Source organism: Theropithecus gelada, chromosome 20 (assembly GCF_003255815.1).
Source record: "Theropithecus gelada isolate Dixy chromosome 20, Tgel_1.0, whole genome shotgun sequence".
NCBI lineage: Eukaryota > Metazoa > Chordata > Mammalia > Primates > Cercopithecidae > Theropithecus > Theropithecus gelada.
Genome location: NC_037688.1, coordinates 9,292,647 through 9,436,825, shown reverse-complemented (window position 1 = coordinate 9,436,825; position 144,179 = coordinate 9,292,647).

Below are 144,179 nucleotides of genomic sequence, written 5' to 3'. Positions count from 1 at the left end.
ATAGTCTACAGACACATGCATTAAATAGCTCCACGTTGAGTGTGTGTGTGTGTGTGAGAGAGAGAGAGAGAGAGAGAAAGAGAGGAAGAGAGAGAGATTGCCTTTCTGATGCCAGCAGTTACATATACCATGGAATGTATCACCATGAAAAAATTAAAATATACATAAATATGTACTTACAGAAATACACACATATGTGTATATACATCGTATAATGTATAGTATCACACTATACACAGCCTAATGACTCAAAAACTGTTATAGCTTAAACCTGATTGAAAATTTGATTTATTGATTATTCACAAGTCCATGTTGTGTTTTTATAGGTTTATATTATGTGCATATGACTGTATAGGACATATGCAAATTGCATACACATATTGAGAAGTTTCACTATCATACTTTTTCATATGTATTTATGCAAGACTCGAAGCCTGTCATTAGTACTGCTGCTCTCCACAGTTTCCATCCTTCCCAAGTAAACAAACAAAAAAGCCTACCTGTGTGGTTAAAATCACTAACATTTAAGAGATATTCATAAAAAGAGGAAGAAACAATACAGTGTCTGCCTCCTGATTTAGAGGGTTCCAATTATCGATGGATACTGTAACAAAAACAGAAAACTGTATTTGGAGAGGTGAATCTATTAACACAGCTTTGTCCAACAAATATTAAAATTGCGAAGTAATTTGCCCATTTGACAACGGCTAATGAACTTAAGTATGCAGAATGAACTTTAATAATTAAGGAAATTGTGCAATTAAACTGAAAGCAGCTGAAAATTACAAATAAAATTAACTCTGTAGCTTGGCAAGAATATTACTGCTTCCAATATCCAACCAGGTTGAATGTCTGGAAAGTTTCAAGTGACTGTCCATTTTATTGTGATGACTTACCATAAAGATATTGACCTCATTTTTCTTTTTAACAGAAAAGACCACTAATAATGCTTTCCATGATATGTTTCGGAATTACCATGTGGTTGGCATGATATGAAAAGTCTCATTGGCAGGGTGCATTTTAATTTTGATTTGAGGTTTATGATCCTATCTGTGTCTATTTTAAATTTAAGTGGATTACATTCAACAAAGATCCTTTTACTACCCTGGCTTGGCTGTCTCATACTATTAGGCTCTATATGTTCAGCTTCTACAAATCTGTTAATACATAAAACCATAAGAAGCCTCTTATGTTCAAACCAGGTTAGACCGAAGACATCAGATTAATATTTGTTAATGTAGAAGGGCTCTTAATCAGATTTGCTTATTTCGTGACAGAATGTTTCTGCAATTATCATAATTGTTGTGCTAAATATGTTTGTCTTTGTATCTGGCTTTGGGCATAATCTTCTCTCTTGAAAGCCACTCAACGTGGGACTTGAGATTCCTGTACAAAACCCAATTAATATTAAGATGACAAGCCCCGATGAGCTCCCAAAGAGGCAACAGCTGAACAGACTCTAACATTCTTAAGTACAGATACTTGAGTGATCAAGTACATCTGAGGGAGACACACAATTCAATAATCCCTTTCTCAAGAAAGTCAAGAGCCCTGTGAGATGCGCGGGAAATCAAAGGAACACATCAGAAAGAAAATGACGGGTCTGGTCCTGTAGCGTCTCTATTAAAATGCAAAAGTTATGGATTTTTTTCGGGGTGATGGGAACCTTTTCTGTTTTCATTGATTTCTTTTTATAGCTTGATGATTTCTCTAAGATTATCTTAAAAGCTTAAAGAAAAAAGGGGCCTCATCAAAAGGTATCTTACATGACAGGAGCACAGATAGTTTTGGTTAACATGATGTGGCCAAGGCGCGGCGTAGTCCGGGGAGAAAGAGATCCCACTCAGGCCTCAGCCTGGGGAAAGTCTTCTGCCTCTACAGCAAAATGAAATTTTGCAGCCACATTGGAGACACTTGGAACACCCATCCTGCTGGGCCCTGGGCCTGTTAGGAGGGACTGAGCGGCAGGCTGGAGCTACCTGGGCCTTCCCCAGAGACGGCGTTCTAAAGAGCTGTATTCACAAATGTATTTCCATTTTCATTGTATAAAGCAATTGCCTTTCTGTGTTGACCCCCAATTTCCTAGGCTCGTGAGTGACTCCTTGGATTTACAGCTAAATTCACTGTCCAGAGGTGACATCCTAACCCATTGATTTGTAATCAGAAATTAGTTTCCTGTCACTTTAAAAGTGAGGCACTAAGGGGCAGTAAAAACAAGGCTGCCGAAGCTACATGGAGCTAGAGTCCAGGCTCCGGGCCATGATACACTATCTTTCGAATATATTTATTACATTAAAAAACCTCAGTAGTGCACTTTAAATGGCTGGTGACACCCTCTTAGGTGACTTATTGCTCTGTGAAATCAGTTTTGCAGAAATTCTTTCACATATGCCAAAAATAAAAACCACACACACACACACACAAATACACACAAAACAGCAGGCCTGTGTGTGTGCATTACAATGTACCAGTACCAGTCCATGGAGTTTCTGCTCACTTCTGTGCCCAGCATATCAGCAGCAGGAAGGCCCACACTGGGCACAGAACCTCCCCAGAGCTGATGTGACTCAAAGTGAAACCAACCAGCGTGGCCCTTGCTAGTGGCCTGATAAATCTGGAGGAAGCCTCACGGCCACCTGCCCAATTTTGGGGTCTGTCCTTGGTGAGGAAGGACTAGTATATGTGATCACGTGTCCCCCATAGGCACATACACATCCACACACCTCCCACGTGTACCACCTGGACAGGTCTTTTTAGATTTCCCCTTTGTAACAAACAACAGAGAATGGGGATAATGATCATCGAAACTACCTAAAATGGGGTAGATTTAGATTTCCCCAACCTAGCCTGACACTTTCTAAGATGTACGTGCTAGAGAATTACTGAGAAGCTGTTTTTATAGATTCCTCTTGGAAACAAGAAACGCATCCTATACAAATCCAGCTCCTGACCAGCCTGAGAGTCCCCATTTCTTTACCCTGCTTGTCACAACAAGGCAGGACTCCACCCTCGCCCTGGGAGTGATCTAGGAGCAGTGAACCGTTGCATCAAAATAGACTCTGCCACATAGGCCTGGACGATCCCACTCACAGAGTGAATTGCCCCAAATTGTGAGACATATGAAACAAAATGTGTCCCTGTTGCCTTCTGGGGTTCCTGCTAATTAGTATTGAAAAGACTCAAAGAGGAAAAATGGATACCTAAATCATACATATGTATATGCCTTTTAAGCTTTATTATAAAGGCAAAATAACCCCTTACTTGGTTAAAATCCAACTTGAGTCAACATACAAAGGTGACTGCACTGTAATCCTAGACATATCTGCATTATGTAGGCATGTTACTGCGCCACCAGAATCTCTCAATAGTAATTATTATGCCAAGCACCCTGTTGGCACAATTACACTAAAGCTCTAATTAGTAGCGGTAAGATTAGAACCCCTACATGTTAAATCTGTAGAAGCAACGCTGAGTGAAGGATTTAAAACAGTTTCAAAACATTGTATTGTCTTTATTACAGTCTTTATACTTCAGTAAAGAAGGGTTTTCTATAAAATGCACTTAAAATAATCTGGTCCTGTCACTAAAAATAGGAAAGATAAGGTAATTGCAGTCAAACCTAGTGAGTCGGCTTGCTACCTAGGTGCATTAAACCGAAAATGACAAATCCAGTGAACTCCAGTGGGAGATACATACTTCCTCCCTGCCGGACGCAGTGGTATTTTTCCTACCATCAGCCCGAGGAATGTGCAAGGACCATGCTTGTCACCAGTCTGCCTTCCCGGCTTGGCTTTTTCATTACCTTGGAGAAAGAAGCCGGGAGGCAGGCCAGTTGCCTCAGGAGCAGATCTTCCTCACCAATCTGATTTCAGCACTGGGAGATTTACCTGTCTCCTTAGTGACTGCGACACCCACATCGAACACAACACAGAACACTTCCCTCCTGAGACTCTAGGCGCAGTGGGCAGCCTAGCTACCTGCTGGGTATGAAGCTGAAAGTCTGGATCCTGGAGCCGAGGCCCCCAGGAGAAGGGGACCCCTGGGACTGAGGAGCTCACCTCTCAATGCAGAGGTCTCAGACAAGCTAAGAGTAGCCTGAGGGAGCGGGGCTGCAGCATCCACCTGAGCATTTGGGAAAAGCAAAACAGCCATGGGGAGTTACGGTCACGCTCAAGGAGAGGAGAAAAGCAGACGTGGCTCGCCAAATGCCAGGTGTATGTGTTTGGATTGGGGAATCTTTTGATTGGATTTTTCCCTTGAAACTGAGTAGTAACAACTTCGTAAAATGTTTTAAGGGAGAAAGCCTAGAAGCTCAAGGGGGGAGAAAGAAACAAAGTCACTCATCTGCCTGATAGTTTCCCACTGCCCCCTTCTAATCCTCCAGCACCTTCCAGAAACAAATGTGTCTTGATCCTCAGCAAAGACTGGCAGTTAAGGAGTTCCAGACCAGGGCAGGAAGCGTCTTCTCTGTGTCCTGTTTCCTGTCCACTGGTTCGTGTGCCCACCCTACCCCAGTTACCTACAAAATACCTGCTCCGGTCAACTCATCACGTTTCTAAGTGGAAAAAACAGAAAATCCTGGGCACTTGAAAGTATCATGATGGCTATCAGAATCTGGTGGCAAATGAGGTCTGCGTTGAAATGTACACTTCAGCTACCCTGTGGGCAGAACTTGGCCTTCCTAGTTTGAGTATTGCTAGTTTGAGTATGTGACATTAAAAACTCTGGAGTAATATGTCCATAGACATCTAGAGAATAGATAAATGTTTGGAAAATTTGCCTGGGTTTTTTTCCATTGAAGCAAATGCACTATTTATTTTGCTTCTGAAATGCTAAAGCAAACAGCTTTGGCTATCTTTAAGATGAAAATAGGAGACAAAACTCCCAAAATGTTAACTGTAGTTCTATATTAGCATCACTAAACAGCATTTCTTCCCCATCCACCAGCAAATTTCCCATAATTACAGTGATACTCGGTGAGGGTATATTTGTATACCATACATATATAGACTTTAGAAATGGGTAGCCTAAAAGCTATAAAACTGTCTCCAAGAATGTACAGTGATAAGAGGGCAGAGGTCACAGGACAGACTCTGAATCTTAATAATTGTGTGTATTCAGCCATTTATTATATCTAGAGCGCTATTTACTGTAAAAATGAAGAACGGGAGAGTATGATACTTTCTGGCTTCTATATTTTATGTTGGCTTCTCTTTCGTAGCCCCAGACTGGAGGAAGGAAATGAAAACATCCCTCTGCCTCATAGGTTATCTAATTGCTGTCATAATTCCTTTATTTATACGCATGTATGTTTTATCTACAAAAGATATCCACATGAGAGCTGATCTTTCTGCAACTGTTACAGAACTATTAAATGTATATTAGTATGGTCATTTTTATTTAATGGAAACAAATAACAGTTAATCTTATTGGAAGGGTTAAGTGGGTTTACTTGGTAAAGGGCAAATCCCTTTGGATGCTTTCTTTTTTAAAGAATGGCTGCAGTTGCTGACAGATGGTCTTTGTCTGAATGTAGCTGAGGACAGATACAGTTTCTTTTTACACATTTATGAAAGTTGTAGATATAGATGCTTGATAATATGCTGTGGCCTAGGACAAAGAGCAAAGCTTGGTGGACAGAGAGGATTAGATTTCAGATCAGTGACAGATGGCTGGCTTAGCAGAGTCAGATAAAATTAAAAGAGGGGGGTGGTGGGTGAAAAGAAACCACTTTCCATGTAAAAGTTGCATCTTTTAAGACAATGGCAGCATGCAACATCTAGGTTTCTTCCCAACCTGGTACTCAGTTCCTGGATTTAAATTTCTCCTTCAATGACGCATTTTATTTTTGCCTTTGCAGAAGAAATGGATTCTTTGTTGATCGAGCTTATCTAAGAGAAACTAAGAAACAACACAATTAACAATTTGTTTTTCAACTTGGCCAGCAAAGAATACTTCCATTTGCAAAACTACACAGGTTAGTTGCATGTGGGTCCTTACCTGCACCACTTCTCCCCAGCTTGAGCAGATTTTTATAAGCCCAATGGTAAAATCTACATTTTTGCTTGTTCCATATGCACCATTTAAACTTATCACATCACTATAACCTTCGTCAAATAACCATACAACATATTTAGTGTTAATTTGTCACACTGAAATTATTCATAGGTGCCTTGAGTAAGTCCAATAATATTTATGGGTTATGCCATTCCATGTTTTCTGGCAATGCAGTTTGCTAGATTTCATAGATTTACTGTGTCTGCTTTTTTATGACTGACATAGCAATAACCAGATTGCAAAGATATTTATGTTGTTTGTGGCTTAGCAAGATAATTAAAGGATATAAATTAATCAAGTGCAATTAATTAGAAACTTTATGTTCGCAGCAGTCCTTCTTTGCATGTATAATTTATATTTATTGATTTCCTGGCTTTCATTAGCCTATGAGATAACAGCAAAAAATGCATTAGAGAAGAAAATGTACAATTAGCGTGAGAGTGAACCTTGGCATAATGGATAGATCAGCACATGTTTGGGGCAAATATAAAGCTTTGTTAACTGTCATAAGCAGTTACAATTGATGACTGGTATTTCACTACATATCTTTCATCTGATTAACGGCGTTTTTAAAGAGTCCCCTTAATGGGAAGCTGATAGGTTGGCTAAATTTACATTTTAATCAGAGTATTTATGATGGAGGCAGCCCTAGAAATTCATTGGCAGAGGGCAGGAGATACTCCCTGAGGGACTGGGGTAGGGAGGAGGCTGTGGAGGGTGTCCACTCACCTATTCCTTCTCTCATTATTTGTCCAAAAGTGTCTGGGGTGAGGCGGGGCAAGAACCCTAATGGCCTCCTCATAACTGGCCCCATTGTGATTAATCTTCAGCAGAAAGGTCCAGATGTGTGAGATGCCAGAAGAAGGGAGCCCTGATCGCACTCCGTGTGCAGCGGATCCCAAGCATTTCCACCAAGGACTCCACCTCGGAGAGAGAGATATCTTGTATTGAGGAAGGACAATGCCCTGTGTGAATCGGCTTCTCCTATTTCCTAACTGGATTGGGAGCCAAACCAACAAGCTCCAAAAAGATAACACAAGAGGCCACAGTGCCACGGTCAGAGGGCCACCTATTCATGCCAATGGCTCCAGAGCTGCCATTTTAAGCCTAGAGGCAGGGCCCCCTCCTGAATTGTAAGCCATTAAAAGTCAGGTTCATTCAAACAAGAACAGAAGTTAGGTTGTGTAACAGAGAAAACTTCAAAAGAAGTGAAAAGTAGATCCTCATGTAATCATCCCTTCTTTCTTCAAACTAGGCTAAGGCAGTTCTCTGGAATTCCCAGAGAAAACTGAAATGGAATCTTCTGTTACCCGTCTGAGCAATTACATGTCCAGGAGTCTTTGAGAAGGAACACAAGCTATCTCCTAAATGTATATCTGTTTCTATATATGGGGCCTGCTGGGGCAGACTGGGTGTCTTTGTTGGTTAAAAGAGACTACCTAAGATGTTATCATGGCAGCACATAACAAAAACACTTCAAGTTTGTACAGTTAGTGAGGCCGCAGAGTGGGAATCACGTCTGGCTGGTGAAGTGGCCCTTACTGGGCATCTCTGTAGGAGAGGACCTATTTCTTGTTGTCCTCACATGGAGATGAGACAATAGGTCTGGGCAGCCATGTTCTATGCTTAATGACAATTCTCAACATAGTCCTTATACTAAAGAATGCCAAGAGGCCCTCTTTCTGGAAAGAAAAACGTAAGAAGGTGCTCATTCCTGATTCAGAGACAAACCAGGGAGAACTTCAGTTAGTTCGGAAAATGCCTTGAACAAAGTGAGACTGGGGGCCTGGCCTTTTCTCCAGCGAGGACAAAAACCATTGTCTTCAGTCTTACCAAAACCCTTTCCCTCTCCCTTTCATTTTGGTTCCCATGTAGTCTGAGCATTCAAAACCCCCTCTCCCATTTCCTGGTGGAATCCCATAAGTGTGGATTGAATATTGACAGAATCTTCCATGTTTCCTCTTGCCCTGGGGCAATTAGAGTTGAATTATGTACACCAAAGTCAGACCACAAATAAGAAACTATTTTTCATGTATCTCAATGAGAAGAAATACTTACTAGACCCTAAACAGAAGAAATGAGCAAATATGAGATTAATATAAGTGAAGGAGGATACAGTGTCTGCTTCATGTGGTGATAAGCCCTTTTTCTGCTTTTCGTACTAATTATTATTATCATTATTAGTATTATTTTACCCCTCAATTGCCTTAGGATGTTATCCAAGAGGAAGAGCTTTATCGGCTGGTGAAAGCTCCACAGTATTATTTATTTCATATAATAAAATGTATGTAATGATCATGATTAATGTTTGTTTGTTATTGTATCATTGTGACTCCCTTCCAGTCTCAGTGTGATACTGGTTTAATTAAACTTGGGAGAGGGTGGGTGTGGGGTTGGGTGACGAGCTTTAGAACTTTATACAACAATGGAGTGTGCATTTTGTTGCATTCACATGTTGACTGAGATGAAGATGTCCCCATAAATGACTGATTCTGTTTGTTCTTTTAAAGGAAAGTCCATTCCCCATCCTTTATTGTGTAATTTACAGATAAATTTGTTGTGCTTCAGACCAAATGCTTTTATGTACAGAAATTGCAATGACAGTAGAAATTATGGTAATTGAAGAGTGCTCTATTTTAGGTTTATCTCTGATCACATGAAGTGATCATCAGCGTCGTCCGTGGCCATAATCGTGCCCCAGATTCCAAATTATTTTTTATTAGTTTGTTATTCAGATTAAGAATTTGTTCAGGGGAGGGAAGGACTGAGAGAGAAAAGCAAAATGTTGTCTTTGCTGATTGATCCTCTCCCCTGAGGAAAAATTAGATAGGTCTAGTTGGAGCTATTTTTTTGCATTTCAATGCACCTAAAATCAGTTTGCAAAGGCTCCTATTACATAATTTCTTCATCTTCTTGGGAAAATCAAATACAGATCCTAAATGAAAGCCATAGACCTTTTAAATAAATGTATTTTTAAAGTTTTAAAAATGTAGTTTAGATGTGTCTTATCTTAATAACACTTATAGCACTTCACAGTTTACAAAGCACATAACTACCTACTATCTCATTTTAACATTACAATCTTTAAAGGGGCCAGGTCATGACAATTTTTTACATAGCATATATATCATACCATGATATACATTTGATGCTATGTCTATTTTTCTGCAACTTGCTTTTTTCCCTTCAATAACATGTCGTGGATATCCTTTGTGTCAGTATGTGAAAATTCGGTCTAACTAGAGACATTTAGGGTACCTTCAGATTTTTCTTCTTATAATAATACTGAATTAGTATTCTTGTGAATGTATGTGTATACATGCTTACATTTATACATACATATACACAGATACATAACATATGTGTGCATATGCATACGTGTGCGTGGGTGGGAAAGAGTCAGTGTTAGAGAGAGAGAAAGAGAAAGTTTATGCATTTAGGCAAGGTAGAGTGTTTTGGATCATAATATACATAATTCAAGTTTTTGACAGAGTCTTCTAAATCCTACAAGGAGATTGTACCAATTTACAACCTGCAACAATATATACAGGGCTCATTTTCCCATTCTTCTAGCTCTGGATAATATCGATCTTTAATTTTTGCCAACTTTAAGGAAAAAATGGTATTATTTCATTTGTGTTTTTTCAATTAGTAATGAATAATAGATCACTTTTTTGTAAGTTTATTAGTCACTCATATTTCTCTTTCATAGCATTTCCTGTTCATATTATTTGCAAATGTCAACTTTCAAATCATTTCTCATTTTATTTTTAATTTGTAGAACTTTCATTAATACTAACTCCTTAGTGATTAAATACATTACATCTTGGTCTTTCATTTGAGTTTTAATTTTGTTTACAAGGTCGTACACAAGTTTTGTGTTTTTTTTTATCTTTTAAGTTTTAATGTTGTCAAATCAGAATACGGATTTTATGATGAAGAAAGGAAATTCAGAAGGAAAAGTACTTGCCCAAATTTATTCTGCCTTTAATTGGGAAAACCAAGATTTAAACCGAGATGTGTTTTTTTAACCCTATACCGTTTCTCTTTGGATGTTATCATGGCCTTAGTTATACATATGCACCTGAAAAGTGAGTGTGGTTACGGATTTCCATTTTAATTACTGGGCCTTTTGGCCTCCCTTCAGTTATCTCCAGCTCCTCTTCCCACTCCCCTTAAAGGAAGTTTTCTGCCCATCCTTCAAAACTTAGCTCCTGTCACACATGTATAAAGCTCTCCCAGATACTCTCAAGTCAGCCTTTTCCTGTTCCACTATTATATGGTGGTGGTATGAGCCTTCGGGCAGCATGAAAGCACAAAAGAGATCAAAGTCTCTTTTGTGAGGCGGGTTTTTACGTCATGGCTCCCTTCTGCCCTAGAGAGTGAACTTGCATGAGTTAAGAGCCCGTGGTAGATTAATTGCAGTCATCAGCGGAACTCTTCCTGTAACCATGTCCTGGTAATGTATTCTTCACATCAAGAAGTGGATACTGTTTCTCCAGCCCTTGAATCTGGAATGGCTTTCTCACTTGCTTTGGCAGAAGAAAGGACCTTGCCTTCACATTCCGCTCTTGGTATTCTCTTGGTCCCTACCATGGACACTGTGGAAGAAGCCCATATTTGCCTGTTGAAGAATGAGAGACCATGTGGAGGAGAAATGTCCCAAGGGAGGCCATCCTAGACAAGCCAATTCCCAACTGATCTATCAAGTAACAAAAGACACATGAGCAATGGCAGCTAAAATCTGCTGAGCCTATCCCAGACCGAAGAAACTCTCAACCAATGCATGCATTTATGAGCTAAGTAAATGTTTATCGTTTCAGCCACAGTTGGGTGCTTTGTTATGCAGCAATACATGACTGGTAATAAGCCTTTCTGCAGCAAATTAAGCATGGTCTCATTGAGCACAAGTAAGAACTATTTCCAATGTCTTATTCATTTTTCAATCCTTGAAACATAGCCTAGCACATTACATTGGACACAGTAGCTGTACATAAATGTCAAATTTAGTCTCTTCCTTTAACTGCAATGGATAATCTGCATACTTGCAGGGATGCTTTTGGTAGGAACATCCTATTTCTCAAAGTCAGTCAAACTCTGGCCACATTCATAGTGTAAGGAAATTTGGAATAAGCAAAAAACATTACTGAGTGTCTCCAATAGAAAATTATTCGCTGTTTAGAAGACACCTCTCTGGGTAATCTGATCCTGGCCTTGCATTGACTTTGAGCTGTGTTACAGCTCCGTAAGTTGTGGAGAACTGATGGCAATGCAATTGATTTTTGTCTACGAGCATGCAAATGAATTCTAGTCAATGGAGAAGCAACATTCCTTCACCTACACTCCCCACCCACCATCACACTAGCATCATCACTACCATGGAAAAGCCAGTTTTGCATCTGTTTGCAAATTCATTTCAATATTCCTGATCCATAAATGTGACTGTTTGAATTCTCCTTTGACTCTGTTACAACATCTACCTGGTTCCTTCATCTAATAAAATGTTATATAAAATCGTTGACACATGTTCTTTTTGTATGTGTATGAGTGTTGTAATTATACCTTTGTTTGAAAATTATATTTTGACAGTTTGCAAGATACTTCCAGATGTCCAGTGGATTCACCTGTCAGAGCTGATTAGCGTTCATTGTCAAAGGGTGAACTTCACAGGCAGCTTAAGCCCACACATGTCATTGCTTAGCTCTCAGTCCGAATCAGGTGAATCTGAATTGGCACTAATACTTTGCTGATTCTCTGCTTTTCTGATTTTAATTTTCTTCTTTGCTTTATTCTTTGTTTTTGCTTTTAGTGTGTCTATAGCCAATACATTATTTCCCATGGGTGGCAATAATGACTTGGGAATTTAGTTTTGTGGTCAGAGCATTTGGTGATCTCTGGATGTGGATTAATGGTTGATTGAGATCTAGTCTCCATTAGGTGAGAGGTGACAGAATCTGGCTTGCTAGTCATTATCGTTTGTCTGTTTGTTTATTTTGAGTTCAAATCAAATAAGACTTTTTTGCCTACCAGGAAAGGGAACAGCTCCTCAATAGTCAGACTGGTGAGCTTTTGTGTTCTGGATTTTCTCTTGATCTTTGGCTGAAATTATAGAATAGAAGCTTCAAGCTTTCTACGTGTCTCCCTGTCTACATGTCATGTCTGCAATTCAGACAAGACTTTAAGTGCATATGTAATGTTTCCATATTTCCTAAGAATATTAATAAATTGTATTGTAAGGTGTCTTAAATAAAAGGAATTCTGTTCTAATTGGTTTATAAAGCTAAATATGCATATTACAGATTAAATATTCCTGAAATTCCCAAATATAAGAAAATTAAATTTCTAATACCTTAAATTTCTGATACTATTGTATACTTACAAGAAAAATATTCTTGCAGAAATAACTCAGAAATACTTTAGTAACTGAATTTTATATAATTAAGGCAAATCTTTGGCAGATAAGACTAGCTTAATAACTTTCGTTTATTAAAAACCACTGTGTCTTTTATTCCATGTCAATTATACTACAAGCAAACATTTTTATTATGCTTGGGTATATTTTTCTAAAGTTATACATTCTATTATGTTTAAATTATGAAAAATGTAAATATGTTTAACTAAATTGAATCATTTTATTCTCACAAACTACTTATTTCAACAGTAATTATATTCAGTAGTGTGTCAGCTTGAAGATAAATTTCCACCTCTTTAGGTAACTAAAAATCTGAGAATGATGTTAAATGGAGTTAATTAATGGATAATCATTCCATAGTAGGTTATTTCTAACTAAGGTACACTACACTAAAAAGCATTGACTACTAAACATATTTTCAAGGTTGTCTGTTTTTGCTTTCCTTTTTGTTTTGATACGTTACAGAGATGCTATATATTTGGACCAGGTTAATGAAGAAGTTTATATTTGCCACTTAGAGAAGCTGTATAAAGAATATGAGTGGCTGTTGAATGTCATTGTGTGACAGACATTTTTCAATTATTCATTCTTCAGTTTTCTTTCTGAAATGGAAGTTAGTTACCTTGATTACAGTATTAATTAGTATATATATTTGAGACTATATTAAGAGAAATAGTAAAAGAGAAATATAACTGTACATGCTTCTGCTTTTCAAGAATTTTCAAAGATTTTGTTTTGTCCTAATATTGTGAATCTCCATTCTGTTTATTTCCATTTCTAGATTATTTCACTCTCTTAAAATTTATTTAGGCCTCAAAGAACTTTGATTTTTATAGATTATAACTACTGATACTTACTATATTAGAAATTAAAAGTGATAACGTTTTAAAATTTTACTGATATGAAAACATCAATGATTTTATTTCATGTTAATAATATCTTTAAAAAATTGTTTGCAGGTACATAGTTTGTGTATATATTTATGGATTATGTGAGATAGTTTGGTACAGGCAAGGTATGTAATGCATAATAATGACAACAGAGTAAATAGAGTATCCATCACCTCAAGCATTTATCTTTTGTATTTCAAACAATACAATTATACTGTTTTAGTTATTTTAAAATGCAATTTTCTTTTACTATAGTCGCCCTGTTGCACCAGCAAATACTAGGACTTCCTCATTCTTTCTATGTTTTTGTACCTACTAACCATGCGTTCTACACCCCACTGCCTTGACTACCCTTCCCAACCTCTGGTAACCATCCTTCTACCCTCTATCTCCATGAGTTCAATTGTTTAATTTTTAGCTCCCACAGATAAGCGAGTATATATGATATTTGTCTTTTTGTGCCTGACTTATTTCACTTAACATGATGACCTCAAGTTCCATCTATATTGTTGCAAATGAGAGGGTCTCATTCCTTTTTTCTGGCTGAATAGTACTCCACTGTGTCTATGTATCACATTTCCTTTATTCATTTGTCTGTTGATGGACACTTAGGTTGCTTCTAAGTTGGCTGTTGTGAATAGTGCTGCAATAAATATGGGAGTTAAGATATCTCTTCAATATACTGATGTCCTTGCTTTTGAGGATATACCTAGGAGTGGGATTACTGGATAGTATGGTAGCTTTATTTTTAGCTTTTTGAAAAACCTCCAACTGTTCTCCATAGTGGTTGTACTAATTTACATTCCCACCAACAGTGTATGAGGGTTCTCTTTTTTCCACATTCTCACTAGCCTTTGTTATTGCCTGTCTTTTGAATGAAAGCCATCTTAACTGGGTGACATGATATCACATTGTAGTTTCGATTTGCATTTCTCTGATAATCAGTGATATTGAGCACATTTTCATGTATCTGCCATTTGTATGTCTTCTTTCGAGAAACATTCATTCAGAATCTTTTGTCTACTTTTAATTGAATTGTTATATTTTTCTATAGAGATTTTTGAGCTCCTTATATTTTCTGGTTATTAATCCCTTGTTAGATGGGTAGTTTGAAAATATTTTCCCTCGTTCTGTGGGTGTCACTTCACTTTGTTGATTGCTTTGTTTGCTATATGGAAGCTTTTTAACTTGACGTGATCTAATTTTTCCATTTTTGGTTGCCTGTGCCTGTGGGGTATTGCTCAAGAATTCTTTGCCCACTCCAATGTCCTAGAGAGTTACTCCAATGTTTTATTTTAGTAGTTTCATAGTTCGAGGTCTCAGATTTAAGTATTTAACCCATTTTATTTGATTTTTGTGTATGGTGAGAGAGAGGGGCCTAGTTTTATTCTTCTGCATTTGAATATCCAGTTTTCCCAGCACCATTCATTAAAGGGACTGTCCTTTTCCTAATGTACGTTCTTAGACTCTTTGTCAAAAATCAGTTCACCATAGATCTATGTATTTATTTCTGGGTTCTCTATTTTGTTCTATTGTTCCATGTGTCCGTTTTTATGCCAGTACTATGTCATTTTGGTTACTATCGCTCTGTACTATAATTTGAAGTCAGGCATTGTGATTCCTTAGTTTTGTTCTTTTTGCTTAGATAGCTTTGGCTATTCTGGGTCCTTTGTGGTTCCATATAAATATTTTTTTTTCTATTTCTGTAAAGAATGTCATTGGTATTTTTATAAGAATTGTATTAAATCTGTAGATTGCATTGGGTAGTATGGACATTTTAACAATATTGATTCTTCCAATCCATGAACATGGAATATCTTTCCATTTTTTTGTGTCTTCTTCAATTTCATGCATTTAATGTGTTATAGTTTTTTTTTTTTTGTTTGTTTGTTTTTTGAGACGGAGTCTCGTTCTGTGTCACCCAGGCTGGAGTGCAGTGGCACAATCTCGGCTCACTGCAAGCTCCGCCTCCCAGGTTCACGCCATTCTCCTGCCTCAGCCTCCGAGTAGCTGGGACTACAGGCGCCCGCCACCACGCCCGGCTAGTTTTTTGTATTTTTAGTAGAGACAGGGTTTCACCATGTTAGCCAGGATGGTCTCGATCTCCTGACCTCGTGATCCACCCGCCTCGGCCTCCCAAAGTGCTGGGATTACAGGCTTGAGCCACCGCGCCCGGCCGTGTTATAGTTTTTATTACGGAGATCTTTTACCTCTTTGGTTAATTCATAGATCTTTAATTTCATTTGTAGCTATTATAAATGGGATTACTTTATTGGTTTCTTTTTCAAATCGTTCTCTGTTGACATATAAAAAAACTACTGATTTTTGTGTGTTGATTTTGTATCCTGCAATTTTACTGAATTTGTTTATCAATTATAATAGTGTTTTTGTGGAGTTCTTAGGTTTTTCCAAACATAAGATCATATCTGGAAACAAGGATAATCTGACTTCTTTCTTTCCAATTTGAGTGCCCTTTATTTCTTTCTCTTGTATGATTCCTCTGCTAGGACTTCCACTTCTATGTTGAATAACAGTTGTGACAATGGGCATCCTTGTCATCTTCCAGGTCTTAGAGGAAAGGCTTTCAGTTTTTCTCCATTCAATATGATACTAGCAGTGGGTCTTTCATATATGGCTTTAATTATGTTGAGGTATGTTCCTGCTATCCCCAGTTTTTTGAGGGTTTTCGTGATGAAGGTATTTTCAATTTTATTAAATGCTGTTTCAGCATCAATTGAAATGATCATATGGTTTTTATCTTTCATTTTGTTGATATGATGTATCACATTGATTGACATGCATATGTTGAACCATCCTTGCACCCCTGGAATAAATCTCACGTGATCATGATGAATGATCTTTTTAATGTGTTGTTGATTTCAGTTTGCTAGTATTTTTCTGAGGATTTTTGCATCAATTTATTCAGTGACACTGACCTGTAGTTTTCTTTTTTTTTAATGTGTCTTTGCTTTTGTTATCAGGGTAACACTGGCCTTATAGAGTAAGTTTGGAAGTATTTCACCCCGCTCTGTTTTTTAAATAGCTTGAATAGGATTGGTATTAGTTCTTTAAATGTTTGGTGAAATTCATCAGTGAAACCATTGGGTCCCAGACTTTTCTTTGCTGGAAGCTTTTTTATTATGGCTTCTATCTCATTGCTTGTTATTGGTCTGTTCGAATTTTGAATTTCTTAATAGTTCAACCTTGGTAAATTGTATGTGTCTAGGAATTTGTCAATTTCTTCTAGGTTTTCCAATGTATTGGCATATAGTTGCTCATAGTAGCCACTAATGATCCTCTGAATTTCTGAAGTATCAGTTGCAATATCTTTTTCTTCATATCTGATTTTATTTGTTTGGGTCTTCTCTAATTTTTTTCCTAGTAGGTCTGGCTAACAGTTTGTCAATTTTGTTTAACTTTTCAAAAAACAACCTTTTGTTTCATTTATCTTTTGTATTGTTTTCTTTGTTTCAATTTCATTTATTTCTGCTCTGGTCTTTATTATTTGTTTTCGTCTACTAATTTTGGATTTGATTTGCTGTTGCTTTTCTAGTTCTTTAAGATGTGTCATTCGGTTGTTTATTTGAAGTTTTTTTGTTTGTTTTCTTTTTCGATGTAGGCACTTATAGCTGTAAACTTCCTATTAGTACTGGTTTTGTTCTCTCCTTCCCCTATGTTTTGGATGCTGTGTTTTCTTTATCATTTGTTTCAAGACATTTTTCATTTTTTTTCTTAATTTCTTCATTGATCCACTGGTCATTCAAGAACATATTGTTTAATTTCTATATATTTGTTAGAAATATACATATGTATTTGTATAGAAATTGGTTGCAGACAGCAACCAATCAGATGCTGTAGTAAAGTTACAACGTTACACTCCTATGCAAAGGTCTGATTGGTTGCAAAAAGTAACCAATCAGAGGTACTTTCAATTTCCCATCTGCCACACAAAAAACGTGGGGATTCGCAAAGGGAGTGGCTTCTGGTCCTTTTGTTACTTAGGTGTGGAAAGTTAGAATTTTCCTTTCAATTTAGTTGTAGGAAGTCAGGGTGGGGCCTTAGGTTCTCTGCCTCCAAAACCTATTCTCCTGCCTCAAATGAGTACTCTTGTTCCACATATGTAAATAATCAGGCCAGTGCTAATGAAATCAACCTTATTTGGTAATCAGAATAATCTCTCTGGAGGAAAAGTATAAAGAAATTTGAAATAAACAAAAAAGATCACTGGGTATCTCTCGTGGAAAATTTTGTACTTTTTCAGCACACTCCTCCAGGTTTTCTGGTTCTAGCCCTTCTTGTCCGTGAATTGTAAAGACTAGAGAACTCATGGCAATGCAAAGGTTCTTTCTGCAGACATGCAACTACGTTCTGTCTTGTGGAGGAACAGCCCTCCCTCACTGTGGAAAGACTGTTTTGCATTCATTTGGAAGTTCATTTCAATATTCCCAAGCTAATACCATGGATGTTCCTCAGATTCTCCTTTGAACTACTTGTGACATCTGCATTGTTTCCTCATTTTGTTTAATGACTTAAATACAAGTTTTGACATGTGTTCCTTGTATATCTGTATGAGAGTCATGAGTTCGCCATTTTTTGGAAAACTATTTAAACAATAGATAGTAAGCTATAATCATATTGTTTGATGTCTACACCTGGGCAAACATTGCTGCCATGAAGGTTATTCAGGAACAAATTTATTTTCTCATTGTCTTGTCTGCCCAAGGTCCATTTTTCGTCTTCTGATAAAAACAAAGCTACTTCTTCCCAACTTTTAGTTCCTGTGTTTCCAGTGGGTTTCAGTCACAGTAAAAGCTCATACTTCTAGGGGTGTGCATGATACTAAGACCTGGCTAATCGGAGTGTTACATTCAACTTGTCCACTGCATTGTGTAATGGTTGATCTGTTGACCACAGTCTAGCCAGAGTCAGTGAGACTCAATGCTGGATTTGGGGTGGAGAAAGAAATTTCTTTCTGCTGGATTTAATGAAAGAATAAGCTATAAGCCTATAATACTGGTGACCCTCTAGCCACAGCATGGGAAAACCCAGCCTGAAGTGAGGCCACACAGAGGAAAATGGATCAAAAAAATGAGACAAGCAACCAAGTCGTGACAATTGTGTGTGAGCCAATGAACTGGTTTCTGTCATTTGCAAGAGTCCTGATTAATCCATTTCCATAAAGTTAATCCATAGGATCAAAAGTATGCCAACTTAGAGCCAAAGGGGCTCTCATTTTAAATTGATATTGTAGCAAGAAAGCTATTGTTATTATTACTCTTTCAGTAAGGAGAGGAGAAAGATAATTTTTCCTTCAAACCAAAATTCCAGAACTCAATCTTCCTGGCTCTGACTTGCCTGGCTTGCAACAACTGGCTACTATTTGTAGCTGCAGTGGAGTGCTGAGTAGGGCATACCTATAGTAGGGTGCTTTTGAAACTTACTCAGAAGTGTTTTCTGGGCCAGCCCACTCTCACATTCTACCTTACTTACTCTATCAAAGTCCCAGCCATGGAAGGCTCTGGTGTCAAATCATAAGATCCTACTACTATCATTTTTGCTGCAGGCATGCAGGAGGAACACAGACTTGGTGTATTGTCAGCTCCTAGGAGGATGGATGAAGCCCCTGTAGAACTGATTAACAGAAGCAGTTTGGCCCTGGGTTTTACTCCAAAGCTAAATTCTAAATCAGAATCACAGAGGTATAAATATTTGATGTTAATGCAGGCCTTCCTTAATTGCACTGTAAACTTGTTTGGAAATTGTAAACAGACGGGGAACAAGGGGAACACAAAGTGGAAGGTGGACTTGGAGATCTGGATTGCCCGTTAATACATTATGACCGATAAACAGGACTGTGGAGTGTAGAAAGGCACTTCGCATTTAGATGCTTTTGCTGAAAGATGAGAGATAGGAAAATATCTCTATCTTGACAATGGCCCCCGTAATTTTGCATGGATGGCTTATGTAAGACATGGTAATTTGGACGCAAATATTTTGTAATGCTGATATATTAAAGAATTACTGTTCAGCTTAGGTTTAACTGTATTCATTGACTTGTTTAACAAACAAGTTTTGAGCATCTTTGCTTAGAAACAAAGTAATCCTCTGTGTGTGTGTGTGTGTGTGTGTGTGTGTGTGTGTTGTGGGAGAGAATATTTTCAAAGTTCTATTGTCAGTTTATTATATTGAAATTTTACTTACAAGTAGTTATGTTTCAAGCAGCCCAATTTAACTTGTGGTATTGAGAAATCCAAGTAATAATGAATTCAGTAAAAAAAATTTATTGCCCTTAAGAATTATATCCAGAAAAGTATAATTTATAAATTATAAAAATTATAATTTTCTGGATATAATTCTGGATTAAAAGGAGGAGATATAAAGTCCATTTTACATATATGCATGTTTTCCAAACTTGTCAGAGTCAAAATAATCTCCTAGGGTACTTGATAAAACATGATGCACTTGGGGATATTTTTTAACAAGTTCTTACAATCAGAAAATTTTTGGAAACATTGCAAATGTGCCCACCTATACAATATTACATATGTAAATATATGTGTTGATATTCATATATGCACATATGTGGGTGCATTCTTGCCTTTCTTTGTGTAACAATAATGCTCCCCTGTAGGACAGGATAACTGTCTGAGATCTGTTACCTTCCTTGACCAACTTTTTGAAGACCACATAACATAATGCAAGAATGATTAAGGACCCCTTTCTTTCTGCACATATTTCTAACTGTAAATATATATTGATGACTCATATGTCCATCTTCCCTATACGATTATGAAATCTCTGATGATGGAAGCTCGTCTTATCCATCTGTATAACTCTAGGGCTTAATAAAGAGCTGACACAAAGTCTAAACACAAATATTCATTGATTATAATTATATTAAAATGTTAAATAGGAATGTGCAGAGAGAAGTGGAAAGTCATGTTACAGAGTTGGGTAAGAGTTCGAAGTCAGAGAAGGCTGGGTTGGAATCCCCACTACCATCTAGTATTTGGTGACATGTGCAAGTTACCTAACCTCTGGAGCTCCAGTCTCCTTACCTGTTTGATGTGGGGGATCACAGTACCCACCTCATGAGTTTGCTGTGAAGATTAAATGTGTAAATCTACATAGCACCACATTATTCTTAGCAATTATTGGCTTTCTTTACCACCGTCATCAACTTTATTAGCTATTTTCATTCACTTTCTTTTTAAAAACAGAACTTCACAGTTATTCATATGTTGACTCATTGCCTTGAATTCCAAGTCAACAAATATGTCAAACATTTTTGTTGGAAGCAAGGAACTGAACACCACCTCATAAAGGCTTCAGCAAAATTTAAGATGTAGTCCCTCCCTCAGGGGGCTTCCAGAGGGAGCTCTTGGTTGAGTGGACTCAGTATGGTACATCTAGGGAGGAGGATCATCTTAAAGAACAGAGGACTGAATGGGGGTGCGAATGATTGAGAGACCCCAATCTACACGGCTGGGGTGGGGGCTGGGGACTACCCAGGTCTCAGAAAACAATTTGTCATTTATGAGGGCATTCTTAATGCCAAACAACTGAGTAGAAGACTGGGATGTTTACATCATTTCTTCTTCACTTGCATCTTTGGTGTCATATAGGCTCAACTCAGCTGGGGCCAGCAGCAGATAAGGACTGAACCCTGTCTACTCTGAGGCTCTCTGTCCATGGGCACTGCCAACACCAGCCTCCAGTGTGCCTCCCTTTTGTGAAGCCTCTGGACCACTCACTGGGTCATAGAACCAGAGAGCATCAGTTGGCAAGATCCTCAGTGGACAGGGAGAGAAATTGAGGCCTAGAGGGGGAAAGGAACTTTCACATCAATATTCAGATAGAATCACAGCCCCGGATTCCTTTACAGTAAAGGGATAACTGAAATCTCAATTTTTTTTTTTTTTTTTTTTTTACCAAAAATGGCACCAAGTAACATTTGCTAATAATAGTACCTGGAATGCCATGAGTTTGGAGTCCTCAATCTTGAATGCACATTAGAATCATATAAAAAGATATGGTCCTATTCCAGAACAAGTAAATGTGAATGTTAAGGGGCTAGAGGGTGTCTGGCTATTTCCAGATGTTCCCCTAGGCGATTCTTGTTCACAGTGAGGGTTGAGACCCAAGACTTTTAAGACATAGCTGTCATAGAATCCATGACATGTTATTTAATACCAGAAGTCATACGTACTTTTAGAACACACGTGCTTTAAAGGTACATAAAAAACAATGGGAAATGTGTGAATATGCACGCTTCCTCATTGTCTGAGGTCAAGCCTCTTGCTTTGAGGCCAAGCAGGATCTCTCCTTTGATAGAATTGAAACGTCATCAAAATTTTATTATTTCTCCAGAGAACTCATCCCAAATTAGGTTCTCATTTTCCAGCTCAGTGGTTCCCAAACCTTAGCCCATGTCAGAATCTATTGGCAAGCTTGTTAGAATGCAGATTGCTGGGCCCTAACCTCAGAGTTTCTGATTCAGTGGGTACCCAAAGGAAGCTGATGCTGCTAGGTTCCAGGGGCCATACTTTGAGAACCACTAGTCTAGCTCATGCTCACTGCTAATAGCAATAAACGGAGGCCAGGCATGGTGGCCCACACCTGTGATCCCAGCACTTTGGGATGAAAAGGTGGGAGGAGTTCAAGACTAGCCTGGTCAACATGGAGAGATCCAGTCTCTACTATATATCTATATCTATATATCTGTATATCTATATCTATCTATCTGTCTATCTATCTATCTATCTGGGTGTGGAGGCACATGCCTGTAGTCCCAACTACTCTGGAGGCTGAGGCAAGAGGATTGCTTGAGCCTGGGACGTTGAGGCTGTGGTGAGAGGAAGGAAGGAAGGAAGGAAGGAAGGAAGGAAGGAAGGAAGGAAGTTAAATTATTTCAAAATAAAAGAAGTCAGAAAAAAACACTGAAAGGTTTCAGTTGGTCTTGAAGACAAATGTTTGATACCTTAAGTAATCAGCAGTGACACTGTAAAAACTCCTTCTTTGAAGATTTTGAAAATGGGACCACTTGCAAGAGATGACTCCAGTCTTTCCCAGTAGTAATCATGTCATCATCCAGCCACCAGCATCTGCCCTGCTTGGGTCTCCTTGAAAATATCCATGAAGTTCTGTCTGCTACTGGCTCCCACTTCTTGTCTGCCATCGGGAGAGATGCTGTGCTTTTGGCCAAATTTATAGAGAGAATAATGAATATAATGCAAAAAGATTGTATGATTTTCTATAGTTGGTTTCTCCCGCCCACTTCCAAGTGAACTAGGTTCATATGTAAAATTGTCAGTAGGTATCTGACTTCAAAGAAAAAATAATTAAATCTGTCTACAGATGTAAGCATGATCATAGACGGGGTCTGTAGGGTTTCTGTCTACAGGACTGTTTTAAAACACAGTGAAATAAAATATTGCTGTTTGTCTAACTTATGGACAAAAATATTTTAAATAAATAAATATTTCCTTGAGTCTCAGCTTACAACACAAGTGCATTTGATGTTGGGGCTGCTGCGTGCTGAGGCTCATTGAATGCATAATGCTGGACTCTTGTTTGATATGATATTGTGGGAAAATTTAAAATCTCCCTTTCAGAATAAAAAAGTTAGTGTTTTGGAAGAGACAGGGGGATTCTGTGCCAAAGTATGTAACCATCTCCTGTGGAAGTATTTTAGGGACCGGATAGTTTTTCAACTAGATATGTATCAGTTTTAATTATAATGTTAAGTAGTTCGCCTATTTTGACTAGACATGCTTATTATAAATAAGCCTGATTCATCTTATGAAATCTCACTCTGAACGGCATTTCATAATCCAAGATAAGGATTGTAATTTGGTTTGAATTATCATACTGTGCTGGTCATCCTAAACGTTTCCCAGGCAGACTCCTTTCTAAGCGTGCCATATGGACATTATTGCATGGTGATTTGCCCCTGTGACCCAGGAAGATGTTCTTGAAAAGTTGAAGGGCTAAGCCAGTCAAGATTGCAGACAGTCTGCTGTTTTGGGGGTCCAATATGTCTGGTGTGAATGTGACTCCCATTGGCCAAACAATCTTGGGCAAGTCGTTTTGCCTCTGTTGGCCACATTCCCTCATTTGTTCACTGGGGATAATAACACCCCCCTAATATGTGCTTCAGGTAGGCTTTGTGGGCATGTGGACCTATGCAACCATGGTTTAGTGCTCTGCTAGCACCATCTTAAAATTCTTATTTTTTTTTGCATTGAGTCCCACAAATTATGTAGCTGGTCTTGATGTGGTATTGACGGTGTCAAATATGGTGTCGAATATAAGATTCACGGCACACCATAAATAATACTGACTCACTCCTCAGGCTGTGGAATGACCTCATAAGTTGCCCCATCGTGTATCATCAGCAATCTGAATGCCCTGGCATGGATTTTGCATCTAGCCCCACGCTCTCAGCCTGGATTTCAAGAAACAGGTGCTTGTTCTTGGGATGTAAGACAGTGCCTGGAGGGTATGCATGGGAAGTCACCTACTTTTAACTGCATACTATTCTGTTCTGTCTGTGTTTTGTTCTATGCAAATGGTTACTTCTTTTAAAATGTTATAAACAAAAATGAAAAGATAACAGGGATATGAATTCAAATCAGAATGTTCAGATAGATAAACAATTATTTTGTAGAATATTGATTTCCCAGTGCTGAAAAAGACCTTCAGTTTTCTCAAAGTGTTGCTGCATTTTTAAGTTAATTTTAGCCCCTCTTGCCTTCAGTTTACACTACTGATTATATTTTTAAAAATACAGTGACAGCAGTAATTTCTAGGTTGGAGAATGTGTCTTTCCCTTTCTTCTCCTACTTCTTTAACCATATCTTTCACACAGAGTAGGTAACTCCTTCTCCTCATCCCAAATGAGCAGAATGCCAAAAGAAATCAGAAGGAGTAATCAAAGCTGAGTGCAGTCATTTTACAGAGCTATTTTACTGGATTAACTTCTCATGCTCATGAAGGATGACATTTTCATCGAAACAGAGGTTCTGGTCAAGATCCTGTATGTGGTGAGGGGTAAGGGAGTTGGATCATTTGCCCCAGAAGTCTACTCAAAGGTCATGGAAATTCAGGCAGAGCAAAAGGCACGATTTTAACCTGCTTTATCTGCCAGAGCTTCAATGCATAGCCTACTCATATTGAACCCAACCATTTGCAAATGAGTAAAACTGCATCCTCCACTTTCTGCATCTTTCATGACTCTGAGAACCTGCAAAAGCCGAAGAGTGTGCTACAGCCGGCGTTGTTCTTCCATGGTTATTAACTGTGTCATTTGTACTTTTCACTTGCAAATTCATTTGCCATCATGCTCTTAGATTTTTCAGTGTTTAAATAGATCTTAGAATCTGCAGGGTATCCAGGGATCAAATGAAACCCCACATTTAGATCCAATTCTCTTGTTTCCTATATCTCTTTCCTAATTTGAAGAGAGGGCTTAATAGTTGCTGTTTAAATCAAGTCACGCAGAGATTTTCCATCCATGGCCATAGATGTCTGAGGCTGCACCTGCTGAGGAGCCATTATCTAATCTTTCTGGGAAGTTTACACTCTCTCTAGTAAACCACTTCATGTTTACCCAGAACAGTGTTTTATGGTGTAAGAGATACTTTGCCTCTGAGTGTTAAAGCCACTTTGCACCTGGCATAAAGAAGAGAGTTTTGGAAGAGCCTTATGAGTTCGCTGAATGCTTTTCATGTGAAATTTCCTACGATTAAACATCAGATTTCTCCCACTCCCACTAAGCTTGAACAATCATTTCTTAAAACATCACATAGTTCGGGTTCTGAACTTGAAGCCTCTTCGGCCCTGATTTAATTGCAGGCTGACAAAGATGGAGACTACTTACAAAGGTGCCGCCAGACACCACAGAACCCAGGCACCGAACCGCAGCAGGAGAGGAATCTTATGTTGGTGCCAAATCCCATCAAAATATTTGAGGAGTCCGGTTTTGATACAGACTTCAGGGAATCATAGAAGAGCACACATTTTGTTAAAAGAGCTGATTTGGTTCTACGGACACAGTTGCAATTTGCATCTCGGCATGGACTCTACTTTCATAAATAACCCTATGGGCAGCTTTTCCAGCCTGGGGGCAGGAGGGTGAGGAAAGAGGAGGTCCTTTGATGGCTATTAAAATTCCCAGTCTCAGAAGTTTGCAGAAGAAATGTGCATAGAAGTTTTCCCATATTTGGAGCAACATTAATTCTGTCAATGGAGCAGGAAAGAAATCTGCAATCAAAAAAAGATAAAGACTCTAAGGCAGTATTTCTTGAATTTGGTTGCAGTGTAGAATCTACCAGGGAACTTTAAAAAATCCTGACGCTTACAAATACCAGATGATCTCAAAGTCTCTGGAAGTGAGGACTGGACAATGGTATTTTTTAGAAGTCTCCAAATAAGTCTAGCAGGCCGCCATGACTGAGAACCAATGATCAGTGGGTTTTTGATGGGAGCTTCCCCAACTTACTGCCCTATGTGTGCCCAGGTATGATGTACAGCCCTGATAAAAGCTGGCTTCCCTCAAATTGGCCCAACATAGAGGTAACAATCTCAGTGGTTTATGGTGACAGTTAGTGCTCTGTGACCTGGTGACCACAGAAACTGTGACTCAAGTAGAAGAATGTGAAGAAAGTATGAGGTCTCAGGGGAGAGGAATCATGGGGGAATATCTACAAAATTAAGACTTATAAATCACTAGGATTTAGACGGAGAAGATAAGTAATTTAGATGTCATAAAGCATCTATTGTAAAATGTTTGCCCCTCCCCAAAATGAAAAAACAAAAAACATCGGAGAATAAAAGTAAAAGTACCTGCAGTGGTGTTTTTTGTTTTGTTTTGTTTTGTTTTGTTTTAGATAGAGTCTCGCTCTGTCACCAGGCTGGAGAGCAATGGCACGATCTCTGCTCACTGCAACCACCACCTCCTAGTTTCAAGCAATTCTCCTGCCTCAGCCTCCCGAGTAGCTGGGACTACAGGCACACACTGCCACGCCTGGCTAATTTTTCTGTTGTTGTTGTTTTGTTTTGTTTTGTATTTTACTAGAGATGGAGTTTCATCACGTTGCCCAACTCCTCAGCTCAGGCAATCCGCCTGCCTCAGCCTCCCAAAGTGCTAGGATTACAGGCGTGAGCCACCACGCCCAGCCTGTAATGGTATTTATTAATATCTCTTTGTCACTCTGCTGTGTGCCTAAAATGTTACAGGGATTCACTTTCTGCCTAGAACTCTACATTTATTAAAAAGAAAGGGGAAGGTGGGAGAAAAAAATTTTTCTGTACTGTCCACACCCTATTTGTTGAGTGCTTCAATGAGGGACCAAATCAAAGTAAATTTAAGAAAAAAGTTATTTAATGAGTAAATAAATTCTTCTCAAAATAATGGATCTTCTTTCTTTTGCTGAGCCATAATAATAAGGAAAGACAGGTGTTTACTTTTAAACACAGCTGTTGTTATAAAATTAGCAGAAAGGGTGACTTGGTCCTATTTAATTTCTAACTACAATTTGGAAAATCATTTGGGATTTTCATTTCACCTCAAGACTCTCCAAGCTACAGAGATAAGAGTGAGCTCTCTAAATGGTGGAAGTTGAAAAACAATTTAGGGATGGGATTGGAATTGCTCATCCTTTCCTGCCCCAAAATAATGGCCACTTCCATCATGTAATTGGAATCGTGTGTCTTTCTCCTTATCTTCTTTTAAATCTCCAATCCTTTTGCCTTCCTTCTAGAATATCTTCAACTCTCTGTTCTCCTCTGTGCAAAACACAAAGGGAAAATGTGATCCTGAAATTGGCATTTGGTTCAAGATCCTACGAACAAAATGAATACCTAAAAGAAAATTAAAGGCTTGAGAAGCAATGTGTTTTCATTTTCTACTCACTCCTGTGCCGCCAGTTGGACCTGGAATTTCTAAAGTACTCCATAGTGCTTGGTTTTTCAAGAGTCCTAGCATCTCTAGGGATGATGCTGCATATCTCTTTAGGCAAAGACTGTTGAATTCTGAATGACCTAGGAGGCCACAGGGATCAGCGTCTCACACTTAATGATCTGAAGGATCCTTGCCCTGGAAAATCCCATTCCCTGTTCACTCCAGAAATTCAACTAGAGATTCATTTCTATAATATGGCATTGCATTGTCTTTTGGACACATACTCTGAGGAAAATTCCTTTTGCCTCTCCTTAATTCAGAAAGAAGGGAAAAAAATTAAAATCCACAGTATCTTTTAACATTAAGTAATCTTAAAATCTTTTTTTTTTTTTTAAATTTAAAAGGTGGTAATAAATCTGCATCCCCAAACTGAATTATTTGCACAAGCCCTGGAATTCTAAACCTCTGTGGGCCTGGAATCTGGGGCAATTACACCTAAGGGCCAGACCTGCAGTAATGCCCCAAATTACTTTCTGGAGGGGGTGGCCAGGGAGTTCCCATTATTTTAAAGTTAAGACTTCAAACCAAATGTTTCTCTCTTTATTGATCTTCTTTCATCTCCCTTCATTGCATTTCCTGTTTGGCTTTTACCTCTTCTTCTCTTTTTTTCCACCCTGGTGGTGAACACCCTCAAATTGGTGATTGAAGACCTTGAAGGTGCTGTTTACAAAGGCTGTTAATGCCCCCGTCCTCATTTCCTGTGTTCCTGCCAACAAGCCTGACACAAAGCCTTCCTCAGTAGACACACTAAAATATCGGAGAGGCCCCACTGAGTTTCTCAGTATGCAGATAGCTTACGGTTGAGGACCAAAGGCGCCTGTTCTTTCCTCTGGCATGGAAGGCTCCCTTTTGTAGTTATTGGAAGAGATATTTTAGAATCGCTGAATTATTAAGCTGGAAGGGATTTCACAGATCTGCGGGATCCAGAAGAATCCACTCTTCCTGGTAAGACTTGAAGATGGAGCTCAAGGGACTAGAGAAACCCTGGCATCATGTGCAAATTATGCATGGATGTGTACACATGCACTTCCTTCCAGAGAGAGATATTGTGGCCTGAACAGCTTAAGAATCAGTGATAGTCCCATGCCCTCTTCTTCAACAGATAAACCATTAGGAATCAGCTGAAATGCTTTCTCCCAGTTTCATATAATGTCTTTTTTCTGCCATGCTTCTCATGAATTGCCTTTTTTGGGGTCTTAAATTGACCTATGTTGCAAAATTACCCCCATTTTCGGGGTTTTAGTGCCTTCATCTCTAACATAATGATGTTTTGTTTGAATGGAGCTTTTCAACTCCTGAGAAACGAAGAATAGGATGAGGGCCAGACAAATGGGCTCTAGAACCAGCCAGATCAGAGTTCAAACCTAACTCAGTCACTCGTGAGCAAAGAAAACTTTGGTAGATTTCTTAACATTTTAAGGCCTACATTTCTTCACCAATATAAAAAAGAGAATAATAGTACCTGAGAAAAGAATTTTTATCTAAGGAATGTGAGTCCTTTTAAATAATCAGGCCCAGAGAGACATTAAAATGAGACAGCAGTCACGTCCTGTTTCCCCCTTGAGCCATGTATTCATCTCTTGAAACTGCACAGGAAGCTATAAATTAACCTAATAATGCTGTACTGGATGCTGTACCCACGCCCTATAGCCTCACAGTGTATAGCCAATCAACAATCAACGTTATTTCTGTAAACCAATGAGAATTCCTGACAAAGTTTTGTATAAACCCACTCACAGTCCCCCTTTTTTGCCTTTAAAAATCCACTTATAACTGCTCTTAATATAATCAGAGTGTATATTCAGGGCAACTTGAATCTAAGCTCCCAGGTTGCAGTCCTCAAGCTTAACCCAAATCAAATTTCTACTTACATTGATTTTGTTTAAACTTCTTCCTTTTAGGTCGACATACCTATCTCATTAGGCTATCATAAAAATTAAATGAGATCACGTGTTTCACTGCCTAACATGATATTCAATAAATGTTAATCCCTTTCTAAATGACCACTGTTATGTCAAGGTGAAAAAAATCGATAATATATACTCACACAACGCATTTTCATGGATGTACTCGGAATCTGAAAGAATTCCAAAAAAAATAATTTTAGGGAAACACATCTAATTATGCATCTAAGCACCCCAGTTGTTCAAGTTTTACCAGTCATAGTAGGTCATTCCAAGGGAGGCATAGCAAAATTGGCCCTGGGTTAGGCATGATTCCTGCTGTGGCTGTCTTCACGCCCTGTTCAAAGCAGATGATAAAGCCAGTCTGTGAACATGATGTTACAATAGAAAGAACTTTGATTCTGCTCTAATTGATAATTTTTAAAGGTAAACCATTCGTCAACTTTGGCATATTATTACTAGAAATAAACTTCTTAGTAGCATGTCATAGAGAAAGCCACTATTATTGTCATCATCGTCATCATTTTAACTGACTGTTAATGCACCGTTTGAGAATCACAGAAGATTATCTTTGACATCCTTTTTTCTTTCAGTTTTTGTCTTTCTAAAAGCACTTAGGTTTGTATTAAATAATTCAAAATAGTTATATTGAATTTTAAGAATAAGGAAAATAATAAAGTATGTATTTGTATATTCATCAACCTATTAAGAAATAGATTAGCAATGTGTTTGGTACTCCCATATTCTAAATGGTGTGTGATCATTCTCTTGTCCCTTGTATCTCTAATCTGTTCAGTCTTGTATGTTTTTGAGCAAAAGTATTTTTATATTAGGCAATCAGCTGTGACTTTTTTCCCGCAGCATTATATCTTGAACTTCATCAATGTTAATGTGTAGCTATTCACAAAAAATGATTAAAGCCATAAAAATATAATTTGTCTCCAGAGTTTCCTATAGATTGGTTGTAGTTTCACTCAAAATTCCAATGGAAGTTGAAAGTCAACTTACTTTCCAAATATATATGGAAAAGTAAAAGGCCTAGATTTAATCCTATATATTTTATTTTAAATTGCTGTTGCAAATAATATTTTTGTTGCATTTTCTAACTGTTGATGGTGTTTATAAAAGCTACTGACCTCTCTATATTGGCTATTTTGAAACTTTCTACCTTGCTAAACTCTTTAACTTTCATAATTTTTGGTAGATAATTTCAGTTTTCCTATATAGACAAACTACATCATCTACATAGCATGGCATTTTTATTTGCTTAATAATCCTTCCATATATGCTTTTCCTGCCTTACTTCGCTTTCTAGACTCGCCAGTGGAATGCTGGCTAGAAATTATACTAGGAGCTGGCCTTATCTTCTTTGTGATCTTAAATAGAAGTCATTTGTCACTTCAGTGTTCAGTAAAATGCTTGTCTTAATGTTTTTTTTTTAAATACATCGTTTGTCATATTAAGAAGTTCCTCTTTTTTCCTAAGCACTTTTTAACTGAATGGACAGTAACACATATTGAACACTTATTTTCTGCGTCTAATAAGATGATCGTGTAGTTCTTCTCCTTTAATTTATTAACATGGTGAATAATTCCTTGATTTCTAGATGGTAATTCAAGCTTGAATTCCAGGGATAAATCTGACTCGTCATGATGAATTCTCTGTTTTATGCATAACTAGATTCTATTTGCTAATATTTTGTTTAGGATATATGTTTTTCGTTAGTGAGATTGGCCTGTGTTTTTCTTTATCATATTTTCTTTGACTGGTTTTGGAATCACCACTTACTAGTCTCATAAAATATGCTGGAGAGGGATTTTTTCTTTTATTCTTCTCTGGAAATTTTTGTGTTTGTTTGGAATTGTTCTTTAAAAGTGAGTAGAACTCACCAGAAACCTGTCCAGAACTGGAGTCTTTTTAAGGAAAAATGTCTGACTATGGATTCAATTTATTTAGTGATTATGACTGTTCTAATTTTTTATTTCTAGGATTGGAAGTAATAGGTCTCATAGGAACAACATGTTTAGCCATTTGAAATTGTTTCTTCCCACTTTTCCTCATTCTTATTAACACTTATTATTAACTTTCTTTTGATTATGGTTGTGACATAGTATCTCAGTGTAACTTTGATTTGTATTTCCCTGATGGCTAGACATGTTAAGAATATTTCCATGTGCTTACCAGCGATTAGTATAACTTTTGGAAAAATGTCTATTCATATGTTTTGTCCACTTATCAATTGGGTTATTTGTCTTTTATTATTGAGTTGCAAGCTTTATTTATAGTCTAGATACATGTTCCTTTTAAGATATATGATTTGCAAAGGATATATTCCATTCTGTGGGTTGTCTTTTCACTTCCTTTTTAAATTGTGTATATTTATGAAGTACAATTAAGTGTTAATGCATGTTAACTATTTTTGTTGATCAGTTGTTGATTATGTGATTCACATGACGGTATGATGTAAGCTTTTAAAAGTTGTTAGTAGTGGTCGGGTGCGGTGGCTCACGCCTGTAATCCCAGCACTTTGGGAGGCTGAGGCGGGCTGATCACAAGGTCAGGAGATCGAGACCATCCTGGCTAACACGGTGAAACCCCGTCTCTACTAAAACTACAAAAAAAAAAAAAAATAGCCGGGCGCGGTGGCGGGCGCCTGTGGTCCCAGCTACTCAGGAGGCTGAGGCAGGAGAATGGCGTGAACCTGGGAGGCAGAGCTTGCAGTGAGCCGAGATCCCGCCATTGCACTCCAGCCAGGGGGACAGAGCGAGACTCCGTCTCAAAAAAAAAAAAAAAAAAAAAAAAAAAGTTGTTAGTACTAGCAGAAAGAAAAAGAGTGCATGGCCAGTTTTGAAAAATTTTTAGTGTCATTTAGTGTACTGTTTTAAATTTGAGGATTCATTCATCTATTTAGGTCCCTTAGATCAAGTTTATTGAATATGCTGTGCAAATATTCTACAGTTAAAAAAACATTTTGGCTAATTCATTTATCAGTTATTAAGAGGATGTTAAAATTCTTCACAATGATGCTGGATTTTGTTAATTTCTCCTGAGAGTCTAGCTTTTTTATTTATGTATTTTGAAGCTATGTAATAAGCACTTATAATTTTAGAAATTTTGTGTAAGATTTTTACTAATTTGACTGTATTATTCATATTACAGTTATTATCTTTGGTAATTTTTTTGCCTTAAATTCTAATTTGTCTGAAAGAAAGCCTCACAACTTTCTTTTTGACTTGCTTTTGTTGGGAATATCTTTTTTTATCTTTTCACTTTCAAACCTGCTTTGTTCTTATATTATAGATATGTCTCATAAAAACAGCATACATCTGCATTTTGCTTATGTTGTTTTAATTTGGTTTGTCAAACTTTTAAAGTAAGGAATAAATTTAGTACATTTACATTTATTGTGATTACCGATATACTTGTATTTATTTTTACCATTTTGTACATGCTTTTTATTTGTTCCATTTTTTCCTGTTTTCTCCTCTATGTCTTCCATATTTTTGTTTCCCCCATTAATTCCATTATTTCATTCATTGCTTTATAAATTATGCATGCTTCCTCTTTTTTAAAATTGTAGTGGCAACTCTAAGGTGTTTGCATGCATACTTACAAAACCTAGAGTTAACTAATATCTTTTTTTCTCCTAAAATTTTAGAATGCTACAAATCCAGTCAACACCTTCCAACTGTAATTTTTCTAGTATTTTGTATCTATAGATTTTAATTTCTCAAAATAGCATTATCATTTTTAATATGGCTAATGCTTACCTAAATTTAAATTTAAATACAAATTCCTTTTGCTTCGTAGCAAAAGATATTTTTTCTTAATTGATAATCTTTTAGTGTTAAACTCAATTTCTGTTTAACTGAGTATGTCTTTGTTTTGCCTTCATTCTAGATAGCTGCATGTTGCATGCAATTTTAAATTGATGATTTTTTTTTTCTTATTGAAAATTTTATCTCACTGTCTTCTGTGTCACTCTTGAGAAGTCAGTTGTCAGTTCAATTGTTTTTCCTTATAGGTAATTTTTTCTCTGCTTGAATTTAAGATCATTTATAATTTTAATTTTTGTTATAAGGTGACCGCATATAGTTTGGGGTGGATCCTTGTGTTTTTAAAAACTGAAGTCCTGTGTCTTTCATAAATTTTGGAAAAGTCTCAGTCTTTAAATATTGCCTCTCCCTCAGTTTCTCATCTTGTTTTTTGCAGGAACTTGGGTAATCATATGTTAGACGTTTTCTTTCTTTCCTTGTAACTTCTTCTCGTATTTCCTATTTCCTTGTCACCCTGTACTGCATTCTGCATAATTCCCTCTGATTGAGAATCCAGTTCACAGTATCTTTGGCTATTTAGAATTTACAGTTAAAAACATCCATTAAGTTTTTAACTTCAAGTATTATATTTACTTTTTCAGTCTTAGAAGTTCTATTTGGTACTTTTTCAAATCTGCTCTATCATTTGTATCACCTCTTACGTCTAATTCATATTTTAATCTCCTCTTATATTTTCTAATTATAATAAACATATTTTGTTTACATTTTGCATTTTGTTATTTCATTACCAAAGGCTTTAGTGTTGTGATTATGGCTTTTATTTCTGTAAGATCACATTCCATTTGTTGCTTGTGTTTTTTAGCTGTGAGCATATACTTGGAATTCTGTTTCTGCAGAGAATATTTGATTTTCATCTGCTGGTTGTCTGGGAGTTCCATAAACCTGCCACCACTTTAAAATAATTTCTCAGCTTGAGGAATTTTCAGACAACAATGAGAACAGTTTCATGATTAAAAATTATTTCTATCCAGTTTCAAGGTAAAGACAGTGGAGTCCAGTTTCCATGATGCTTCCTGGTGTGACATGTTTGTATGTGGAGTGCTTCTTTCTTACCCTTACAGTAAGGATGAGGTGCATTGGTGTCTGTTTGTCTTCCATGTCTTGTGCCCTCTGTAGCCATTTAGAAATCAAAAGCCAATTTGAGTACTACCTTCCTTCTCTAGATTTGTCTTTTCCTTTTATTTTCTTCTCCCTGGGGATTCTTTACTTAAACAAAAATGCAGAGCTCAGTAATGCATTAAAAAATACAACAAGTTTTTTCCCATTTTTTAGCAGTCTTTTTTTAATTGTGTGAACATCTGTGTGGCATGTGTGTATGTGTGTGTGTGTGTGTGTGTGTGCAGTGGGTAATCTACTCCGTCATATTTATAGAACCAGAAAGCCAGAAAGACTATTGTTCTCTATATTCCTTTATGTTTTTTGAAAGTATGCCTTCCACTACAGTGTTTGACATTATTTTCTTATACCTCATAGAAACATGCTTATGTATTCTCATTAGTCCAGTGAGTTAGGAGAAAAATTAAAGTCTCATGCATTCTTAACACTATTCATTTTTTAAACAATTTTAATTTATGAGGCTGTTTTTGCATTCTAAGTCCATGAGAAGACCAAAAGAAAGTACTGATTAGAAACAAAACTGAAATGCCCTATTATGGCATCAAAGAAACAAAAGAGGAGATGATACAGGGTAATATAAACTGCATACCAATATCTTGAGCCCTCACACCAGGTTTCTGTTTAGGATGGATAATTTGCTTCACTGAAACAAGTTAATGGAGAATTATAAACAATAGCTTTACAATGAACTTTTAGCCATTAGTAATTTAGAGTTTGGGACAATATTTATGTGCCCTTCTTGGAGACATTATACAATACTGGCCCAGATCATGGACTCTGGAATCAGATGGGCCTGGGTGTGAATCCTTTATTCTGTGATTTGACCTCTGTAAGCCTCAGTTTCCCATTCTGAAAAAGGCAGAGATTAGCACCTACTTCATAGGGCTATTCTGACAATAGGCAAACCGCATTTGGCAATAACTGACAAGTACTTAACACAGTTTATGACACATTGTGAAAACTAAAAAAAAAAAAAAAAAAAAAAAATTCGTGAGTTTTATCATTCTTGTGATTCAGTACTTTTGTCCAGGATGAAGCGATACAGCCAGTCAGCACCTTCTAATATGAGCCAGCCATTCAGAAGGCGGGATCAACTCTCCTAAACCCACACAAGTGGATAAAGGTGCCCCAAAGGATGCTGGGAAATCCCCCAAACACTCCTGGAATAAAAATGTTTTCAATTCATAATACCAAACAGCCATATTATGAAACATTGTGCTTGGAAGGAAGAAAAGAATTGAAGGGAATTTCGAAAACAAACATCTAGATCACAACCCATTTCCAAATATTTGGAACCACTCCTACACAGACAGGATCAAGTTGATGTCCCAGTATTTAAGGGGGTCTATGTTGAGCAAAGAAAAGGGGCAGATTTCTACTGTTTAATGACAAGGCTAGTTTGAAGAGCATAGCAAAATGTATGTTAAGAAATAGAGAGGCCTAAAGTGTGTTTAATTGTTGAAATGCTAAAAGCATGGCAATATATGTGTGCCAATAGTGCAACTTGATCCAAACAACATTTGGACTGAGTCTGTAATAAATTGTCAGAGCTGGCCTTTGCATTCACTTAAGCTAATACTGAGTGTCTCATTTCTACAAAGTAAATCACAGTGGCTTTGTTACTTTATTTTCCATCTTGTGTATAAGTAAACTGCAGGATCAATTGGGAGGTAGAATCAATCTGCTATTTATTACCTTGAAATGTGACACCCTATTTTAAGTGCCCTATTCCCTTATGGCTTCACTTGAGAACAGTATTATGTCCAAACAATATAGAAACCAGCTTTACAGCTCCTGGGTTTTTTTACTTCAGCCCCGATGGATTTACATTACATACAACTTTCAGAACCTAAATAACTTACTTAGTGGATTTTGAAACAAGCATGTAAGGGAGGAAGAGTCCTTTGCTTTTTTTTTTTTTTTTTTTTTAACTTTTTTGTCTTAAATCTTAGCAGAATGCATTCATGACCAGAGCATTTTTTTTAACTTGTTTTTTTTTTTTAAAGCAGTACGCCCATTGACCCACTGCTCGTAGCTTAACGTTCCAAAGAAAATAAATAAAAATCTCATGTCTAGGGAAAAGAGTTAGGCTTCATGGGGATTCTGTCATCTTGTCATTATACTTTGCAAAGAAACCTTGGTCTCTAATTTATGGGTTTCAGAAAGAATGCCTCCTCACACTGCTGGAAGGTTGAAAGGGCAAGAGATCTGATGTATATCAGGGAGGTTAAACCTAATCTCTGTGACCTGCCACCCGCCTTTCCTGATTAAAACATGAGGGACTGGGACCCAGCAAAGACCCCCTTCTCTAAAGCACTATCCATATCTTAGTCCCTGATCTGAGTCCTCAGTCTTGGCTTATTTCAAAACACTCATTATTTGGCTTGCTGGTGACTACACCAAACGTCTCTACTAAGTGTGATAAAACATTTTTAAATGCCCCAAACTGAGTTAGATGAAATTGAAGGGAAACTGGCAGTAATGAAAGGCTGGTGACAAGCTTGATCCCCATAAATTTGGATTTTATTAGGGCTTAAACTTAAGGTTAACCAGGAAGCAAAGGAAATAAAGAGCCTACAACTTTAAAGGTGGTCTGAGAAAGATCGTGGCAGCATCTCATTATCTCCCTAGATAAGATGACAGCGGAAAGGTCTTCTTTTCTTTCTTTCCTTCTTTCTTTTCTTTCTCTCTCTCTCTCTTTCTCTTTCTTTCTTTCCTTCCTTCTTTTTTTTTCTTTCTTTCTTTTCTTTCCTTCAGATCCTTCCTTCTGTTTTCTTTCTCTTTCTTTTCTTTCTTTTTTCGTTCTTTCCCTTCTTTCTTTCTTTTCTTTCTTTCTTCTTTCTTTCCTTCTTTTCTTTTCTTTCTTTCTTCCTTCCTCCCTCCCTCCTTTCTTTCTTTCTTTCTTTTTCTTTCTTCTTTCTTTCTTTTCTTTCTTTTTTTCCTCTTTGTCTTTCTTCTTTCCTTCCTTTCTTTCTTCTTTCCTTATCTCCTTTTCTTTCTCTTTATAAATGTATACACTTCATATGTGTCCTTTCTTAAATCTTTCAAGCTCAGCAGTGTCTGATATGGTATCCACCCAGGGCTTCTTAGAAAATAAACTTAAAAAAAAAAGATGATTTCTTCCTTTATAAAAGTAAATTAGTTAATATTAATTACACTGATAGTTCAGGATACAACTAATCTCAACTTCCCTTTATCCCTCATTAAGCCTGGACTGTATATTCTAAGCTTTTGGCATCATCTCCAGTGAATCGAAGCCGGTAGGACAAAGCAGAAATAAAAATATCATTAATATATGTGCTGTGATGAAAATTTAAGCTTGAGCACAATTGTGTGTGGGTATGAAAAAGTTCCTCCTCTCTTCTTCATTCCTTCAGGCCCTCAAAAACTTGTCTACAACAGTTAATATGTTCTGGGATTTATAGGAAAATTTATTATCTTAAAGATAAAATAAAATTTTACATTGTATACAGCCTAGGACAGACTTTGAGAATAAATGTAATTCTCTTAAATTATAAGGAACCATAACTTCTGGGTAGGTTCTTGTATCATCGCCATGTAACCTTCAGTCAACCTGAAAATCACAAGGGACTTTTGATTCTAAACAATAAAGTTAGAGAGAGAATTATATCCAGAGGGACTAAATTCATAGGTTTACTTAAAGACAAATGGAGAGTGGGGGGTTGGGAGATGGACAGAAAAATAGACAGGAAAACTATTCAATTCTTATCACAGTCAGCCAGTGTTAATTAAAACATCATTGCAAATGTATATCAGCAAGGAAATTTCTGCTAGCTCAGGAGGCAAGTGCCTATATAATCATAAAGATATCTTGGTTATTTATCTGCTGTTTGGATCTTATCCTTTGCCTCAATAAGCAAGTCCTATTTCACCCCCCTTCCCTGCCCTCATTTTATTACAGACCCTCTGTATATTCTACCATCAGGAGGAGGGAAACATATGGGCTGTTGTTTGAACTTCTGTAATGAATCCTTCCAATATACTATTTCCTTCAAAAGTTATTTTTAATTTTATTGCAGTCTGTTTGTGTATTCCCCCCCAACAGTCACTCGGACAGTATTCGTATTGGGAAAATGGCTTTGGAGAGCTCTTGCCTTTGCAAATACTTCTGATTTATATGGCATGCCTAGGGTGAAGGGTGCTGTTGTGCGGCTGGGTCTCCCTGCCATGCTGGCGGCTTCCTTCAACAGAAGAGAGTCGGGTGGCTTCCTTCCCAGAGCCGTGGACTCCTCCCTGTTGTTGTTTTGATTTGTTTTCTTCTCAAAAAAAATTTACCACTAATGATTCTCACTCTCTATCTGCCCAAATCCCCTTAACTCTTGTCCAATAAACATACCAGAGGTCTCAAGCTGATGGCCCATATGCCAGGTTTGGCCCACAGTTGGGTTTTGGTGGACATGCACAGTTGGAAAACATTCTCTAAAGAATCGGTTAATGTTTAAAAATTGGAAATTTTCATATACAAATCTAGGTTTATAGAATAGTTGATGGATTTTTCCCTGAACATGGAAACCGCTGTGTGAAGATATTTTTCTTGGAAGCTTAGGAGAACTGGCAATCTGTGTCCACCTTCCCATACGGCAGCCAAGTCCATTCTCCCCATAGGAAGGGATTCTAATGCAGGTCAGTTGTTCAGGCTGGTTGATTGCCATCACTGAGGCACCTGCCTGGCCCCCTCCTAGTTTCTGAATTTGGCACCCTGAAATAACCAGTTTTACAGACATGTTATCAGAAAGCTTGTTTTTGAATTGGCAGGAGGTTGAGTAATGGGTGTCTGAGTTTCAGTTTGTTTCATGCTTCCCTAGAAGGCACTGAAGACTTCTGACTCTTCTAGAAAAATGTTTAAGATCATGATAATTAGTAATAACTTACTCATCTTTGCCCTCCCCAACCCCAGCTACGGTGTCTAGTTTTATACTTTGCATCTATTTTATGATATGTTGAATGGATGAATGAGTGAATTAAACTCTTGTCCGAGGCTGACAAAGTTTACCCCTCATGGGTGCATGGAAATATATTACTTGAGGCTCCATTTTAGAATTGCATTCCACATCTTGGTCTAACGATGGCCATCAGAACTCCTTTCCATCTAGGACTCACTTCCTTGAACCCCAGTGACAACCATAGAGATGGACCATAGGAGGCATGCCATTCATATTTGTTAAATAGATGCATTAATACATGTAATTTCAAGAATAGTAGCTTTTACGCTTGAACTCTTATGCACCGAGCACTGACCTAAGTACTTTATATAAATTAACTCAAAACTTTATTCACATTTTACAGGTGAGAAAACCAAGACTACTATTGCAGGTAGTAAAATTTGGAGCTGCCGTATGAACCCAGGAAATCTGACTAAATAGTTCACAATATTTTTTTGCTTTGTTTTGTGTTTGATTTTTAATTGAAGTATCCTTTTATTGGACTCAATAGTATACTGGCTACTCATGTTCCTAGGAGAGGCTATGCTTCCGAAAGCTTGATTTCACTTTCTGAAGCCAATTTAATCTTATGAGTAGAAAATCTATATCTACATAATGTGCTTCAAGTTTTAATTTCAAGTGGATTTTTGAGAGTTAGTGGACAGTAAGGGTGGGGATCACAGGATCTCAGAGCATCTGGCCCTTACAGGGTTGCTGTCTTTTAATATAAGTGAGCTTGACTTGGTAACAAATAGACCCAGTCATAAGAAATGGCTGAAATTTAATTGAAGTGTATTTTTTTCTCAAATAGAGTTATGCGAGAACTCCTGGTGGAGGCAAGCAGCTCTCTTCCATGCAGATATTCAAGGATTCAGGCAGATGGAATCTCCTTCATCTTCAACATGTTGCCTGCAAGGATCTTATGGTTTCTCCATCTCATCCAGTCAGAAGCAAATAAAAGCATAGGCAAGCCCACAGAGGAGGATTTTATGGGCCAAACCTGGGAGTGACTCATCACATCCCTCCCCATAATCCATTGACTAGAATGTAATTATTTGGCCATACCTAACTTCAAGAGCATCTGGGAAATATGAGTTTGCTGGGTGCCCAGGAAGAATAAGGAAGAAGGACGTTGGTGGGCAACTATCAGTTTCTCACTTCTCTTGGCGCTAAAGAGCTTTGTACTAGGAAGATTTGCCCAGACTATCTGTTGCACAGTCAATCCTCAGAGCATCTTGAAGCATGTAGAAAAGGTCTGAGGATTGGAAATTGAGTTAAAAGGTATTATTGGAAGACATTTTTATTATCAGCAGCATCTGCTGGAAAGTTTATACTCTGAACTCTAGAGAATAGTTTAGAGGATATTAGCAAATTTTTAAAGATAAGATGTAAACAAAGCTGAGAATAATATTTTCAAACTCTTTCCTTATATCCCAAGTTAACAGACAGCACTAGGGTCAATGCTAACATGATCAAGGGGTTAGTTTCTGTTTCCTTTTTAGGAGGTGGAGATTGCAGAATAAAATTTAACAAATTTGGCTTTTGAAATTAATAGTGCTTTCTTTGAGAAATTTTAAATTTTTGTTTATTTGCTTTATTTTCTTTTTTCATGGAGGCCTTAATGATGAAGCAAGGAATGAAAGAGGACAAATCGTAGCAACTTGGTGAACTTGAAAATATATGTAGGTGGCACCCCTTCTTTGCTGGAAGCAGAAGCTAAACCCAAATGGAAAATATTTTGACTGAGCTGCAGCTTGGCATTTTTATGCCACTATTTAACTCCAGCAGAAGCATGGAAGACATCTCTAGCTTTTACAGTACACATTCTAAATACCATTTTCCACTGGAGAAATGGCTGATTCTGGGTGAGGAGAAAATTTACAAGGCAAATGAGAATATCTTGTCATTCCAGATAACAAAGAAGATATAAAAGACTGCAATGCCAAAAGGACTCAAGAGCCAAAAGAACTCAGAAGATGCCCATGGGTCAAAAATGGAACAACTGCAGCATTAAATTGAAAACAAGTACAGCAGATTAAAATACATCACATGTTCAAATCTTTGAGTTCAGAATGATACAAAAGCAACATATAAACAAACATATAAACAGCAGTAACAACAACAACAGTCTCAATGTTCATCTTTGGACATTGATAGAAAGCAAATTATTTTGGAAAATAGTAAAAAAAAAAATTAAATGATCTGTCCTGTATTTCATCTGTAAACTATTCATTGAGGTAACCAAATAGTTAATAGTAAAGGAAAATTTGTCTTCATGGAAGTATTTCAATTTCTAGAACAAATGAAAAAGGAATGATAAAATTAGAACATTACCATTTAGTGGCCCCTAATGAGACAGTGGGTCTAGGTAAAAAATCTTCAATGGCTGTTGAGATCACAAAAAGAAAGACCCCAGATTTTAAGTGCCTGCTGTTGGAAAAATATGATTTTTCCTGAGAAGTAAGTTTGACAAAAAAATAATATTTATATTGAATCCAAATCAAGCCTCTAGAAATAACAACCAATCTACTGGAAATATAGAGAGAGCAGAGAAACGTTCAAAGACACCATGGGCACACAAACTACAAAATCCAAATTGTAGAAAACATCATAGGACAGACAATATGGTTTCTTCCACAAATACATTGCATGATAAAAAAGAGGAGTTTTAAGAGACTTAAAGAGCAATCAAATGCAATATTTGAATGTTTCATGGATCCTCATTTGAACAAATGGTTATTTATTTTTATGCTGCGTTTATGAGATAATTGGGGAAATGTGACCACTGACTGGATATTGGATGATATTAAAAATTATTGTTAACTTTAAATGCAATAATGGGATGTATGTGTGTGTTTAATGAGTCCTTATATTTTACAGATACATGCTGAATTATTTATGGATGGAATTATATGTGCTTGGGATTTGCTTCAAAATAACTGGGGAATAGAAAAGAGTAAGAGTACCATATAGATAAAAGATTGGGCATGAATTTAAAATGAAAGAAAAATAAGAGAAAGGAAAAGAAATAACAGAGAGGTTAAGAGGGTAGACTCAGAGTCAAACCGCCTGGGATCAGATCTTCTTTCTATCATGACGAGCTGTGTGATCCCAGAACAAGGAGTTCAGAAAATTATCTAAGCTTGTGGTGACTTGGCTTCCTGTTCTGTAAAATGGGCTCAATAGAGCAACCGCCTCATTAGGTTGTGCACATGAAGTGAGCTAATAGATGGAAAGTGATGGGTATATTTCTGACATAGAACAGTTAGCTCTCAATAAGCACTTGCTATTATTGTAATTTTTATTCAATGGGCCTTTTAATTGCCCTGAAACTGATCGTGCCACTGGGTGCGTATCTGTGGTATCAGTGCAGGCATCCGTGATCTGACTTGGATGGAGACCCCCTTGGGCCAACTATGTACCAAAATCTCCTTCCTAGCCCAAGATGGCACACAAAGTCTAGGCCTTATTTCCAAGATAGTCTGCCATCTGGCTTCACAATGTTCCAGCTTGTCAATGCAATCTACTTCCAGAAAAACATCTTTTTCTTACCCATTTCTGTCTTCGTGGCTTTGCTTTGATTAACATCTTTGGCCTAAAAGCTCCTTTCTTCCTTCTCTCCAAATCTTGTTCTTCCTGGATGCCTGCTCACATTCTTCCTGTTCAAGAAGTCCTTCCCTGAATTAAGATAGGATACTCTGCCCTCCTTCCCCTCTGAATGACAAGACATAACTGCACATACCACACACGCTAGATTTTCAGTATATTCAGTGGTCTGCTGTGGCTCCAGCACTGGCTCTTTCATATTGGTCAGCAAGGGTCTGTCTATTGTGCAATCTCTTTCCAGCTACCAAGTTCACTGATGCTACTTTGGTAGCTTGAAATTGGCCACGTTGGGAGTATTTACACCACAGCAAATATAACAAAACAGGGATTTCTTTTTCCCCTGAGAGCCCATTGTTAAAAGTTTACCAGCACACCACGAATTTTATCTACCCATAGCTACGAATCCATCTACCCATTTCTACATCTCTACTGTGCCTAGCATTGAGTATGACACATAGTAGGTCTTCAACAATTGAATGAATGAATGAATGCAGAATGCTATCATATATTTTTAATCTTTTTCCTCAAGTTTAAAACACCTTGAAAGCAGGAAATTTGTTACATTCTCCACAATGCCTAACCACCCTGGGCACATAATAGATGGTGGATTAATTATGGAAAGGATTTAAATAACATCCTCCATTTTGAAGCAGAAAATCCACTTTTCTATTTCCTTATGGTTGACAGTACCCAGAGACCCAAAATCAAGATGTGAGGGACAGTTTTACTACTCTTTAAACAAAAAGCCTCTTTCAGAAGCATCTTTAAAATCTTTGAACATCTCAGTGAGGTTTCCTCTACTCCAAGCTGTGATCACCTTGGGGGATTTATGGTGAGATCCCCTTCTCATAATTGCAAAGCTGGACTCGGTGCACTGTCCCCCTCTAAAAGCCTTATCTGTTTCGGAGGGTTTATGAATCTTAGAAAATGGGAATGAAGCCAGAAGCAAGGGTTGCAGCTAAGGGCCAGGGGTCTCCTCCCTGTCCCTTTAGACTGGAGCACAGGCTGGCCAGCTTCAGCAAGGTGGGGGAAGGGCAGTTCTTTCACATAAGGCCTGTGTCCGGTCTAAACCCCAGACCTGGCCACACAGGGAAGCAGTGGGTGGCTGTCCCTTGAAGAGGCCATTTGCCTTTAATATTTCACATGAGAGATCTTTCTTTAATGTTTTCCTATGATGTATGGAATGTGCAGAGTTTATGAAAGAAACAATTAAGTGGGCGGAACCTGTAAATCAGGCTCATATTTAAAAGTATGCTCATTTACTGCTGTGCCATTATAATTCTTCTCCTCTCCCTCTCACCACCCTACCCCCTTCCAATCCCTGGGGCTTCTCAGGGGAACAGGGTTCCTGGTGCCAATGCCTCCTCCCAGGGAGCACAAGAAGGCAGCCCTTCCTGCTTCATGTGCCTGAGCTTTAGAAAGAGCCAGAACCAAGCAGCTTCTGCAAAGCGTAAAGTTGTCTTGCCTGGTCCTGTCATCCTCATTGTCATAATCAGCCTCTGTACGTTTCCTTAAATATTTATAAATCTATTCGACTCCATGAGTTCATCAGATCTTCAAAATCTCCTCAAACTCTTGCACTGTAGACAGAGTTTTCAAAAGATTCTGGATGCTTTATAAAGATTAGGAGCCATTGGGGGTGGGGTCTTTCAATGTCCTTTATCTTCCAAAAGTGAGGCACTAGTGAAGTTATCTAACTTTGAGCTACAGTTTTGTCATTAGTTAAATAGCAAAATGATGGCCGGGCACAGTGGCTCACGCCTGTAATCCCAGCACTTTGGGAGGCCGAGGCGGGTGGATCACCTGAGGTCGGGAGTTCGAGACCAGCCTGACCAACATGGAGAAACCCCGTCTCTACTAAAAAATAAAAATAAAAAATTAGCTGGGCCTGGTGGCATATGCCTATAATCCCAGCTACTAGGGAGGCTGAGGCAGGAGAATTGCTTGAACCTGGGAGGCGGAGGTTGCAGTGAGCTGAGATCGTGCCATTGCACTCCAGCTTGGGCAACAAGAGTGAAACTCTGCCTCAAAAAAAAAAAAAAAAAAAAAAAAAGCAAAATGGTGGAGAAAGGGCAGAATTATACTTTTCTTAGAGGGCAGTTAATGCATTTAAATGAAATCATGTGTTTACTCTTATAATTGGGATGAGTAATGGTCACCGCCATAATCAGGTTCAAAATCACAGTGGCTTAGCCAAATGGAAGTGGATTTCTCATTTACATGGACTCTAATGGAGACTTTGGTGGGCAGTTTCCATGTGGTGACTCAGGGATCCAGGCTGGTTTCATCTAGCTATTCCCACATACCCTAAGGCCTTGAAGTCCTCTATGGAACCGTTTGCAGATGAAGGGATGGAGGATGTGGAGGAGCATGGTGGTTAGGATCAAGCCTGAAGTTGTATACACCCCTCCCATCTGTATTCCATTTGCCAAATCAGTCACTTGGTTTCACCTAACTGAAGAAGAGCTGCCTGAGGAATGCTCCCTTACTACGTAGCCAGGAAGAGAATACAGTGAGATTAAGTGAGGATGTCGCATTGCTTCTGTTGCAGCATCCACAAAATGTTACTTCCTTCCCTTCCTATCTGCAGATGGCCAAGCAATAGCTCAGAGGAGTCCAGACAAATAACCCAAAATGACACAGCCAGAAAGTAGTGAACCTGGGACTCAAACTCAAGTCGTCTGACTGCTGGAGACTTCTGCCTAGGGACTCTATGCACTATTCCAAGGAGGGTTAATTGATTCATTCATAAATTCTAATCTGTTGTCAGTGGGTGGGAAAGTGCTGGCTTGAAAAAATTTGGAGGAAATGCTGTTATTGATTAGTAATGTCTGCTATGAGTTCAGAAAGAAGGAGTGGCATCACGCATGCCACAGACATGTCATTCTTGCTCTACTCTCTTCCTTACACCTTAAAAGTGCACATTTCCAGTGCCCCATTTCCTCAGAGCTCCTTTATAAAGTGCCCAAAGGTTTATACGTGTGAATATAGCATACTTGCCTGGTTTTAGACTAGCACTGTAAATTGACCTTCTCATTCTTCACCTGAAAGTGTAATTAAAGCTGGATAATATCATGGACTGAGGCAGGCCAGCAAGGGAACCATAACCCATAACTGGGATTCACCCAAGATATTCACTTTCCTGCCTCCACACATCTGCCTGCATTGTGCTTTCTGGTTAGAATGCTCTTCTTATTATTGTCATCATCATCATCATTGTCATCATCATCATTATCATCATTATCATCATTTTACACTTCTCCACCTACCAATATCTGAATTGTTCTTCAAAGTCCAATTCAAATGCCAACTCCTCCTTCAGGAATTCTCCTTCAAGCCCATGAGAAAATCAATTAGTATTTCCTCTCGTGGGAAGAACCTGTTTGGCCCTCATCAGACTGTATGTATTAGTCCATTCTTATACTGCTATAAAGAACTGCCCAAACCTGGGTAATTTATAAAGGAAAGAGGTTTGACTCACAGTTCTGCTTGGCCAAGGAGGCCTCAGGAAACTTACAATCATGGCAGAAGGCAAAGGGGAAGCAAAGCACCTTCTTTACAAGGTGACAGGAAGAAGAAGTGTGAATAAGCGAAGTGGCAAGAGCCTCTTATAAAACCACTAAATCAAACTTCTCAGATTTCTTTGAGAACTCACTCACTATCATATGCACAGCATGGGGGACACCACCCCCATGATTCAATCACCTCCACCAGTTCCCTCCCTTGACACGTGGGCATTATGGGGATTACAATTCAAGATGAGGTTTTGGGTGGGGCACAACCAAACTATATCACTGTGCCTAATATTATTACATTATTACAGTTGATTATATTTATCTTTTTTCCCCTAGACTGCAGGGTCCTTGGGGGCAAGAATCACTTTGTCTTTGCTTTTCTTGCTTCTCCATCCTAATTCACAGCCCATTCTCTCTCTCTCTCTCTCTCTCCCTCTCTCTCTCTCTCACACACACACACACACATATACAAACACATACACAGATGTCACTTGGGAAGTGTCATCAAAGGTTTATTTAAGAGATGGGTAACTGGGTGGATAAGGGTGGGTGACTGGGTGAGTTGCTCCTTAATGTCCTGCAATTTACATCCATCAGGACTCGGGGTCTGAGGGAGGCCACCTTCCAACAGCAATCTGCTGGTGTGGAAAGCCTTTGCCTATGTTCCATGGAGGTTTGATGGAGGATAACAGGAAGCCCAGCAGTGGCAGCCCCTTTAATAAGATAGCCTCATGCAGTGGAGAGAAAACAAACTTAGAATCAGGTAGACGGGTTCTGGCATTTACTAACTCTGTGACCTCTGACTATTCACCTCTTAGAGGTTCAGCATCCCCATCTGAACAACGGGAATAATATCTCTAGTTCATGGTAGCCATGGGGGCCGAATGAGACCAAAGGTATGTTTATTTATAGCACAAGGCTTTGTGCTCAGTCAAGAGTCATTGCCATTATTAACAGAACATATGAATATTAGTTAATAATATAAATACTCATAATCTCACAGATGTGAACTATGGACAAAGGAGCAGGTGTCTGCTTGAAGGGACCACAACTGGACAAAGACAAGCCTGGCAGCTCTGCTGAGTACCTCTTCACTCTTAGGATTTCTTCTAAGGGTGATGTCAAGAGTTTCTTCTTGATAATAGGATTTAGTTTAAAAACTTTTCCCACATGTATTCAATCAATATGTATTAAGAACCTATTGTGTATTAGGCATTATGCTAGACACTGGGAACAACATCAATGGAAGGAGACAGAATTCTTTCCTACACAGAGCTTAACCCAGTGGTGCTAGACATTGAACAGACAATCGTACAAACACTAGTGCAGGGTATGCGCTGCTCCTTGTCCTATGCCACACCTAGATGAAGGATGGAAACACCTGGGTTCTAGACCAGGCAGAGCTCCAACCTGTGGCATGGCCCCCGCTGGTGCTTTCATCTCTGCATCTGTGCCTCCTTGTGTATACAGTGGGCTTGGCTTCCTTTGTTCTGAGTGGTTGTCAAGATCACATCAGAGCTTCCATTCGTTGGAAGAACTTTAGAAGGGAAAAGACTCCTAAGAAGGCAGGGGATTCAGAAGACCCAGGTGGCCTCTTTGAATATATCCCTGTCCTTCAGGATTTTTTTAAGTGGAGTTTTCAGCCAGGTGTCTCCCCAGAGGGCAAGCAGGTTTGGGTGTACATGTAGCCCGTGTTGGGAAGAAACAGGTGTGCCTTCTCATTGGTGGCTTTGCCCACCTGAAGGCTGGCACTCCTGGAGCAGTAGAACTGCTAGAGAATTGCTGCTCCAAGTTAGCTTTCCTGGGTTTTGAGGGCAGACCCTCTACCTGCTGGCACTGTCATCTCATCCCTTCCCATGAAGGCCATTTTCCACTTGGCACTTGCCTGCTGGGAAGCTGAAGATAGTGTGTGTGTGTGTGTGTGCACACGCGTGATGCTCGCATGTCCGCATGTGCACACACATAAAGGTGGGGCTTGCTCTTACATAGTAACTCTGTTGAGAATCTGCAGAGCTTCAGTTAGGGATTGTGTGTACTCAAGGAAGATCTGAAGGCAGAGGATTTGTGGACATGGTCTGCAAATAAAATAGTAATAACAGTAGTGGCAGCAAAAATCACTGCTGGGAAAAGCTATTAAACCTTCATTCCTTCTTGGGCAGCAAGAGGAGCACTTCACAAATTTTGGTTCTGTATCTCATTCACTGTTTGCAACTCCATGATGTAAGTAGTGCTGTTGTTCCTTTAGGTACATTAGCTGAACCCCTAACACACTACTATGAGATAATAATAGTGGTTATCATTTGGTCTGGACTAAGTAGCATTTTCAGTGCTTTATGTCTTAACTCACATAACATCCTATAATATCGCCACTTTGCAGATGATACATCCCAGAGAAGTCTGACTCAGAGCCCATACTTGTAAGCTCCACATGGGGTGTATCTCTATATGACTACATCTGCCTTGGACGTTTGCTTTTTGGAAGGTGGGAAACAGTCCTGGTTCTCCTTTTGCAGCGACTTATTTATCTGCACCGTAGGAATATCTTTGGCAATTTTTTTAAACATTTAACATATCTACCCTTCAAAGGCACTTTCTGATGGATGCATCTCATTTTCCTTCCTCAACATTCTCTTGGGAGAGTCAGGTAGGTCAGGGATGACATTCTCCATTTTACAGGTTCTGAAAGGAAAGTTAGTCTTAGTGGTGAATGTGGCTGGAGTCAGGCTCTAGAGGCTGGGTGCAGTACATTCGTGCTCTTCAGGCCTCAGGTAAGCCAGGGTTTTCATGCTAGCGTGTGATCATGAATTACCTGGGCATCTTATTAAACTGCAATTCTGCTCCAGCAGATCCGGGGAGGGGCACAAAATGTTTCTAACCAGCTCTCATGTGAGGATGCAGCTGCTGCTTCACGACCACACACTGAGGAGTCAGAATTTCAGCTCATTCGCCCTTACCCCTGCTGCCTTCCTGTACTGCCTCAAACCAGGGCTCAGAGGCTTAAATCCAGTTCATGGCTCTGGCCAATCAGGTCCTGCCAATGGGTGCTGGAATTGCTGGTCTCATCACCTTGTGAGTCAGAAAATCCACTGTGCATCTCCTGGGAGGGTAAGGACAGAAAGAACCAGAACGCTCCTCCGTGCCCATGCCTCCAGTCTTATCACACCTCCAGCCCTTGTCTTTTGGGCGAGCCCTTTATACTTTGGATTTTCAATGTAAAACACAAGTGGTCACCTCTAGGTCAGTTCCTAATTGGCCTAAATGAGGTAAGAGCTGGACAATTATACAGCCACAGGGGCCAGCCCTCCCCATGCCTCAAGCCTCAGACAGAGAGCTTATTTTATTTCTCATTTTACGGGGTTCATTTATTGTTGGCCTTTGGGTTGCTGGTGTCTCCTATGCCCAGTGTGGTGATTTTATGTGGATACTAGGTCCGATCGCCCTTCAGAAAGGTTCTGCTTTTAATTAAGCTTTTTTTCCCTTCAGTGGAGCATGGGGCTTTTGCTTTTTAGTGCTTGAAAAATAAACATTTCTTACCAGTTTTTTGTGATCTTTATTATTGTCTATCCGTAATTGTCTCTGTGACTAAGACTTTCTGTCCACCCAAAAGCCTCTGCTCGTTCATACCAGGATAAGTATTTGTATTTCCCCATTGAAGAAAGAAAATCCCCCTTTTCTAGATGGCAGAAACAAATATACAGATGGCCTTGCATGCAGAGGCCTGGAGCCCTCCTCATAGGCTCTCCTTCATGATGGTTGCCAAGGAGAAAGACAGGGGTCTTGCCTCTCTCTGCTGCTCCTCCAGGCCAGCTCCAAACAGATACATCCTCCACAGGGCTTCTTGGATCCCCCTAAATCACCACATTCCCACATCTCCAGATCTGTCTGACTACCCAACCATTTTGCAATTTCTTGTGGAATTATTGTTGGGTTGCAGTTTTGTTGTTTTACATGTGTTACTCTCCCTAGCAAGATTCATTCACCATCCACTCATGCATGTATCCAACCCACATTTAGTGAGTACTGACTATATGTTTGATTTCATTCAGGATACTGAGGATATAGGAGCAATCCTGGCAGATATACTCCCTGCCCTCTTGGAGCTTATAGTCTCAACTAATTCGTTGTTTAGTTACAATAATTGGAACTGTCATGACAGGAAAGCACACATGGGATTCTGATCCTTCAGGAATTATACATGTCTCAAGGCCAGATACCAAGTTTGTCTTTTCAAGTTGAGGGATGACCTTGGTATTACTATAGAACAAGGAACCGTGATACAATTGGCAAACCACGGACGGTCTGCTAGTATCCTCTTCTTCAGCATAATCAGAAGCCATGGGCTCACCCCGACTCCTCCTCCTCCCTCACTCCTTGTGCCAAATATGTGTTGTGGGCTCCCAGCCAGCACTCACCCTTCTGTATTCGCTGTCTCTCTGGGGGTGAAATGCTGTGAATTCGATCACCCAGATTTCCTTGCCAGCTGGGTTCCAGATGGATTCTGCCAGGAGGCAGCATTCTCAACAGGTTAGAAGATAGAGGGAAGCTAGAAGCCCATCTACTTCTGGTGACACCTCTGCAAATAGTAACATCTGGGTTTCCAGCCATATCTTGGCAGCAGCTCCACTAGTATTAGTGCCAACACCATAGGTCACTGGTTAGCACCATAAGCTTGTGCTTCCAGTAACAAGAGCAGTGAATATTGGCTCATGGGTTCCATCCCAGAGGCAGTACATGTTCTCAGTCTCTGTGTAATACCCATTTCCCATTTTGCTATTTCAGTTCTTCCAAAAATGTTGTAACCAATATCTTGAATTAAATCCTTCCCACTTAAAAAATCTAGAATGATTTCTGTTTTCCTGCTGGGACATAGACTGATAAATCTACCACCACCACAAACAACTATCTGGCCACCAAGTCACCAATTCCTATTGTGTACACTTCTTAAGCATCTTTAAAGTCTATCTTTTCTCCAACCCCACTATCATTTCTATGCACTTGGCCTGAAATGTATTTTCTGAACTATTGCTAGTGCAACTCAAATAGTATTTTGTCACACTAGTCTTCTCTCTCTCTCTCTCTCTCTCTCTCTCTCTCTCCCCTTCCTCTTCCCTTCTTCCTTCCATTCTGCCAAAGTGATCCTCCACGCTACACCAAAGAGAACTTCCAGGAAAACAAATAGGTTATAAAATTCCTTTGTTTAACACACAATTGGATTTAGATTTCAGCTTCTAGCTAAGACAGAGAAACAGAAGTAGGATATAATCTCCCTCTTTAAACAACTAGAAATCAAGATAAAATACATAAAACAACAGTTTTCAGGCTGTTAGGCATCAGGCAACCGAGGACATCAATCCCTGGGAGATGGGAAATAAGTTAGGCAAGTCTTACAATTGCCTCAGCCTACTGCCTTTGGAAAGTTTTCAGATTGTCGTGCAGGGAAACTGAATCACAGGTGGAGCCCAGTGAACTCTCAGAGTTGAGAAGCTGGAGTTGAGAGTTGGGCAAGACAAAGGTGGCTGCAGTCAGAGTACCAGGAAAAAGAACTGCATGGAGGGAAAAGTCTAGAAGTCAGTAGAGACTCTATTGAGTATGCAACAGAGCATTGATCAGTGTGTATGTAAAACAAAAGCCACTGGGACAGGGGAAAAACCACAGGAGTGACTAGAGGATGGGAACTCACAGTGCTAAGAATAGTGTTTGTTTCCACTAGCCAGAATGAAAAGCTTATAATTTATGGGACACTGGACAGAGTACTCAATAAGGTACTGCTCAGTGGTGGAGAAAACCAGCCCTAGAGAAAACTCAGACTTCTAAAGCAATACCCAAAAAGATTAAACTACTTTCAAGGAACTTAACTTCATCCCAAACAAAGGTAAAGAGTATTTATAGAAATACATAAATGTCCAAACCCTAATATAAGGTAAAATCCATAATATGAATATCTGATTTAAAAAAGAAATCACCAGGCATGCAATAAAGAAGAAAAATAGTACCCATGGAGAAAATGATCAAACAGTGAAAACTGACCTAGATCTGAAATACATGTTAGAATTACCACATAAAACAATTAAAATGGTTATTATTACAGTATTCCATATACTAAAAAAGATACACATAGAAAAAAGACCCAAATCAAACATCTAGAGGTAAAAAAAAAAAAATCACTAGATGGGAGTAACAGAAATGTAGACAATACAGAAGAAGAGATTAGTCAACTTGAGGACACCACAATAGGGAGTATAAAAAATAAAGCATACTAAGAAAAAAATATATTTTTTAAAAGCACATAATATCAAAGAGCTGTGGGACAATTTTAAATGGCTTAATGTATGTACAATGTGTGCTGCTGAAGGAGAGGAAAGAGAGAAGACAGCACAAAAAAAAAAAAAAAAGAAGAAATAATGGTTGAAAGTATTCCAGATTTTTTTTGTTTTTAATTTTTGAAATTTTTATTTTCATTTTATAATAAACACTACAAATATTGCAGAGTTCTTGTGTGCCCTTCACTCAACTTCCCCTAATGTTATCATCTTCATAACCACACTACAAAGTTAACAGGGATTTAATACTATTATCTACATAGTAGATAAGGTAAAAATTCAGAGTATATCTAAATTTTGCAAATTGTTCCACTAGTTTCCTTTTTAAAAACTTTTATTTTAGGTTTAGGGGTACATGTGCAGGTTTGTTGTATGGATAAATTGCATATTACAGAGGTTTGGTGCACGGATTATAGATTCAATTGCTATAAAATCAGAAATACAAGAATCTCTACTGCTTTGAATTTCTACTAAGAAAAAAATCTCAATGAACCCCAACCACAAGAAACATGATAAAAACAATACCAAGATACATCACAAACAAATTGCTCAAAAGCAATTATAAGGAAAAAATCTTAAGGCAGCTAGAAAAAAGAAATGACATGTCACAGAGAGAAAAGGAAAATTAAATTACAGTAGATTCCTCATCAGAAACCATGCAGGCAAGAAGACAGTAGAGCAGTGTCTTTAAAATACTGAATTGGGCGGGTGTGGTGGCTCATGTCTATAATTCCAACACTTTGGAAGGCCAAGGTGGCTGGATGACCTGAGACCAGGAGTTCAAGATTAGCCTGGCCAATATGGCAAAACCCCATCTCTACTAAAAAATACAAAGATTAGCTTGGTGTGGTGGTAAGCACCTGTAATCTCAGCTACTCAGGAGACTGAGGCATGAGAATCACTTGAACCCAGGAGGTGGAGGTTGCAGTGAGCCTAGATTGTGCCACTACATTCCACCCTGGGCAACAGAGCGAGACTCTATTTCAAAATAAATAAATAAGTAAAATCCTGAATTTTACAAAAACCATGAATCCAGAATACATCCAGCAAAAATATTTTTTCAAAAATGAAGGTAAATGCTAGAATAAAGTGTCAATAATGGAGGAAACTGGATGCAGTATATATGGGAACTCTGTACTATCTTCACAATTTTTCTGTCAATCTGAAACCATCCTAAAATAACAACTTAATTTAAAAAGTGAAATACATATTTTTCCAGACATATAAGAGTTGAGAAAGATCCACATGTAAGAAATGTTCCTCTTCCTTTGGACAGAGGAAGAATGATACCAGTTGAAAATATTGATCTACACAAAAGCATATAGTGTACCAGAAGTGGTAACTAGATGGATAAATAAATACAGTGTTTCTTGTTATTCAAATATTTTCAAAGATAATTAAATCTTTAAACAAATGTTAATAACAATGTAGTGTAAGGTACGTAACTTATATAGAAACAAAATATATGAAATTAAGAGCACAATGACTGAGAAAGGAAAAATTAAAGTATAACATTCAAAAGTTCTTATAGATACACTAGTTGGTATAACATCATTTGAAGATAATAAGTTAGAGATGTATACTATAAACCCAAAATCAACCCCTTAAATGATAAAACAGTTGCAGTTAATAAAAAACAAAAAAGATAGAAAGGAACTATTAAAATATTTGATGCGAAATAGGCATAAAAAATTAAAAATAAGTAAATGTAACAAATAGAAAGCAAATAGAAACATTACATATTTATTTCTAATTATATCAATATTCATATTAAATATAAATGGTCTAAATCCCTAATTAAAAGGAAGAGATTGTCAGGCTAGATATATAAGTAAGAAATCACCTATATGCTGCCTACAATAAGCAAACTTTAAATATAAAGATATATTTCACTCAGAGGGGATGTGAAAGAATGTTAAAAAGCAAGAGGATACAAAAACATGTCATGCTTACACCAATCAAAACAACGACTATATTAATATCAGACAATGTGGATTTCAGAGCAAAGAATATAACCAAATACACATACACGCAAGGTAATTTTATCAAGAAGACCCAATAATTCTAAGTGTTTATACACTTAATAATGGAGCCTCAAAATACATGAAGCAAAAACTGATCCAACTGCAAAAATAAATAGACACATCCAAAGGGATATATGGAGATTTTAATAACCCCTTTAATAATTTATAGAACAAATAAAAAATTAGTAAGGTGTAGTGGTCAGTTCTCAAACTGCTATAAAGAACTACCTAAGACTGGGTAGGTTATGAAGAAAAGAGGCTTAATTGACTGACAGTTATGACAGCTTAAAAGGAAGCATGATTCAGGGCCCTCAGGAAACTAACAATCATGGAGAAAGGTAAAGGAGAAGCAGGCACATCCTACCCTGGTGTAGCAGGAGAGAGATAGAGAGAGAGAGAAAGGTGAAGTGTCACACACTTTTAAATCATCAGATCTCGTGAGAATTTCCTTATTATCATAAGATCACCAAGGGGGAAATCCACCACCATAATCCAATCACTTCCCACCAGGTCTCTCCTCCAATTTGACAAGAGATTTGGGTAGGGACAGAAATCCAAACCATATCAAAGGATATAAATGATGTTAACAAAACAATTAACCATCTTGACCGAAGTGACATTTATAGAACACTCTACTTGATAAGACCAGAATAGTCATGATTTTTAAGCACACGTGGAAGATTTACCAAGACAATATCATACTCCTCCAAAACTGACTGACTTATAAATTGGCACACAAATTCTGATTGTGTGTGCTTTTGTGTTCACAAGATGTTCCCTCAGTATAAATGCCCTTCCTTTTCCACCCATCCCACCCAACCTGGCTAACTCCTGTTTATCTTTCAAAACCCAGCTCAGTCACTACCTCCTTTACAAGACCTTCCTCAACCACATCAAATAAATTCCTTTCTCCTCTGCATGAATATAATACTTTGTAAATGTGTTCATCCTTGCTTGTATCACAATATGTTAAATTATACATATAGTTTTTCTGCTTCTCCCACTAGATTACAAAGATAAAATTTAGGGTAAAAATCATATTATTATAATTAATAATATATGCTATATTTTATTTATTAATGATAACTATCATCTGTGATTACCTATTATATGCCAAACAATAATTTTCATTGCATTTTTTAATGTAGAGCCAATTTTAAGAAACATTTATGTGTAACTATTATGTGTCAAACTCTGGTACAGAACATAGAAAATCTCCCCAAAATACATTTGGAAATCTTAAGGGTAAGGTGATTTGACCCTACTAAATGACCTTTATTTAACAGACTCATAAATCACTGTGATATTCCAAATCAAACCAAATAACATCAGGATGGCATTTGTCCCTACACAATAAAGAAATTAGAAAACATATAGCTATTTACGGTCTTCCTTTAAGTTTTATTTCCAATAGCACTACAAGGCACGGAAGTTGACTATGTGCTGGTGTAGACACTCTCTTGAGTGGCCCCAGTCAGAACTGTCTCCCAGTGAGAGAGCTAATGAAGCCAGAACCATCCTCTGACCCCTTGTCCCATCAATGAGAATAAATTACCCCATTCAATGGGGAAGAATATTTTTCATTCATTGATTCTCACAGCCATCCAATAATCTGGATTGCCTCTTGCACTCAGTCTTTCACTTCAGAAGGAGAAATTGTCCTCACAAATGGACACCCACTGTGCATCTCACAAACTTTGCATTTGATTTATCTGTGGCAAGCCAAGGAGAAAAACCAGATTTTTCATCAAACATGCCCTTAAATTGTCTGAATTCTCATCAACAGCATCATTCATACAAGAAAAAAAAAGCAGTGATTTGATAGAAGACTTCACTCTGGCTGCTTAGTAACAGCATCCTAATGTCCTTTTTGGCTTGACTAGGTGGATCAAAAAGTTTGATTCACTTTTCTTGCTGCAAAAGTCCTAGATTATTGGGCTAGAAATGAAAACCATTTTTCTTTTTCAGTCAGGGAAAACGAAAACATTTGCTACGTTATTATATACAATATATTGCAGTGAAAAGCACTTAGAAAAATGCCCAAGGCAGGTAGTTACCACACAACACCAAGAAGGCAAAACTTAAGTTCAATGGCAAAGGAAATTTGCCATATTTTCCCCAACTATGGACCCTTGTCCCTTAGAGATAATACCATGAGGGGTTGGCACTTAGGCATCCGAAAAACGGCATGTAGATTGGCATCATGGAATTTAAGGGCATGGTAATACTTGCTAATGGGGCTGAGTTTCTACTTCAGTAGAGTTCTGTGTGGCAAGAACTTATGAAAAGCTCTCTCCCTTGTAAATTCATGGCCCTTGAGGGAGCTAAACCTGATGATTCCAAGAACATGTTCAAGCACGTGGAACATTACATTTTCATACCAAGAGACCCTGGTGGGGACAGCACAATGAAAACAATTCTGAATTACACAAATCAAGATCATAGATTACAAAGGTCAAGCTTCTAGTTTCCTCCTTGGTTTTCTTTGCATGGACAGATTATTTAGAAATTCTTTCAGCCAATCAAAGTATGTTGACTAGGTGATAACTAAACTGTTTTCTCATTTATAATTCCAGCTAAGATTTCAGCTTGATATTATTAGTTATCACGTTAATGATAACAGATGATGTCAGTTATCATAGGCAAATGTGCTCTCCTTCCTTCCCTCCTTCCCTCCCTCCCTCTTTCCTTCCTTACTTCCTTCCTTCCTTTCTTCCGACTTTCTTTCCCTCCTTCCTTCCTTTCTTTCTTCTCCCCATCTCTACCTCCCTCCCTCCCTTCTTTCTTCTTTCCTTTCTTGCTCCCTTGCTCTTTCCCTTCCTTCCTCTTTCTCTTCTTCCCTCCTTTGTCTTTTCCTTCCCTCCTATCTTCACAAAGATCTTTGTAGATTGTAGATACAAGGCCACTGTCTTCATGCAACAAAACTGTAAAGTAGAAGCCCCAGGTTTTGATGCTTGCTGGGCAATTCATTTCCACTTGTATTTATTTCAAATAAGACTAATAATTTTGCATGAGACTGAGATCTCCGAGGGCAGGGACCTCAGCATTTTTACTTGTCAACACCTAACACAACACCTGGCACACAATATATGCTTAATAAATATCTCTTAAATGACTCTGTGTTTGCCTCCTATGAGGAGGTTTTGTGAGACATAAAAAAATGTAATGTATATAAAATCACTCTGGAAATTTAAAAACACTGGAAGCCAATATTATAATTTCTGTAACTAAAGACCTAAGTCTTCATGGCAAAGGAAGAAAGAGTTAAATGCCTTCATAGATTAGAAAAATAGAATAATTCATTTTAAGAAGATACTTATTTTCTAGCCCCTGATTATATGTATAGATGAGTGACCCACGGCCTGAGGAGGCTTACTGTCATTGTTTTACTAGTAATACCTAATATTTCTTGAGCACTTTTTAAGATCTGGGTGCTATTCTAAGCACTTTATATATGCTGTGTCATTTAAACCTCATGGCAACCACATCAGGTGGACACTATTATCATTCCCATTTTCCAGAAAAGGCACAGTGTGGGTAATATGTGTAACCAAAGTTACCTAACTGGTTAGTTGAGTCAGAATGCACGTCCAATCAGGAGGAGACGGAAGTATGCTCCAACTGTGAGTCACATTTATATCAGTTTTTGCCACATCTAATTATTTATTAGAGCTCAATTTTCTGTATGGACATAATTAGGGTCCATCAGTAAAGGAACTGTCAGAATTAGAAATTTCTAATTCTAACTTCTATTTAGATGTTAGACCGATGAGCGAGATTCCACCCACATCGAACATTAGAATCAATTCCATTGTCTTTCTAGACATATTAGTTTCACAAATACCACTTTTACGATCCACAGTTTTTGACTCTAGCTCTTAAAATCAGTTATATCATTCCACCATGAGGTGACTTCAATGCCATTTGAGTATAAGTCTCTCCCCTCCAGCTTCATAGTCAGATCCAAATTGAAATTCCTGGGCAATTCATCTAATCATTTGAAATTTAGTTTTCTCATCTATAAAATGGAAACATATAAACTTAGCTCATCATGTTGTTGTGAAGATTCAGTGAGATAATAGAAAAACTTGTGAATGTTATCTATCATAACTAACTCAAAGGATGTTTCAAAATTCCACATATAAAACAGTTGGAGTTACTTGAATAAGAGGTAGGCTTAGCAAACCCCTCTCTAGTAAGAAAACATATTATTTCAAGAAAATACTGTTTCAAACACTTCAAAACTTGAAGCATTGTACAATTAAAAGTTATTGTATATTTTTACCTTCTAATGGTAACAGTATTCAACAGCCACTATCTGGATATTCTCTATTTGTGTGGTTTCAGGTGTACCTTAAGTGACTCAGTTCCAAGTGCATTTGTTTTAAACAATACTAAAATGCAGATTTTCACTAGTTCAGACTGTACTCCCCCACTATCAATTCAGATCCGTGAGGTTTTAAAACAAATCAAATCATCCTGAAAAGCACGTCGCCGCCCACCCAGCAGGCACTGAACAACTGCCACGTTCGTGGCACGAGCCTGTAATGTACACACCGAGACCGAGCCATCAAAATGTGCCATCTTGGCTTTCATGGACCCTGTGAGCTAAGACAAACACACTGACATGTCATGGAAAAAAGTTTGAGAACAAATCAGAGCATAGACACAGTGAGAGTATGTGGGAGACATCTCCAGTTCTCGTTTTTAAAGTAATTGTTTTCCTGAATTAAAACATAATACAAAGAAAGATTTTCCAAATTCAAATAAAACAGAAAGAGCTAAGCATAATTTAAAAGTCTCCTATTCACTCCAGAATGGGCGACAGAGCGAGACTCCGTCTCAAAAAAAAAAAAAAGTCTCCTATTAATCTACCCTTCTGTGACCACTAACTATAGGACTATAATATGTTTTCTGTGTGTGTTTGTGCGTGCATGTATGTGTGCATATGTATGTATAATGAATATGTATTTATATGGTTCATATAGATACACAAACAAAACACAGCATATATTTGTTTTAAAATGAATGCTGAATCATGCTGTGTAAACTGTAGTTCATATTTATCTCTTAGTAATCTATCTTTAGAGTAAAAACACGTCTTGCTTTATTATTTATTAGGGTCTTTGGACAGAAGAGAGGAATTGGTTGGTGTGTAAGTTAGGTTTTCATTTCTGAGTTCGTTGATTGCATAAGGTTTAGGTGAGGGGAAAAGAGCTTGAGATGGACAAAATGGGCAAATAATATAAATAAGAAATGGTTCTCAAAAAGGAAATGGGTATTTTATAACAGAATCCAGGTGAAAGAGGGGTGAGGGGATTGAATAACAGGCTCAAAGCGGCAAGTCAATGCTCAGCCCCCACCCAGAATCCGAATCTGAGCTAACTAGTTTCAAACAATATTGGCGACTTAATGCATGATCTGTGATCTCACCAAGGAAACAACCAGGTGGGAAAGGGTGGGTGCCATCCTTCTAACACTTCCAGACTGGGACCACCACTCCAGTGGAAAATAAACCAGAGTGGAGAAGAGTGTGGGAAGGAGGGAGAAAAAACTTGGCATTTCTTGACAGTGTACACAGTGAAAATGGGTTAAGTTAGCTCAGAAAAGACTCAAGTCCCTTCTGCACTATTGTATTTCAGCGTTGAGAAGGAGATGGGATTTTGTGGCTCTCTTGGCTTCCACTATTAGCTGAAAAAGAGGCAGAGAATTTTTTTAATAGAGGTTCTTCTGTAAAGAAAGCGGGGAAACAATAGCTAGCTGTCACAGCCAGCTGATATCTACCTTTGATCAGCCAAATGAATGTTGCAGGCATTTCTTATAGAAAGGAGATTGCTTATCGATCTATATCAAAATATGCATGCTAATCCCAGGCAGCAGAGAGTATTTTCAAGTGGAGTTAATAATCTGATTGCTGCCCTGTCTGGAGCAATTCTCTGAACTCGGAGCTCTAATCAGTCCAGGGTCTTGCAGTCAAATGTACTTTGCTGTTTAAATTTGGATTTGTGACATTGATTGAGGAGCCCTTGTAAAGGTGTTGACAAATCAAATTGTTTGTTCCAGTAGTGTTTTGCCAGAGATCAAGTCCAAAGTAATACGCAGTGAATTTGTTCATTACTAGTAGGGTGAAAGGAATGATAAAATTCACCTGCATCATTATCACAGACACAAGCCTAATAAAAGATATGTTCTTTCTGAAGAAAATGTAGTTTTGTGGGTGCTCTTGTGAGTTATACAGCAGGGTTGCCCTTCTAGACCTGGAGGATATTAGATATGTTTTAAGAAAGCTAGGCAAATAAATCTATTCCATGTTTAAGATCAGAGCACTTTGTTTATTTGGTTGAAAAACAAACTGAAAAGATGGGCAGATAGATGTCATATGCTATTTGAAGAAGTCCTTAGGCACACAGACCTATGTAAGATAGAAGACTCATCTACAAGAGGAGGATGTAGACAAAGAAGAAAAGCTCCTAAGTGCTCAAGGTTGGTCACTATTCATCTGAGGATTGCTAGACCATCTTTATCTGTCTCCAACTGACTTTGGAACTTGCATGAGTGGAAATGACATTGATAAGTCTGTAGATCTTGATGAAGTAGGAGGTGGGACTTTACTGTGGACCAGATTGAAGACTGGCTGACACAGGGAAGAGTCACCAAAAGCACCTCCCCATGAAGCATGCCCACCAGTGCCATGAGAGTTTACCATTGCCATGGGAACACTAGGAAGCTAGTCTCCTCCCTCCCTTCACTTGGCAACAACCCAGAAGTTACCACACGTTTTCTAGAAATTTCTAAATAACCCATGCCTTAATTTGCATGTAATTAACAGCAGGTAAAAGTATGACTGCAGAACTTCCCTGAGCCGCTACTCTTTATACGTTGCCTGTGGTGTAGCCCTGCTCTGCAGGAGAAGTCACAGAGCTACGACACTGCTGCCTCAGTAAAGCTGTTTTCTTCTACCACCAGCTTGCCCCTGAATTCTTTCCTGAGTGAAGCCAAGAACCTTCCCAGGCTAAGCCCCAATGTGGGACTCACCTGCCCTGTACCATTAATACCCCTGTGTCTGATGTGAGGCTGACTTGGTAGGTAGCGTAAGGCTGGAGAGCACACATAGGACTGTCCTAGGTTGGGTTCTCCCAAGAAGCTGACGCTGAGATTGGAATGTGAGTGCGCCTAGTTTATTTTGGAGGTGATCCCAGGAAGCACTGGTGAATAGGAAGGGGAACAGGAAGTAAGCCAGAGAAGGGAAAGAATACAACACAGGGCATGTTAATGAGCAGGTTACTGCTGTGGGCACCTGGGGGATGGTCCTGCTAGGAACTCTGAAATAGCAGAAACATGAGAAAGAGAAAGCATCTGACCTTGCTAGAGACAGAAAGGAGCCAAGAGAGACAGAAGCTCCTGCTTGAGTTCAAGCATTTGGGCTCAATAAGCACATTGCCCTGGACGTTTGAATTACTGAAATGGTACTATTTGGGGCAGCAGATGCTATTCAGGGTTAGGACAGGATGAGCCCATTGACTGGGTTTGTGGAAACAGTGGGAGAATAGCTGATGCTGTTTTGTATTCCAACTTTTTACATCACCTTGACACAGTTAATAATAATATTATCAACTGATAATCAAAATTATCAATAATAATATTATCAATAATAATATTAACAGCTAACGTTTATTTTATATCTTTCATGTTTTCAAACAAAGTTTCATCAGCACTTTTTTACATGTTTAAACATACCAGCTTAGTGTTTTTTACTCTGGAGATTGTAAGCTTTAGTAGGTCTAAATTAATTTACTGGGTTGCCTGTGAAATAGAAGAGAACACAATATAATAGACTATAATAAATTTTGTTACAGTGGAAAATATTAAAGTGTATGATCCATCACAAGGACTAGTTTGGTTTGATGAAAGCTCTGTTTTAATTACGTGTGTGTGGATGTGTGTATGTGCACATGTGTGCACACTAGGTCACAGTGTAAAATATATTTGTCACTGTGTGTCAAATACAACTAGAGAAAGACTGAGTTTTCTCATTTTAGTCTCATAACAATGCTCTAAATTTGGCGTTGTTATCCCCATTTTACAGGTAAGAAAACAGACTCTAAAATGTTGAATAATCTACACAAGTTCACATAGCAAGAAAGCAACAGGACCAGGCTTCAACTTCCTCCCCAGCAGTGTTTGACTCCTCTGTAGCTACCATAACACAGCCAACTCTTTGCAGCAGAGAAAATGTAAACCCTGGAACTTTCACGGAGAGCCTGTGCTGGGAAGCCTCCGGGACCATCTGCTGCTCCAGAAGGCTTGCAACTGTTCTTTTCATGTTTGTCAGAGAGTTTGGTAACAAAACCCATTTAATATCAAACTGGAAGACAGCAGAGTGCTCCTTAGTGTTACAGCACTGTTGATGTCGCCTTAATTTATAACATGGCAAATGGTTAGGCAGATGGCATTTAATATATTCCCAGACATAAACATGAGGCTTAAGTTGTATATGGTATGAGATCCTGGGCTTCCATAAACTCTGTAGGAGGTAAACCTGCCCCTTCCCTCTCCTGCATATGAGCGGTGTTAACCATTCGGAGACACAGGCGAGACACACAGAACTGGTCCAGCTTCAAGTGACTTAGGTGGCAGGGTCTCCAACTCATCCCCAGGTAGTACTGGCCACGACTGAAATGTTTCATGTTAGTCACTAATTGCGAACGGCAGGGCAACTTTTATGTAATAGAAGGACCCTGATCTTAGAGTCTAGACACCTAGGGCCTGGGCCTCATCTCTGGACCTCACAAACCATGTGACTTTGTTTTTTAATTGGTAGATTTTACCTTTTCTTTTTTTTTTTTTCTTTATGAAACAAGGTCGCTCTGTTGCCCAGGCTGGAGTGCAATGGCGCAATCACAGCTCACTGCAGCCTCAACGTCCTAGGCTCAAGCAACCCTTCCACTTCAGCGTCTCCAGTAACTGGGACTACAGGTGCATGCCACCATGCCCAGCTAATTTTTGTGTTTTTTTGTACAGACAGGGTTTTGCCAAGTTGCCCAGGTTGGTCTTGAACTCCTGGGCTCAAGGCACGTACCTGCCTTGGCCCCCCAAAGTGCTGGGATTACAGGCATGAGCCCCTGCATCCCACAAGGGTTTACCCTTTAAAACAGTTCCAGATTTACAGAAAAATTGAGAAGATAGTCCAGGGCGTTTTTCTGTTACCATGCACACACACACACGCACATGTGTGCAAACACACACGCACACACACACATACACACACAGTTCTTTTATTAACATTTTATATTAGTGTGATATATTTGTTACAATTAATGAACAAATATTAATACATTATTATTAACTAACATCTGTAGTTTATTCTGATTTCTTTAGTTTTTACCTAATCTCCTTTTTCTGTTCCAGGATCCTATCCAGGATGCCATATTACATTTAGTCATCATGTCTCCTTAGATTCCTCTTGGCTGTGACAATTTCTCAGACTTTCCTTGTTTTTGATGACCTTGACAGCTTTAAGATACACTGGTCAGATATATCGTACAATGTCTCTCTACTGGAATTTGTCTGTTGTTTTTCTCACGATTGGATGAGGCTATGGCTTTTGAGAAAGAGGATTACAGAGCAAAAGTGCCATTTCAGTCAGATCATATCAAGGATACATCATACATCAAGGTGTTTTATCATTGTTGGTGTTGACTTTGGTCACCTGGCGTAGGCAGTGTTAGTCACATTTCTCCACTGTTAAGTTACTTTCTCCTTTCCATACTCTATAGAAGGACGTCGCTGTGTGTAGCCCACACTTAAGGCATGGGTAGTTATGTACTCCCTCCTTGAGGGTGGAGTATTTAAGTAATTTGTTTGGAATTCTGTCATACGGGAGACTTGCCTCTTCTTCCACTTTTATTAGTTTATACAATTACATATTTATATTAGTATGCACTCATGAATATTTATTTCATATTTTGGGTTATAACTTAATATTACCTTGTTTATTTTGTTGCTCAGATTGTTTCAGCTTTGACTACTGGGCCCTCTCTGTTGGCTCCTGTACCCCTTTGACATACCTTCATTGATATGGCATTATTGTTCTTAAAGACTTCCTTATTTTCTAGCACTATAAGATGTTCCTAGCTCATCTTGTTTATTTCTCACTCAAGTCCTACAATCAGGCATTATTTCAAGAAACTCTGGTTATTTTTATTGGAGAATAATATTAGGAACCAAGATCTGGCCAATAAGTGTGTTTGTTCCTATTGAGCTATCTTTGAATCTAGATCCTCTTAGTGAATAGAGCAAAGAAATACTGTATATGTGTGTATAATACCCATGTATATATGTATGCATATCTATAAATATTTCTATATGTTATCATCTCTGTTTTGAGATAAATATGAGTTCTTACTGAGGTCTTTGACTCTGATTTATAAACATATAGATCATTCTGGTTTCCTGCCCATACTTATATAAATCCCTATTACAACATTCCAGTATACACGTGTAGCATTATCAAAAATTGTTGATCTAGTCCCCCATAAGAAACAACTTTATCAATGGGAGTACAGTGCTTATGTGCAGTTCCTCTTGCCTTTAATCTTACAGATCCTATTCATTTCCAAAGTTACAATCAGTACCTTTACCCCGTCCCCTCTAGTGATGTTATTTCAGACATTTATACTACAGTTAGAGTCTCTTATCACAGTTTGCATTTTTTCCTGGGATCCCCTGACCTCCTAAATTTTTTTCAAATATGTATACATGAAGGTTCACCCTTTGCACTATAAAGTTCTATGGATTTTGACAAAGGCATAATGTCAGACATCCTCCCTCACAGTATCACACAGAATAGTTTCACCACTCTGCCCGTGCTTTACCTATTTATCCCTCTGTGTTCCCTCTCAAACTCCTGGCAATCATTGACCATTTTACTTTTTCTATAATTCTTCCTCTTTCAGAATGTACTGTAATTGGAATCAAAGTATGTAATCTCTTCAAAGTGGCTTCTTTCACTAAACAATATGCATTTACATTTCCTCCATGTCTGTGTGTGTCTTGATAGCTCATTTCTTTTTGTTACTGAATAATATTCCATAGCATGGATGCTCCACAGTTGATTTATTTGCCCATTGAAGTACATCTTAGTTTCTTGCAGTTTTTGATGGTTGTGAAAAAAGCGTCTATAAACATTTATGTGCATATTTTTGTGTGGACAAGAGTTTCTAATTCAACTGGATAAATACTAAGGAGCACAATTGCTGGATCATATGGCAAGGCTGTGCTTAGCTTTGTGAGAAACTGCCAAACTGTCTTCCAAAGTAGCTGTTCTTTCCGCATTCTCATTGAAATGAAGAAGTGTTTCTCTTGCTCCACATCCTTCCCAGAATTTGGCGTATTCGGTGTTTTGAATTTTAACATCCTAATTCTAATAAGTATTCCATGGAATCTCACTGTTTATTTAAATCGCATCTCCCTAAAGATAAATGATGTTGAACACGTTTTCATATGCTTATTTGCCATACGTATATCTTCTTTGGAGAGGTGTCTGTTCAGATCTTTTACCCATTTTTAGATTGTGCTGTTTATTTCTTTTCTTGTTTAAAAGTTTAAAAGCTCTTTGTATATTTTGGATCAGGTACATGTTTCACAAAGGTTTTCTCTGTGGTTAGTCTTTTTTATTTTGATAACACTATCTTTTGCAAAGCAGAGGTTCTTAACTTTAATAAAGTCCAGCTTATCAATTTATCCTCTTATTGATTGTGCATTTAGTGCTATATCAAAAAATGAATTGCCAAAACTAAAGTCACCTAGATTTGCTTCTGTGTTATCTTCTCGAAGTGTTATAATGATTTTTTCCACAAGAAAACTCAGAAATGATAAAAGTTTTATAGTTTTGAGTTTTTCATTTAGGTCTATGATCCATCTTGAGTTAATTTTTGTAAAAGGTGTAAGTTCTGTGCTTAAATTATTTCTTCTTCCTTTCCTCCCTTTGTTCCTTCCTTTCTTCTTCTTCTTCTTCTTCTATTTTTTTAATTTTTTTTGCATGTTGAAGTCAAAATGGTTCCAAGTACCATTTGTTATAAAGACTATCTTCTATCTTTTTTCCATTGAACTTCTTTTGCTTTTTTGTCAAAGATCATTTGACTATATCAGTGTGGGTTTATTTCTGGAATTTCTATTCTGTTCCATTCATTTATATGTCTATTCTTTTTCCAATACCATACTGTCTGGATTACTGTAGGTTTACTGTAAGTCCTGAAGTTGGGTAACATCATTCCTCCAACTTTGTTTTTTGTTTTTGTTTTTTTGTTTTTTTTATTTTCAGCATTGTCTTGGCTATTTTGAGTCTTTTGCTTTGTTAGTATAAACTTTAAAATCAGTTTCTTCATATTTACAAAAGAGCATGCTGGAGTTTATATTGGGATTGTGTCTAAATAGATCAAGTTGGAGAGAATCGACAGATTTATAATATTGAGTTTTTTCATATGCAACTTTTTAGATCAGTTTTACTAAGGCATAATTGACATATAATAAACTGCACATATATAAATTGTACAGTTTATGCATTTATAAATTTATTATATCATAATATGATAAATGCTGATTCATGTATGCATTCCCAAAGCCACTACCACAATCAATATAATGAACAAATTAATCACCCCGAAAAGTTTCTCCATCACTCTTTTTAGTCTCTTCCTCGTCACCCTCCTCCACAGACATCCACTGATTTAATTTCTGTTACTATATGTTAGTTTTTATTTCCTATAATTTGATGTAAATGGAGCCATACCACACATAATCTTTTTGGTGTGATATATTTTCATTCTATAATTATTATGAGATTCACAACTGTTGTAACATGCACCCACAATTTATTCCTTTCTGTTGCTGAATAATACTAATTCATGTAGATATACTACAATTTGTTTATTGATTCAACAGTTGATTGACATTGGATTGTTTCTAGCTTTTTGCCATTACAAATAAAGCCCATATGAATATTTGTGGACAAATCTTAGTATGGACATATACTTTCATTTCTTTTTGGGTAAATTCCTGGAAGTAAAATTACTGGGTCATATGGTAGGCACAAGTTCGTCTTTTTAAGAAACTGCCAAATTGTTTTTCAAAGTGGTTACAATTCTATACGCAGGACATGAGAGTTCCTGTTCCTCCACATCACATCATCACCAACACTTAGTCTGATTAATCTTTTTCATTTTAGCCATTCTAATAGATATGTAGAAAGATCACAGTGTGTTTTCAATTTGCATGCCTGATAATCTCTGAGTGCTGGATATTTTTGTATTCCTAATAATACTCTTGACTTTTGTTATGGGATACAGTTGAGTTACTTAGAAACAGTTTGTTCCTTTTGAACGCAGCTCTTATTTCTATACCATTTGTTAGGTGGGTCAGGAGCAGTACTTAGTTTAAGGCTAATTATTCCCCATTCCTGAGTCAATACCATTCCCGATTCCTGAGTATTCTACTCAGTGTTTCATAAATTATGAGATTTTCCTCTCTGGGCTGTGGGAACAGACGTGGTGCCCAGCCCTGTGCAAGCATTCAACATTCTTCCCTCTAATCCTCTAATTGAATGGTTATTTCTCCAGCCTTGTGTAGTTTCCTCACTTGCATGCACAAATCACTACTATGCTGCATATTCAGAGGGGACTCTCGGAAGAGCTCCAGGCTTTGCTGTGTTCAGTTCTCTTGTCTCTGTTACTAAGTCCTGTGAACTTTAGCCTTCTTGAGTCCCTAGACCCTCAGCTCCCTTTCTTCAACTCAAGGAGTCTGCTGGGCTCTCCCTGAGTTTTATTTCTCCATGCCGTGGCCTGGAAACCTCTCAAGGCAGTAAGCTGGGGCAACTGTAGGCCCATTTGGCTTGTTTTTCTTTCTCAGGGATCACTGTCTTTTTCTTTTCTATTTTTTATTTTTCTGAGACGGAGTCTTGCCCTGTCGCCCAGGCTGGAGTGCAGTGGTGTGATCTCAACTCATTGCAGCCTTCACTTCCTGGGTTCAAGCAATTCTCATGCCTCAGCCTCCTGAGTATCTGGAACTGCAGGTGTGAGCCACCACGCTTGGCTAATTTTTGTATTTTTAGTAGAGACAGGGTTTCGCCTTATTGGCCAGGTTGATCTTGAGCTCCTGGCCTCAAATGATCCGTCTACCTTGGCATCCCAAAGTGCTGGGATTATAGGCATAAGCCACTGTGCCCAGTCAACTGTCTTTTATTTTATTATGACCAATATCTTGAAAACCATTGTTTCATATATTTTGTCTGTTTATTTTGATTGTTCAAGCAGGAGGGTAAATCTGTTACTTTATTTATCTTGGCCAGAAATGTAAACTGCCTGTTAACCATGTGACTTTAAGCAATATTAATGACACAATGGTTACTATTGAAAGGTCAATTACCCTGATAACCTATATTGTGCTTCTTTTCTGGTCTTCTGCTTCTTTTTCTGAAAATGGATATCACAATTCCTGCTCTGTCCCTCATTGATATGGTAAGGATTGGTTGGTAATAGGTAAGAAGCCACTTTTTTGAACATGATGGTGATGGTGGCAGTGGCAAATGTCAAAGCCCCGTTTATCAATACAATATATTTCTTATTTTCAAAACCCCAAATTCTCAAAAGTGTGAAATCACTTGGGAACTGTGTCGGAAATATGGTTTACTGAGCCCTGACATGTGAGACATAGAGTTCAGTTTTTCAGTCCTTCCTTTTATTCAAGAATCCTAGACATTTCTAGTGCCCAAGGGTTAAGGGTTACACTTTGAGAAAGTCTACTCTAGGCCACTGCTTTTGAAACAGAATACTTTCCCACACTAACCAGTTCATTTTTGAGTCCTGGAGGCAAGGGAGGATATGTTTCCATGGCCAGTGAGGAGCATGGGAGTGAAAGTTTCTATTGCTCCACAGTTCCAGGAAGCTAAACCCAACTCGAGGTAAACAAGATATGCATCTGTAGGAGAGGAAAAACAAAAGAAGGAGAAAGGAGGCTTCCCTTGCCTCTCACCTGGCCAACAGAAGAAACACATGCTGAAGTTGCTAATCCTTGGCAACTCCATCCTTCCTCCCCAGTGAGTGCTGTGATTTGGGTGAGACTGATCTTCTCTAAGATCTTGAAGTAGACCCTGGATGGTCTACACCAGCCAGAGGCACATCACCCTCTTGCACTGTGATTGGTTCGTGAACGGACCTGTCCTCTAAAATGGTGAGGTCAGAAAGGCGCTCAGAGCTTTGTTAGATGTTTGCGGGAAGTAAAGGTGTCTCACTCTGTGGTGGAGCATCTAGCTCCAGCTCCTGCTGATGGACACGTGCAACCACAAGGGAAACAGATGTCATGGTTGACACACAAGGAAGGGCAAAGGTGAGAGAGGTGTGGAGAAATGGAGGCAGATCCCTGATAAAACTATGACTGAAGTGTAATACTATGGTGCTTTTTCTCTAAGTGAACCAATACATTTATTTTATTATCAGTTTGATTTGAGTTTTCAGTGGTAGGTATATTAAAGCCTCCTGATGCTTAAAAACCCAATAACTAGGGTATCAATGACTGGGGCAATGTGACTCACTCATGTTCATTAATGTATTCATTTGTTCCAACCCAATTCCAAGAAGCACTGTAGGATGTTAAGAATGAGTATCCTTGGGAGGCTGAGGTGGGTGGATCACTTGAGGTCAGGAGTTCGAGGCTAGCCTGGTCAACGTGGTAAAAACCTGTCTCTACCAAAAATACATAAACTAGCTGGGCATGGTAGCACATATGTGTAATCCTAGTTACTCAGGAGGCTGAGGCAGGAGAATTGCTTAAACCCGGGAGGTGAAGGTTGCAGTGAGCCTAGATCACGCCACTGCACTGCAGCCTGGGTGACAGAGTGAATGAGGCTGCGTCTCAGAAAAACAACAAAAAAATTTTAAAAAGAGTGTCTTCAAGCTGCTCATTGACACATGAAGGATGTGATATGACACCAGCTGGAAAGGCTGGCCTCTGAGGTCGAGAAAGCCAAATACTTCTTCCACTGGTGTCTTTTCTACTCTTGGATATAGGTTATTATTGTGTTATGGGATAGAAAGACTTTCTGTGTCTCATATTTCAGTCTGATCCCTTCATGCCAATGGATTGATAATTCTGCCATAGGTTCTAAGTCTCTGGGGTTTTCAAATTTATTCTACTAGATTTTTAATGACAAGTCACCCAAAGTGTTGCTGCAAACATAACTCTTATGGGAAAGCCTTCGAATCTCATTCTCTATTCTTGAAGATATTGAAATTTCTGTGCCGTATTCTTTTTAAGGGAAAAAAAATGTGTGTAACCTTTTTGCTAATGTCTCCTTCTATTGAGTTCTGGGTCCCTTGGTTCTCTTTCGAGACCTGTTTCTCTTCCATCTCCCTCCCCTCTGTTTCTTGAACTAAAGGTTTGTGTTGAGCACTGCTCCATTTCCCCCTACATCACTACCACAATAGTTTCCTGAGAGTGGGACACATTTTGAAGTCAGGGGTGCTTTTTATTTCTTATTTGGGTTAAGTGATGTTTATTTTTCAACCTACGGAATATTTCACCTTCTTTCTCATTAGAGATTCTGATAATTTGAAAGACAGTAAAATCTGGAAACAGCATCCACAAGTGCCAGCACTGGCGTATATGAAGCAGCACAGGTAAAGATGGGCTTGGACCCTAGAGAACTGTGCATCCTGGATCTGCCCTTCAGCCTTCCATGTCTTCCCCTCTTCCTCTCTCTCTCTTCAAAAAATAAAACAACGACATAGCTCACTCTTTTTGATCCCCTTTTTTGTGCTGGGCAGGGGTTTGGGGAACTCTAGAGCAGGGACTGGCGAACGTTTTTTAAACAGCCAGATAATAAATATTTTAGGCTGTGCTATTTATGGGGCAAAATTAAAGCTATTGTGCAGGAACTTGTATAAACACTTAAAATGTAACCATTTTAAAATGTAAAACTCATTCTTAGCTCTTAAGTCATAAACCAATAGGTAGCTGGCCAGGTTTGGCTCTTGTAGTTTGCTGACCATTGCTCTAGAGAACTGGATAAGATTTTTATTCTTAAGGAATAGGAGGAGTTCTCAGTATAAGGAGAGCAGCAAAGAAGAGTTTGAAAAGTCTGCATCCAAGTCTGAAGATTTTATATCAAATCCACCTTTATCAAATGCTACCTGTAAAAATCTATCTAAAATAATTTTCTTTGTAACTGAAGAAGCTATTACTCAGCTTTCTACCGAGGTGAAGCTGACATGTACAATGGAAGGGTGGAGCCTGGCTAAATAGTTCTGGGCTTTTCTCCTAGTTCAGAAAACTCTCGAGCCTCATCTTTTTCTAGTGTGATTCCTCCACTCCAGCTAACCAATTTGATTTGCGTGCAGCCTCTCACTTACCCTCTTTGTCACACATCCGTGTTTCTGTGGCTGTACTGCACTCTTTCCCTCCTCAACCTCCCCAAATCCCTTTCACCCCATTGCAACTTGTGCCAAGTTCAACTTATTGCATCCATAATTTGAGGGATTGTCAAAGTGCAGTACACATAGACCCTGAAGAGTAAGCAAGTGGATTTCAGATGGAATATTATGGTAGACTGACTTCAAACATGGCCTCCAATGATTCCTGCCTCCTGGTATTTACACACTTGGATAATCCCCTCTTTTTAAGTTTGGGTTGGGGCAATGTGACTTGTTTCCAATGTGCTGGGATGTCACTTCCAAGATGCGGTTGGTTAGGGGACTAAGACATCGTCTAGTAAGTGTACCCTCTCTCACTCTGTCACTTGCTCAGTTTCATGAAGCCAGCTGCTGTGTTATGAGCTGCCCTATGGAGAGGTCCATGTGGCAAGGAATGGAGGTGACCACTGGTCAATGGCCAGTGAAGAACTGAATCTTGCCAACAATCACTGAGTGAGCTTGGTATCAGGTCCTCACCCAGTCCAGCCTTGAGACAAGAGCTGCCCTAACACCTCAGTTGCAAACTTTGAGAGATCTTGAGCCAGAAGACTCAGCTAAGCCATGTCTGAATTCCTCATCCACAGACATGGTGAGATAATACATGTTGTTGCTCTCAGTCATTAAGGTTTGGGGTAACTCATTACATAGAAAATAGATAACTATTACTCATATAAACAAAGATTTTCATTCCAATAATCTCATATTTATCATTATGTCTATTGGAAAAAAACTATAACTTTAGTAAATATTTTGGTTTTGTTAATGTATTTAAGCTCCAAAAAATCGAGTTGTTGTGAAGATAAGAGAATAATAGTACAGTTGATGCAGATATGGCACAGTATTTCAAACACTAAAAAATTATTGAAGTTTGGGAACTGCTGCTTTAGGCAATGGCTTTGAATTTACCACTTCCAACAATTTGTCACCATTTAAGACCCTCACACTCTGCTTTCTTTTCTGTCTCCACTTACCACTTTATTCCTCGGCAGTTTTGTGTAGCTATCTTGAGTAAGCGCTGCTGGCAAGGCAGAATATACCTACTCTGAATTTTAGTTGAGATTTAGGACTGTTAGGACTGTTTTAGGTATTAAATAGGATACAAATTGAAGACATTTAATGTGTGGTTTCATGGGTTTAATATGTTAAGCAGAACATCAGGACTTGCTTTCATAAAACAATTAATTTTATATGTGCTATGTATATAGGACATATATACATAGTGCTATATATATAGGAATATAAAGGTTATAAAATGAATTTAGCGCTTGGATGAATGTTCATGATTCTGGGATGACCTGGGCCAGAAAGAAGAGTTAAAAGGGTTAGAAAAGTCTAGAGAGATTTTGAAGGAGAGTCAATTTAACCCTCAATAAGTGTGCATTCTGAATAAGGCATTGCACCTACAGGTGGGAGTAAAAGGACTTACCATCCTGGTGTGCCTGGAAATGAAACACTTCCAGGGACATGGGAATTTTAGGGCAAATACCAGTAAGGTCCCAGGCAAAGCAGGGCAGTTGGTCACTCTAGGTGATGACCTCTGTTCTTGCGGAGATTTGAATCTACAGAAAGCCACAATTAGGCAAGAACTGTGGGAGATGTTATGGTAGGCTGAATAATGACTTGTCACATATATCTTCACATCCTAATCCTCTGAACCTGTGAATGCTACTTTATATGGCAAACATGACTTTTCAAATATGATTTAGTTAAAGGTCTTTAGATGGGTAGATTATCCTGGATTATCTGGGTGGGCTCAATGTAATCAGAAGGATCATCAGGAGATGCAAAGTCAGAGGAGAAGAACATGTGATGATTGGAGTGATCCACTTTGAAAATGAAGAAGGGAACCATAAGCCAGTGAGCAAAGGTGGCCCCTACAGGCTAAAATGGTTCCTTCCTCCAGAAGGACTCACACTCTTACACCTTGACTTTAGCTCAGTGAGACTGATTTTGGACTTCTGACCTCCAGAACTGCAAAAGAATACATATGTATTGTTTTAAGCCACTAAGTTTATGGTAATTTGTTATAGCAAAAATAGGAAAGTAATATAGTGCACATTAATAAAAATGAGGGACTGGATTCTGTGAACTCTTATAATAAAGGTTCCCCTAGCCTAGAAGAAGTAAGAATGAAAGGCATAGTAGTTAAGCACTTCTTTCCAATGCAGGGAAATTATCACACCCTCAAAAATGCAAAATAACCAATTTTGGTATATGAAGAAAATAATATTTCTATTTTTTTCTTTATTTCATTTGTATTACTCTATTTCTGGGCATGCTATATAAAGTAGATAATATAGTTGTGCATGCATATGCTTTTAAACAAATAAGTAGGCATATATGGAAATGTATGTTCACACATTTTCTTCGCAGTAAAGCAGACAATAAAAAAGTTGGGTTTTTTTGTTTGTTTTGTTTGTTTTTGCTTTTTGAGGCAAGCTCTCATTCTGGAGGGTCTCCAGCCCAGGCTGGAGTGCAGTGACACAAGTACGAGCTCAAGGAACCCTTCCACCTCAGCCTCCCAAGTAGCTGGGAGGGACCACAGGCACGTGCCCCACCACACCGGGGTAATTTCAGAAGTTTGATGCTGACTAATCCCTGCAGTGAGACTTGGGTTGTGCCAGAGCCAACCCACTTATTGTCCATTGGACTTTGGTAACATTTTGGAACCTCTCCCATCCTCCAAATCCTAAAATCCCTCCAGGATTTTAATAAAGATAATAATATTTTAGCTGACAAAGATGGGTGAGGGTAAAAACTGATCCTGAATGTCAGAGTCAAGACTAGCATTTGTGAGCTAAGGGAGGTGCTCCCTCACAGGGCCAAGCAAGTGCAAGGGCAGCCCCCAAGCTTGGGAGCCCATGACATTCTGGGTGCCCCAAGAGCCTTCCTTGCCTCATCCTGTTGCATGTGGAACCACTGACATACACCTGGCACACAGATATTTTATTACCAAACCAACCTGGGGTCACTCGTCTGGCACAGTAAAGCCAAATATTCACACTGAGGTCTGCAGCGAGAGAAAGGAGGGCATGTACTTACAGGGCACCAAGCGAGGAGAATCAGGCAGCTCATGCTTAAGACACAGGTCCCTCTCGTCTCTTTGCAGTGATTTGCAGGCAAAGGTTTCTAAAGGCAGGGAGGCAAAGGTTACAGGTAGTCTTAAGTCAATACATGAAGGGTCTACATTGCTTTGGCCTAAAAACGGAACACCTTAAAGCAGGGGCCCACAGGTCATGGGTGCATTCAAAGGTTTTCTGCACAGAAAATGGAGGTTAGAGCTCTGTCCTCAGTTCCCTCTTATCTGAAGTCTATGTGCCAGCAGATCCATTTAGTGAGTGTCTGAGTTTCTGACAAACAACTCAGGGACATATGCTGAGTTGTAATCTTTAGTTTTTATAGGGGAACCAAACATCCAGTGACTTCAACTTCCTTGGCTATTGTTTCAAGGTACTACTACTTTTTCGCTTATGAAGTTGCTTATTGAGTTCTCAGGGCTAGGTAGGTGCCTGGAATTTACCTCAAAGGAACTCAAGATTTTCCTTTGTTTTTATGCTTGGGTGGGGAGTACTGACAGGATCCGAAAAGGGTTTCCTGCTCCATCTCAATTTCTTAGTCCCTGGTGACTTGCCAGCTTTGACATTCACTCTCTTGGACTAGTCTTGGACTGTAAAGTCTCAACCATGATGCCACCCCAGGAAACCTCAGATGCTGAGCTTCCCACATTCCTGCTCCTGGCTCCCTGATATTCCCAGAAGAGCTTGGGGTTGGCCTTTCTGTAGTAAAGTCTCAAATGCCGCCAAGCCTCACACTGGAGGCCAGCTCTCCCCACATCAGGCACCCTCTTAAACATCTGTCTGTGGTGTGATTTATTCTATTTTAAAATGAGGTTTTCAAACAACTCACTATCTTAATTTTAGCAGTTCAGCTCCTTTGTATGCTAACAATACCAAACATGCAAATGAGCTACCACTTTGCTTTCTAGCAAAAATGTTTCTGTGCAAACACTTGATTTTATAACGCACTTTGCAGCTTTCTCCTATAATTAGTTGTTAAATCTATATTTGACTTTGTCTAAATGGTTGCATTGCAAGGCTGTTTTTCTTGCCTCTCACTTTTGCTAGTTCATCGTACCCCTACCCATGTGTCTGCTTGAAGAGGAGTATGATTTCCTGGCTACATTTTAGACAGAAGACAAAAACCAGGAAACAGGGCTGAAGTCTGCCTCCAGTTATGCTCAGAGGCCCAAAGGTTGCAGATTGGGTTCAGGTTTATCCCACTCATCTCCTTGGATCGGCAGACTAGCTGAAGAACAGTCAGCGTATTCCTCCCACCATGAGGTCGAAGCAAGTCACATGGCCACGCTCAATATCAGCAGAGTGGGAAAGTGTATTGCTCCTATGGCAGTGAGAGTCGGGAAAACAGTGAATATTTTTGGATAACAATGGGATCTGTCATAGGAAACAAAAGAATCATGGAGGATAATCTTAAAATGAGAAGGGGTCATTCATTCATGCAGTCAATGTTTATTGAGTGCTTACTTTTCACTGATCACTGAAGGTGTATTAGTAATATAAGTGTTTAAACAAAAGAAGACATAAACCCATATTTTCTTGTGCTTACAGTCTGAAGTAAAGAAGTCCTTAAAGTAAATGGGCATCCTGCAGTGATGCACACCTGTAGTCCCAGCTACTAGGGAAGCTGAGGTGGGAGAATCACTTGAGCCCAGGAGTTTGAGTCCAGCCTGGGTAATATGATAAGGATTCATCTTCATTTAAAAAAAAAACCATTGAGACCAATTCCAGGCCCTCTAATCTCTAATAAATTGTGGGGCCTGCAGAATATTTCCATTTTGGAGCCCTTATCAAGTAAAAGGATGCACAGGCATAACCACATCTTAGGCATAAAAATAATGTTTATTTAGAATAAGAAAAGAAATTATGGCAATATTGATTTCAAAAAGCTGGCAATATTAATAAACTGCAATATCAAAAAAATATATTTTAATTAATTAACTGCTTGATATAGCTCTACAGTGATTTTTTTCCTACAATTTTAGCTGTCACACTCCTTGCTTCTTCCTATGATGATGATTTTGTAATATTTCCTAAAGAAAGAAGAGAAAGATAATTTAGTCTTTCCTCTAGTAGAGTTGATCAAAAGTTATAAAAATATGATACTTGGGATGCATAAAACATGCAATTTCACAGCTAGATGTACTCACTGAAGAATACAGATTTGCATCCCTCACACACAATATTTCTGATAAATCATATTTCATGGATTCTCATAAAAATTATGGTGGGTTTATAATTATAGAGTCAAAAAATGCTACTTTACTAAGTATATTCTGACAGGAAAGAACTTCTATTTTGACTAAGAATCAATGTGAACAGAAGTTTCTGCTAATAATTGCACATATCTGATGAACATAGAATTTTTCACAGCTTCTCTTCCGTCCTTCTATCTCTCAAACTTCTTTTTTCTCTTCTATCCCTCAAATTCTGAAGCCAAGTACCTCAGGACACATTCCTGTTCCCACACAGTCTCTGTGCTCACTCCTTCGTATCATTATGCAGATGAGTTGGCCTTGTGGGTATGAGGAGTGCTCTTGAAGCCACACTCACACAGAGGCAACTAGCAACAACTTACTGTCCGTGGACATTGGGACAGGTAACTATGTTACTCGTAACTATGTAACTATGTTACAGGTAACTATGTTACAAGACCCGTGGAGGGTCTTGACTGCAAGTTGTCCAGGTTCTTGGAGTTTTGAACAAAGAATTGGACAAAATGCACAAGCAAAGCAGGAAAGAATGAAACAACAAAAGCAGAGATTTATTGAAAACTAAAGTATGCTCCACAAGGTGGAAGCAGGCTTGAACAGACGCTCAGGAGCCCTGGTTACAGAATTTTCTGGGGTTTAAATAGCTTCTAAAGGTTTCCCATTGGTTACTTGGTATACACCTTATGTAAATAAAGTGGTGGCCCATGATCAGCCTGATTAGTTGCAGAAAGAGACCAATCAGAGGCTGAAGTGAAGTTACAAAGTTACACCCTATGTGAATGTCTGATTGATTGTGGAAAAAGACCAATTAGAGGTTGAAGTGAAGTTACAAGGTTATAATCCTATGCATATAAAGATTATGCCCCAGGTAAGTCTGATTGGTTGCTTAGACTTTATATTAGAGGTACTTTCCATTTTTCATCTATGACACAGAAAAAAGTGGGGAAGGTTGCAAACGGAGTAGCCTCTGGTCCTTTTGCTACTTTTGCGTGCAAAGTTGGAGTTTTCCTCTTTACTTAGTTGTAGAAAGTCAGCTTGAATTGGCCTTAGGTTCCCTGCCTCCAGACCCTACGCTATTGCCTCAACTATACCTTAGTAAATACAAGTTACTAAATACAAGTCAACGATATCTTACTAAATACAAGTTAAATGTACCCCCAACTCAGTGTTCCTTTGATCAGTTTCTAAAAAATGTCCATGGCCACTCAATACATGCAGAGTATATTGGAGAGGAAACCGGGGTGGAAAAAGACAAGCCTTAACCTATTGAAGTTCAAATATTTAATTTTGCAAGTTTTTTACAGAAACATGAGACTATGTGAATTCACTGCTAGGGCTCATCTCTGGGCCTGATAAGGGGCCTACTAAGCAAATAAGAGAACCTGAGAATCAAGCTCCATTAACTTCATGGAGCGTCTGAATCTGCTTGGGCTCTCCTGACACAGACTTTCATATTAAAGCTTCATGCCCAAGCTGGTATGGCTCTTTGAGGAACTCGTACGAGTTCTGTTGTCCCCAGTACACTCGTAGGGTGCATACTGGGAACCACAGAAAGGGAGTGTCCAGAGCCTTCTTTGCCTTTATGGATTATTTCATGAACTGTTTGATATGTCCTAAATCTTATCCTCTCCTTCTCTTTCTCTGTCTCCATTTCTAATCTATTGATCTTAAAATTTATTCTTCTTTTCTGGCTTCAATTTATCATCTAGATTGACTGCAGAGACCATAAGCTCCCTGAGTAAAGCCTGTCTTAGCTTTCTCCAGCTCCAGGACTCTCTTCATAGAGAGCTTTCCCAGACACTTTAGGAAGCTCTTCCTAGATGAAACATGACAGGTGTATATGCATATGAAAAAATGCTCAAGCTAACTCACTGGCAATCAGGAAAATGCAGGCTGGAAGTCACAGTCAGTTATTATTTTGGTCTCATAATATTGGCAAAATTTAAAAAATTAATAGTTCTATGAGCTGACACCATTGCTGGCAAATAGTTGTCATTATACAATAAGAGGGGACGCCTCACTTGGACTGTCTGTCAAACTTTATAATGAGCATACCCACTGATCCATGTGCATTTCAGAACAGGTTTTTCAGAAATATACTCAAGTTTACTCAAAGATATATTATGAGAACTTTTTATTGTAGAATTAGAATAATGAAAAAGTTGAAACAACATGAATTTCTATCAATAGAAAACAAGTTGAACCAATTGTGTTTTACTCATTCTGCAGAAGAAATTACAACTATTTAAAAAACTGAGTGAGGTGTGTTCTGGCTTAGAAATATTTCCAAGACCTATTAATATGTGAGAAAATCAAGTCAAAACACAATGTGTGTGGTGTGGTCCTTTTTTTCATGGATGAATAGACTTTGAGCAAACCAAATGATCTCTTGGGATCTCAGTCTCCTCATTTGTGGAGAATTCCTCCAACTTTCCAGATGATGAAGAATTAAAGGTGATAATGGAGTCAAAAGAATTCTATACACTGCAAAGTTCTAATTCCACCATTTAAAATGTATCAAATGAGAGGGAAAAATCTTGAAAGCCAAAATTATTGGCTTTGTATAGGATACCCCTTAAACATTGGAAGTTTCCTACTGTCTCTTAAAGACTTGCTTTCCTTTCTGCTGGAGCTAGCTGTCACATAGCATGGGTAAGTCAAAGCATATCTAGCAAATGCCTGGTGCAAAGTAAGCACTCAAATAGTACTTCTAGAATGAACAACTAAATCACTGAATAGAATGAAAGTCAAGCAGACTGTGTTAATAGAAGACATGGTGCTAGTCTTGGAGGCTTTGTTAATGCCAGAATTCCACTAACGACTCCAAACTGAGGTTCACCTTGATGGAATATTGTAGTGCTATCTACATGATCATCAGGATGAAGTATTAAGTGAAAAGAATAAACTACTAAAATAGAATGTACACTATGATTATGATTATGCATAAATAAAATATTTTTAAGAGATGAGCCCTGGAAGGCAAACACGATATTGAGAAGAGTTGGTTTATTTAGCCTGGTGATATTGTGGGCAACTTTTTTTAAATTCTAGAGCTGTTATAACATTTCAGGCCATAGACCTTTTGCTTACTTAAATCTCTCTTAAAGTTGAGTATCTTTCCATCGTAAGAGACATAGGCTCTCACAATAGAAAGTTAGGAAACTAGAGAAGAACTGAAAGGATAAATTAATGCACTCCTAGAGCTATCACCAGTCAACAATTACTATTAATAGGTTGTGTCTTTCACTGGAGTCTTCCTACATTTTTTATTTTACACTGTAGGGGGTATTTTACATCTTTGATTTTTATGCCTATCATTTAGACCTTCTTTTTCTCCACTCAGGAGTAAAATGTCATGAAGAAGAGCTTGTGTTTGGAGTTATGGGGTTTGGGTTCAGTTGCTTGCCAGTTCCCACAGCCTGGGCCAAGAACTTTCTCTCTTTGAGTCTCAGGTTTCTCATTTGTTAAATGACCATATTCTTAGTACCTGTGTCATAAGTGAGTTATTGCATGTAAACTGCAAACTCAATTCCAGACATATAGTAGGCACTCTAGAAGTATGATTTTGGAATGAAGAATAAATAAGTCAAGTAGAGGAACTTGACCCGGTCGAGATCAGGGAAGGCTTCTTGGAAGAAGTGCCATTTGATCTGGGATTTAAAGGCTAAGGAGGAGTTTGTCAAGCTGAGAAGGGGACCAGGTATTGGGGGAGGATGGGAGAGAAGAGGGATCATGCAGATCAAGGGAATAGCATCTGCCGAAACTCAAATGGAGAATCAGAGGCAGAAGGGAAGCAAAAGAAGGTCAGTGGGAAAAGAGGCTAGGAACAAGGGGGAGTGTGGTGCAGAGAGGCCAGGTGCAGAAGTCAGCAAAGACAAGATGGTGCAGGGCCTTGAGTCCGTCACAAGGAGGCTGGACTTTGTCCTAGAGAACATTGGGGAAGCCATCAGAAGGTTTTAAGGAGGGAAAGGCATGGACAGACTTATATATTTAGGAGAGTTCTCTCCCTAAGATGTGGGGCATGGATTGGGGAGTGAGGGCAAACTAGAAATTGGGAGACTTCATAAGAGGCTGTTTCCCTGTTCCTGGCAAGAATTGGTCATAGCTTGACCTAGTTGGTCCTTTAGCCATAAGTTTTTCTACACAAGTAAGCAAACACCAAAACTGGTTTTGTGACTGATTGCCACCTGGCTCTTGGTTACCAATGTATCTAAAAATGCACCTTGCTTGGCCAACTTTGCAGCCTGCTGTTTAGAATCTGCAGGTGTCCAACAAGTTGGAATGAAAGAGTAAGGATGCATAATTGGGCCTGGCCTGAAAAAGGTACAGAAAGTGCTACCGTTGATAGAGGAGAAGGCTGCCCTCCAGGCCTGCAGCAAGCACCCTAGGTTTATATTCCAGACCACCAGCCACTGTAATTATACATTCGCAGGCCTCAGCAAGGCATGGTATAGATGCTTGCAGCCAGGGTCCCTGTTATAAAGGCTCTGGTCTTGGTTGGTTATTAACTATACTGTACGAAGCCTCATAAACACCTTTTTACACGTACAGTGCAACCTTTCAATACAACAATCAAATGTTTTTCAACAAATTACAGTCTCCTAGAAAAGGGACCCCTTGATTACTTCCCAGAAAGAGGTGGAGGGAAACTTTAGACAGAACTTGTTCGAAGCCTGATGTTTAGAACTGTGTTTGTTTTGGGCTGGAAATGCTAGCCTAGAGTTCAGACCTTGAACAGCTCTAGGGAAATCAATGCCAGTTAATCCAAATCTTACCAGAGGAAAAATCAAGCCACAGATATAATTTAACCAACCAGTTCTACTTTACAGATGAGTAAAATGTGCTTAGAGAGGGGCAGCCACTTCTAAGGTCACCTGGGAACTCAGAGGTGGAACTGGGAATACTTTGGGGACTAACTGCCTAAACCCTCCTTAGGCAGACAGTGGTGTTCAGATCCTGCCTTGGGTCCACTTTATTTGTTCAGAGTTTGTCATCTTGTAATCAAAATATTAAGTCCTTATCCACAGTACCATTTCCTTTTCATCATACACTCTCTGATGTTCCCAATTGAGCAAACTCTTTCTCCTCTTCTAGAAATAGCTCTCTAGATTTCATAGACTAGTAAAATTTGCAGACCTAGGGTTGTGAACTTTTTATTTTGCCAAGTACAGACACTGAAAAAAAGCAAGCAAAAGAGACAACTACCCAAGAAGGTGCGCCATTTGTGATCATCAGCTTTCATGCAAAGAAAACACATTATCATCTAAGGAGAAGAAAATAAAAGAGAGGAAGAGGAGGAGAGAGAAAAGGAAAGACAGAAATTATATGGCCCATAATGGTAGTGGCTACATGAGTGTATACATTTGTCAAAAAATCATTGCTGTTCACTAGAAGGTGCGCATTTTGACAAAACAAAAAACAAGGCAAGATATGAAGAATGAAAAGTCCCATATCCTAATCAGGCCTATCTTCCTTAAACCCAAGAGCTATGTCTGCATTTGGAGCTGTGCAGAAGGACACAGAAGGATGGATGCACAGGGAATCCCGTAATGTCACTTTCCTTTAGCTCCTTCCCTATCCACGTCTACCCAGGAAAATGCTGACCAGAGTTTGTATCTGCTCAGTATCTCTGATGGAAATCCACCAAGGACACAGCTGGGAAATCCCTCTGCCTTTGAAATTGCCAAGAGCCCTTAGGGAAAGAGCACAATCCTTCTAGCCTTTAGTATCTTCTTTTGCTCATTGAGAAGGTCATCGCCCTCCAGGGATGAATGTGGGTATCTCAACAGCATGTCTTGAGAGTTCAGGCCCTTACAAAGTTAAGGGGAGCTAAATAAATCCATCGGGACTTGTTTTCTTAGTTCCAGCCTTTACTCTTTTGTTTATAAAACATGACACTTAGAGGAAACTGATAGAATGCTGACTTGGGGATCAGAAAGATCTGGGTATGAATTCTGGCTTGGATACTTAACTAGCTGTGTGACATGGGGCAAATAACCACCCCGATGAGCCTCTACTTCCTCTGTTGTAAAAAAAAAAAAAGGGGTGGGGGGGTCACAATATCAACCTTACAAAGGTGTTGTGAGGATGGAACAAGATAACATATGGAGGGTTGCCAGCTCAGTGTCTTCCAAATAGTAGGTTTTGAATAAATGTATAGCTATTATGATCACTTCTCCCAAACAGTTCCTTGTGTTTCCTAGAAGCTAGCAGAAATGGGAGAGCTTTTACAAGTGGGGTGCTTGCAGGCTCAGTCTTCTTGTCTTTAAAGCAGTGAGAATAAAATGAGATGTCTTATTTTATGTGGAATGCTTATATCCAAGCTTGGCACGCAGTAGGAACTTACTAAATGAGAGTCACAACTGCATTGAGGGGAAGCTCAGCTCCCTTTTGGCCAAATATGGCTTGCCATAGGATAGTCACTAATTGTACCATTTTTTAAATCAGGCGATGCATGTTTTCCTTAAATTTTTAAAAGACTTAAATGGAAATGACTGGACCCCTAAATGCCAAAACAGGTTATGAACTTGGAATTTTTTTCCATTTTCCATTATTAGGGGGCAGGAACTTTAGTCTTCTTAATTGCAGCTGCTCCCTCCATGCCGGGAATACTGTGGAGCACATAACAGGTGCTCCATAAATATTTGTTGAATGAATGAATGAGCTTGCTCATAAAAGAATGAATGACAGTAATGTGTCTGAGGCCTTTCAAGTTCTTTACTCAACCAAATATGACTACTTACAAACATGATGCTAAGGCAGGGAGGCAGATATAAACATTTTAAAGACATTCTCAAGTGAATGGCCGCAGTTGGATATCCAAGCCCAGGAGTGCTTCTCCTGGAGCTCAAGTCCTTCTGACTTGGGTTTGGGTTGGATCAGGCAGACTGAGAGAAATCACACTATTCTCTCAGTGTGAAGGACTCTGTAACGTGTGAAGGACTCTGTAATCTCCCAGAGTCCTTCACACGTTAGATGTTCCTCGATCAATGTCTCCAAAATTACTCAAAAAAGGTTACCACCCGGTTAACCGCCCCTCTCCCTCAAACTAGAATGTGAAATTAAAACTCATGATGATTTGCAAAAAAAAGGGCTTGTGACATTGCATGAAACCAAACCCAAGCCAACAGTCAACAAAAATCAAAATCAAAACTAGCAAACATTTCTGGCTTTCCAGGACTCTTTCTTATTCATGCTTGGATTTTAAAACCCCACAAGACAGCAGGAGTACTCTAATTGGAGCCTGGGAGGAGGCACAGAATGGCCAGTTGCTAGTAAAACTGAAAGCATTTATTTATTATTTAATTTGTTTGCCCAGGAGACTTCGCTCCTGATGGAACATCTGGCTTTCATTGTAGACCAACTTTTACCTAATTGTACAGCTGGGGAGATTAAGGCACGAAGGGTCACAGGCCGAGCCCAGCCAGGACCCAGCCCCCCTACAAGGGCTTTGCTCCTCGCTTCAGGGTAGAGACCACACTCCTTGCCTCTGGTCCTCCAGTGGAGACCTATAAATAAGAAAGGAATTACTCTTTCAAGTCCTCACTCTCTCTCCTTCTGATTCTCATTAATGGCAGGGTTGGGGGCTAAGGACGAGGAGGGAACTGGAAGAGGCAGGAGGAAGGGAAGCAACCACAGTGGTTCCAGACCATAGGCAGGTGGAGGGGGTGAGGTGCAGCACAGACCGAAGCTGGTCTTCCAAGGGTCCTTTGTCAAAGCCCAGCTCCTCTGCCTCAAAGTGGCTGGCACAGAACAGGCAGAGTCTATTTTCCAGCTGCTAGAGGAACAAAGGAGGATTTCAACTGCAGCATCAGGATGCTGGAATGGAAAATCAATAACTTCCTACCTGGAGTGGCAGCTGCCACCAATGAAATGTTCTTCATTGAACTTGAATCTCATTTTTACTTGTTCCAGTGTGAGCTCGGGCAAGTTGTTTAACCTCTCTGAACCTCACTCAATTCCCTGATGTCATGGAATTGTTGGGAGATGATTTATGTAAAGTACCTAGTATAAATAGCTGATGTTTAGTAAGCACTTAAAAAAAGTAATAATAACCAGTCTTTAGAAATTGCTAATTAAACCATTCGCTATTATACATTGATTTATAGAAATGCTTTCCTCTTCAGGGTTATCTGGAGAACATTATGAAATGAACAAGGATTGAAGGGGAATTAGAGTCCTTGTTTGGGCCTCAAACCCTATAACCACCAGGGAATCGAGGAATTGGTGGCCCAGGACCTTGAAGATACGTGATAGCAATCAAGAAACTTAAAATCTACCTTGTGTGACAAGTGCACCTGAGCAAGGGTCAAGTGTTAGTTCAGGGCTCTGTCACCTGATATAGCCAAAGGCGAGACCACCTAAGTCGGACTCAGAATCAATGAGGTCTAGAATTGTGAGGGAACACTTCAGAGAAGTTGGACTAGATCTGGGTTTTGAAGGATGAGTAGGAGTAAGAAAGGCAGAGTGGCCACAGTGGAGTGTTCCAGGAGACAGCATAAATGATGGCACAGTTTAGGTGAGCTTGGGCCAGAGATGAAGGTGAGTAGTGAGAATGCCAATCTGGATAGAGAAATGACAGGCAGATGGGGCGCAGAGGGCAGGGTGCTATCATCTGGGAGGGTCAGGCATAGGTACACTGTGCCTCCTGGGCTACGGGCAATACAGGCTATTGTGCTAGGGAAGACCATGATATGCGAGTACTCGAGGAAGCTCACATGCATAGACAACATGGAAGGGACTGGAAAAGATTAAAAACTGATACTGTTTTGGAATTTTCTGGCCTTCTTGCCTCACCAAAGCTCAGTATAGCCTTCCCAACCCATGAATCTTCAACATTTCTCTCTTTGGTGGGCCCAAAATCATGTTTTATTTCCCTGAATTTCTTGCACACTCTACTGTCCTTGCTCAGGGAACACAGACCCCAGTGTATCTGTCCTGGTATCATAGCATTTCAGCCAGGTGTAACCCAGCTTCAATACAGCTCAAGCCTGCTATGAAAGTCCAAGTTGTTGATTAGCCAAGACTTTCAGAAAAATAAGGAGATAAAGTAAGAAAAATTAGACTGGGAATTGCATGCCCCATTTAGCCATTGTTTAGATTACAGACTAGAACAAAGCAAAATGAAACTAAGCCTGTTACAGAAACATTCATACTGGGCCTTAGGAGATGACAGGGATGCAGAGGAGACTGCAGCATTAAATGGCTCTCATTCTTATGGCACCGCAATGACTTTATACTTCTTGCCCTGATGGTTTCTGGGGTGGTGGCATGAAAAACACACTTTAGAGAGAGCAAACATCAATTAGAATCCTTATTCTACCACTTCTAGTTGTGTGATCCCTGGGCAGGACACTGAACTTCTTTGTCCCTCATTTTCCTTGTCTATAAGAGGACAACTCTATGTTTCAAGGATCAAATAAGGTCATGAGTGCTAAAGCACCTTAAAAAGGGATTTCTAAATATATGGCAAGCACCTATTATAGGCTGAGCACTGTGCAAGGTGCTAGGAGTGAGGTTGAATTCCAAGAATTATGATGTAGCTCACAGCACATTTCTCAAAGTGCACTCTATAGAGTATGAAGAGATGTTGCCTGAATACACATGTCCTATTGTCATGTAATGTATGATGTACTGGTAAACTAGAATTCTTCACTGCAAGACTTCTCAAAACATGTAATATAGTAATGTACATTGGGCTATGGGCAATGGGATGCTTCAGTTAGAGCTATTCATCTTTCAACAGCAAGAGCGGTCCTCTTCTCTTTGCTAGTAAGCCTCAGTTCATTTCACCTCAGTAACACTTATCTCAAGAAACATCCAAATATTTCAAATAAAAATAAATTTTAATTCAATTTAATTTAGTAAAGAGAAAGACATACGCTTCTTTTTATCAAATCGTGGTTTTGAGTATTTATTTGATAAGCAATGAGTATGCTGAAAATGGCATTCTAGGACTTGATGATGTAGGGGAAATCTTCTCTGTGGGCGGTTAACCGGGTGGTAACCTTTTTCTGTGTGGGTCTTTCTTGTTTTTTTATTTCCCATTTGTGTCTTAACCCTGCCTTCAACTTGTGCAAACTGACCACTCTCACCAGAAACAGTCAACGGAGTTGCCAGCAACATTATTGGACCATCTTGACAAAGGCAAGTCAACCATCAAAGGGATCACACAATGTGGTTTTTCTTTTCAATAAGTTAGGCTACATAAAAGAGGGGTTTGCTGCCATGTTCAGTTCCCATGTCCCAGTAGCTTGATGTAATTTGTCATAAATCTACCTGGTTCCTACTTGTTCCTACTTAAATGCCCCTCCCCCTCCCTTTTTTTTTTTTTTTAAAGAAACAGGGTCTTGCTCTGTTGCCCAGGCTGGAGTGCAGTGGCACAATCACAATTCACTGCAGCCTTGAACTCCTGGACTCAAATGATCCTCCTGTCTCAATCTCCCAATAGCTGGGACTACAGTCATGTGCCATCACACTGGACTATTTTTTTACATTTTGTAGAGATGGGGTCTCACTATATTTTCCAGGCTGGTCTTGAACTCCTGGGCTCAAGTGATTCTCCCACCTTGGCCTTATAAAGTGTTGGGATTACAGATGTGAGCAACCACACCTGACCTTTCTACTTAAATGTCTAAGAGAAAAATCTGCATCTCAAAGTGGCCAAGGTTGGAAGTCAGGGCGATCTGGCTGTGACATCTGTCACCCCATTGATCACTAGGCTTAATTTGGCTGATCTGGCTGATGAGGCATATGTCCCTTCCCTCTCTCATCACTCCATGTGCATCCCTTCAGAAGCTGTGGGCTTGGTCAAAGAGGATGACCATCCCAGATAGAGGAGGACCCATCTTTGGTCAAGCGTATATCAGTAGCTGCACTCCCCTGCTAGAACGTGGAAATAAGCTCTCAAAGTGGCCCAGGTTGAGATTGGGATTTCTCCTCCCTCCCAATCTTAAACAATGACCAAGGATAAAGGCAAGTATTAGCCTTAAATATTTGATCATCTTCATCTCTAAGAAGGGAAAAGTAGAGCTGTTTTGAGTCTTGCTCCCAGAAGAACAATGGGTGTTATTAAACACTTCCATTACTGTGGACGTACCATCTGTGCTTCCTGATCCTGGAATAGAACGCCTGAATCCTTGCCTGTGAGACTTCTAGAATAACTTTCTCTGGAAATCTTCCTGAGATGATAAGGTCTGTCCTTTCTATTTCCATACCTTTCAGTCCAACTTGAAGGTAGTTTAGAGAATTAAGATAAATGCATTAAAAAAAATGTATCTCCACTGCCCTTTACAAATGGAGTACCTTGAAGCAGGACCTCACAAATTCACCAGTCAAGCACACCTTCAGGAGTCAGCATGGAAAAGAAATCTTTAAAAAAAAAAAAAAAAAATCATTGTACAAGTGGACCCTCTTCACAGTTAAAATAGGGAAGAACTGACAAGGAGCTTACCGTCTGGTCTTTCAGGGTCTTATCTTCACTTAGCTCACGCTCAATTCCACCAGGAATGTCCTGCCTTCTAAGTCTTGCCTTCCAGCCTCCTAAATACAACTTTCCCCATTCTACTTTCCTTCACAACTGGCTCTCACCTCACCCTAAGCTTGAGCAGCCCTGTCATCATTATCCCCACACACCTTTTCTTCTCATTGTCATGCATGTATTAGATTTTCACCCCTAAGCTTGGATGTAAATTTCCTGAAGTTGCAACTTAATTTCTTTAACCACCAACAGTACCTGACTCAGTCACGGACATATAGTAAGTAGTCTCCTACCAAGTATTAGTTAATTTTTGGAGGAGAGAGGGCGGGGAATTACCAGCCAAGCATTTAAAGATGGAGGATTGCTAGTTTAATAGTGTCACTATTTATTTGTCTCTAGCAATAGAACTCAAGTTAGAAGGAAGAAACCAGGGGGCTATCTTTCTCATTCCCTTGCCATCTTCTTCATTACATACTCCACTATATTAATAGATTACACCCCTTCACCTATCAGCATATCAACATTGTTTAAAACACTTTCCAGTAACATGTACTACACACACACTCTCACACACTCATCATCCTTTTGTTTGTTTGTTTGCCCTAGCAGACAATGCCTAAGAAGTTGGTTCTCTGTCGCTTACTCTCCTCCTAGGCTTTAAAAAGCATGAGAAAGGAAAACGTTGTAGATACTAGCATCTGATTGTAGGGGGTGCAAGAAATCTGTATTCTTGCTGACAATTCACCCTGCACGGGAAAGAGTGTCATGCATTGTAGAAAGAGAAAATGCTAAATCTGCCCTTCAGGTAATATATCTCTGCTTAGGAAAGTAGAAATTGGGGGGCAAACACATTGAATCACTCCTTCTTTCATTATTTTTGACATTGATTTGTCATTAAGAAAATTTATTAGGCTCCAGATTAAATTGATTTGAAGAATCATTAATTCATGGGATGAAGCGAGAGCCGTTTGGCCTTCCCACGCTGAAATGAGGCAGTATTGATAAAACAAAGGGGAAAATATCAGAGCTGTTTAAAATGCACTTTTTCCCACTTGGAGAAATATTTTGGACATAATTTGGGGAAGACATTCTAATAGTCCATCTTAGTCCAATTTTAGCCCAAAGAGTATTTTCCCAGTGTCTAAATCAGAGAGATGGATATGAATTTCAGAGTGAATGAATTCAGAAGAAAGGTACCAACTGACCAATTTGCTTAAATAGAGATTAAAACACAGCTTCCCTCCTTCCCCAACAAAAGAAAATCAGAATCCCACTTGTCTGCACCCCAGTGCTGTCCCTTCCCAAAGAACTTTCCCCTTCCCCACTGGGATGACTTTCAGTAGAACCAGGGTAACCACCTCATTTAAGGCAGCTTAATCTAATTTAAGGCAGGACTATTGTTTGCCTGATTACCTCCCCAACCCTTTAAAAATTAACGCGGAATATAAACTGCTGTGGAACATGCCATAAAAACAGGTTACCTTTTCTCTGAATCATCTTCTGCTATATTTCCAAAAGAAAATCAAGCATAAAGCCCACTTCCATTATTGTATTAATCAAGACTTTGTTTGCAAATTAAAAAAAAAAAAAGCCTTAAGGAAGAAAGGACATTTATTGGTTCATACACCAGAAAAGGCCAGGGATGTCATGGCGTAGGTTGAGCTGAAGCAGGTAGTTAGACAATGTCATCAGGACCCACGTCCTCCTCCTCCTCCTCCTCCTCCTCCTCTTCCTCCTCCTTCTTCTCTTTCTCTCTCTTTTTTTTTCTCCTTCCTTCCTTCCCTCCATTTCTTGGCTCAAGTAGGCTTTCCCATGGGTAGCTCCCATTCACTCTGGGATTACGTCTTCTTTACAACTATTAGTTTGGTTCAAAAGTAATTGCAGTTTTTGCCATTAAAAGTAGTGGCAAAAATTTTTACCGTGTCTTCTCTAATAGCAATTATGGAAAATGGCTTGTCTCTTCCAAGGATACCAACAACTGTCCATGAATTAGACTTTTGAATTGAATCTTTTGCTTGAAAGGGAACTTTAATCTCTCATTTATTCACTCATCCATTCCATTGCCTTCTTGTCCATCTGTCTGTCCACAGCCTATTCTTTATTCATGTGCTAAGTTTCAGGGACCAGAGGCAACCTTGCCTTTCCCTGACTCTCTGAGAACAGACTGCAAGTGTAGCTGTTACAAGCACCAATCCCTGTGGCATAACAGATGTGGCTAAGGGTGATGGGGTCATCTTTTGCTTGTCTAGAAATGTCTAAAAATGGCCGAGTTTTCCAGGCAAATTCAAGGCAGACATTGGCTCTGAGAATGTCTGGAAGGCAGACATTGGCTCTGAGAAAAGGTGAAGAGTTAAATTTATAATCAGGGGTACCCCTCATGACATTTGGGACCTGCTGGAATGCAAAGAAGCCACTGAGAAGAGGTGGCCACAGAAGGCTGCATTTGGTACTGGAGCTGTGTCCCAGCACCACCAGGTGTGACAAGAAATGACAGTTTCTGGTGACCAAATTTTTAAAATTAGAATTCACACACACAACACACTTTAGAATTTAAATGCACTGCACATACCCTAGTCTTTACTTAAGCTCTGAGCATATTTGAGTGTGTGTGTGTGTATGATTGCGTTTGTGTGTATTCATCTGAAAGTTGGGAAACTCCAGGAGAAGGAGCCAAGAGCCCCAGCCAGGGGCTGTCCTGATAGCAGGATGCTTATTTTACAAATTCTGTGTTCTCTACAAAGCCTCACTGGGTCCTCCCAGCCCCTTGAAATCTTGACGTGCCTGGATACCATAGCATCTTGTTTGGCCTCTCTTGGCTGTTATTTTACTCCATTTGGGAGATTTGTGTTGTTTTCATATGAAAGGGAAGGTCTAACACAAAAGGCCTCACTGAAACTTTTCACAGCTTATCTTAGAGACTTCAGGCTAACTAAAGAATCTTAGAACTGAAGACACCATAACAAGTAGATAGAATTTCACAACTTTCACACCATCTTTGCATCAATTATCAAATATTTGCAAACATTAATAATCCATGATGATCAAGCAGTGACTATATGCTGGGGATTGTATTCAGTGAATTTTATATATTTAATCTGTCTAATAATCATGCAAGAATAAATATTATCCTCACTTGACAAATGAACAAACTAAGTATTAGAGAGATTAAACAGCTTGCCTCAGGTCATATACTCATTAGTAACGAAGTCAAGATTCAGACCCAGATGACTGAGCTCTTTTCAAAAATATTAGCCCGATGCTTTTGACATAGGGGCACTGAGCAAATACTCTTAGGATAAAAAAAAATGAATGAATGAACAAACAATTTTACCATGCCTATGTCAGTTCAGTTGACCTATTGTGCCCCTGACTCTGAGGCATAGGTAACATTCAGAGATTAACGATTAGGAAACTCAAGACTCTAGCAAATCTGTCCCACTCCCATCCTGTCTCTTAGGAACCATTGACAAACTGAGTCCTGGTCTAAGATCCTTAGCTGAGCCTTACTGGGTCTCAGCTGGGTTCATTAATGCCATTGTGGTTCAAAGACGGTCAATACTCCAGCCACTGCCTCCGATCAGACTACATGAAATAAAGGAATGCAACTTCTTCCTGTGTTTTGCCCATGCACAGTATGTTGTGTGGGTAATTTCTGGTCTGGCCAGTAAAAACCTCCGGGAGCCTTCCTTTAGGTCTTTAATTATGAACTGTAGGGGACACCACAAAATAAATACTTAAAATGTCTAGACAACCAGTCATCAGAGTAGGATAATTAACTTCAAACATTCTAAATTGTTGGAGGAGTCGTTATTCACCTTCTGTAATTCCTTTCCATATCCTTCCCGAGCCAATATGTTTGTAGCAACAAGGCCAGGGAACCAGTTGAAACCTTCTCCTGATACAAAGCAGCCTCTTTCCCCCGCTCTTAAATGACAAGTCACAAAATGACCAGAGAACATACAATAAAGGAACATAAGCTGAGACCATTAGTTTTTCCAAAGAAGGGGAAAAAAAAACTCTTCAATTTTTAGTTACATCAAAATGCAAAACAGCAAGCACGAAGACAGATTTGGGGAAAGTATTCTTTTATTTATTTAGTCTATTTTAATTATTTATAACTTTCTATTACTAAGGAAAAAATTAATTAAGTCATCCTGATTTTTGACGAGAGCTTAGCAAGTTTGTCTCCTGACATCTAAATATGATTATTCTGCTGTTGAACTTGGGATCTTTCTCCCCCTACACCTCCTTACTGCCCACAAAACTTCCTCTAAGGAAGTATTTTTGGCATTGAGCTGACATTAATTTCTTTTCTTTTTTCTTTTCTTTTCTTTCTTTTTTTTTTTTTTGCAATCTAAAGGCAAAGCACTTCATGAAAGAGATACGGACATCGCAATGAGAACTGCTGCTATCGCGTCTGACTCCTGCCTTCACTTACAAGGGAGCATGTGGGGAGCCCAGAGGCCTTGCTGTTAATCAGATCCAAAATCTGAACTAAAACAGCCTTGCTTTAGGCAACGAGTAGATCTTAAAACCTTGAACCATGGGAGAGCAAAGCTGAGAGTGGCTCTGAGGCAGAGGAAAGCTGTTCAAAATGTCAAAAGCTTACTTCCCCATACCTTTTCACATTATCCTCCTGGCAGACAATCTTTTTATAAGACACTAAATAACTCATAAGAACTCTCATTGTTTGATCCCAATGTCATTTTCCTTTAAATCAAAGAAATGCCACGTCAACTGTTATTTAATGAATATTTTATAATATTACATTCATAATGACCATATTTAATTGCTACAGCTCTAATTAAAGGTGATATCTGATTGCATGCATGTACTTTTGAAAAACCATAATTGTCTTGTGCAAGCCACTGAATAGATTTAGGAATCTTCAATAACAAAATTACATTAATAGCATATGCTATTAAATATGATTGATGGCAAAATTGGACCCCTCTTGGCTCTCTACCACACAAAAGCACACACTGCTTTTGAAGACGGCGCCTCTAGTGTCAACAAGAGAGCCAGGAAAAATAGACTGGTGCCACCAAGGCCTGCCTTCCCCAAAGAGAGGGCAATATCTTAGTGAGAATAAAAGATGCCTCTGGCATTTCAGCCCTGTGCTAAATGGGTTGATGAACATTTACTTGACAGGCTTTGTGTAGCAAGCCCACTCCAGTGAAGCCGGGGGAACCTATGATAGAAGGCCACTTAAAGTTGGACAGCAGTGTTTGGGAAGGTCCCCTACAGGTGGCCACCCCCAGTGAGAGCCACCACCTCTAGAAGTAATCAGCCCACACCAGCAGCAAGGCAGTGAGTGGATCATATGTGTGCCCTAGATTCTCCATGGCTTGTATCTTCAAGTGTCCTTATCAAGCTAGCAACTCTTATCATAGAGCCCATCATGAACAACAGGAGAAAAAAAAAAGAGAAATAATAGATTCCAAAATAAATAATGTGAACCAGATCCAAAATGATAAATTATAATTGAGAAGAATGGATGAATGGAATCACATGTTTGCAGCTGCCTTTCCCCCCATTTAAGCCTTATCACAGTCCTTGGAGGGTGAGATAAGGAAATTGGGTCTCAGGGACAGCAAGAAACCTTGGTCTTTTGGACTCCAGATCTCACACTCTTTCAACAATAGCAGACTCTGCCTCTTAGAAGGCAAAAGCATGAATGCATGTCAAGAGATCTATTGTATTAGTCTGTTCTCATGCTGCTAATAAAGACATACCTGAGACTGGATAAATTATAAAGGATAGAGGTTTAATGGACTCACACTTCCACATGGCTCAGGGGCAGCACAATCATGGCAGAAGGCAAGGAGGAGCAAAGTCACATCCTACATGGTGGCAGGCAAGGGAGCATGTGTAGGGTAACTCCCCTTTATAAAACCATCAGATCTGTGAGACTTATTCACTATCACAAGAACAGTATGGGAAAGACCTTCCCCCATGATTCAATTACCTCCCACCAGGTCCCTCCCATGACATGTGAGAATTATGGGAGCTACAATTTAAGATGAGATTTGGGTGGGGACACAGCTAAATCATATCATCTATTGTGCTTCAGATTTAATATGCTGTGTGGGACACAGTTCAGGGGACAGTGAACTGACATAATGTGCACACATAATGACATAATGAGCACACACAAACTGTATGTGCTCCAGTTTGTGAGTCTAAAGAGAGGACTTCTTGTTGGGAAGGGCAATGGTTGCAAAACCATGTTGGGATAACACTTTCACGGAGATATGCTGATGGCCATCTAAGATCAAGGTTTGGTGCTCATGGAGCACTGCTTGGTGTCTAGTGGAAGAAAGTGTGTAGACATGAAATCATTCCAAAGACAGCACCGAACTTTCCAATTCTGATGAGAACTTGTCTAGTTACTCTTACTCACCTCCCTTCTTGGCTCTGGTTGGAAAGAAAGAGAGCAAATGAAATTCTTGAACCCTAGATCCACCTACAGGGTGGTCATTCTTACTTTAAGTCATGATAGCAATCACTACCATTCATAGGATATAATACTCTTCGACATGTGCCAAGGACTGTACTAGATTTTTTACATACCTAATCTCACTGACTTCTTAAGGAAATAAGAATTACAATTATTCTCTTTGATAGCTGAGAAACTGAAGTTCCAGAAGTTAGTCAAATATTACCAGGTCTCTCCAGCTACTGTCAGAATCAGCATTTGAACCCAGGACCAGCTGATTTTGAAGATTTTGCCCTTAAGCACAAGGATGCACTGTCTCACGAGAAAGATGGCTGAAAATTCTAGAAGACTAACCCTTTTCTGCAGCTTGGCAGGTGGATGGACTTTGCCTGGGGGACCTAGTTTGTTAGCCTGAAACTAGCCTCATAAATGTTTATTGATACCAGCTCATTACTTTTCATCGTATTGGTCCTGGGCTGACTAGAGATAAACAGTTCTCACCGTGAGAACAAGGTGAAAGGCAGATAATGCCTTAGAAGTGAGCCTTCAGTTTTCCAGATCCCCCTCTCCTTACATCTCGGGTGAAAAGGACTGAAATTATCTTCTTCCTGCCTCCACCTACATGGTATTAAAGGTCCTGGCTGAATGGTCATTTCCCAGAGAGTCAAGTGTCAACCTTCTATCACACACAGATGCTGTCAGTATCAGCTAGGATGGAGGCTAGATTTCTTGGTCAATTAAGCCTCCAAATATTAGACAGTAAAACCACATCATTGATAGACAGTAAAGAGGAGAATAAAAAAACCTAACTTGTGATATATTTTAAAGAAAGACAGTGTGATTCACTCTAGAAAGAATTCTAATGGACAATAAACATATAAATAATTTCATTGCACCAATAATCAATCGATGTACATTTTTAAAAGAATATCTTCTTTTTCTGCCAATAGAAATAGCAAAGATTTAAAAGAAATACATCATACACAGTAATAAAAAGGAACAAATTACTAACACACACAGCAACATAGATGAATCTCCAATGCATTATGCTAAGTGAAAGAAGCCAGGCTCAAAACCATGTGATTTTTATTTATGTGACATTCTGGAAGCAACAGAACTACAGCGCTAGGAGTAGGGAGAGGAGGTGGCTACAGAGGAGCCAGGGGGAATATGGGACTATTCTGTATCTTGATTACGGTGGTGATTCCCCAACTATATATATTTGTGAAAACTTGGAGAACTTGGCACCAAAAGCAACAAACAAACAAAAAAAATCATTTTTGTGTGTAGGTAAATTATACTTCACTATTAAAATGGCAAAATTATTACAATCTCAATTTCATAAAAAAGAAAACATTCTAGCAAGTCATATGCCAGATTTTTAATAGTTCTTATATCTAGTGATGGGTTATGGATGCTATTGACTTTCTCTATCCACCTCCCTAAACTGTATAAAATTCTTTATAGTAATCACATATTGTTTTGTTTACAGATGCTGAAAAAACAAAAGTATTTTCATGTTTATTTAAAAGGAAGAAAGAAGGATAATTCCCTGAGCTAATAAGTAGATAATAAGATATGTACCCTTATAGACCACTAGGAAAAGTTTGCCTTTATAATGCAGTGATACTCCTCAAAGGTACTGCAGTGTGTATGCTTTTTAGGTGTCCATAGTAGGAAAAGTAAAAGTGTTTGCACATGAGTATTCGTTAAGTTGCTTAAAATAGAAAAAGCTTTGAAGAATCCTAAATATCTAATAATAGAAGACTGGTTAAACGTGTTATGGTATATCTATTCAGTAGTATACTTTGTAAACATTAATTATTAATATATGTAGATGATTTGATATGGAAATATGTTGAATGACAACAAAGCATATATATATTACATACATGTGCATATGAAAATTCCAGTTAGATATTTTCAAATATTAGCAGTTATCATATCCAGGTAATAACATATTTTCAGTGCATTATTTTCTAAATTTTTCCATTTTTTAAAAAACCAAATAGTATGCTGTCAATTGTATACAAGTGCATGACCATAATATCACATTATTGGTGATATTATGTATACACATTTATTATATACACATGTTTTCTTCTTTATCCTTATTAAAGCTTTTTTGTCTCCAATTCTGTATTGTCTGATAAGACTACTGTTTCATCAGCTTTGTTTTAGTTAGTATTTGCCTGATGTTCATTCAGTTATGTTCAATCTTTAACATTTAACATATCTATGCTGTTTCATTTTAAGTTGTGTTTTTTAATCCAATTTGATGGTTGCTGCCTTTAAGTAGATGACTTTAGTCTATTATGATTAACAATACATTTGGCCAGATGTGGTAGTTCATGCCTGTAATCCCGGCACTTTGGGAGGCTGAAGAGGAAGGATCACCTGAGGTCAGGAGTTCGAGACCAGCCTAGCCAACATGGCAAAACCCTATCTCTACTAAAAGTACAAAAAGTAGCCACGGGGTGGTGCGTACCTGTAGTACCAGCTACTCGGGGCTGAGGCAGGAGAATCACTTGAACCTGGGAGCTGGAGGCTGCAGTGAGCCGAGATAGTGCCACTACACTCCAGCCTGGGCAACAGAGCAAGACTCTACCTCACAAACAAAACAAAACAAAACAAAAAGACCCAATCCATTTGAAGTTATTTCCACCAACTTACTTTTGTTTCATATTTACAATGCATTTCTGTTTTCTTTCTCCTCCCACCCACCTCACCTACTTTCCTGTCTTCTCTTGCATTGTTATTATTATCTTCATTCTCTCTTTTTAAAATTTCCTCAGCTCCTTCAGGATTTAGCAATTGCTTCTTACTTTCTCGGTGGCTCCCCTTCTATGTTTAATATCCATATGTAGCTCTAACGTCTTCTAACAAAACTAGAGGTTATTCTGTGACTTTATTTTCCTTTCACTGAAACCAAAGAACTTCATTAACTATCAGTGTGTTTCCCTCACAAACTTCCTCTTCAGTGTTGTCTAGAATTTTAATTGCAGTTTAAAAAGTTTAATTACAGGTTTAAAACAACGGAATATTAGAGTACAGGTAATATTTAATGACACTGAACAACATTTCTTAACCAATTTTTGAGATTACTTGTTTTTCTTTTTTTCTGGTATTTTCATTCCTTCCCGCTGGACTTATGCCCCCCTTGGTGAATGAAGTATATCCTTTAGTAGTTATTTCCATAAGGGCCTGTTAAAACTACATGCCTGGAAATATTTAATTTTGTTCTCATTCTTACTTTTTCTTGAATTTGTATGTTTTTGAGACAGGGTGTCTCACTGTGTTGCCCAGGCTGGAGTGCAGTGGTGCGATCATGGCTCACTGCAGCCTTGACCTCCTGGGCTCAATGGACCCTACTGCCTCAGCTTCCTATGTTGCTGGGATTACAGGCCACTGCATTCGGCCTGTTCTCACTCGTTAAACATAATATAGCTAGACATAAGATCTGTGTGCTCCATTATTTCTCTCAACATGTTGAAGGCATCACTCCATGGTTAGCTTGGGACAAGTCTGGTTTTTACTAGTTCACTCAGCACTTTAGTACTCTCTGAAAACTAAGAGCTTTCATCAAATTAAGAAATTCTTAGTCATTGTCATTTCAAATATTACAACTTCACTGTATGCACCCTATTTTTTTCGTTTGAAACTCTTTTTCTAAGTCTTCTGAAGCTTCTCAATATATCATATTATTGAACTGATATTTTATATCTTTCATTTCTTTATTGATTGTCATGTTCTTGGTGGATTTCTCAATTCTATGTCATGTTTTTAAATGACTGTTCCCATCAAAAAGTATCCTGTGAAATGTGATTTATTTTCAGAATTTCTTGCTACTTCCTTCACACATCCTCCTTTCCTATTTTATTTCTGCCTATTTTATTTCACAATTATATTTTATTCCTTAGGTGGATAGCATGCTTTTTAAAAATCTCGTTAGTGACTCTAAGTATACTTATTTTAAAGTCATTTTCAGGCATGTCTGCTTTTGAAAATTTCACCCAAATATTGATTTTGCTGGTTACTAATTCTCCCGTATGTGTTTGAGAGTTTAGCCTGCAGGCTCATTTTGAGTGGCAATTTCTTATTTTAATTTTTTTCTTTACTTAAGTCTATCAGCCTCTCTCCCCGTTCAAATATTTTGTGTTTTTCTCTATCCAGGGCTCCAGCACCCTTATGCCTTCAGCCCAGGTCTAACTCTGGTAGCTTAGGGCAGTGCTTCTCTTATAATCTGTGTTAATACAGCAATTTGTTACTCTGTCCTTCAAGGACTGATGTTTCTGTAAAATTTGATAAAAATAAATTACCAAGAAAAATGACTATCTGTTCATATATCCTGGCCATATATATTACTATAAAAGCTATAAATGGCAAACAGTCCACAGGTGTGTCAATTAGGGTACCACACAACACATTGAATTGGGGCTCCTGGCCAAAGGATATTGGGATTTTATGGACTCAGTCATGGGTTCAGCTGGTTTTGACTGCAGGTGCTTCTGTCTACCTTTCCAGGTAATCAGCTTTTGGAAACTACAGCCCCAGGAGCAGACGTTACTTTTCCTTCTCACCCTTCTTTTATGAGAAGGAGTATCCTACCCGAGTCCCTAATTTCAAAAAAATGAAACTGGTTTGTTTGGTTCTCAGCTTCACATGAGAAACCTCAGGGAAATCAAAATCACATGACACATACCAGCCGATGAGATGGGAGAAGAAATCTGGTCAGGGTTTCCTCTTGCTTAAAAAGAAGCATAAGAAGAAGACTTAGTCTTGTCCTCTACATAAGAATGTTGATATAAGGACATATGAGGTGTATGTGAGGTGTAGCAGCAGCTATTTTGTGACCATGAGGGAGTCAAGCCGAAGACAAAGCCAACATACAAAGGAGGGCAGTGCTGAAAAATAAAGAGAATTCAGGCCCCTGATGCTGATCAGTCACTGAATTAGCCAAGCCAAAAGTCATCCTCCTTCATTACTTCTCTTACTAGGTACAAAGAATGTGCTTATTATTCTAACCGGTACATCTATTATTGCTATGTGTTGAGACTAGAAGTATGTAGTGTGAACCTGTATTACCTTCTTAACTTCAAATCACTCTCATTACTGTCATAATTTTTAGGCTAATTCATGGTAATATTTTCAAGCGCAGGAAGTAACTTGGAATTAGCTTTAAAATATTTGCAGATACTTTTGGAAAATTGCTTCATAAATTGGTAAGAATATTTTCTTGTTAGTATATTTAGTTTGATTGGTAAATGGGAATTCCTGAGGTGTCCAACATTTTAGCCAACATTTATTCAGTGTCTGTTAAATCTCATACCTTGTAATGGATGCCATGAGGGTCATTGCAGAAAGATAGGATGTTTCCCCTTAAGGAATCTAACTAGGAGACAAACCTTACAACGACAGTATGCCATTTAGAGGGATATGTCTAAATGAGGAAGATGTACAGCAAATTATGTAGGGGGTCAGGAAAAAAACAGCAGATTTATGTAAACATTCTCAATGGATGCTTATTTACATTGATAGTTCGGTTACTAACTTCTTTCTCTACTGATCAAGCATAAACCCAGCCCATGCCCATTCTTCAATAAATGTTGAACAAGGTAGAACAGCCTGTTGGAGATGTTCTCTCTATAATTAGATGAACTGGAGAATTATTTCCAACTAGTTTCAAAATCTCTAGTTCGCATGTCTTTGAACGTCAGTGAAGCAGTTATCAAATTTGAAGAAATATTCCTTAGGGTAGTATGTTCATTAAATGTGTAACTTTGTCAGAGTGCCACCGCATTAAAGATTTTTTTACAGCCAAGTGGTGAGAAAAGTACCTTTGGAATAGTTGCTCACTGACAACATATAAAGTGAAAATTGCACATGTTCTCAAATCTTTACACGTTTCTCCGACTGATCATTGGCTCCTTCGAAGGCTGGAGATTTGTGTGTAGCATGCCTGCAGGCTACATATGTTAAAAGTTAACAGGAAAATGTGTACCAGAAATCAGATGGAAGATTCTCTTAGATCCATTGTTCAGTGTGCCTGCTTATTGAGCCAGATTATTAGTGGTTTCTTTACAGCTGAAAATGGAGCAGCAACCGAGTGTTTGTGTGAAGAGCTGACACATGCGATGGTTAGTTGTCAAAATCAATACCTATATTTCCATTTTATCCATGCTAATTGCAGTGTAGTTTGATTCTTTTTTAGTTTTTTAGGAAATTTCTGTTTTATTCTTTTCAAGCTAGAATAGAAAAAATAAATATATGGGAAGTTACACATAAGATAAATGTCCACCTAATATAGAAGTAGAATTGTATTTTAAGTCAAATATCTTTATAACAAAGATATTTCCAAGCCTCAGTCAATAGCTGCTTGATTTTGAGCAGCCTTTACTGCATCAGAAAGCAGAAAACAAGCAAAGCATTCTCCCGAAGATCTGTGCAATAGAAGCCAAGCTGTCGGCTACTTGTCTGATCAATTACCTCTGTTTGCTCAGCAAAGCCAACGTGTACTTTTGGCTCTATCAACAGGGATGCCAAGACTGGAAGCAACTGGGCAAGAGAACAAATAAGGAAAATAAAGTCTGAGCACCCACACAGGTCATGATACAAAGAAAAGGATTTTTTAAAGAATTGGTAAACTGGCAGGAGTGGCAATTGATACAGCCATGTCAAAGGGTGATTAAGTTGAACGTATCTTCTAAAATGAAAAGCGGGCTTACCCTATAGTCCAGGAATTCACTTCTCAATATCTATCCTAGAAAAATGCATGTGCACAAAAAGCACATGTAAGATGTTCATTGTAACATAGCTTATATTAGATAAAAAATAAATAGCAGGTTAAGCGTCCATCAACAGGTTAAATAAGCCATGATACATATGTAGTTGTTAAATATAATGAAGGGAATCTGAATTTGTCAACATAGGGTCTTCTTTAAGACACAAGGCTGGGTGGGGAAAAAAACACATTTTTGAGTAATATATACAGCTGAACACTGTATATTAAATCAATTGATCATAAAACAATACTCTTTCTTTTCCAAAAGTACTTTATTTTCCAGAAGTTCTCTATATGCAAATCATAGAAGAAGACTTGGATGTTTACATCTCAAACTGGTAACAGTGACTACCTCTGTGGAGGTGAGAGGAGACCAGAGTCGAAAAGAAGGGATTTTAAAGAGGCATTATGCATTTATTTGTAAGATTTTCCTTTATACAGATAAAAGCTTAATTTTTATACATATTTCACATATTAGTAATAAAATTAAAATCGATAAACAAATGAAAAGCAATATAACTCTGTGTGGTTTAAATTTAAACCTATTCTATACACTTTAAGCAAAGTCCTTTGGTTAAAGTCCTTTGGAGTTCTGATTTCTTGAGCTGATGTCATGATTCTGGGCATTGAGGATTCTTAGAAAGAGGAAATAGTGATATGCAGAAAGCCTCTTCCCTCTCCCCTTTTCATTTCTGTATAAACACAAAATCAAACTAGAGTGGCCTCCTGAGCTCTGCTTCATCAGTACCACTTGGCTTGGAACCAACTCTGTGTCATATCCCACAGTGCTTCAACACTCTCCTCATGTCTCCTAAGTCAGCAACGGATTCTTGAAACATCCTTCGATGTATTGAGATAGAACAGAGATGATGCATAGGCCACACCAACAAAAAATGTCAAGGAAAGTTGGATGGACCAAAGGTCCATGAGCTGTACTCGAAACCCTCTAGTTTCCTCATGGGAGATCTTGCCAACTGGTTACAAATGTACTGGCAAGAGACCCAAGTGAAATAAAGAATCATTAAGAGTTATGGCCAGAGGGGCGTTCTGTTTCTCTTAGAGTTGGTGATATTACTGGTGCCATGTTGCTTCTGCAAGGGAAGGGATGTCTGAAAATTGAGCCAAATACAGCAGAAAAGGGAGACATGGTGAAGGAGAATCATTCTTGATAGAGCTAATTTGCTCTTCTGGATTTAACCATACCTTAGTATGGCCTTTTAAATTATGTGCACCAGGCCCGGCGCGGTGGTTCACACCTGTAATCCCAGCACTTTGGGAGGCTGAGGCGGGTGGATCATGAGGTCACGACTTCGAGACTGGCCTGACCAACAGGGTGAAACTTTGTCTCTACTAAAAATAGAAAAATTAGCCGGGTGTGGTGGCATGCGCCTATAATCCCAGCTACTCAGGAGGCTAAGGCAGGAGAATCGTTTGAACCCGGGAGTTGAAGGTTGCAGTGAATGGAGATCGTACCACTGCATTCCAGCCTGGGTGACAGAGCAAGACTCCATCTTAAAATAAATAAATAAATAAATAAATAATGTATACCAATAAAAATCACTGTTATTCCTTTGTCCCCGGATATGTCCTGTCTAATACTTTCCTCCCACTGAGGCCAGATTATAGCTCTTTGAAGGCTGATGATGTGGAGAGTGGAAAGTGAGGGCCACTCTCACTTGCTTCATGTTGATTTGGTGGTGAGTATAAACCAAGTTGTTGATCTCCAAGGACTGGAAGCAGAAGAAACTCATTTTGGGGAGGGGCAGTCGTCAGAATCAGAGGGCTGCTCAGAGAAGAGCTCTCAACAGAGCTGTGGAATACCCTTCTCAGTGCAGCTGGAAAAGCTAAAGTGTGGAACATCCACACCCAGATAGATCCCCAGGAAGCCAAAGTAGATCATGCTTTGTAGCAGATTTGCATTTAATCCAAGAGGACCTGTGCTCCTCCTCCAGAACTTCAGTTCATCTCCCTTGCTTAATAAAAGTCTTCTGTTACCTTGGGCAGGCACATTCTACTTCTGAAGACATTTTCACACACAGTATTTTCATGTGATCCTCAAAGCCAGTCTGTAAAGGAGCCTGGTATGGAATGAAAATCTCCCCTTTACAAATAAAGAAACTGATGCCCAGTGGATTTCCTAAAGTCCCTGCTTAAAACTCTCCCATGGCTGCATTAGAACGGCATCTACATGCTTGTTCCCAGCCTCCTAGGCTTTTCCTGATCTGGCCTCTGTCTGCCCTTCCTCCCTCTCACTACCCCTCTTGCTCCAACCTCACTAGAGAAGCAACCCTTCCACTCACCTCTGCACCAGCACTGGCTGATTCATTGTCTTGTACTTTTCTCTCATGATCTTCACATGACTGGCTCTTCCTCATCTTCCAGGTCTCAAATCAAATATTATTTTCTCGGATGCTTCCATGCAACCCTCCCCAAAGTAGTCTTCACCACTACCTTATATCACATCACTCTTTTTATTTCCTTTATAGCTCTCACCTGCTCTGATTACATCTTATTCTTGCTGTTATTGCAATTGTTGACTGGTTTATTGGTTAGGGTTCTGCTAGAGAAATAGAACCATAGAATATAGAATATATATGTAACAGTATGTATATATAGAGAGAGACAGAGTGTGTGTGTATATATACTGTTATGAATATACATATAGAGACATATATACATATGGAGAGAGATTTATTTCAAGGAATTGACTTATGTGACCATATATAGATATATATATACACATATAGAGAGAGGTTTATTTCAAGGAATTGGCTTCTGTGATTGTGGGGGCTGGCAAGTCCAAAGTCTGTAGGGCAGGTCAGTCAGCTGGAAATCCTTGAGCAGGAGCTGACACTGCAGTCCACAGGCTGATTTTCTTCTTCCTCGGGAAAACCTCAGTTTTGCTATTGAGGTCTTTCAACCGATTAGATGAGGCCCACCCAGACTGTTAAGAATAATCTCCTTTATATAAAGTCAATTGATCACAGATGTTTACTACATCTACCAAATATCTTCATAGCAACACCTAGATTAGTGTTTAATTAAATAACTGGATCCTGTAGCCAAGTTGATGCATAAAGCTGACCATCAGAACTGGTTTCTTCCTCATCTTTCTTCTCCCATAAGAGAGGAGATTTCATGTGGAGAGAGGTCTCTGTTCTGTTCACTGGTGTATTCCCAGGGCCCTTGTATTACTGAGTGAGTGACCAGGCAGCTATCTTCCTTCAAGTGGTTCAGATAAGCCAAGGTCACAGCTCGGGGGGCCACAAGATGGCATCTGCTGGAGGGTGCCAGAGTAGCTGCCCACTTATCCCTAACTCACCAGAAACCGAGACTTGGTGCCAGAGGTCTCCAATCAGTGATCGGTAGTCCTGACCATTGCCATGTGGGTCCTTCCTACCTTCAGTAAGAGTGAGTAACCATGCCCCTCTACCCTCCCAGCTTTGCACCCCACAACCTCACTCAAGAAGTTATCTCAAGACAAAGTCAGAGCTTCCCAGAAAGCCTGCCATGGTGGCGTCTTGAGAGCAGCCTTTGAAGACAACATGCCATGGACTCAGGCTGATTCAGGGAGTTAACGCATCTGAAGCTACGCCTTAGATGGAGCGAGGCCAGCTGCCCTTTCAAACAAGGCATTAAGGAATAGTGTTCACCCAGTGCTCTTCTGCTCTTCATAGTGGCAAGTGGCACCACTGAGTCCCTTCAGGGGACCCTCTCTGCGGTATGAGGAGAGTCAAGAGAGGGATACGCCCAGCTGAGGCAAGCATGGGCATCTTCATCATTTTAAATACATTTTATACTATTATTATGATACTTACTTATGTGTGTTTATTTCTTATACATCTGCCCCATTAGAATGTGAACACTTTTAGAACAGGAATCTCGTTGAACGTCCTATCAGTTAGAACAGTGCTTGGTCTTAGAAAACGTTCAACTGATATTTGAGGAATGAGGGAAGGAAAGAAGGAAGGAATGAAGGAAAGAAGGAAGGAAGGAAGGAAGGAAGGAAGGAAGGAAGGAAGGAAGGAAGGAAGGAAGGAAGGAAGGAAGGAAGGAGAAGGGAAGGAAGGAAGGAGAGAGGGAAAGAAGAAAGGAAGGAAGAAGGGAGGGAGGGAGGGAAGAAAGGAAGGAAGGAAGCAGGGATGAAAGAGAAAGCAAGGCTGGAGAAAAAACAAGGAGAGCAGAAAGTAATTTATTATCATTCCCTGAACCAGCCTTAGAGGCTTAGTTAGAGGTTCCTGAAATCTGGGTTCTGGAGGTTGGAGGGGTTAAGTAGCAAGTTAGCTTGGATCCCTCATCTAGGGTTTTCTACCCTCTGGTACTGGGTCAACATATTTTCATGGTGCCACAACATACCCAGAATCACTGAAAGCTAACTGAGCACTACCTCAGCACTAAGTTTTTGTTTGTTTGTTTGTTTGCTTGCTTGTATGTTTTGGAAACAGGGCCTTGCTCTGTCACCCAGGCTGTAGTGGCGGTGATGTGATCATTCATATCTCACTGCAGCCTGAAACTCCTGGGCTCCAGTGATCCTCTTGCCTCAGCCTCCTGAGTAGTTGAGACCACAGGCACAGGCCATTGCACCCAGCTGGTCAGTGGATTTCACAGTGCATTGGGGATGTTGTGGTCATTTGCTTTTCATCCTGGAGGTCAGAGATAAATTGGTGACACTGATTCTGAATGGGAAATGAAAGAGGGTGCCCGGAAAAGGGGAAGTAAAGCAGTAGTTTTACCAGCCACATTTCTGTACCAGTGATTTTTTGGGCGAACTGCTTTCCTCTCTGTGCCTGGAATCCTATCTTCAAAATTAAGGGGATGAAGACAATCAGTAGTACTTGGGCTTTATTTTTAAGCTGTGGAGTCATACAAGGAACCCCAATATATTAAAAAAGAACAAAAGTATAATTTAGTTTTCATGTATATTATAGTATTTTCAAACGTATAGCATTTACTTATATTAATAAGAACAGTAATACCCCTGAGAGTAAACCAAATTTTGAAATCTATGGTAATGGAAGAAAGAGCCAACTTTATATTTGCTATCATCATGTAATTTATTTTTGAATTTTGTTTTCATGCAAAACAAGGAGATTTTCACAGAAAAGCAATTTCAGACAGTAAATGCTTATTTTTTCAATTTCATAATCTTCAGTTTAACCAAAAGGGCAACTTAAGCCTTATTCTGCGTCTTCAGAGATGTAACTTAGCCTGGCAATACAATTTCACATGTCTGGGGTCACCAATAGGCTAAAGTAGATTTTATTAGCTTATGAGCAGCTGATTGCTTTTTAATTTCCACAGTATGGTTAATAAATACTCAAAAGAATGTTTTTGGGTCCCCTGAAGCATCTCCAAGTAAATAATCTGAACATCATTAAGCTAGAGGATTTATAAAAGTTCCTCTAGTTCTAAATGGCTCTTAATCTGATTATGTATGTATAAATGCAGTGGCTTGGTCATAGCTCACTACAACCTCGAACTCCTGGGCTCAGGTGATCCTCCCTCTTCAGCCTCTCCTAGGACTCCAGGTATGTGCCATTATGCCCGGCTAAATTTTTATTTTTTATTTTTTATTTTTGAGACAGGAGTCTTGCTATGTTGCCCAGGCTGGTCTTGAACTCCTGGCCTCAGGCAATCCTCCCACCTCAGCCTCCCAAAGTGCTGGGATTACAAGCCTGAGCCATCACACCTGGCCTGATTATGTATTTATTGAGGAGAGACTATGTGCTAGTGCCCAGAGACAAAGGTGACTACAACACAAACCGCCCTTTGTATATGCAGCTTAACTCTACAGGTAATTTTCAGCACTTTTCACTGTAAGGTAAGTGTTTTCACATATTATTTTCCTTCATCTCCCAAAATAAATATGTAATGTACATACTATCATGTCCTCATTGTATAAATGGGGAAACAGAGGCTTAGAGAAGTTAAGAATTGTTCCAAGGGCAACAGCTAGTAAATGGCAATGCTGGGCCTCAAATTCGCAAGAGTCCACTGTGGATTTCTTGCTCTTAACCATTTGGCAACATTTTCTGAGTCTGCCAAAAACCTGCTTCAGTGCAGAAATGGCTCTGGCCCCTTGCTCATCTGGGAGGAAGGTGGGGTGGCGCACCAGCCCCAGGAGGGCGGTGACTGACTCCTGCAGGCCCCGCTCCTCTGGTTTGCGCTGATAGTGCTGCTCTCCTCCCAGCTCAGCAGCCAACCCCACCCCCACCCTACCCGAGCTGCTGGCAAGGCTGCCAGGTTTCCCGGGCAGGGAAGAAGAAAGCCTCCCATTAGCAGGAGGCTGCGGTTCGGAGCGTCCCTGGGACGAGAAGCATCTGTTGCTGCTCCCCATTGTTCCAGCTGAGAGCACGCTAATTGTCCCCTCCAAAGTTGGGCTGCCGTCTCTTGCCAGAGGGAAATTATGGACCCTTTTTCAGCAGGCGCTGTCCTTTCCGCAGCTGTCAGCTGAATGGCCCCAGGAGGAACAGACTGATTCGGAGGGTGGGGGGAAGTCCATCTTGCATCGTGATCCACGCGAAGGAAAGTCCGCACAGCCCTGAAAGGAAGCAGCGCACCCAGCAGACGGACTCCACCCAAGAACACACAGGCCGAGGGACAATGACCTTTCTTGAGCATCCATATGATTCCACGGCCTGTGGGATGGTTTGCACTGCTGCTGTTGGATCATTCAGGAGCTTGAATGCGGGCAGCATTTTGGAGTAAAAAAAAGTAGAACATGCTTGGGAATCAGACTAGGCTGGGTTCAAATCTGAGTGCTGCCACTCATTAACCACGACCTTGAGCAAATCACTGTCACTTATCCACCTTGCAGGGCAACTGGGAAGAATCCAGAAGCCAATAAATAACTATGAAATAGCTAGCACAGGCTGGCATAGAGCAGGTGCTTGATACGGATGACTTTTTGTTATCATTATTACTATTATTATTATAACACTGCGTTGAAACACACGAGTGAAGACAGCCCACATACAGGAGGGTCTCATCTGTAAAGAAGTAAGAACATCACTCATATATTAAAAAAAATTTTAAGTTACCTACTAGGTTGCAGGTACTGTGTAGGCAGCTAAATCCCCAGACAGACCTGGGTCAACTTGGAAGTCAAGCAAGATGGATGTCCTGAACAGGAGCTGGAGAAACAGCTATTTTACAACGAAAATGGCCCCCAGCAGAAGGAAGAGCTTGGTCAAAAACCCAGAGATGACAGGAGCAAGGAATGCTTCATTTGAGGATCTGAAAGTAGCCCAGTGCTGTCAGAACTCAGAAACTAAGCGCTGGGGAGGATCAATAATAAAATAGATAATTAATAATGGAAGGACATCACCCTTAGCCCTGGTCTTCTGGCTAGAGTCTGCCATAGAGTTTATGGCAATGACTGAGATACCTCACTTCACATGGGATGTACAAGGGCAGAATGGTGAGGATGAGACACAAGGAAGGTTTGAGGCAATGCAGCATACACGTTAGTGCATTGAATACCACTTTGTAATGCACCACGAAGTGACATGGCAGACTGTTCCCGGGCTGCAAGGAGGGACTGCACACTGGCGCAGTTTCCGGGAGACAAGAAGAAGGAAGATTTATCTGCCCAGCTCTTTCTCCCATTTCCCATTGGTAAAGATTCGCTGCTTTCAGGTCGTTTCCTCTGTCCCTGCAGTGGCCACTCGGAGAGTCATCTCTCTTCCCAGGATGCAGTATTGTGTGCCAGTCTGAAAGAGGAGGCAGAACCCAGCACACTAGGGTGAAGACCAAGAGACAGCAAGCAGGAGGCAGGCAAGGGCGTCTGCAGGGATATTCAAAGCCTGTGTGCTGGCTCGGGGGAGCATGGATTCCAGAGAGGAAAGGGAGGAGCATCGTCTTTATTGATTGCTATAGCACAGGCTGCTGGTGTTCACTCATGTGCCATTCTCCCTTCTTCTATTCAGCTAAACTATATTTCCCATAGCCCCACCTCTACCCATTGCATTTAAGTAGGAGCCTGTGACTGATTCTGGCCATGAACCATAAGCAAAAATGATGTATGCAGCATGTTCAGGGCTGGCCGGAATGCCTCCTGCAGTCTCTTCCACTGTCTTTTACTCTCTTGTCCTCCAAGGCTATAGAAAACAGCCTGGGGCCAGGCATGGTGGGTCATGCCTATAATCTCAACACTTTGGGAGACTGAGGCAGGAGGATCACCTGAGGTTAGTTCAAAGACCAGTCATGGTGAAACCCTGTCTATACTAAAAATCCAAAATTAGCCAGGCATGGTAGCACAAGCCTGTAATCTCAACTACTCAGGAGGCTGAGGCAGGAGAATCGCTTGAACCCAGGAGGTTGCAGTGAGCCGAAATCGCACCACTGCACTCCAGCCTGGGCAATGAGCAAAATTTCATCTCAAAAAAAAAAAAAAAAAGAAGAAGAAGAAGAAGAAGACAGCCTGGGAGAGTCACAAGGTAGAAACCTAGCTCCTCAAGTCACCCCCTAGAAGACAGTCATTCTGAAGAGCTTCCCACTAGAAACACCCTCACTAGACTTTGAGTAAGTGAGTAATAAACTTAGATGGTCTTCAGGCGCTGAGCTAAGGGGTCGCTGGCTACATGAAATAACATCACTGTGTCCTAATGGATACCTGAGCCCATGATGCTCCACAGGTACTGTGCTAGGTTAGCCCAAGTCAACCTCACGACAACCCCAAAAGAGGGAATTAGTATCCCTATTTTACAAGTGAGTAAACGAGATTCAGAGAGATTGTTACTTGGCCAAGGTCACAGCAAGTGAAGGAGGAGTTTGGATACAAACCCAATCCTGGCTTTCTCTTTCCACTGAGTCATTCTGCTTGCTCCCCTGGAGTGGGGAGTGATGTGGGAAGAGAGAGGAGGAAGACACACATTCCTGGCTTTGAGTGGGCTAGCCCAACCCTGCGGGGGAGTCCAGACGCTGGTTTCATCCTCATTCCTGCTCCAGAAAAACACCAGAGTCAACTGCCAGAGAGAGAAACTCCGGAGAAATTAGTAGGAATGACTCGGTCACTCAGAGTCCCCTCTTTTATGCTTCGTGGGACAGAGTGATGGAGAAATTGGGAGGAGACTCATAATTAGCAATCACAGGGGTTAAATTAAAAAGAAAGAAAAAATACCACTTAACCAGTCAATGAAATTAGATAAAATTATCTGCTAGTATTTATACAAAGATCTAATGCTGCCCTCTACAATAAAGGCTCTATATGGCTTGCAAGATACAGTAAAATTAATTGTATATTGGGCTACCAGGCACTGTTAGAATGGTGTGTTTATTTAAGCAGTCCCAGAGCTTCAAACATTGAGTTGTAAAGGCCCAGTCGCAGTGAGGGGCTTGAGGAAGAGAAGCTCAGGTCCTTGCATTCTCCCTGGTGCCAAGTAACCACGAGCTTTTATGGTTGTATATTCTGTTGGGTGTTTTTCCTTTAACAGCCCTTCCTAACAACACCTGGCAGAGCCCTGACATGAATAGGTGTGATCTGTCTCTGAGTTTTTGCTCCATAGCAAGTCAGAAGGGAATTAGAAATGACTGTCTTTACTTAAAAACTGGATGAGGACAGTCTCTATATATAGGGATTCAGACTGGATAAAGGATGTCAGGTTCAAGTTCATTGAAGAAAAGACAAAAATGAGTTTGAGCAAGCTTGACTGGGAGAAATCAGGACACTGTGAAGAGATGGCTCCCTGTTCACCAAAGGTAGTTCTGTTTGTTGCTAGGAAGCTGCTTCCCAGGCAGGGCTATGTTTTCCTGTCTCCCTGGCACCGAGGTGGGGTTGTGGAATGTCACCAATGGGATATGAGCAGAGGTCCCAGGTGACTCTTTCAGACCAAAGAACTTGAGAAGCAGAAGTGCCTGCAATCCCCTTCCTTTTTTCCTTCTGCTAGCTTCCTGTGGAAGAGCACAGTCACCTGGAAGTTGCATGTTAAAGATCACAGTGCCACAAAATAAAAGGAGCCTGAATCCCCGAATCACCATCTGGAGACGAGCTAATGGCCAGTTAGGAAGATCTGTTTAGAATTAAAGTGAGTGTAAAGTAAACTTCTATTATGTTTATGCCATTATATTTTAAGGATTTTTTAAGAGCAGCTAGTATTAAACCAATACAGTAACATTAAGTCCTAAGATTGAGGAAGATTACCTTCTTTTTACATGCATTAATGTGTAGCAAATATATTGCTGCTTTCCCCTACTAAGCCCACTGGAAATGTTGTTAGTAGATTATAACAGTTTTTATCATTCTTTCTGTGGCCTCAGAACCCTTCTTAACATTGTAATTATTACTAATTTATTATGAGCTCCATGAAGATGTAACTGAGAATAATACCTATTCTGACACAACTGTGAATTTGTTGGGACAGCTGTTGACAAATCTCTCATGTAGCACATCATCAAAACAGGGCAGCAGCTCAAAAATGTTGCTGAATGAGTGAATTAATTAATTAATTAAAGTATAGGTGTTCTGCAAAGATCTTATTCTGATATATTTGCAACCTTCCCTGGGTCAGAGAACTGCTAAAACATGGGAACTGATCATTATCAGAATAATTAAACTCAGGTATTAAGACCTCTAATGGACTTGATGGAGCCTTCCTAGAATGGTAGGTCTGTAGTCACTGATGATCTCTCACACTTTACTTTACCTTGCCTCTACAGAAAAAGCAATCCAAACTGTTCAGATCTACTTTGAGATCCAGTGTCAGAAGACATGAGGGGGAAATCCCCTCTATTGTTCGAGTGGTGTCTTGAATGTCATAGCTAGTTAGACTGTTTAACTAGAGTCCTCCAAGAATATATGTACACAGCAGTGCTGATGGTCATCCCTCTCCTTTGTAAAGCACCAATTGCAGTAGCTGGACTCTTGCATCCATAATCTCATTTGATTATTTTATCTATTTAAGTAAAGAAAACAAAAGGAAATACACCCATTTAACAGATGAAGGGAGAATCCCAGAGGGGATGTGACTTGATAACATCACAGAATATTAAAGACAAGCTCAAGTTCAGAGCCCCGGACTTTTTCATTTGTTCATTCAGCTAATATTCAATGAGTACTTATTGGTCAGGCACCTACTACCCCCTGGGTCTCACTTAATGCATCAAAATGTCATGCATCCACAGTACAGATGGATATTTCATCACACACTCTCATGTTTGGCATTTTATGAAGTAGAGTCCTTTCCCTTCCCTTTCTTCCTTTAACTAGTGGAAGGAAAACAAGCAAATTTGATCTGAGCCTTGATCCGCCCCTACTTTTTCTTACCGCAAAGAATACCATATGCTGAAAGGGTCTATCTAAGCACAATACTGTTACTATTGCAGGAGGCATTGAATAATTAAATAAATTTATCAGATTATTAGGAACAAAGTTATAGGAAGGATGTCACATGGGAAGAAAGCACTGAATCCCGCTTCTAGAAATATGCACAGTTTTGAATGTGCCTGGAAATAATGAAGAAGTGGTCTAAATTCAAGAACTGGACGGTCTTTGGCAGGCCCCCAAGAGTCTGGAAGTGTTCTCTCAGTGCCTTAGCCTAGTTCAGATTTACAATTTGAAAAATGCAGCTGTCAGTTCAGAGCCTACATCCATACACACCACAATCCAGCTTTTCTGGCTACAAGCTGTTGTGGCCTCTGAGATAAACATGGGACAATTCCACGTGGAACCGGCCACTTGGTCACTTCCCCTGACTTTAGGACACTCTGATTCAGATGCTGACTTACAGCCTAGACTATTCTCATCAACACAAGAAAGTAGGGAGCTGAGGATGTCCACTGGGGGCCATTCCTTCAAGCACTGTGAGACTCACAGAAGCACCAGTTCCTTGAGTGATCCCTAGAGGAACAGAAATTCTCCTGGAGGAAGCATGATGGCATTGTGAGTTGAAAGTTAACTGTCACAGAAAAATAAGAGTTTAGAGATCTTGGAGCCTATAATACCTTTAAAAAAAAATCCTTAGAGAATTTTCTTTTACGGCTCTCCAAGATTGCTTATCCAACCTCGTTTTCCCCCCATACCCTGAAAGTACTCTTTATTCCCCTCCTCATAAACCCCTAACCATACCATTTTTATTCCTGCTTCCCCAACTTTGCATAAACTGTCTGAAAAGCATTTTTCCCATCTATCTGTCGAAGCAAGTCCTACCCAGCCTTCTAAGGCAGTTTCAACTTTGGCATAGAATCACTTCTTTCCTCTAAACTTCCTGTAACCTGGAGACAGGGGTCCACAGTACCGCATTCATTATCTCCCTGTGTTTATCATTGTTTTATGATTTTAAAAAAACACACACTCCTTCTCCAATAATGCCGCAAGTTCCTTTGGGAAGCATGGTCTTTGAATTTGCAGCCCACCTATGTGTAGCTTTTTTTTTTTTTTTTGAGACAGTCTTGTTCTGTCACCCAGGCTGGAATGCAGTGGCCGGATCTCAGCTCACTGCAAGCTCCGCCTCCCGGGTTTACACCATTCTCCTGCCTCAGCCTCCCGAGTAGCTGGGATTACAGGCACCCGCCACCTCGTCCGGCTAGTTTTTTGTTTTTGTTTTTTTTGTGTGTTTTTTAGTAGAGATGGGGTTTCACTGTATTAGCCAGGATGGTCTCGATCTCCTGACCTTGTAATCCGCCCTTCTCAGCCTCCCAAAGTGCTGAGATTACAGGCTTGAGCCACCGCGCCTGGCCGTAGCCTCTTTCTAAGGACTTTGAAAAGTTATCGGGAGAGGAGAGGCTAATTTGCTTGCTTTCTCTTAGGCCACCCCATTCACAAGGATGTCACCATTATTAGTTCCCTGACCTATGTGCAGGGATGCCTGGGAGAATTGTATTGTGTGTTATCTTATCTCCTTTCTGAGATTATAAGCATTGTGCAAAACAGGCAATGTATCTTATAACCTTTGAGTGCATAAACTAAATACTAAATTTTTTAAAAAATTAAATGTTGCTGTTTTTGCTGTTGTTTTTTGAGCAATGCATGTGGCCTGTGTCCTCACAGGCCTCTATTATAAGAGGCTATATTCTTAAGAGTTCATCCAAATTTTGGATTTAAGTGAGTTTGCCATCTGCTATGTATGGTTTTCAATACAAAACTTTTTGAGTATGGGACAATCTGTACAATTCTCCTAGGCATCCCTGCACACAGGTCACTAAAAATGGTGGTATCCTTGGAGACAGGGTGGCTTAAGAGAAAGCAAAGAAACTCAACCTCCTCCTTGTTCAGTAACTTTTGGAAGTCCTAAGGAAGAGGCTACACACAGGTGGGTTCCAAATTCAAAGGCCAGGCTTCCCAAAGGAGCATGCAGGGCTATTGAGGAAGGAGCAGAAATTATGGCAGTAGGTGGCATTTGTGCCTGCTGTACCCACCAACTTATAAAGGGACCTTAATCAATTGCCCCAGTCCTCTCACGCCTCAGGCTGGCTGAGGGCCAGGCAGACCTCCAACATGAAACCCAGCAAATGTGATCTGGGCCTTGCTCTGCCCCCACCTTTTTCCTCCCTCAAAGAGGATTGTGGTGCCAGCACCATATGTTGAAAGGGTCCAAGCACGATCCTATTACCATTGCAGGAGGCATTAAATAATTACATTAATTTACCTAAATATGGAAAAAAATCTTTACAAATCAGGGACACTTGGCAGATTTTCCAGCTGCACATTTTTTTGCTTGGCACAGCACACTGTCCTGTTGGGTTCCCATTGCTACTTGGAGTGTTTCCTTTAATTGTGGGGCACATGCCTTCTCTTGTTCTGTTTAATTTTCTCGGAGCTGGTTCCACATTCCGGCTACAAACATATTATAGGGAAAAAAAATGCCCACAAAAGTATGGATTGTGCTTGAGTGTACCCTAAGGGAGAGTACATAAAAATAGTAATTTCTTGTATATGAAACCTTCCATCGGGCAGTCTTTCACTAGATTGCTTTGCAAAAAGTAAAAGGTTGAAGGGGTGGAAAGAGGGAAAAGGGCAAAGGAAGGAAAGAAATAAAACTGGGAGAGCAGAAAGGGGTTATACAGTGGAGTGCGAGTGAGCACACATTGGAATTCCATGTGTATGAGGATGGTGAAGTAGACTCGTGTTTGCTGGACTTGTAATGGAAAGCTCCACCAAAGAAAAGTCTGCATTTTCAGGGTCAACACTTGCTGTTAACGATCTCTGGTCAGTGTTTTCACTGCCAAGGCTTGTTGTATCTAAATCGCAGACCTCCTGCCATGAAATTTGAGGGCTGAAGTGCAGATAATATTCACGGAGACCCCACTTCCCTGACTCAGCATGTCCTCACAGGAAAGCCACAGAGAGTGACTGCCACCCACACAGCCCAACTTCAGAGGCCGAGGAAAGGGAGGCCCTGGCCTCTTACAAGTTCACCTGACCAGAGACTGCCTGGTATTCCCTTCCTTGGGATAAGGACTTATAGAGGATGCTTCTTAAATCCTCTGTGTCTTGTTTTTAGTCTACTGAAGACCAACATTAGTAGTAGTAGTAGTAGTAGTAGTAGTAGTAGTAGTAGTAGTGTAGTAGTAGTAGTAGTAGTAGTAGTAGTAGTAGTAGTAGTGTTGTAGTAGTAGTAGTAGTAGTAGTAGTAGTAGTATTTTGTATTACAGCGCTTGGATGTCTCAGTAAGGTCAGGTTGCTGGATTACATTTCTAAGTACTTCCTCCTTATTTCTAGCCTTGCCTCATCATGGAGAGGTAGCAAGCAGTGAATGAGCATCATTCTGTGGCCTACACCTTGAGTCACTCAGTTCTAGACGCAGGGAGATGAGATTCAGCTAAACTGGCCCCTTCCAAGAAAGGGTGCCCAGGGACTTGCACTGACAGTGGGGGTAGATGATAACTGTCACATCACAGAGAAGAAGCAGCTGGGACCCCGGAGACGAACCTTCCCAGCTCCCAGAGTTTCCAGAGCATCCATTGAGCCTGCAAATAGCATTGGTGACTGGTGTTCTGCCATTGTCTCTGAGGTCTGTGGGCCAGGGTAGCTGGAAAGGGCTGAGCATTCTTTTCTAAGGCAGTGTGTCTTGCCTTGGTAATAATAGACAGATAAGACTTTAGTGAAAATATATTAGAGGAAGCAAAGAAGTGTGATTTTTTAAGTTCTTACTTCCCTTCCCAGAAATGGTACAGGCCCCATTCAGCAAAACTCTGTGCTAGTCTGAAGTCAAGGTCCAGCGAGGCCTCTGGCTGTAGACATGATAAAAGGCTTCATTTTCTGACTTAACCACGCTTCTGCTTATCTCCTCATCTCCAGCCCGTGGTGAACACTGTGACTTCTTCCTTTTCCTGTTGCTCATTCCTGCTGTGGCTTGATGACACATTCTGATCCATCCTGCAGCGTCAGCATTGCTGTCTATAAGCTTGTGATATGGTTTGGCCCTGTCCCCACCCAAATCTCATCTTGAATCCTACTCCCATAATTCCCACGTGTTGTTGAGAGGGACCCGGTGGGAGATCATTTGAATCATGGGAGCGGTTTCCCCCATATTGTTCTTGTGGTAGCAAATAAGGCTCACAAGATCTGATGGTTTTATCAGGGGTTTCCTCTTTTGCATTCTCCTCATTTTCTTTTGCCGCCTCCATGTGAGAAGAGCTTTTTGCCTCCCGCCATGATTCTGAGGCCTCCCCAGCCACGTAGAACTGTAAGTCCAATTAAACCTCTTTTTCTTCCCAGTCTCAGGTATGTCTTTATCAACACTATGAAAACGGACTGATACTGCTTGTTAGAAATGCAGAACCTCAGGCCCTGCTCTTTCCTGGAACTATTCCCTCAGATTCCACGAGTTAACAGTATCCTCAAGGGATTTTTATATACATTAGAGTTTCAGACGCGCTGCTCTAGGAAGCTCTCGCAGTCCCCCATCACCTGCGTTTGGTGCTCCCTTCTGCCATGTGGGAGAGAATATATTCAAGCAGGACAACTGAAGAAAGTTGAATGATGGGACATCAGTAACTTAAAACAATAAGGCTCTTAAATCAGGGAGTTGCCACCACCCCTGACTCTGAGGGGTCAAAGACAAGAGGTCACTAGAATCCTGGAGGCTGTGCAAGGGAGCCCTCTGACGGCAACTGTGGCCTTCAGGGGAGGAAGAGGGGAATGTACACTTTCCCAGACCAGGGGAAATAGATACCCCATCTCTCCCTCATTTCCCTCTCTGTCTGTTGTGAATGTCTTTGTTATGGGTTGGAATGTGGCCCTTATACTGAAGTTCTAAGCCCCAGGACCTCAGAATGTGCCGTCATGTGGAAATAGGGTTGTTGCAGATGTAATTAGTCATGCTGGAGTAAAGCAGGTCGTTCATCCAGTATGAGTGTTCTTGTGAAAAGAGGAGAGATGCAGAGACAGAAGCATAGGGACAGGACAGCCATGTGACCACAGAGGCAGAGACTGAAGTGAGGCATCTACAAGCCAAGGATTGCTAGAAACACGAAAAGCTGGAAGAGGAGAGGAGGGATTTTTCTGCAGCTTTCAAAGGGAGCGTGATCTTCCTGATACCTTGATCTTGGACTTTTGGCCTCCAGAACTGTGAGACAGTAAGTTTCTGTTGTTTTAAGCCACTTGGTTTGTGGTACTTTGTCAAGGTAGCACGAGCAAATGAAGATGGCTTTCCATTGGCCGAGTCCAATCAAAAGCCAGAGAAGAAAGAATCCTGCCGAAGTCATTCATAAAAGGGTGGGAAAAGTGGAGAATGAATCCATAGGAGAAAATAAGAAGTATCCAGCAGGTGGGGACTATGAGAATAGATCAATGGAAAGTAGTAGTTTAAAAACTAAACAAAACTCTTTTTGTGAGAGTTACCAAACCCAGCTGCTGGTAACTCCCTTCCCTGGGTGTATAAAAGAAACCTGGCTGCTCCCTCCAGTATGTGAGCAGGAGGCACATGAACAAACCTGATGATCTCATTTAATCCCTTGATACAGCAATACCTGAAGCCTTCACCCTTGGGATCCACCACGGTTGATACAATAAAGTCCCTCTTTGACTTGAGCTATTGTCTCCAAACACCTAAATGCCAGAGAATGGTAATATATTTTACTTAATTTCATGGCTCTGAGAAACACAGGGATCCACACTAAGGTCTTTCTGGCCAATCTCAATATCCTCCCTGAGAGAAAGAAAGTGACACCTTTCAGACAGGAAATCTGTCTAGGATCCTGTCCCCATGAAAGGGAGTTTTTCATAAACAGAATATCCAGTTTCTTGCAGCTCTTTTTATGAAAAATCAGAAACAACCTAGGTGCCCAAAAAAAGGAGATTAGTCAAATGGATTTTCTACATCCATACAATGCAATTCTCTACAGGCAAAAATTATGACATGGAATGATTGTTTTCCAAATGTCCTCTGCAAGACCAAGGTTTCCTCAGAAACCTGCAGAGACAGAGTGGTGTAAGTACATACACTGAGCTACCAATATCATAATCCTGATTTCATTAGAGCATTTTTATTTTGACCTATTTTTATCTATTTTGCTTCCAAATAATATTTCCCTTAAATGAAGAGTTCCAGGTAATGCCCATAAGCATGTCCATTGACTTGTAGGTGGCCATTATCTACCTTTTGCCCCACATGGGTAGCACTGGAGAAGAAATAGGGTGGAAAATTTCTGGGTTTGATGAAGAGCAGAAAAAGATTTGAGAATGATTTGGCAGACTGGTGACTCAGAGTTCATGTAAATCTAATTCACACGGATTAAGAGGCCAAGTACAGTGAGGAAAAGTCCCTGGACCAGGAGAAGGGAGAACTGGGTTCCTAGCCCCACTGTCCCAGCAGCAAGCAGTATGTGTGAGAAGGTCCCCTCTGTGCTTAAGTACAAAGCCGCCATCCACATGACCTCTCAAGCCTGCAAGGACACAAGCATGTTCTTTAGTACTATGGAAACCCTTATGTGATGTCAGAAAGAAATTTCCAAGGGTATCTACAGTCATGCAGTCTGCGTATCCATTCCTCACTTCAACTTCACTTATGTATTTCCAACTCCTTTTCTAAATATGAGCCAGACAGACACATTGAAATGGACTGTGACTAATACAATTTTAATTCATCATCTCAACACTCTTAGGAAATAGATTTCATCATAACTGTTATTTTATAGAGGAAGAAACTGAAGCTCAGAGGGGGTAAGCAGTTCGTCTAAGGTCACACAGCTGGTAAATGTCAAAACCAGGCTTTGAAGACCTGATGAACTTTTGGTCTTAATGAGTATGTACTATGGACCAAAATATACACAGAGACATCTTTTCAGGCTTCAAGTTTAACAAATTTGAGGATTTAAATAGCTATAGGTATAGATGATATTGAGGGAGGAGAGGGAATAGACAGCTTGTAACAATTTTCAGGGGGTGGTAGAGCTGGGAGAGGTAGTAGACTATGGAATCAAGCCTGCTCATTCCTCGTAGATCCAAAGCTCAGAGAGAGGGTATGACTTAACCAAGGTCATACAATTCTTTGGCATCCAATCCCCAAATAAAACCCAAAATTTTAAAGCCAAGATTAACTGCCCTTAACTCTATAGTTGATAACTTTACAATATTCCCTGAGAGGTACTTGCTGTACTTCTTGAGGTCTTGGAGAAGGTTTTTTTTTTTTTTTAATTAAAAAAAAAAAAAAACGCCTCTGAACTTCTGCTCAACCTAATGAACTCATCCAATTTACCAGACGTACAAAAGTGAAACGAATCTGATGCACAATCAGTTAATCCTTTATCTTCCTTGGCGGCAGCCTCGGAAACAGCGGGAGGACAATCCCCCAGCCTGCAGTGGTGTTACGGATCACAACGGAAGCATATTGTCATCAGATTAATTTTCCAACGCTCCTATCCTAACCTCAAAATCCTGAGAGAACGAGTGTCAAATACACTTAATAATTGCATAATTATGACATCTGTTACTCTCCAGCACCTCTTAGTGGAAAATTAACTGAAGAAATAGAAGGTTCAAAGATGTGTTAACACTCTGATAGCAGATTTAATTGAAATATGACGGGGGAGGATAATGGAGATTAAATTAAGCTCTCAGATAATCATCTGACACAAAGATAATTGAGCCAGTCTCTGCCACGTTGATGAACGCTTCAGAGATGCTGTGCAGGGTGGCATTTCGAGTATCTTATCCTTCAGGCAAAATGGAATTCTCCTCCCCACCCCCTTCTTCTCCCTCTCTTGTCATTCAACATTTGTATCCTCCAAATCAATAATGTGAACAGCAGCATAATTGGAAATAAAAGATGATCTGAAATCCACAGGAAATTAGGTTGAGGCGCGTGGAGGAAATACAGTTGCATTCTGGACACAAGGTGGATTTTTATGGGATGTGCCCCTACTCTGCAGTTTCTCCAGGAGTGTTTTCCCAGTGTCTCTGTCCTCAGTAGAAAGAAGTGGCCATATGTGAGACTGGAAGGTGGCCCATAAACATGAGAATGGAGGAGTCAGTAGGAGGCTGCCTCTGCATTCCCTTACAACAATCACTTTGAGCTCTTTCTCCTCTTCGGGGGACCATTCTCTTGCTTTGTAGGGCAAGCCCAGGAAGCAGCGTGTGACAAAGAATGAGTACCCAGTGCTGGAGGGCATGGAGCAATCCACTGGCAGCTCTTGGTGGTGATGAGTGAGTGTCCTGCGGCAGGGTGTGGGGTGGCCTGGGAAGAGCAGTTGAAGGCAGGAAGTGGGAAAGCATTCTGGTTCCTGTCATGGCAAGGGTCTGCAGCCAACAGTCTGGGAGAGTCTTCTTGCATCTCTCTTCCTCCAACAAGGTAATGTCTCCCTGTCAAAGGGTCGTGAGTGGCAAACCAGCATAGAGAATAAGGTGGTGCCCTGAAAGGCAGTCTTCACTCCTCTCACACTCCACCAGCACTCCAACTACTCAGTTTCAGGTTCGGAATTTCATATTAATGGGGTTGATCTGCTTCGCTTAGGTGGAGTCAAAGGAATGTGGTCACATCTCCTTAAAGCAACTCCATCCCATTCCCGCTTACTCTTCTCTTCCCTGGCATCACCCCGCCCATGAACACCATAAGAATTTCCTAGTCCTGATCTCTCTCTATGCTGTGACATAGCTAAGGGGACTCCCCTGGGGATGGAGGAGGCAATGATGCAAGTGCACCTGACTGGGGCCCTAGACATGACACGAGATGGAAAACATTTCCCCTCTCTGGTACAGCCATGGCTGAAGCCCAGAGTGCCTACTGGGCCTGAGATGAGGGGTTCTGGGCAAGCTGTGCATTCCAATGGTCACCACATCCTCTAGTTCAGATCCTGACCTTGGTGGTAAGTCCTTCAATGGACAGTGGAGCCCAACAACCAGGGCATTCCTTCCAAATTCTGCCAGAGAACCCACACTCAAAGTAGGTATCTTTTTTCCTGCAAAGTCTCCAAGGTACAATGCCCAGGACGTCAGGGTAGGTTCTGGCACCCAGAGCCTTATGTATGGCAAAGCTCTCCTTTCACCACCAGCCTTCTGTTTCAAACCTCTTCGAAAGTTAATTTAGGACACTCATTCTTCCTCCCTATTTTTGGGTTTGGAGTAGAGCCCAATATTCTGAAAGATTACAATAATGTTTAATTTGGGTGGAGAACAATGAGGCTCTCCATTCCATCTCTTCCCTCCTGGAAAAAATCCATAAATTCTATAAGTATGTTTCCCCAACTGATGGATATCGGCAATAAATTCCATGTCATCAGACCCCCAGTTAACCTGTGATGGCAAAGTTTGAAAGATGGTCTTGTCCCATCTCTCCTACTACTTTTATCCCAAATTGTTAATTTATTGAAGCATAAAAAAGCAAAGCATCTCATGAGAAAGGGACTTACGGGTTTGTTTTAATCATCCTCCTATAGTCAAGTAATATGGCACCAGAAATTGTCTTCAAAGAGAAGATTCCGGACTGTCTTCTGACCTCCCTTTTTATCTACAGGATGGGTGTGTGTGGCTCATAAATCAACTGGACCAACTTCCCTTTGTCTGTTTGTGTGCTGCCACTGACACTGGATTGCTATGAAGAAGAAATTTTGCCCAGAGGAAACTAGAAAACCTGAATGTGTACACAATGCTGACATATTTTGTTGATTTCACCCCTCTTAAGAATTTCTACCATTCCTTTGAGAAGTTGATTTTTTTAAAACTGTGTATCATTTTGTCTTCTTGGGCAAATTGCACAATCAAAGATATGTTTCACCGAGTATGTAAATCCCTTTTACATATTTCAAAATAATATCTAATTAAAACATCAAGGTTATAGCTCATGAGGCTAGAGTGGACAGGGCTCCACCTCCTCCTTCAGCCTCTCAAAGTAACATTTAAAGTATGTCCTGTAATTAGGAGCAATTATAAATTCCAATTAAAAAGAAACCCGCATAACTCTGACTGTATTTTTCTTTGATGTTACTTGCTTTAATTTATGTGCTTGTTGCACCAAATTGTCTCCACTTCCTCAGATATGTTCTCAGACAGAAAAGGCTTCCAAAACTGCAAGAGAAAAGCAGATCAAATCTGAGAAAAGTACTGAGGTTCATTAAAAAGGGTTATTGCATCTATAACTTCTGGACTTGGTGTTCATTGATTAGAGATTAAACATCATCCTTTGTACTACTCAGATTGGGATTTTTAATTAGGATGTCATTATTACACAGATATACTGAATGCCAAATTGATTTTTGAGACCTTTTGAAATAATAGCACTACTTCTGCAAAATGAAAATCATAATAGATTATTGACTTCTTCAGGAGTTTTGATCCAAGGGTACCTCCCCAAAGTCAACATTTTCAATATTTTCAGTTTTATGCAAAGAGATGTTCATAATTAGGCTTATACTAAAAGTTTGTGCATATTGACTCTGTGTCATTAATGCCGATGGCATCACATTGATTACCCTTGAATTATAACAGCAGTGACATTGCTGGTTGCTGCATTGTTTACATACCATATAGCCTTTGTCTTTTGCTTTTGTTTAATTTAAAAACTGTTCATATTCAACATGAGTAGCATGCTTGATTCACAAGATCAGAGGTTCAACAACTTTCTCAATTCGTAGTGCCCTTAGTGGCTCAGTAATTTCTTCATAGTGCTCCTAGTTCAAAAGAATTACCCATCAGTTCCCTCTAGTAAGTAGTCAGGGCCAAACAAGTATGAGCGTCCAAAAAACTCAGTGAGCATTTTAAAAAATTACACAACATTTGTTAGAAAAAAAAATCTGTTTATTTTCTAATACTCACAATTACTAATGAGATGTCTGTGATGTGTCAAGTTTTAACATCAGATTGGACGCCATCACTATTTCTGTTCTACACTGATCTTCACATGGTTCTTGCTTTTTAACACAGCCTCTGAAAACCGAGCCTCACAAAGATAGACTATCTTATTTTATTTATTTATTTATTTATTTATTTATTTATTTATTTATTTGAGATGGAGTCTCGCTGTGTCTCCCAGGCCGGAGTGCAGTGGCGCAATCTCAGCTCACAGCAGCCTCCACCTCCCGAGTACAAGGAATTCTCTGCCTCAGCCTTCTGAGTAGCTGAGATTACAGGCACCCACCACCACACCTGGCTAATTTTTGTATTTTTAGTAGAGACAGGGTTTCACCATGTTGGTCAGACTGGTCTTGAAGGCTAGTCTTGAACTCCTGACCTCATGATCCACCCACCTCGGCCTCCCAAAGTGCTGGGATTACAGGTGTGAGCCACTGCACCTGGCCTAAAGGTAGACTGTCATCCACAAAAATATACTGTGATCTAATGTTAAAAATAAATTAAAACCACCTCAAGCTAGTAGTTTGCACAGTGTCTGACAAATGTTACTGTGTTTTCCTCAAAAATTTAAAATATCAGACAGTTCCCATGTGAATTCACTGCAGCATCCTGGGTGTCTCGGTGCACAGTTTGGAAATTGCAGCACAAGAATTAACGTTTCTTGATGTCATGAAATCTACCATGTCCATATCCATCTTTTCTGTGCCTAGCATGGGGACTAATGTACTCAATAGACATTGTTTAAAGAACGTTGCTTTTGGTTAACACTTTTCTAGTTGAGATTATCTTAATTCACAGCACTACAATTTGATAACATATATCCAATGTATACATAGTCACTCCCAATGCAGAAGGATATCTTTTCTTACATGCACTCAAAGAGCTTAGGTGGTGGAAATTGATGGAGTCATCTCTATTTGAAACATCTCATAGATATTTCTCTGTGAAGAAAGCTTTTATCCTGAAGATTCCTAGATTTTCTCTAAACTTAAGAAAATGCTTAGAAAGTTCCATCACCTGCTTGCTCCCTGATATGGTTTAGCTCTGTGCCTCCACCCAAATCTCATGTCAAGTTGTAATCCTTGCGTGTCAGAGGAGGGGCTTGGTGGGAGGTGACTGGATCATGGGGGCAGATTTCCCCCTTGCTATTCTCTTGATAGTAAGTGATTCTCACGAGATCTGATAGTTTAAAAGTGTGGCACTTCCCCCTTTGCTCTCTCTCTCTCTCTCTCTCTCTCTCGCTCTGCCAGGGTAAGACGTGCCTTGCTTCTCCTTTGTCTTCTGCCATGATTGTAAATCTCCTGAGGCCTCCCCAGCCATGCAGAACTGTGAGTCAATTAAACCTCTTTTCTTCATAAGTTTCCCAGTCTCAGGTAGTTCTTTATAGCAGTGTGATAATGGACTAATACACTCCCTAAGACATTACAAACATACACAGAAGTAAGTGTATGAGCCAAAAATTGCTTGGACCACTTGATTTTATCCAGAGGTGGATGAAGGTGCATATGTCCAGAAACGGAAGCCTCCTTCCCTGCCCTTAACTTCCCTCTGAGCACAAAGGCCTTGGCCTGTTGCTCCCACATGGATACCGTGTATTTGAGTGAATCTGAAGAATCATATCCCACACAATGCAGCCTTGGCTAAAAATGAATATCCAGTGGTGTACATATACTCAATGATACAAAAACATAATGGAATAGTATTCAGTCTTAAAAAGGATACAGTCCTCATCCAGCTATGACATGAATGAATCTTGAAAACATGATGCTAAGTGAAAGAAGCCGAAACAAAAGGCCACATGTATGATCCTATTGGTCTGATGCATCTAGAACAGGCAAATTCATAGAGATGGAAAGCAGAATGGAAATTATCAGGAGCCGAGGGCAAGTGCATAGGGAGTTATTGTTTAATGGGTGCAGAATTTCTGTTAGGGATGATAATAATGTTCTGGAAATGGATAAGGGTGATGATTGCACAATTTTGTAAATGTCCTTACTACCACTGAATTTTACACTTAAAAATGCTTAAAATAGTAAACTTTATGTTACGTGTATTTTACCATTTTACCATGCACAGACACAAAATTTCCCAGCCTGGTGAATGAGATTTGCTTAAAAAGATGTCACCAATAAATAAAGTTGAGAAAAGTAAGACTGCCACAACTACCATATTGTGTAAGCCATGAAATGCCCAATTAGAACAGGCATTGACAAACTTTCTGTCAAAGAATCAGACAGTGAATATTCTAAGCTTTATAGACCACAGGGTCTGTCTTGCATCCCGTCAAGTCTGTCCTTGAGTCTGCAAAGTCACTGTAGAAAACATGTAAATGAAAAAGCGTGGTTGATTTCTCAGCAAATCTTTATTCATGGACACTGAATTTGAATTTTTTATAATTCTCACATATCGCAAAATATTGTTCTGTTTTAGACCTTTTTTCCTAATCACTTGAAAATGTCAATACTATTCTTAGCTCATGGCTCTTATAAAGTCAGACAGATTTGGCCTGTAGGCCATAACTTGCTGATCCCTGATCTAGAATCCCAAAGCAAGACTGAGACAATACCATACTAACAACATGTGGAATCTCTTCCAATATTAGAGATGGTTTTCCATGACAAGTGGGAAACGTCCTCCATGGAAAACCTGTTATCCAGTGTCTCAGCCAGCATGAGGCGTTCTACAATTGAGACAACCTGAAGTTGGTGCTCATTTTCCCTCTTGAAACTTGGCCCCACTATCCGATCAGGCCCCTAGGGCTAGCAGGATGCTCCATCGATCCAACCAGGGAGAAAATCCATTTGATTCACTACAGGATGCTAAGAATGCCTTTTAACATCTCTTACGGGATTGTTTTTTTACTGCAACAGACACTTCAAATAAAGTAAAAAGCATAAGAAAGAAAAAAAAAGAATGAAAGAAAAGAACAATGATTGTGTTAAAATTTATGGAAAGCATATTCTCAGGAAGGAAAATTTCCATTGCTACTAAAATAAAATGCTAGGCATAATTTAAAAAAAAAAATAGTAATGGCATACTTTCTGGAAGGAAATTTGCAGGGAATGAGGCTAGGGGCTTCCCAACACTACTAAAATAAAATGATTCAGGCACGTACCTCATTGTATACATGACCAGATTCGTTGGATGAGTAGAATTTAATTCAACAAATTTTACTGAGCGTCCACTTTGAGTTAAACACTTGAGACACAAAGTTCCCTCGTGTTCATACTCTGAATATTCAATTCATATTGTGAATTCATGTGTTGATTTGGAGGGGTGGCTGTTGAGAGAGGGTTGGTCGCAAGGTATAAATTCCAGATTTTCTAATTACAAAAACTTCGTTTCTATCATAGCTGTTCTTGCCTCCTAGAACCCTTAAACAAGAGGCATTTATTCTCATATCAACTGCTGCTATTTGAAAATAGAGCCCCTGGTCAGTGACTCTAATATCCCCCACTGGGCAACGGACAGAGGGATGCAGTAGGGGGCCCTCTCTCTGTCCACGTGCCTGGAGTGCTCCTTCAAATGGCTCAGAGCTCCCTTTGAGATTCAAGGGCGGCTGACAGGGTGAGCGTCACAGGTCCTCGGCCAGGCTGTTTCCTTGAACTTGGCCTTCTTCTTCTAATTTTTAACATCTCTCCCTCTTTAGTTCTCAGATTCCTCCTCCCATTTTTGTGTTTGAAGTCTCTATATTAGCTTATGGTGCCATTTCATCAACACATTAGGTAACAATTGGCTCTAAATAATTTAAATATTTGGTTACAACAAAGACGGCCACAGCCTGTATGTCCAGCTGAGCTCAGAAAGACCTTCCTTCATTAGTTCTAACTTTATTTCTCATAAAATAGGAGGCCATTTGAGTAAAATGATAGTGGAAAAATTTTTAAACAGAACCAGCAAATAAACATGGTCTTTATGAGTTGTAACTTAATCCCCAGCTGATGTCATGTTTCATGTTTCAACTGCCAGAAAATGCCTGACATCTATATATCAGGCAGATTTATGGAGACTTCAGGGTAAGAGTTAAGAGGATCCCTTAAATAAGGATAGTGTGTTGGTCTGGGGGTAATTTGGAGCTGCTGTTATCCATAGATTGAAATGCACACATTTGGGTAAATTATAGGAATATGCCTTTTCACTTAATCTCTTTTTTATGTTCCAAAAGTCTTTAGATCTGGGAGGCGGATGCCTGGGGTTGGGGAGGCGGGGGGCGGGGAGAGAGAGAGAGAGAGAGAGAACAAGAGAGCACTCAAAATATGATTCTCTTTTGCCCCTATTTGGTCATTGATGTTTCTTTGGCAATACTAGAGAGAAAAGAAAAGATCCTGCATCGCAAACCTCAGAATCATAAACCGCACACAGGCTGTCACCCCCACCAAGCATCTCTTGGTTGCAATATGGTTGTGTTGGCTACAGGAGGTGACTAAGGATGTGGCACCCTGGTAGTTTCCTATCAAGAGATTCTTGTTAAATCTGCCTATGACAGCAGTGACTCCACAAGGATAGAGTTTTCCCAACATAAACCTCTCTTTATATTGTACAAGTTGAGAGCCAATTACCCCAGAAAAATGGTTTTGAAATAGCCCCAGAAAAAAAATGACTCGCTTAGTTTTGACATACATTGACTGTAGATTTGCACTCAAGTTTCTTATAGGTCTACTCTGGTGAATTAGCAAGAATAAATTACACTAGCTTGTGTAACCAACAGCCCCAAATTTCAGTGGCTTAACACAGTAAGGGTCTATCTGTTGCTTATATCATAGACCTACTGGATGTTCAGAAGGTGCACTTCTACATGGTGATTCAAATACCCAGTGTTGGTACAACTGGTGACTTTGTAGTCTATAAAGACTTGGAGTACTCTACACATGGTTCCACTTTACCTGCAGAAGATGCTGGAAAATGTGGCATAGCTCTGATCCCAGGAAGCTCAACTGGCTTCCAGCTTCCATTTTGATATGAAAACTACCGTGCTGCACTGCTGAGTAGCTTCTGGGATTGCCTCAGAGACTAAAAGAATTGAAATAATAAAACATCTTTTTCTTTTGACATTTATATCTCATTGACAATGGGTTTAATTTTCCTCAGCAGTCACACCTATCCTATGAGGGAGGCAAGGCAAGTATTGTTGTCTCTACTTTTACATGAGTCTCAGTGGGAGCAGGGACTTGCCTGTGCCCCAGGACCCAAAACGAATGGGACAGAGCTTGAATCAGAACCCAGGTATCCCTGTATTGGATTTGCGGTTTTTACTACTGTACTAACAGGATAGGAGTAGATGAAGTGGGGAACAGAGTGAGGAAGGAAAGGTGAGCTCCTCAACTGAGTTGGGAACTAGATGGTGTTGGAAGATTAGTTCTGGTTTTATCCAGGTGTTGGTAAGGACTTATAGGATGTTTGAGGGGTGAGACATTAAATTATTTCAGTTCTCTGCTTTGAGGCTAAATGCCAGCTTAATTCAGAGATCCAATCCCTGTATGTTTCCATACACTTTTGTTTTTAATTTCTCATCTTTCTTTCACTTCTTTTCTTTCATTTCTCTCTCTTGGAAATGAAAGCATCACTTTTTGCTGTGGTATGTGAATATAACAATATTAAACGGTTACAACAGTAGCCAAAGTACAAGAAGGAGAGCTCTTGTGACCTCCCATAAATGAAAGGTGACTCTGAAAGAATGAAAAACAGTTACAACAGAACTGGCATAATGGGAGGGTTAAGGTTAGGATCCTTGTGTGTGTTGATTTCCACAGCTGGCACAATCGTAATAGAATGTTTTCATCCTTCACACCACAGAAAGAGCAGAGCTCAAGCCTCTTTGCTCTGGGTATGCAGCTTCAAAGAAGTGTTGCAAGCCTTCATAATCATGATTTCAAAGAGGTTTGTGGAAATGTTTTATTAATTCTTATAAAGAAATCCTTTTTTCTTAATTTTTTCATTAACTTTAGACATTTACTTGCAATTACATTTGTTCAGTGAATACAATGACAGAAATTAATAATTCATAGCTTTTGTCAGGGAAAATTTTAAAAAAAAGGACAGTTGTTCAATCAAATACAACTTTAAATGCACAATCTTTATTTAAATAAGATTTAAAAAATAAATAATGGGGAATGTTATTGTACTTCCTAGAAACCTCTTCTTTTCCAAATTATATCTATGCTATACCCAGTGACATGAAATCTTGGGTTGTTCAGAGCATATCATTAAAATAACAGGTTCAGGTCTGATAATCTAAACGGTGGGAAACTCGACTCCAGCTCAGTATTTGTGGGACTGCCTGGATCTTCTGGGCCCTTGTGGTTGGTGGCAGAGAGTGAGAGCACGATAAAGTTGAAAGAAATCAAAAAGATTATGCCTTCTTGATAACCCCTCCTGTGACTACTGGGGAAATTAAGGTCCCCAGAGAGACAGTATATTAGTCCATGGTCGAACTACTATAAGGAACTACCTGAGACTGGGTAATTCACGAAGAAAGGAGGTTTAATTGACTCACAGTTCTGCAAGCTGCAGAGGAAGCATGGCTGGGGCAGCCTCAGGAAACTTACAAGCATCATGGAGGGGAGGAGGAAGAAGGCATATCCTACATGGCTGAGCAGGAGACAGCAAGCGAATGGGGAGGTGCTACACACTGTTAAACAACCAAATCTCGTGAGAACTCACTCACTCTCATGAGAACAGCAAGGGGGAAATCCGCCCCCATGATCTAATCACCTCCCACAAAGCCCCTCTTCCTACATTGAAGATTACAGGAGATTTGGGTAGGGACACAGAGCCAGACTGTATCAGACAGGGAGCCTTTTGAGTTCACACGGGAGTTAGTGGCACAAATGGGCCTGGCGTGTAGGTGTCCTGACCTCTCAGCCCAAGCTTTGTCTATCTGTGATGCTATCTTTATCATTCCACCAAGACCTGCCTAACAGTATCTGTGGATTGAGATTTGAGGTGTGCTAGGCAGACCAAACATTTCATCCCAACTGCCTAGCAACTTATCTGAAATTCTATCGTGTTTCCCTTGTTAAAATGCAAATATCTATCACTAGAAATCAATGTAGCTGGAAAAGAACGGTAGGAAATAAGGCCAAGGCCTGGCAGAAATAAGATTATATGTGGAGTGGTGACAAGCTCTGTAGTTAGGTCAAAAGACAGAGGATGAGATGAGGTCTCTAGGGCTTTCTTCTTCATCCTGCCTGTTCCAAAAAGAAAGAAAAGAAAAGAAAAGAAAAGAAAGAAAGAAAGAGAGAAGGAAAAGTCAAAATTTTAAAAACTTTCAGGGAATTTCTAACTCATCAGTAACACTTGGAAGGGCAGTTTAACGTAATGGTTAAGAATGTCTCTAGGTTTTAATGAAAAAAAATAAAAAGAGGCCAGGCGCAGTGGCTCACGCCTATAATCCTAGCACACTGGGAGGCCGAGGTGGGTGAATCACGAGGTCAGGAGATGGAGACTGTCATGCGCATCTGTGTGAAGAGACCACCAAACAGGCTTTGTGTGAGCAACATGGCTGTTCATTTCACCTGGGTGCAGATGGGCTGAGTCCGAAAAAGGAGTCAGCAAAGGGAGATAAGGGAGGGGCTGTTTTATAAGATTTGGGTAGGTAAAGGAAAATTACAGTCAAATGGGGGTTGTTCTCTGGAGGGCAGGAGTGGGGGTTACAAGGTGCTCAGTGGGGGAGCTTTTTGAGCCAGGATGAGCCAGGAAAAGGAATTTCACAAGATAATATCATTGCTTAAGGCAAGGACCGGCCATTTTCACTTCTTTTGTGGTAGAAAGTCATCAGTTAAGGCGAGGCAGGGCATTTGCACTTCTTTTGTGATTCTTCAGTTACTTCAGGCCATCTGGGCCTATCCGTGCAAGTCACAGGGGATGCGATGGCTTGGCTTGGGGTCAGAGGCCTGACAGAGACTCTCCTGGCTAATACGGTGAAACTCCGTCTCTACTAAAAATACAAAAAAAAAAAAAAAAATTAGCTGGGTGTGGTGGTGGGCGCCTGTAGTCCCAGCTACTCAGGGGGCTGAGGCAGGAGAATGGCGTGAACCCGGGAGGCAGAGCTTGCAGTGAGCCGAGGTGGCGCCACTGCACTCCAGCCTGGGCGACAGAGCGAGACTCCGTCTCAAAAAAAAAAAAGAAGATGAGATTTTATTCTGTTGCCCAGGCTGGAGTGGCATGATTATAGGTCACTGCAGCCTTCAACTCCTGGGTTCAAGCAATTCTGTCACCTCGCCCTCCTTCCTGAGTAGCTAGAACCACAGGCATAAGACACCATATCTAGATAATTTAAAAAAAAATTTTTGTAGAGATGGGGATCTCACTATGTTGCACAGGCTGGTCTTGAACTCCTGGCCTCAAGTGATCCTTCTGCCTTGGCCTCCCAAAGTGCTAGGATTACAGGCACTCAGCTTAGGTTTGAATCTTGATTCAGTCAGCTAACAGTTCTGTGCTTTGGGGAAACCGTTACTAAGATCTCTGAGTCTTTATTTGTAAAACGAGGATGCATCAGTTAGCTATTGTACTATAACAAACTGCCCCAAAACTCAGAGTCTTAAAACAGCAGTTATTTATTCTCATGCATCTGAGGGTTGGCAGTGGAGGCTTTGCTTCTCACTGCAGTGTGTGGGTTAGTAGTGGTGAGTCTGCTGTAGGTGTCTCTCATCATCCTCCTGCAACCAGCAGACTAGTTGGTCCTTCTCAAGGTGAGAGCAGAGCTGCAAAGAGGCAGGAAGAAATGTGGCCTTTGAAGGCCAGGGCTCAGAACTGGCACTGTGTACTTTTAATTATGTGTTGCTGGCCAAAAGCTAAAGTCAAGTCAAGAGATACGAAAGGAAGTTCTGCCCAAAATGAGGCTATGGCAAGAATGTGGATGAAGTGAGCAGTGAAGAATTGGGGCCTCAAATGTAATTTACCATGAAGAATAATAAAACTACTTTCTCATTGCATTGCCCTCACACTTAGTTTTGAAAGTGTGTAAAGTGCTTATGATTGGCTGTGCCCTCTCAGAGAGTAGTAGGATGCCTGGAGGTGGGCCCTTTACTGGGTGAGGCTGCAATGACAAATTTGGGGCTAAGGATTTTCCTCTTTGATTTGGGCAGCTGTTAGAGGGGGTGTCTTCTGAAGGTGAGGAAATGTGCAGTCTTCCTGGATCCATCAATTTCCTGCTTCCAAGTACAGTATTGGTCCTCACCTCACACACCAAAGAAAACAAATGGATTTGATTAGCAAATACTTTCATCTACATCCTAATTGAAGTCTCTGGGACTTCCTTGTTTTGGAAAATCCCATTTTAATGCACAGCACGTCAGGTAGCCAAAAGAATTTCCTCTCTCATCAGCTACCCCGTCCCTCCCAAACCAGGGAGTTTATCCACCATTTTCTCACCAACCCCCTCAGTCCGTTTCTAGATAGATGTATCTAGGCTGATGGCTGGAAGATTCTCCTGTAGTTTTGATTCATCCCATGAATCACTCAATCCCAATGCATTTACAACAGAGGCAAAGGACAGCCTTCAGTGCTGCCCCGTCCAGATGTCCTCGCTCTGTGGAGCTATCTACTCGCTGCCAGGACCCCTGAGATGCAAAGCCCACTCTCCCTGGTAGAGCCTGCTGCAGTGAAACTAAATTGCAGCTGAGAAGGTGACTACTTGGCCTTCTGAAAAATCTGACCAGTTGGCACACTGTTGTCTCCAAATGAGCCGGCAGGAAACGGGGTTTCCTAAAACTTGGTTTTAAAGCACTTAGAACAGGAAACCATTTCCCATGCATGTTAGATCTCTCTAATGACCGGCTAACTAGAAACAGGCTATCTTAATACTCTGCCCCGAGCCATTACAAATGGCTTTCTTTCCAGACTTCATTAGAATATTCACTGCGATTTGGATAGAAGACTTTTGACACAGCAGTCATAAAATTTACAGGGAACCATATTTTTGTTTTTTGTTTATTTTCCTTTTTTTTTTTTTTTTTTTTCAGTCTAAGAAGAACTTGGAAGAAGTGAGGAAAGCCCTTGACTCCCCCAGCCACCAATTTCACTCATTAGTGGTCTTCATGTCTCATGACCTCTAGTTAAGAAAATAAACATCCCTGTGGTAGTCCAATAAATTGCCTTCAGAAAAAAAACAGCTTGATCTCTTTTTTGTCAACTCCTGCCTCTTTCAGAATTACAGCAAGAAAGAAAAAATTTGCAATGTGTGCACCTTCTACGTGTTAAGTTACTGAATCTTCAAAACCATCTTCTAAATGGGCATGATCGTTATCCCCATTTAGCCTCTGAGAAAATTGAGGCCAGAAGTCACCAAAAGCCACACAACTAGAGAGTGACAGAGCTAAGATTGGCATCCAAGTGACACTGAAACACAGCTCTCTCTGACCACCTTCACTGCTTGTACTTATCCTCACAGCAGATCCAGCCTGCACGCAGTAGCTACTCTATGAAAAAGAACTTTGGACCCACTTTCACATTGTCTTACATTTTCTGCATCTAATACCTTCATAAAAATGATTGATCAGAGCTCCAGCAAAACTGACGTTAAGTCTCCAATCAGAGAAAGGTCACTGTGGAACATTGATGTTGCACTGTTTGCAACAGTGCAATATTCAGTAGATCTTGTAATTGCAGAGTGGTGGTGACATCAGCCATTAGGAAAATATAGCAGGGTAAACGAATATTTATATGAACATTGATGGGGGATATGGGAAGAGCCACTAATTTGACTGCATGGTCAGGGAGGGATTCTGATGAGGGTGCATTTGAGTGACATTCTGATGAGGGGGCATTCTGCGGTGGTGGGGAGTGGATGATGTGTTTGAAGAACAAGTGGCCCAAGCTGGGCGTGGTGGCTCATGTCTGTAATCCCAGCTCTTTGGGAGACCAAGGTGGGTGAATCACTTGAGGTCAGGAGTTAGATACCAGCCTGGCCAACATGGTGAAACCCCACCTCTACTGAAAATACAAAAACTAGTTGGGCATGGTGGCAGGCACCTGTAATCCCAGCTACTCGGGAGGCTGAGGCAGGAGAATCGCTTAAACCCAGGAGGTGGAGGTTGCAATGAGCTGAGATCACGCCACTGCACTCTAGCTTGGGTGACAGAATGAGGCTCCATCTCAAAAAAAAAAAAACTAAATAAAACCAAAACAAGTGGCCCCAAGTATCTCTGATGGTATTCATGTGGTCTGGTGTTGCACTGATAATTTTAGGTATTCAAAGGTTAGTCCCTGTGGTCTAAGGTTGCATTGATAATCTTCAGTATTCAAAGTTCAAAGTTCTCTATCTGCAGTATTAATGACCAGAAATCTGCATTCATTCATCCCATAGTTTACCTGGTATCAGAAACATCTCCACTCAGTCTCATTTTGATGTCATGCCTTTGGTTTTTATTACAGGATGTATGAAAAATGTTTCTGTACTCTCAGTGAGGCTTTGTGGAATACACAGCCCTCTACTTACTTACTTACTAAAGTAAGTAATATAGAGCACACACCTATCATGTTTCTCCCTTTTTGCCTTGATTCCTAGGAAGCTCAAGGTTAAATTGAATGTTCAATTAAAACAAAAAAGTTAACGTTAGCCTTCAAGGCTTTTGAGCATTTCTAATACTTAATCGTGAATCTGCTTTTCATTGCAAGGAGTCTCTAGTTCTCCTGGACTGGTGTATAAATAACACATGTACATAAAATCATGTGTGCCAAGAATATAAGAAGTGATGATCTGCCTAAAAATACACTTTTGTTTCTATCATTAGATGCTCTGGATAAGCCATTGTTTATTACTCCATTTACATGGAGGCCAACAGTGTGACCAGATTGGATCAAAAAAAGAGAAAGAAATATTGCTATAGACAAATATGCTAACGTCTCCCCCCCAATGAATCACATCCCTCCCTCCCCCAATGAATCACATCCCTCNCCTCCCCCAGTGAATCACATCCCTCCCTCCCCCAATGAATCACATCCCCCTTATTCTACCACCCTGTGTCATCTCCTCTCACATGAACACTGGACTTGGCCATGTGATGTGTCTTAGCCAGTGAGACATCAACAAATATGCTGCAAGCAGAGGCTTGACAAGCAATCACTATGGGTATTGCCTTCTTGAAATGTTTCTGTCACCACCTAAGACAGCCAGGTCTAGCCTCCTTGAGGATGAAAGATCGTATGGAGAGAGAGGTCCAACAATTATAGCTGTTCCTCCAGCTCCATGCAGGCTCAAGAGTGAGCCCAGCTGAAACAAGCAGAGGAACCATCCAAGCAACTGAAAAGAGTAATGGGAATCGAGAAATCTTACTGATTCCAAACCTCAGTTTTGGCTTGTTGCACAGCACTAGATAATGAATACAGACGTTCAAATATTACTTTTAGGGCCAAAATTCTAGAGAATTGTTACTAAATATTTGGGTTCAATGAGGACTTGGTACATCGCTTAAAACATCAAAGTCCCTTGAAGGACTAACGTTTCCAGGAAATAACATACCAAGAACACATATTTTCTGAGAATCCACCATATAGAAGGCACCTCTCTTGGCCCGGGGGAGTGCTTTGATAAAAACACATAACCACCGTTTTCAACAAGCTTAGTAGCTGATAAGGCCAAAATAATTTAGATAATCTGGGATTGGCAGGAGAACAGAGAGAGATACAAAAAAGGAGAATATTCTAAAAACAGATTTTAATAAATACTAGCATGCAATATATAGTAAAAGCAGCAACCATATCAAAAGCAAAAGAAAAAGAAAGGAAAAAATTTTCCACACATAGTACTAGAATAATATTAGCTAATAGAAAGAAACATGAAGCTAAGACCTCATCTCATATATAGAGAGTACTCATGTATAGAGAATATAGAGAGTACTCACAGTCAGTAATATTATACTTATATTAATTTTCATAATTACTCAGGAATTTTAATACCTGTTTATGGAACTGAAACTGAAAAACAAGTGGCCCCAAGCTGGGTGTGGTGGCTCATGCCTGTAATCCCAGATCTTTGGGAAACCGAGGTGGGTGGACTACTTGAGGTCAGGAGTTAGAGACCAGCCTGGCCAACATGGTGAATCTCCATCTCTACTAAAAATACAAGCTGATGTCCGTCATGAAAGAAGTATTTATACCACATTGATTGGTAAATGTTGGAAATCAGGGCTTTTTTGAGAATGTTTATCAACACACCATTGACAATGGCAAAGATTTATTTATTTGGCCACACATGTATTGAAAGTTAGTTTATAGAAAATTTAGGAAATGCAGTTGACTAGATAGTTTATTTCATTTATGTGGGAAAATATAGATATGTATAGAAAAATGTCAAAAGAAAATATTTTACCGTGCTTTTCTTCAGTCTATGACTTCCAAATTTTCCACAATGAGACATACGTTGCTTGTGTTATCAGTCAAAAAATAAAAATAGAACAAAAAGTTATTTAAAAATCTCATTTTACAAAAAGACAATAAAAAGTCCTTCTCCTCAAAAACAGTAAAAATTGTAAATACTATTAATATTATGCCCAGCATTGGGTTTGAAATTGAAGCGTATTTTAGCATTGAACCCTCACCGCATTCTCGGTGTGCAGATGATAATATCAAGGCTTGAAAAAGTGGAGTGACTTGGCTGAGGTCACGGAGCCTGTAAACGGCAGAGTAAATGTCTAAGTTCTTTTCACCACATAACGCTGTTTCAATAGTAAGTTGTGACAGATGCTAAAAATCTTTTAAAATCACTGATTCTCATAAAATCCCCACAGGTCTCTCAAGCCTGGACACAGAGGCTATTTATTCTCATTTTAGGTGGAAGTTTGTGGAGCATGGTGAAATCAGCCAATCAGAACGTGCAGGGGTTCACTCTAGAGGCACACAGGGAACCAGAACCAGTGATGCCTGAGAGTTCAAGACAGCAAGCTGCTTCGAGCCCATTGAGGGACACTGTGACTGGCCAGGCGCGGTGGCTCATGTCTATAATCCCAGCACTTTGAGAGGCTGAAGCGGGTGGATCACAAGGCCAGGAGTTCAAGATTAGCCTGGCCAACATGGTAAAACCCCATTGCTAATAAAAATACAAAAATTAACTGGGGTGGTGGTGGGCACCTGCAATCCCCAGCTACTCGGGAGGCTGAGGCATGAGAATTGCTTGAACCTGGGAGGCAGAGGGGGCAGTGAGCCAAGATCATGCCACTGCATGCCAGCCTGGGCAACAGAGCAAGACTCTGTCTCAGAAAAATAATAATAATAGTAACAGACAGCAAACTGTTCAAAGACACGGACTGTATCTTGTTCCCTGATGCATTCCCACTGCTTAGCTCCTTGCTGGTCATGGTAGCTCTCAATGCATACATTTTGGATAAGTAAAGAATGGAAGCAGGGAGAAAAGGAAGGCAAGTGGAAAAGGCAGGAGAGCAACAGGAAAGTGAGAGATTGGAGCAAGGAAGAAAGAAAAACAGAAGAAAATTAACAAAAAGCAAACATAAGAAGTAAAACCATAGCAATACAGGGCCATTGAGTGTGTAAGTCGCGGGCTGCCGCCCCCAGTTGCCTCTGAGTGGCTGTCAGTAATATTACAGCCAGGACAAGAGCGGACGACAAATCATCAGACAAAGTAAACACTCAGTATAATCTCTCTTAGAAGGCATGAATAATATGAAGTACATTTTAGAAATATTTCTATCAGAAGTGATTAGGTTTGGTATTTAGATGGACTGATAAGAACCATCTAGAAAATTCATTTTCCTAGAACAGGTCATTCCCAAACCACAGAGGAATCATTATCATTGATTATGGACACATTTTCATTCAGACAAATTCTGCAATGGGGTTGATAAAAATGGACCCTTCCAATGGTCTGTTTATACAACCACATCACAGGTGGTATCAGTATTTTACTAGCATTTGGAAAAAAGTTAAACTTTCCTGGAGAGTTACGTTTTGGGGGTTTTTTGTTGTTGTTGTTTGTTGTTGTTGTTGTTGTTGCTGTTGTTGTGTTTGCTTTGTTTTATTTTACCACAAATTATGTTTATTTCTCTGCGTATCCTCTCGAATTTTAATCAGTCTTCCTTGCTACCTTCGAATGATTATTTTTTCAACCCTAAGCCAGAAGCAAGAAGCTGGCAGATATTGCAGTGATCATCAAATCCAGAGTCGGAGAAACCCAGGTTGTTCTTCTTCCCTGTGGTTATTTACTAAGACCTGGTCACTTCACTTTACCAGCATTCCAGCATTTTCATCTTTAAGATGAGGATAATAACAGCTGCTCCCTCAAAGTACTTCTGTGAGTAAGAAATGATATAATACTCAAGTCCAGTTCACTCAACAGTACCTGGCACTCAAGAAATGGAAAAAATAATTATAGACCTTAGCACAAAATATGGTTTTCAAAGTTTTATTGGGATTGTATTTTTTTTAATGTTGATTCCTGGGCTTTATTTTAAAGTTAGAAATAAAACACAGACTCCAAATCTCCCATTAAGTTGCTAGTTTCTAAACTCGTCTTAAACTCTAAGTCATCTCTGGGGTGCTGATTAGCTATAACTCAAGATTTTATAGGTATACATCAAGTTGGATAAGCAATATTTAAATTGCAATCCTTATTCTTGACTAAAAATAATTTGTTGAAGTTATTACACAGTTGTTCAGCCTCTGAATCATACAACAGAATGAGCATTCTTCTCTCGCTGGGTAGGGAATTCCAAATCCTAATTGAATTTGTTATAGGTTATTTTGATCCAAAGTTTAGTGAGAGCATTGGTTTGACAATTCCAATTCTAGTTTGCCATTTCCTTCAGAAATATTTGATTCCTCTTATTCTTGTCCTCTGGATACCAGATTCGATATACACACCAAGACCAAGTAAACAAACCTAACTCCAAAATCCAATATATTGGTTCCATTCAGATCCATGTTTAGAAAATCCACAATCTATGCCTTCTGGCCCAATGATTGATGACACAGTCCTCCTGCTGCCCTTTTCAAGAGCAAGCCAAACAGGAACTCAAGAAAGGAGGAACTGTCAGGAAGCCCAAAGCTGGGGTGTCCCTCCATCGCAGAACGGAAGCTCTCATCCTCAAACCCTGTATTTGCAGATGGTCATTTAATTTGTAAAGGAAATGTCCTCATAAAATGTGTTGTACTCCTTCCCACAGCTTTCAGGCTTGCTCCTTCAATCCAGCTAGTTCTGTGGTTTCTTTTTAAAAACCAGAAAGGTTCACAATATTCTACTTATTGACAGTCTTTTCTCACTTGTTGGCCTTTGTTTTAGATGAATAACATGATCTCATGGAGAGGGAAAGTGGGAAAGGTGCATTAGTTACAGAGACCCCAGTTCTTCCTGTGCAGCTCCCATCTGTTTCCACCAGTACGTTTTTAGCTGGGTCCCATTTATTTCAGTGAGCCCACTCGTTCTTATTTTGGCTTCCAGTTTGGGGATAAGGGGTAAATAAGACATCTTCCAGGGAATCCTACCCCACCACTGGGTTTCAATGAGCTTCTCTTTTCTAGCCTTTCAGGAGGTGTTCTGTAGGAAACACATAGGTCTCCAAATCATACATTTCGCTACCCTAAAATTTTACCAAGATTTGAGAGAAATGAACCAACTGCTTTTTTTTCCATGAAGAAAAAGCTGTAGTGCCTAATTTGTTCTCAAGCTTGTCTTTGAAAGAACACCTGCTCCCTTTGCTGACAAAAAAGAAATTGCTGGGGCTTCCAATTTTCAAGTTATTGAACTTACAGGAATTCTTATTCTTGTTTATCTCATGCTTTCCATCCAAAAACCATCCTTCGAGTCCCTCTTCCCCTAAAAAATTTGCCAGAATCATCTAGTCTGCACACCTCCCTAACTTCTCAGAGCATTTAACATCTATTTTATTCATTTTGGGAATTGATAATATACTGTTTTGTACTTATTTCTAATTACCTTTTCCATGAGAATCATCTTAATCTTGTATAGATGCCTCAAGAACAGAGACCATGTGTTAAACTCCTCCTGTTCTTCATATGATAACTCTTACTTCCTAAACAATCTAAATGTATATTAGATGGCCAACGAATACTTGTTAAATTGGATTTCTATAATGAATGTTTTGACAAAGTCTGTATACTTTCATAGATGCATTAAAGGCAAAGAGAAGTAGAAAGTAAAACCAGGTTGGGCGCGGTGGCTCATGCCCGTAATCCCAGTAATTTGGGAGGCTGAGGTGGGCAGATAACTTGAGGCCAGCAGTTCAAGACCAGCCTGGCCAACGTGGTGAAACCTCGTCTCTACTAAAAATACAAAATTAGCCAGGTCTGGTGGCAGGCACCTGTAATCCCAGCTACAAGTAGGCTGAAGTGGGAAAATTGCTTGATCTAGGAGGTGGAAGTTGCAGTGAACCGAGATCATGCCACTGCACTCTAGCAAAGAAAGAAAGTAAAACTAGATCCTTTTCAGCAATTAATTCATGAAATCAACACATTAATTTTTTATTTAAAAATTCATTGAATGATTAGGATTGAAAATACCTTATCTGGTACAAATTTCCATCCAAGTTTGAATTCTTACTAATCTTTCTTAAGAAGTTATTGAAAGAAGCCTTTTCTAGCATGTTAGGTATAGTTATCACAAAAAAATTAAATAAATCAAAACAAAAAGGAGAAAAAGAAAACAGAAATAAACAACTCTTCATGAGTATATGTTACACATATGTATTTAAAACATACACACAGGCTCAGTAAGCACCTCATTTTCTGTCACTTGTTCCAAGTTATATTCCAGGTAATGGGTCAGAAGGATTAAAAGTGCTGGGAGACAGTGAATGTTTAATCGCCTCACACCTGCCTTTCTGTAAAACTGCAGCCTATTCCTGTTCTGTAACCTCTAAAACTCATCAGCAATTTACTGATGCAGCCAATTAGACAAAGGAGGCGAGATTTCGGAAGCCCTTTCAGAGGGATCAGTCATTTTTGGGCCTACAACACAACGAGCCCGACTACTGAGCTTCTCGGTGAGAACATTGGCGGCTGTCTTCTAGCTTAGAGCTTAGTGGAATTCCTTTCACATTCTGAAATGACTAGTTCCAGGATACACTGTCATCCAGAAACACGTGGCCAGGCCATCATGCAATCTTGCCTCTTTTCCCCAATTCTCATTTCTATCTGGTTACTTCTAAAGGACAGGTTTCATCCCATTGGGATTTCCACTGGCAAGACCCCCATTGTTAAAACAGATCCTTTGACAGTGTCTGGAGTTCAAAAGTAGCATAGTAGTTAGTGTGATGGATGAAAATTGCATCTATTTAAATTGAGATAGATTTAGAGAGAGTCGCAAATGATCATTAGTAAACATGCAGGATTAACAACTACTCAATAATGATGTTTCCTTACTTACATTTTCATTTTTAATAATATCCTGATCCTCCTGGTCTTCTTGCTATGTTTTGGCCTATTTATTAAAACATTACCTATAAAATACTTAAGTCCCAAAGAATTTCTAGCAGGTAAGAAATATGAAGCATTAGCTTATTATATCAAGACCCTTAATTAATTATTATTATTATTTTTTTTAGATCTGAACGCTGAGGTTCCTAGGTGATAGATAATGCTACTGGCCAACACAGAATCTCATTTGAAGCTGACAGAGGAACTATTTGTGGATAGGCAATTCCTTTCTGCTGTAAGAATCAGTGAGTGAAGGAAAGAGATTCATGTGCAGTTTCACTGGCTTAAGGTACTTTTCTGATATAACAGAATTTTGGGGCCAAAATGCCTGCTCGGCGTTCATTTTCATTGCTGTGTTTCATAACAACTATCTACTGTAAACCTTTTACTGATTTCAGTCAAATACAGGACATAATTAAGTTTTAAAAAATAAAAGGAAAGGAACAAAAATCTTGACATTTTGATCAAGATTGTGGTTGAATCTCGTAAGAAAAATAGCCATGGATGATTTTTAAGTAAACATATTTTCAAGGCTTTGTTTGCTTTTAAATCAAGTTTTGTAAGAATGCAATAGCAATGCGCGATTACAAACCTGCTAGTTAGTTTTCTCTTTGTCAGTCACTAGAAGACAAAAACTAAAGCTCACGAAATTTTGCATCATATCAAATTTGTTCGTTTAAATTAATGAGAAATATCTATGTAATATTTATACTAGAGGCTGCTTAAGCTTTCAAGACACCTTTAAAATGTGATAATTTGGAAGTTGGTTGATGAATGTGCTCATCTGACAGCTTCAGTTTTTTTAAAGAAATTTAAGTAATTAGATTTACTGTTATATTAAGATATATTAATACTTTCAAGTAGGGCTCTAGGGGGTGCCTTATGTAAGCACACTCCCCAAAAATGCAACTAACTAAGCATGACACTATAGGTTAGTACAAATTAGGCAGGATTATCAAACCCCATTCTCTATAATCTTCTTATGGTGTGTAAAAAAATCCACATCCCTTCAAAACTTAGATCTCCAAACTTCATATGACTAAAGCAAAACATCAAAAAAGTTTATATAAAAAAGAGATCAGCAGAAAGGAATTCACACTGGTAAATTATCTTTTTGGTGGTTGTTTTTGTTTGCTTGTGAAAAAATGAAAACTCAGTATTGGTTGCAGTTAAGCTCACTTCAGGATTATATGCCCTGGAAGAATTTTGAAGATTAACTTTTTTTTTTTTTTTTTAAAGATCTTTTACAGTCCTTTCAAAATTGCCTGGGAAAAGAAAATAAACGCAGGTGATGTGCTGATCCAATTTCCCCACTCTGTTGAGAACTTTTGAAAATTATACTATTCAAAAACAGTTTTCCATAAAAAGAATTTTGAACAAATTTGAGCATTCAATCACATATGAAAACAAGAGGCCACATGGTGCTAGATTGGAATCCCTCTTCATCGGGGTTTGTTTGAAGTACTTGGGGGACAAACAAGGGAAAGAAACTACAGTTGGTTTAGAACAGCCAGCACCAGCGGGCACTTCTCACTCCAT